The sequence below is a fragment of the Manacus vitellinus genome, unplaced genomic scaffold (assembly GCF_001715985.3).
Source record: "Manacus vitellinus isolate BGI_N305 unplaced genomic scaffold, ASM171598v3 scaffold_117_pilon, whole genome shotgun sequence".
Classification (NCBI taxonomy): Eukaryota; Metazoa; Chordata; class Aves; order Passeriformes; family Pipridae; genus Manacus; species Manacus vitellinus.
In genome coordinates this window covers 144,538-288,716 of record NW_021938877.1, presented here as the reverse complement: position 1 = coordinate 288,716, position 144,179 = coordinate 144,538, and positions in this window count along the sequence as shown.

Sequence of the window (144,179 nt, the reverse complement as noted above, 5' to 3'; positions counted from 1 at the left end):
ATTGTATATCTTTGGAAAAATTACTAAATTTCCACCTCTCAGTTTACACTTTCTTGCTTATACTCTGTTGTTGGTGAAGACATTTTAATTTTTTTAATGTATTTATTTATTTTATCAGGAATGGTTCTGGATGTCTGAGGCTCATGCAGTTATCTCAATTTACTTGACTTGAAATCAATGATTGCATTCATTCACAACTGCTGAAAACATGTCACTTTAACCACAAAATTATTCTAACACTTTCTGCTTTAACAGTGAGATTAGCAGCTTGTACATTCTGTCCTAAGTGAAGAATGAAAGACAATCCTTCCTGGAAAGGGGAAAATGGTGAATTCTTCCTACAACCATCTCAAATACAGTTGACATTTTACAATAATTAACAGGGACTGACTCTTCATGGAAAAGATAATTACCTTCTGAAAAAACAACGTGATGATTTCCACCAATAACAAAAGGAAAGGGAATACATTCCACAACAAGAGCCCTTATAATATCCTCCAGTGGAATAATTAAAATCAGTTGGACAGTGAAAAAAAGATATCTGTGTTTCCCTTTTATCTCGATCATGTAGGCAGGTTTGACTACACTTAGATTTTTCTCATAGAACACCTAGAAGATCCATAATGTGGTGAAGATGAATCCTAAAGTAGTTTTTCACTGCAACATATTTTCATTTCTTAGGAACTGAATCTATGACACAAAATCAAAAATTACAAAAGTGGAGCCAGTTGCAGATTTAGCAGGTTTTTATTCTCAAGCTTCCAATCATTGTGATAAAGTTTCTTGCGTTCTTGATAGCCTTGGATAAGGCATTTATTTTTCTATTTATAGACATTCTGAACTGGCTTAACATTATTGAATAAAATATTACTCTTCACTCCTCATAATAAACTGATAAAGAGTCAGATATCTGATGGGATTTTGCAGAAAATAATTCATTAATTTAGGAAAAATTTTCATTGATTGGGTAAATTTCACATAAAAAACCCTAAAGTTCACCCTTTTTTGTTTATTTGTTTTTCCTGAAGGACACCCTGGAGTAGGATTCAGCTGCTCTCTAAAAATGCAGAGCGAGACTGAACAACTGTTGGGAAGAGGCATCAAGCAGAAACAATACACATAGCTGACAGTGTGGTTAGGGTATAATTAATCATGCTGATTTTTTTTTATGGAAAAAAGAGCAGAAATTGGTCTTTGAGACTGGTACAGGATTGTTAATGGCTGTAAATAACCGATATCTTGATTTTAGACCTCAATGAAGCTCATGCTTGCATCAGTATTATACATACTGTGCAGTACTGTTATAAAGTAAAAGAAAATTGAAAAAAAAAAACTAGTCTGGAAACTAAACCATAAGTATTAGTTGTGTTTATAACATGGAAATCAGAGCACCCAGCTCCAAGTTGCTCTTCACATTTGTTATTTGCTGACTTTGGACGAGAAAGCTCAATGCAAACATTTCCCTTAGATATCTACTTCAGGAACACAGTTGTTCTAAGCACCATCTTTAGGGAAAAGCAAGCGTAAGCATGTCAACATTATCATTTTTCATTGGGGTCCAGGAATGAAAACTCTGACTTTCATGAATCTCTGATGATAACAATGTGAAAAGCTGCAGGACCTGACCAGTTCTCTGCTCTCCACACAGGTGACTGGTAGATTGATTTTACCTGAATGCTAAATTTCTGGGCATTTTCAGGCTTAGGAGCCCCATTCAAATGTATTTTTTACAAAAATAATTCATCTTTATATCTGTTGGCTACATAGTCCTTGATGTCCCTAAATTATGTACTTTGTGTGTGACATGAAGACGGATCATGTGCTTGATGTTAAGGATTGCAAAGATCAATCCTCAGGTCAGATCTCAGAAAAGGAACTGTGATGGTCCTTCCTTCTGTATTTTATTGGTGTCTTGTGGATTCTTAATGTAGGAATGGATGAAATGGAAAATAAACACTTATGCAAACATTTAAAAAATTAGACTTCATCAGAAACATTCCTAAGGCATCAGGAACCAGTTTAAAAGAATTTTCACAGCCTATTCAACAAATTGTTTTCCCCTTTAAAACAGAATAGGTGCACTCAACCTGACTGAGTGAACCCTGGACATTTCCTACGTACCAAACTCCTCATGGGAATTATTCCTGAAAAATGCCAGTTTAAAGAGGTTGAATTAATTCCAGAGAAGATCTTGACTAGTGTCAGGGAAGAGTGACACCAGGTGTGTTCCAATTTACTGCAATGGATTGGGGATCACAGTCACCAGACAGTGACTGTAAGACAGATCTCCTGTGAGGTTCTGTTTACCTTCTCTGTCTGGGCTGAAAACTCTCCAAGATGGGACAGATAAAAGCATTTCCTCTGCTAAATATTTATTTAGAGATTATTGTTATTGGTCTCTAATCTCAGCTGAGTCTCAGTGTCTGTGAATATGTTGACAGTCACATAAAGCTACATATGGGAAAACTCAGTACAATGAAGGTTTCATAGTACACTGAACTCGGTGCATATTCAGCATATTTTCCACTTGTGTGAAAGTTACATCCAGAAACATAGTATTATTTTATTTTATTTATTTTATATTTTATTTTATTTCATTATTTACCTTAAGAGATTTGCTACATTTTTACCAAAGTGCAAGTATTTTGTTAGATGACATAATATTTTTTTTGGTGTCTGAAACAAGTTTAAGCCTTGAACATGGCTTTTCTTTCATATACATATATTATTCTTTTGTCTATAGTCAGTTCTTAGGGGATTGACATTTTTAAATTCAGCATGCAGTGGTCTGGCTTCTTAATACTACCATAAAGACCTCTTTTACATAAAAATGAGGACTTAAATTCTGCTGTCAGATATGCTGATGGAAGTCTGTTGACATCAGTGGGATGGCACCGGAAGGATCTGGCACTACTTCTGTTCCCTGAATTCGACAGCCCCTAGAAGTGTGCAGCTCTTTTTAAGATGAGGGTGGCTTTCTCTGTCATATTCAATAATTCAGATGATTTGAACTTAAATGAACAGCATGTAGGGAATTTACTGTAGATGCTTAGACTACTGGAAAGAACCCTCTGGCACAAAGTTTCTTTTGCTATACATTTTTTTAGCAGTCTCTAGTCTGGAGGAGAATTTTTGTTGGCGTTTTTCTTTGCCAGCTACTCATGGACCCAAAGGTTCTTTAATGGGTCAACACAGTAAATGACTTTTTGCTGCCCTTGTTTTCCTATTTCATGACTGTGAAAACTTCCAGTCCAGACAAAGAGCTGGACAAAGAACTAAAAAATTCACATTTTTTTTGGCACTGAAACACCCTAAACAGTATTTCCCCCATTTTTTACAATAGCAATACAAATAAAAACACTCATAGTGATGTTGTATATACATTTGCAAAGGGTTGTGTGGACTGATAGTTGCAACCTTTCCTTAACTGTGGTCCTTCAATGTGTCTTCTGTTTGAGTTCATTTATGTCACTGTCCAATAATTTTGCACAGGTACTGTAACATTGCTGCCTTTCCAGATTTTAGTTAACCCCATGACATGAGAAGCAGAGATCCACTAGAAATTTAGAAGTTGGAGTGCTGTGTTGGTCCATAGCAGTAGGGAAACTCTTGAGAATTGGCAATAATATTTAAAATTTATCTTCTTCCAACTACTTCTTTAGGTCCAAGGCACAGAGTCCAATTTCCAGCCTGACAAAGGACGTACTGGGAGTTACAGCACAGAAAATGGGGACCAATTACTCAAGCAGTCTTTTATTACTCAAGTTGTGGCAGTGTGGAAAAGCCCCATTTTCCAGCCAGACCCCTGCTGTGGTTGGACTCTTTTCCTTAGGAATAACAAACTAAAGACTGGGACAAGTGGACTACTAACCCAATTGCATGTGGAACAGCTGTTCCCAGAATTAACAGAAGATAGTTCATCCATCAAGCTAACACATTTTAGGAGACTGCAATTCCTACTGCAAGGAATTGTCTTTATAACTGTACTATAAGAACTTATCTGTCTGTGTTTCAGGTTGATAACCCAAATACCATTCAAAACCTAACACCTTTAGCTTAATGTTGTGTCTAAATTTAATATACAGATAGGCTGAGGAACTCTTTGCCCCAAAGTATCTTGGTTGGTAATTGCTTACATAAATTACAAAAAAACCCCCACCAATAGGAAAAATTAATGGAAGAAAAATCCATCAGAGGATGTCTTTGAAACATAGACTTCTGGAAAGCAGAACGTTTAGGGGAAGTATCTCTGCACATTTGCTTTGTTCTTACACCTGCCTTCAGGTGTCTGCGGCTGGCCATTTCGTGAGATTGTGTTAAATAGATTATGCCATATCAAAGAACCACACAGAATCATTTAGGTTGTAAAAGACCTCCCAGATCATCAAGTCCAACCTTTGACTGAACACCACCTTGTCAACTAGACCATAACACTGTCGTGTCCAGTGATCTCTTGAACATCTCCAGGAATGGTGACTCCACCACCTCCCTGGGCAGTCTGTTCCAATGCTTGACAACCCTTTCCAAGAAGAAATTCTTCCTGATGTCCAACCTGAATCCTCCTTAGTAAAAGAATATAGAAGGCATCATAATCTCACCCAAAAACAAGCTCTGAACTGGACCCCCTGAAATGTCTGAAAGCAGCACTGCTCCCTTTGTGTAGCACTAATATTTGACCAAAGAAGCTCTGTATCCCTGATGCCAAAGGGATCAGGTGGACACCAGTGCAGTGCCCCAGCAGCACTCTGCACCCAAGGGTAAGGGGAGGTCTCTCTGCATGATGCTCCTCAGTGCTCCTGGATGTGTATGCAGCTCACAAGGGCAAATTCCCTGGTGTGAGGACCTGCCCTTCACAGCTTCCAGACCAGAAGGGATTTTCACGTGACTGAAACAGAGCAAAGGCAAAAGACTATATACATGTCTTTAGAAACAGGCCTAAACGAGAGAAAACCAACTCTACAGATTCTTTCAGGACCCTGTTTTCACTCACATTCACCTATTTCCTATAACCCATGATGTAATCTGTTCAAAGTTCAGGATTATATTTGTTCTGGGTACTTTATTTAGTTATGCTATGTCAAACTACAGTGTTTCCAGTTGATTAGAAATTAAATAGGCAGAATAAGCTTGTCTGCACAGTGCACTACCCCTGCACTTTTCTGATCTTTTTGTCTTAGATCTCCAAAAAAGACTTTTTTCTTTCATTATAAAGCAACTGCCACCATATCTGTTACTGTTATGGATGACTTCTCTTTAAAAACAAATTGAGTCCAAGAGTTCAAGCTAGAAAATTGTATTTTGGCTGAATGGGAGAGTCTCATTCTTTAGAGGCAGAACATTAAGACAGCAATTGTCTAGGGGATGTATCTGTAAAAGACATATTGATTTTTAATAAATATAATGTACCAGTAAGTCTGTAATAGCAAAGACACACACAGCACAGTGCAGGACTTTTGGTCTTTCTAAATACATTCATATACATCTACTGATACATATATGTTTATAAACCAATAAGAGTACTTTGCACAAAGCAAAAATGACATAAGAAATATGCATACGCACAGAAAAGTATATGTAAAAATATACATATACATATGAAAGATCCTCTTGCCTTTTCTTTTTTTCTCCCTGTTTTTTAAAACTACTTTCAAACACCATGTTGTTTTTTTTTCTTTCTGAGAGGGAGATGTTTTCAGGAGTATTTATATATTAGATATTTCAGCAGGTAGTACAACAAAAGGAGAGTAAGGACAGTGTTGCAAAACTCTTAACAACTCTTTATGACTTTTTCTATGCCTTGTCTTTAACTTGCACAATCCAGGGTCACAGAATAAAATTACAATCTGAATGGAGAGTAATCATCCCCTAAACACCAAAAGCCAGTTTATGTATTTATTTCGTTAGCAAGTCCACGTCCATGAATCCCTAAAAAGGGATTCTGGGATCAAAATAGATTTTTGAGGACTGTACAGAGCACAGCTTTGCATGTCAGGGAAGATTAGAAGCAATTCATGTCACAAAATGTCTTACATTACTCAGAATGACATTTTAACTTAGAATAATATTTTAATGCAGATCTTGGTGCTACTGAATGGAAGAAAGTAATTATATTGGTCTTGGAAATCAAAAGGGATGGTTGGATGCAGGGAAAGATGTTGCAGGTTTTGACTTGTTTTCAACTTTAAATGCTATTGCTTGGGGAAAGGAAAATGCAGAGAGGGTAGTGAGGAGTTGCACACCACTGGAAGAGCCACTAGACAGCAGTAAGGGATCACTAACATATAACTGCTCCTGCAAATGTCTTGGGTTGAATGAACTGAATCTTTCCAGACCTTGGAAGCAAAGCATCCTGATCTTTTCCCATCGTTGGATACTGCATCCTCTGGATATTTTCCAGGAACAAATCAGGGGTAGCTAAAAGCTTTTATTTGGGCCTGTGGTCTAAATGTCTTTTAGAAATAAAAGTAATAAACATTAGGAAGAAATGTGTCATCCTCAGCTATCATCTGACATGTGGGCCATCAGCCCTCATGAGCCAATGAAAGTTAAATGGAGAAGGGAGGGAAGAGAAAGGGTTTTTCTCTGAGTTTTCAGTTTTGCTATGCAGCAGAAGGAATGATATTAAAGTTGATGCAATTGCACTGCTCAGAGAAAGGAATTAGATCCAGTGGAAATGCACTTATATAAAAACTGAACACAGGAGGAATTAGATATGTGTCTCACTCATTTTCTTTAAAACTTCCCATCCCCAAATCACTGGGAATTAGATGCAATTATTGGATGCAAATTAATGTTTCCCACCCCACAAGATGGAACAGATAGTCTGATGAAAAAGTTAAACAGTATGTTAGGCCTTCACATAAATATTTGGTAAAGACCCAAAAGGCTCTGATCCAGAATGTCAGAGAAGGTATTTGGAAAGCCAGAGGTTTCCAATGCAATCAAAGAGGTGGCCAGAAGATCAATCACCCTTTCAATAAGTGAGATGGCAGAAGATGAAGATTCCATGAATATTGAAAAAATAAAATATATTGGAGTATAAAATTAGTTTTACTTTCAACTAATCATACCCAAGTACTCAGGTAAGGTGTTTCTCCACTCTGCTCTGCAAATTCCTTTTAATATAGACAGAAAAAATCAAATCTACTGTTGCTGGGCATAAGTTAGTAAGCCCAGCTGGACTTTTACTAACTCCATGTGGAGCCATCTTAAGCACATCTACTTTTATTACAGAGTTCCTTCACAAACTGAACAGTCTCCCAGTAAATAACTGCTAGCACTCTATTTCAGGAAAATTTTCAATCCTCTATAACCTACTAAATGAAAGAACAATTAGAAATCAGACTGTGTAAGTGTCTTCACTGAATTGTACTAGCGAATAAAAGACAGTGGGTTTCTGTCTTTCACTGATCTGTCAAGAGAAAAAGGTCACAGAACCACTGAGGTTGGAAAAGACCTCTAAGATCATTGAGTTCAGTTGATAACCCAGCACTGCCAAATCTGCACTAAACCATGTCCCCAAATGTCACCTCCACATGTCTTTTAAACACCTCCTGTGACTGGCCACCACCTGGATGTGATTCCATTCACTACAACTCCCTGGGCCAGGCCAGCCAGCCAGTTTTTCACCCAGTGAACAGTGCACCCTTCCAAGCCATGAGCAGCCAGTTTCTCCAGGAGTAAATAGTTTTCTGAGCTATTGTTTACTTCACTATGTGATAATCCTAGGGAATATACTTTGATTACTTCACACAACAAGCAATTATTACATCCCAAAGGATGTCACAGTGATTCAGCATAGCTAATAATGCCAATATGTCTGCAATAAATAAGGTAAAGGTGGCATATCATTTGCTAAGAGATTAGTATTCATTTTGCAAACTGCATTCTAAATGGAAAATAGTGTCACTTAAGATTAAGTACCTTTTTGTTTGGTATCATAACAGATGTTTCTAAAACCCATTAAAAAGAATCAGAGTGCTGTTTTGGTCTAATAGCAAAAAAAAAAAAGAAAAAATAATCAGTACCATATCACTACAAATTACCCTTAGAAACTTTCATTAAAGTATCTTAAATCAACTTTCATATGGCTCCAACTTCTCTGGTTTAATTTTTTTTTTTTAACTCGTAACTTCCATCCACAGATTATTTGGATTATTAATGTAATTGGCAACCGGTTTCCTTTACTGCTCTTACAAATTGAGAATATTTTTGTGTGTGGATTCTTGTGTTAAAGGATTTGTTCCTCCCATAACACCTCTTTTGAGACGTGTATCACTGTTCTCACTGCTGAGCTCTAAGAAAGCCCCAAAAAGGGCAAAGTCAATGGTTTTACATATGAGGGAGGATGTTAAAAATTTCAAGCAAACTTTCTTGAAGCAGTTAATTGTCAGCCCAGTCACTTGTTCATTTAAGAGTGTACACTAAGGATCTAGATCTGCAGAGATACTGAGTATCCACACGTCTCTTAGAACACCTTAGTCTTTCATTTTGACACTGCTGAGATTATGAACATCCTGACAAGCCCATGATAACCAGAAATCCCCAAAAGCTTCATGTTGATGATGGCAATCTACTCTCATAGTAAGACTCTCATAGACTGTGACCTCATTGCAAGCTGAAGGTGTGGAGGGTCTCCACCTTGAATGCCTTGGCAAAAATAATCTGAATTCAGTTCTGTTCTATATGGCACCTGCACTGTACAGACCATGGGCTTCTGCACAGCTGACTTATCTAAGCATGCAAGGAGAAGGGTTGTACAAAGATTTGTACCTCACATGCACGTTTAGTTACTCAACCACATGGTTCTCCTGCCCCTCACAGTTGTGTTTATCAGAGTTTTTGTAAGTACAATTCTCTGTGTTTATTTGTCTAAATGAAAGCATGGATTTACCATCCCCTTATCAATATTCTTACAATCTTTAGCCATCCTATAATGTCCTGCTAAATCTTCTTGGGGCTTATGATAACTTATTTGACAAATAAGGTATGGATAAATGTTGGCTCAGGGTTCCAGGACTGTGATTTGGAAGACTGATTCACTGAAAAACAACTTTCTGGTTTGACGGTTTTAAAAATTTTTGAAGCTGTAGCTCTCAGAAGGAAGAAAAGCTTAAATTGCTTGATGTCAAAACACAGACAAGTGGTTTGGGAAACTAAGAAGAATAAATTAGGATCCCACATTCTGCTTTTTGTGAATTATTAGAGAAAAATTTTATAGGCAGACATCAGTTGGAACAGGAATTTGGCCAAAAAGCGTTCAATTTTTCACATCATCCTTCAAGAACGTTAGTATTCAAAAAACCAAAATGAACAAAAAAACCCCAAAACCAAAACAAACAATAAAACCCAAAACCAACCCAAAAGTCAAAAAGCAAAACCCCCCAAAAAAGAAGAGGAGAGAAAAGAAAAAGAGTGAGAAGAAAATAAGTGGTAGTGTTCTAATAAAGAGAGGTAGGGTTATATGAAAAAGACTTAATCCTTCAAATTGCTGAGCTGTCTGGCTATATTCCACTTAAATTTCTATTAAATCCTTGCACTCTGAATTAAAAGATTTAGCATAGAAGAGCCAAGGTATATAGAACACTTTGGGCATAAAAGGATCAAATAAAAAGAAATAGCAGGAACAGACAAATACTATAACAGAAAACCATGCTTTGACTATAGCATATGTAATGACTAAAGTGTCATTAAAGCTTAGTCCAAGAGTCAGAGATTTTCTGAACCGTGTTCCACAGTCTGAAGATCTAGTAGGAGCAGGGATGTATTGTATTTTCCCTCTGGAAAAAAGGAACTACTTCACTTTAGCTAAAGATTCTCTTTAGAAAACCACTAACTTAGAAATCTCCTTTTGAGACCACAAAAGTGTACATCTGTGTATTTATTTACTAAGATTTTAAAGGATTAAGTTAAAAAAAAATAATTATTTGTGTTCCACTTGGAAAAAGAGGGAAAGGAAAAAAAAAAGGGAAAAAAATTTGTTTGTAATGATACTTATTACAGGAATTTAAAACTTTTCTCCTGAATCCCAAATGAACTCTGCCAGACTTTTGAACTTTCAAATGCCAGACGACAAAATTACAAACTTTCTGCACTTTGGAGCTGTGGAAATCCTTTCCAAAACCATTCTGTGCCCAGCTATCTCTCACCTGAACTTGTCACGCTCTGCCTGCTGCTCAGATTGATGCCAAATGATCTGCAATTACAGCGTTTAACCTGTAATCTGCCATTAGCTCTGAGCTTTGCACAAGGACACCTTTAAGTCTGAGACTTTCACACCAGGGGAGAATCATTGAAATGCAGAGGACCAAAACTCATTTAACCAGTGCACTGACACCCACTTGTACTGCACTTCAGTGGCACCATAAAAAAGGGCAGCCAATTGCTTTGTCCTGAGAGGAGACTGGGATCATCTGATCATCTCCTCCTCTTTGGTGACTTGTGGTTGTCAATTTTGTGCTCAAAATTCTCGCTCAAAGCACAGGACAAAATTGGGATGCACTGTGAGCCTTCAAAAACGTGCTGGGGGAAAAGCTGCATAAACAAGCTGTGAGTAAAATGTAGAGGAGAGAAAAGACTCACTGCTGGACTGAATGGGCTAAACAAGGACAGACTCCCCATGGAATACGTTGATATTTTTCTATTCCAGAAGAAACTGGCACAGAATTTTTTTCGTTTTGGATGTTTCCCCTTTATAAAATAGTTATTTGGTTTATTCATGGTGCAAAGATAGAAATTTTTCATGATAAACTGTCATTACAGATGTAGCTCAAGATTACTGAAGTAATCTTCAGTACCAGAGACTTCCAGCAATAGCAGATCTGCAGACCTGTGGGTGTTCATATTTTGCAAAGTTTCCCCAGAAGGTTCAACCTTTTCATCCTGCTGTGAAATTAATCTGATCCTTTCTAGAGTGTTGTTTGCTTTTCTTTGGTTTTAACTGGCTCTTATTTGTGTTCAAAAGAATGAAGAATACTTGAAAACAACAAAAAAAGCAGCCACAATTTACCAGGCTTAATTCTAAATCTAGGACAAATATATGAATTTCAAGAAAAACCTTTCATATCGTTGTTTTTTTTTTTTTTTAAAGACCAAGACAATAAAAGTCATCAAAGAGTTGTGGGGTGGACCTTCACATTAATTTGCTCAGAGGAGAATAGAATACACATGCATGGCATTGCTCCGATACCTGGGATGACTTCACAGGGAAATATTAAAGGATGGAAAACAAATGTTATTTTAACTGTCAAATTGATCTTCTCAATAGCTGTAATTAATCACAGTTACTGCTATAAAGTCACTGAGAGCTCTCTCTTAAGCAGGTTATGTGATAATGAAACGAAGTTATTCTTGCTCGTATTCCTTTCATAAATCATCAGCAAATATACATGTGTATGAGTTGTCTTTCAGCTGAGCTTTTCAGTAGTTAATAAACCATTTAAAACTATTCAGTGCTGGCAAAGCAAAAACATGAATGACATTTGAACCCCACAAGGACATTTTCTCTTTGGGAAATTTAGTCTTTGCTTAAGGATGGTTCAGAGTCATATGCACAGAACAGTGTTTCACCACCAAATGTCCTCTTAGATGAAAGTAGAATGAAAGAATTCATCTCTTATCTGAATTCATGTTATTTGTATTGATTGCAGCAATAGATGTAACATGATAGTACAAAAACTGTAGGCAGAGGGCAGTATGACACATTAATAAAGGAGATTTTTATGAGTTGGTTGCTGGTAGAAATCCACTGTCGAGACAAAGTTTTTAGTTCATGTAAAATAACTTGGATGTGACAAAGCAATTCCAAGTAACTACTCCTATAGTTCTAAAATATGAAGTGTTTTAACTTCTATCTGGCCTGAAGTACAGTTCAGAAACATTTTACTGTGTCTTTCAACACGAAAAAATGTTAGAATCAATAGAGCTGCTCATTTTGAGTAATAAGGCCCAAATTCAGCATAGTTATCTACAAATTAGGTTATACTCCAAAATACTCATCTATCAACCTAAATGCACTTGCATCCCACTCATAACAGACTATCAGAATGACATCAAGAAATCTCTAAGAGTTGACGTGAAGGGAATCTTCATATTGCTTCAGATTATTGAAAAAAAGAGTTCATAGAGGTTCAAGAAATACTGAAGTTATATTTGCTCTTCCCTTTCTGTCTCTGGCAGGTAACTGAGCACTGGTTGCCTGAAACAATGATTATATTTCTTTAGGCATTGTCAGATGTACATTTCTGGACCCTTATTTGTACGGATACACACAGTCTTGATGTTGTAAAGTACTGCCTTTCTTTTCCCTCCAGAACTGGCAAATATACTTTTTACCCTGATTTATCTCCCATTTAGAGAAAATTAACTGCTGTGAAAAGAAGCAGATGTAGCATTAAATAATAGACTGGACATAGCACTGAAAGATATCTTTGTCAACCCTAAAAGTGCTGCACAACCACAGTTGATTGCTGCAATCACAAGGAAAGAGTCTTAGATACCTGTTTCTGAAGTTTTATTTAAAGGGTAGACTAAGGGGAATATTCTGTTTTCCTCATAGTAAATATGTATTAATCTCTGAGCAACAGTGCATCATCTTTTAATAATTCACTGCTTGATTTCAGTAGTAAAAGCAACCTAGAAATTTGCCAGATCTTGTTTTTCCTTTGAAAACTCTTCGTATCTATTTTTCTGCACGTGTGTAGAAATCACAGGCTGCCTCTTGCTGACAGTGCAATGCTACCTTTTCATTTTAAAAGACAAAGGTCATTGCTACATGTTTGTTACATTCAGGTTGAATTTCTGTGCTGGATTCTGCTCTCTAAATTCCTACTGTCAAGAGAAGAGGACAGGGTTTTCTTTCTGTATTTGTGTGTGCTGAAAATCACTATATATATCTAGAATGACTCTTGCTGTGGAAGGTGACAAGATACAGGACTGTATTTCTCCTCAAATCTGACAAGGCAAGCATTTCATAGATTTACAAGTACAAAAGTTTTTCGGAAAAAAAAGCAACCTGTAAGAAACTATATAATAGAATGAGTGAAGGAAACAGTACTGCACAGCTAGAAGTACCCAAAAATCGTAGTAAAAAATGTTTTTGACAGACTACAAAAAGTACTGTTGACACATTACAGAGTGATTTGTGTCATAAACAGTAAAGTTTATCAATGGTAGGTAGAGATTTTGTGGGTGACAGTACCAAATTGTTTTTTGAAGCAAAATTAGCCTCACATTTGTAGAATGTAAAACCCTATTCTGACATTTACAGGCATAACTGTAGTGGCCATCCAAGTTAATATCTATATCCACCTCTTCCCATTTGGACTCTAGAATAGCATGTGCTGCATGTCATGAAATATAGAAGAGCCTGCACAAGCCTGTTATCCAGATTGGAGTTAAAGTTACTTCCAATCTATCTCCATCTTCTTCCATCTATCTCCATTCTGCAGTTGTAAAATGTGAGTCTCCACAAAATCCATAAAAAAAATTCAGTATGTGGCTGTGGAGCTGGTGTCTGGAGAGTGAAGAATGATCAGGGCTTTTATATGGAGAGGAAAAGGACAATCACCTTCCTGCTTCAGTGCCTTCAACATCCAGCCTGTTTCTCAGGAGAGAAGGAACAGCTGGAATCACCATGAGTCCAATTTTAAACATTTTGAGCAGCGTGTAGGGCTAATGAGGGAACTGTGGAGAACAAGAAGCACTTCTCTGAAGGAAAGAGATTATGGTTTACACTACCCCTTCCCTTCATAATTTCTGTGAGGTCTTTGGTTAGTGTTAAACAACGAGCTTTCACAGTACTTATTAGGATTTTTATTATTATTATTATTATTATTAATTATTATTATTATTATTATTATTTTAAATGCACTTTTAACTAAGTCCCTTTTCCAGGTCAGTCATCTCATGGGTCTGTCTAGAGGCCTGAAATCACAGCCAGAATGTAGTCTACCAGTAATCCAGGTGGGATTGCACTGGAATTACGTGTGAAATTCATTGGGCAGTTATATGAAGTACGACCTGGTTGAAATAATTAATTTTCTTTTCCTGAAAAAGCTTCTCTCATCTAAATATCTGCAGCCTTTCAAGTTTTTCAGAATGTCTGCAATGGGCATCTCACTGACTGATACCTGGGTCTTAACTCCCAGGTTAGTCAAGTATGGATGTGCCTCTGTGTTCTTTTTTTGCCTCCACAAGCACTCAGCCTCCAGGTCTAGGTGCTCACCTTCCATTGATCCATGTATGTGTAGCAATATGTTGCTCTGGTTTGGTTTGGTTGGGTTTTTTCTTTTTTTTTTTTTTAAAGCTTATTTTCTGGTATTTGACCCAGCTATGCAAGTTTTAATGATAAAAATTCAAAGGCTTGATTCTCTGCTATCCCTGGGTAGTTATCAGCTTTTAGACAAAGTGTTATATTCTGCTCTGGAACATTTTGCATTTACTTTTCGCTGAAGTGAACAGAAATTAAAAGCCTCTGTATTTGATGTTTACAAACTGTTGATTATAGATTAGAGATATAAAGAAGGAAATCAGTCACCTAAGCAATGAAGCTCAGAGCACATCTAGTCACATGTGAAAACAAAAAAGCACATAAAGCTTGTAAGACCAACAATTGTTGCTTATCTTCCTTGTGCAATTAGCTAAGAAAACATTTCCAGTCAGATAATATGAATAGATGAGGGGACAAGCCTATCATCCCATGTTTAATTGTCCATGGTATAATGTAATAAATCTGTATTCCAAGGAAAGCTTTGGAATGAGATCACTGAGTATATCTCAGAGTTCTGAAATTATTATTGATTCAAGGATGTTTGTTACTGAATTGTACATATGCAAAGAACAGTTCACACTGGAAAGTGCCTGTGTGTAATATAATAATCTGCAGAATGCCATCAATAACAGCCTCTAAGGCTGTGCTCCCATAATTGAAAAGATGTGTCACACTTACAGTGAGACTATTTATTATGCAGACATACATTCTGCTTCCCTTTTTTCAGTTGGATGAAGGGGACCTTCCCTTCCTGTTAGACATTTGGTGATAGATGCTGCAGTGATTTCATTCATTATAGCTCGATGTCACTGGAGTTTGTGTGCATCTGGCTTCACACAGAGGTATTAGAGCAGGATCTGTCCTTTAAATGTATAAAAATCAAATGGGATGGGTATTTCCTAAATCAGGCACCAACCTGGACTGTCTTAGTTTCCTACTGAGTTCCTCTCACAGCCACATGCCTCTGTTTGTGGCACTTAACAGTATATGGTGAGTATGTACAGTATATATGTATATATAAGTATATATGACTTACAGTCATAGATCCAAGACTCAAAGTAACCACCATTATCCCTGTAGATATTCAGAGTTCATGTTGCTTTTCCACACTTACTAAGCTTTTACAAGATCTTCCCCACTCTCTTTTTCCTGGTCCTCTTTCTCTGTCCACTGGGAGTCTCTCTTTTGTTTTAAGAAATACTCCTTAGTAATGATAGAGGATTTTACCACTACCCACTATGTGTGAGATCAATCCCATCAACTCAATTCACACAAGCAATCAAACAACTATCCCATGGCAATACTTTTCATCACTGGTGACCCAAACTACACTACAGATGGTTATTTTGTGATGCCTCAGGGCTTATTACTGACATCCTGAAATATTCAACCTTGTTGAAACTGTTGTGTTCATGGCTGTGAAGGTAATTTCTTTGTCACTGTAGTTATATATGTCACAATTCCTTTAAAGAAAAGGTTACCTCTGGACCTGGCCAGAAATTACCTTAGAATGATATATGTGGAGAAGGAAGTTTTCTGTTTAAAGAGTTGACAACAGCTAAAAGTTTTGGGAAAATGTCATTTTAGTCACAAGTATCAAAAAACCCCCAAATATTTCATTGAGTTGAAGCTGCATTATATTGTGGCTGTGGTGGTTGAATGATTTCTGGCAGATTGATCAAAGTATTTTAGTTTCCCTTAATAGCACAGTTTATGTCACAAACTGACCTGGGAGCTCTTCATTTCACAAGATATATAATATCTCCCACATTGCTAATTTGGTATATAAAGAACTGCAAAATCTTCCCATAGAAATGAATTTTCAAGTTGAAACTATGTGGGACTACAGGAAAAAAAAAAACAAAACAAACCACAAATGAAAACAAACCAACAAACATTAATTGCTCCCAAAAGGAAATTAATCAAAAATCCTCTTGTTTAATCCCACTGTAGATATGATTACCAAAGCATCTTATTTGGTCTCCCTACATTGATATGCTTTTCTCAACTGCCCGAGGATTCCATGTCCTATAACAAGTATTTGTTTAGTAAACCAAAAGTTGACTTTTTATTTATGCTTTTCTCAGCCAGAACACCTTCCAGTGACCTTTTCCTTCTCCATCTTTTACATTTCTCTATTTTTAAGTGTCATGCATAAATTTACATTGTAGAGGCAAATAGCACATCTGTAGTTTTAAGGGTGCTGCGTAAATAACTACTTTGTGCTGAACATTTTGTGCTCTGACAAAAACACACAGCATGTAATGCCTGATTTAGCTTGCAATAGGATGAAGGGAAGGCAAAAAACTGAGTGTACATGAATCAAACAATCCAACCGCTAACTTTTAATTAATACAACTATCATAGTTTTGCAAGAAATTGAATATAATTAGTGTACATGAAAAGGTGTATAACTGTAGCAGTTGCTGTAAAATTATTTGGGCAGGATCAGTATCTCAGAAAAAAAAAACTCCAGTATAAATGTGCAATGCAGAACTGCCACCAGCTAACTACAAAAATCCCATTTGTGCTTCACTGGTCTCAGATGCATTTGAAATGACAGGAATTGACTGCCTCCCGAGTTAACTAGCAAAGAGCAAATTACATGCCAGCTCGTTTTAAACAAGGGAAAGGGCATCTTTACCTTAAAGAGGGAGATTAAAAGTTTCCAAACACAATATAGACAACCTCCTGCTGCCTGAAGGCAGAGTGAATGCATCTTGTTAAATGTTTTATATGTCATATTGCTCTGCCAGCAAAGACCAGTAGCACCAGCTCTGGATGTGTTGTGCACAGCAACTCCAGCTTCATGACCATTTGTGTGAATGCAAGTCAGAGTCTGATGAACACAACCACCATTTTCTGAGCTTCTGTTTTCCAAACCAGCTAGTGTATGAGTATGCTTTGCTGGAATTTTCACTTTCTTGCCAAGGGATTTTAGATAAATGCTAAAGTTGACGTAAACCACGACAATTTGTCAAACACTCAACAAAGATATCACTTGTAATACTGAATAAAAAAAATTATGGAGAGTTTTTTTCTCTGATGTGATAAGTCTGTTTTGAACAGATCTTTTTCTAGACAAATCAGTCAAGAGCTCGTGCATGAGTTGGATTTCCTATACAGGACTGATAGGTATAGTCCACTGCATGCAACACCTATCACTGAGGAAAACCAAGATGCCTCATGCCAGCAATGTCAAAAAATAACTCTTACAATTTTTTCCAATATTTTTTCTTACTAAACCAAACCTGTCATAGTAGAAAAAAAAAAACCCAGGGAAAAACTTATGCTCAGAATACTTTCATTTATGTTATGAGAAAAAGAAAGATGAGAGAAGCAATAAAATTTTTCAACTTTTCATCATTTAGAAATACAGTAAAAGTATTAGGTGGGTTATAGACAATTACCTGGATGTATAATCATAAGAGTACATTTCCAAATTTCATTATATGTGTTCTTTAATCTTTTCACAAAACCTAGAGCTCATTCATTCTAAAAGATGCAGAAGGCAGATTCTGATCCATACTGAACTGCATCAGCTTCCTCAGTGGGACCAAGATTTATCAACTTACTTGGGAATATACCTTTAAATAGAATGATACACTTTACATCTAATGATGTTTAGAATTTTGGTTTGTTTTTTTTTTTTCTTCTTTTATCAAAGATGATAAAAATTGTCCACAAATAGATATCAACAGACATGAACTTAAGGAAGACATTGAAATGCTAGAGGTTATCATGACAAGCTTAACTGCTGTGAGAGGACATAGGTAACTTGATAAAGAAATACTCTTTAATATGGAAGAGGGCAAAGAAAAGTGACCTTTAAAGTTTAAAAGGTAGGTAGAGAGGATATCCTCCAGGGCTGACTAGTGATGGAAAGCTGACTCCTTGCTTAATACTCACTCTGAATGAACAAGTAATTAAGTCAGCCAAATAAAATCCTTATTTTTTGTGATAGTGTGCCCCCTGCATCAGATGTGGGACTCGATATAAGCACTCTGGGCTAGAATGAGGATGAGATCCTTTCTTCTCTTCTCTCCCTCTCCTCTGCCAAAGCACTTGTCAGATATTACGCAAATTTCTGATATACTTCTACCCTCTTACTAAGGGGTTTATTCTACCTATCTCTGTGCTCAGTGGTCCATAAAAATGTTGGGAAGGTGGAACTGCCCTTGCTAATCAAACTGCACTTGAGCAGGAAGTAAGATGGGAAAGAACTAAGAAAAAAACCCTTGCAGGATAACATTGTGGCATCATGGACCCATCTCTTGTCCTGGATGGTGGCCACAATTTAATTGACTACTGGATAAAGCAGCATCTTTGGATTCTTACAGTTGGGTAAGAACATTGCAGCACTCAAGAACAGGACAAAAAGACCTGACTGCAAAATGTGGATTCCTGGAGCACAGGAAATATTACAGGAGTAAAAAACACAATGTCTGGTACTCCATCGGTTTATACATTTTAGTGAATCATTCTCCCAAGACACCTAAGAAGAACATTTGTGATTTTATCTTGTTTACATTAAGCACATTTCAATGATTTTTGACTGCAATCATTCAGTTTCCTTCCTAGACCCTTTTCGTTCAATGTCATGGCAATTTGTGACTATTTTCAGTGCCTCAATTGCACTATCAACATTTTCTTTGATAAATATGTCTTAAGTTGTGTGCTTCCAATTATTAACATTTTTATGAAAAGTGTACATAGAGAAATTTGAACTTGTCCTCTTGCAGTTCTTTTCATAAAATTTAGAGCAATCTCAAAAATTTTTTATATTTCTTTTCATACCTGATTCTGTTTTCCTTAATATATTAATCCTGTTGTAATATGAGTCACTTATTAAAAGAACAAATTACCTAAATTTCAGTAAAGAGGAGACAAAGTCAAAATGAACACACACATGTTCTTTCAAATGAAACTACTGATTGATGTTTCCATGTGAAGAAGCTTAGATGACAGTTTCTGTAAGAGAAAAAAAATATGCTAACACCTGCATAAACACAAATGTGTTTGTTAATGACTTTTTACTCTTAATATTTCTATGTGCTATTTAGAGATAACAAAATATGCTTGTGGTTAAAATATCTAATCAAAGAACAAATGTTACCACAACGATTTTCAGTGCTAATGCTTGACATTGGATTAATGCTACATCACTGAACCACCCTTCCTCCGTCCTTCTTTTGAAGAGCTGATCATCATTTCACAACCTACACCATGTTAATTCAAAAGGGCTGTTGATAAGCATTATAAATTGTTCACAAGGGATTAATTCCGCAGAAAAATCGGGATCAATCAAACATCAATTTCCCTCCACTACATTTTCCTCATAGATGGTGACAAACAAACCCACCAGAGATCAGTGAATACGAACCTCTCCATTCCAGGTATTGATAAAGTTATTTATAACAGGTTCTTCACCAATAGGTTACATTGGGGAAATTAAAAGTATTCAATAGTCCTCTACTTCATGCTTTTACCAGTGAAAATGTGTTAGAGTGCAATATAGTCATCAGGGGAAATTCAGTGTAGGATGCAAATTTTAGTTCTCGAGTGCCTTCTGCTCCCATGTATAGTCCTGCTTCAAAAACACGTATATAAATGTTTTTGGAGGTCATTTTGGCCCTAGGTCACCGAGGGTATGGACCCACCACATCAATCCAATAAATCCTGTTGATGAAACCTTCAAATTTAGAGCCCCATTGAAAAAACTGGAATTAACACAACGTTGTAAATACAGAGATTATCCCCCATCCCTGGAGATGTTCAAGGTCAGGTTGCACAGGCCTTTGAACAACTTGATCTACTGGAAGGTTCCCTGCCTATGGCAGGAGGTTTGGGACGAGGTGATCTTAAGGTCCCTTCCAACCCAAACCATTCTGTGACTCTGTGGTTCAGAGTTATTAGGAGAAATGTAGGACAAACAGTTTAGCTTTTTAGATTAACAAATCACTTCCATGGCCTTTTGTATTAAGTAGGTCAGGCAGAAGGTTTTAGAACTATTTACATATCTGGTTCTTCCACAAAAAATAAATAATTAAACTGAAATACTACTGATGTAAAATTATAAGTTGCACTGTGCAATGAACTCATAGAAGAAAATACTAAACATGATGTATGTATGTAACATGTGATCATGTGAAAAACAATCACAAGCCAGGATTGAAATTCACCTTTCCTGTGGTGAAAACCAGTCATCTTTAAGAGTGGTTACCATACTTTTTCAAACTCCACAGACACAGTGAACAACCATGTCATCTGGGAACAAAATTCACAATAAAAGTATCAATGAGCACAAAGTAACTTTGAGGAACACCCAAAGCTGTCTTTTCATTGATCTCAGGTGTTTCACGTGATCACGGGACATAATAAAGTGGATATTTTTACCTTGAACTCCTCTGAAAATCCATTTTTTAATGAGAAAGAAGTGGCAACATATGTAAATAACACAAAATGGTAGTTCTTAATCTTGTCTGAGGGGGACAGAGCATTCTTCAGACAGCAGTGACTCCTATAATTTGCTTCAAACATCTGCCCAAAATCCACCAGCCTTTCAGTATTGGATGAGATGAATAGTGTCTCCCTCCTGTACAGCCTATGCAGAAGTAAAGTTGGTTAATTAACTCAGACAGACTCAGCTCCCTGTGTTTTGGCCTGAGATGATGTGGCTGCTCAAAATACTTGTTTATTTTTAGACTGCTGCTTTATTCTAGTGCCTATTATTTAAAGAAACTAAGTTAAATCAAAACTTATTTTTCTACTCCGTATATAAAAAGCACTTTTAGCTGGTGCTTTTACATCCTTCCAAGACCTTCTCAGGGGATGGTGTAGAGTGAAACTTCTGAGAGAAGAATTCACTTCATCTAAAATCAATTTTTTTTCAGGAGTAAATTTAACATCCATGAAGCTGCATCTCAGAAAACCCGAGTCTGAGAACAATCCTTCCAAACAGTTTAATTATATGCTATCAAAATATAGAATTCCTATGAAGGGATCGTGTAACCTTTTCTGAATAAGGATACTTTGGAGTAACCAGAGTACACTTTGTAACATGTTGGCTGCATAATGAAGAAGATAAAAATCCTAGCATCAAAGAAAGCATGAAAAAGTCCATTAAAAATATACATTAATTCTTTTAAAGCAGAACTAATTCTGTAAATTTTTTGAATTTATGTTAAATGCTCATTTTGACAAAGTAATATTTTTTAATTACTAGATTAAATTTGGAGTTATTTTATAGAAAAAGATAGCACTTCTGCCTTTCTCAGTTTCAAAATGTGTGTTCAAATAGAAAAGGGTTTGAAAAAAAGCTTCTCTGTATCATTGTTTTAATTCAATAAAATTATCTTTGAAGCCAAAATATTTCTTTTTATCAATCTAATAATTTTGTTAAATGGAAAGTCTATTTGAACATGGCATAGTTGGAAGCAGATGTGCAATGGCAAGACAAGTAATTTTTTTATTATGTATCTATTTCCTTTACCATTCTGCATGAAATGAAGAAAATCTGAAAAGGGAAACTGCAAACCGAAATAGTGACTATAAAATCAATGTGGTACCTCATCAGGTCCTACATTACCTTTTTAGTCAGAAAAAAAATCTTTGCAGTCCATCCTTCTACCTGCATCTCTCTTTTTTAAGACTACTTATTCATCCTCTTCTCCTAAGCACTTCTAACAGGAAGAAAAGCAGTATTTTTTGTGAATTTTATTCTACTGTTTCTTCTTTGCATTCTCAAAGGTCCTGCTGAGTTAAAGCTGGCTCAGGGTTTCTCAGAGGTGCATGGAAAAATCAATTTTCACCCCTCCCCAAGCAGGGAGGGTTTGGCACAAAGGGCAGCTGCCCCCAGGGGTTCAGCCATGCAGCCCCCCCAGACTGCAGCTCCCTCTCTGCTTCCTCCTGTTTCCTCCACAGCAGCAGCAGCTGCTCCAGCTTGGCTCTCCTCGGCTCTGGCATGGACAAAATGGGCAACAGGGATATGGCTCTTTTATTCTTCCCTACCCCAAGCAATCCTCTGCAGCTGCCAACTTAGCCCATGTCTGCAGCCAGCTCTGATTACCTTAAATTTTCCCTGTATTTATCTCCAGAGCTAATGCCCAAAGTCAAAGAGGATTGCAGTGGGCTTTGGCTGAAGTCTATGTATTAAACTCGACTCTACAGCCCTGCACTGCTGAAATCCAAGGTTATGCAAGGCCATGAGGGATCCCCCCTCTGCAGAAAATAAGGGTATAGCACTTTCCCACCACCACAAATTTTCCCCTCCTTCCTCCTGACCCAGGTGAGCTCCCAGGAAGAAAAGGATTAATAAGTATCAGCTTCACCTCTGGGATTCACCACCATCTCCCTTTTGGAAGCAGCTTTGCTGGATCAAGTGCTGTATAATCCAATGACTGATTAGGGATTTGGAAGTCCTGGGTGGATTCTGTGTCTGTCTCACCTGTGAGGCAGTACTGTTATAATGGCTGTATCATTACAGGATGGGACAATTCTCTCTTATCTCTCCAACCAACACTTTCTTTTGAAGTCTGGGAGTCATCCTCCAGATTTTTTTTTCATATCAGCAATTTCTGTTTAACGTACCTTAAACCTTTAGTTTTCTAATTATATCAGCCATGAGCTGAGCTGTCCTTCATTCCCTGAGCATAGGAAAACAAATTGCTATTCCCAGGAAGGTCACTGACCCTGCACACCTCCTCCTATTTTTTCTAAACACCCCATAATCAAACAACATTCCCGTGCTTTGCACAATGGCAGGAGGCTGCAGCAGTGTGCCCAGGACATTACAGAGCAGTAGAAATCAGCTCTGCAGCAGAGACACCCAAGTTCTGCATGAAAACAAACCCAAGAGGATGCACATGCTCAATTATCCTGATTCATCCTAATTCTTCTGTTCCATATGTGTCCCTTAACCTTCTTCCAGTAATTTCTATATGTGTGCACAGCCTTTACATGTCCTAAAGAGGCTTCTACTTTCCATAGAAATCAGAACTGTGAATTCTTCCTTCCTCACTTTCTTTAACAGAAATATCCATTTGTTTGTGAAATGTGTGGAGAAACTTGTTGCTGAACCTTGGCATTAGTGTGAATGTTTCCTTTCCCTGGGTCCCTGTTGCAGCACTAAAATCAGATTTGAGACTAGAGCTATTCATGTGAAAATAAGTTTTCATCCAGTTTAGCCATTTTTAAATTGATTATTTTCCCCCTTTGTAAATCATGTGTATGATTCCTAACTTACTCACTGAATTTTTCCCTAAGGTTTTTTTTTTTTTTCATTTTTTATACTTTTAACAGTTCTGATTTGGCAGAGTAGTGACTGTGTTAGTCAGGAGGACAGTTTGGCTCTAAATGTCCATCCTCATTGGCCAAAGGAAATCCAGTTCACTTTATCTGCAGCACACTAGAATATGTTCCACAACTACAATATTGACTTTATACTAATAAGTAGTTGCCAAGGAAACAGTCCCTTTTCCCACTAATCAAGCTGTGTTTAAAAAGCAATAACTTGCAGAGATCATAGTGGTTAAAAACTTGTCCTTGTAGATAGGAAACATTTTGTCAGGCCAGCTGCCTTATTTGATGCCCAGGTGAGGTACCTGACTTCTTAAAGACCTCAGCAGGATTTGTCTTTTTCCCAAATGAATATTTAATCCATTATCATCAATCTTTTTTTTTTTTTTTTTTAAATTTATCCCTTGTTAAAATATCTTGCTTGATTACACTGTGCTTTGGTATACAGGCAGTTCTTTTTGCAAAAACTGGGTGACTTGACTGATGACCCTCACATCTCAAGGGCATGTAACATTCACACTGTTTTGTTGTGGATTCTTTCATAGACAGAAAAAAAGCAGAAAGCTCCAAGTACTTACCTCGAGAAAAAAAAATTTGACAATAATAAAAAGGAAAAAGAAAATGTCTTGGCTGCTGAGGTGGCCAAGCTCACCTCTTTCTTTGCATTTTCCTCATGACTAGTTCATAGAATTCACTGCTTAACTAACTCTATTATTGCTATTATTATTGCTACTACTATTACTATTACTATTATTATTTATTATTATTAAAAAAGGGTTCCTTGCCTATGGTGATTGACTTTACTTCCAAGGGGGACCCTCAAGGTCTCATTCAAGGTTGGGAATTCAGTAGAAATCTGGGTGGCCACTGTGATGTTCAGCAGTGAACAAACTGAACACTTGTGACAACCCAGCTCTAATTGGAGCTGACAATGTTGGTTTTCTAGAAAGAAACTTCAGATGACAAGGGTGACTCCCTTTGTAACTCACTGGAGCCAGATCTTCCTCCTAGGCCTGTGTTTGCCCTGTGTGTTAAAATGCAATTGTCTCTTCCATTCCCTTCTCTTTGTAGAAGGATCAGCTGTCAGTAATAAGGAGAGAGTTTAGACATGAAATGTTAAGGTTCTTCATCTTAGTCTCTGTTTTCTGTAGTCGTTGTGCATTTGTTTTACATTCAGTTCTTATGAATATTCATGGTAAGTAAGAATACTCACATCACTGCTCATACAGTCACACAGAATCATTTCTAGGAAGAGATTAATTCTTATTGACTTTCATCTATGTTTTGAGCTCATAAATTAGGCAAAAATTAATTAAATTAATTTAACTAAATGGCATGGAAAGAAAATAATGCATAATTGGATTAGTTCTCAGTTTTAGAAGATTCTGATAAATCCACAGACTTTTCTTCCTCTTTTTTAAAATCCTGTAGGTTTACCTCTTATTCAAGGTGGACTGAAGGGAATTAAAATTTTAAATTCTCTTGGTTTAATTACATGTACAGAAAATACACCTGTTTTGGGCATGGAAGGATACTTTTGCTAAGAATTTGTTGAACCTTTTAGTTCTGAATAGATCTGATGGATTCAGAGACACAGTCTGCTAAATTTTAATAATTTAAGAAAGGGAAAAGGAGATGATGCCAACAACCAGGATTTCTAACATTAAATCTGAAGTGAGCGTGACAATCAAAAAGACCTGGAACTCCCTTTTCCTAGACAAAATAGGCTGCTACTGTATCAGAAGCATAGAGTCTGGATTTGACTCAGAAGTCACTGAAAATATCATTGTGTATAAAACAGATGAGTTAACAGCTGGAGACCACCGTATGTGAAACCCTGTGTCCTTACCAGCTCTTACTCATCTGCCTCAGAGGGTCCTGCTGTAGCAAAGCTGCAGCACCAACTCAAGCTGATGTGCCCATGCCCAGATATAACTCTGTGCTCACTCCAAGAGGGAGTGGGGAGCTCAGTCAGCTTGTTCTTAATGCAGCCATTAAGCCCTTCTCTTTGCAGAATTAGCCAGTCTTTAGCAAGCAGTTGGATAATTAAAAGCAAATCCTTTTATATGCCATCACAGCAGGACTATCAAGGACACAAGAGTAGACTAAACACGCTAATTTCTAATGGACTTCTCCGTGTCCAAGCCTCACGGGACCCATATGAGTGATACCACTTGTGTAAATTATAATAAAAGTACTGCTATGTTGTCGGTATTAATAAGATTTATATTGCTTTTTATACTGCAAAATTCTGGCTCAAGTCTAGGCAGCACTTCAGGAGAGTTTAAATGAGGGCAAATCTTGTAGCCAGGTCCAGAGCAGAGTGACTAACATTGCATCCATTTACCCTCAAACTTGATGACAAGGTGGTAACATATGTTTTTAATATTCTGCAACTTTTTAAAATGTACTTCCATATTAATAAATTTAATACTGTTGATAAAGTAATATTTAAATTAACATAATCATCAGATAAATACATATGTATTGGTTTGAAACTTAAAAATCCAGAATAATGTGCACTTATGAAAATAACCTTTTTGTATTTTAGGTTTGGTTTTGAAACAGTCACACTTTTATTTACATATATAAAATTTCAGCTCATTCAAATGCCTTAGGACACACTAATGTGCTTTCTCTGGTGCTCTAATAACACTGCTAGGTTAACACAGCAGCCCTGTACTGTGGAAATGAGAACATTTTTGCAGTATGTTAGAAACTAAAGTGGCTTCCTGCTGTTGACAGAGGCAAAATCCCTGTGCTCAGTATTCAGATTTTTCCATAAGGTACCTCCAGGTTATTTAGCAGTTCTCTACAGTTCATTTCCTTCACTTACTTGTGGAGGAGGAGATTTGCCTCTCATTTTCATAAAATCAGAAAATAAGATTAAATAAATATTTACAATGAATATTTGGGGGGAACTTTTATTTGCTTTTTGTTGCTCATTAAATGTTTATATATTCAGTTTTATCCTGAATGGCAGATTTCTGGTTTCCCAAGAAATGTCTTCCTATTAGTTATAATTTACTTGGCAGCTAATATATATAATGTAGGTCAAAGCATGTAATTTTTTTATTATATCCCTGCGAGTAAGTTTATTTCTTACTGCTTTTTATGTGGATCTGACAGTTTTGATCAATGAATTCTAGTTTACATGTAACACATTCAAGTTCACTTAAAGTCTGTTAAAAAAAAGAAAATGCTAAGAAGTGTTGCATACGATATCCTTGCCATAGATCCTTACCATATGAAAAGCAAAACAAAAAAACTTCTCAAACCAATACTTAGCTAAAGTTTCAGGCAAAGCAATGGCCCCTGCATCCTCCTATCATACTTTGAAGACAAAGGGAACACCCAGGGGGTTTTTTGCATACAGAAAAGAAATAACAGGCGAAATTTAGGATGGGCAATTAAATGTGTTCCCTAGGAAAATATGCCTTCACTAATCCTCTTTATTGAATTAGATCTTGAAAACAGTGAGAAAAATGTGCTCCTCTACCTTCACTGAAGTTGACCCCCAAGATTTTCACAGCAACATGAAGCTGCTTGGAACTGTTGCACCATTGATAGAGTAACCTGGTTAAATCCTGAGGGTGAAAAGAGCTGCATGTTCTCACCAGCAGTGATTATAACTCATTTTTTCTTGGACAACCCATGCATCAAGTGGGATTACAGCTCTGTGTGGCTTGCTTGTGTCCTAGTGATTGCCTTGAATGGTTAAAACAGGGTTTAAATGGCTGTTATCTTCAGAGACTGATGGTTGATGCATTTGAGCCCTTTAAGTAGGACCCACCATTTCTTATATTTTTATTGACAACAAATTCCCAGTGTAAAATTTGGCTTTAGTTGAAAAGTCCTGAGTCTGTAGAGTCAGCATTGATACATGGCTGCAGGCATTAGAGCTAGAGAAGACAATTTAAACCCTTTAATATATGCAGCTAGGTTGCAGTAAAGGACCTTAAAATACACTGTGACACACAGGCTCAAAATATGGCTGAGATCAAAATACGTACATTTTCAGAAACAGTGTACTCATACTGTTTTTAATTTCTTAAAAGAGGGAAGATTAGGTGGGTATTGGTTAATAGTTCATTTGATGAATACTTGTGTTAATGGGACCATCTTCAGCACTCTTTGAACAATTTCTTATTGTGGATTAGGAAGTGCTCAAGTGCTTTTGGACAGATAACTGTGTTTTAAAATTTAAATAGTTTTGTGATGAATTTTTGAGGCAGGTAGTTGTCCTAGTTGGAGCAGCCAGGACCAGTTCATCACTGTGTGGGTGTAACCCAAACTGTGTATTCTCCACTCTGTGTCATTTCCCAGGAACTGTTAACAACAGACCATTTGCAGCAGCTGCCCAGAGCACACCTGACCCCTCAGGCTATAGGCTGGGTGTTAAAAACCCTGTGAGATAGGAGGATGTTTCTATCCTCACACCAATGACTCAGGTGTGATAATTCCCCTCTGGGGAGTCATCAGCACCTCCACACCCAGCCTGAGGGGTCTGCTAATGGGACAGCAAGGATTCCAAAAATATCTGACAATCACCCATTGTGGAACTCCCTGCCCTGGGGGAGGTACTGGGCATTCCCACTCGATCCTGAGTGTATTTAATCTTGAGATCTTGGGACTTCTGGGCCCCACTCATCGGATCCAGAGGAGGACCAGAACCTTGACCAGGCTGAGACCACCACTCTCACCAACAGGTTTTCCTCCCCTTTTACTCTGGACTCAGGGGGACCACGTGGGGCTCAGCACAGGGGCCAACAAACACCATTCTCTTCGTCCCCCAGGGTGCTGGGTTATACATCTGGGTTTTGTAGGTTAAAACCAATTGCTTTTCCATATAATTGTATTTATTGTATTATTGTCCTTAAATTGTAGCTCTGATTTATAATCTCTTTTGAGTTGGGTTCCTTTCTCCTGCCAGTTTACCTTTAAATCAGCACAGTAGTGGTTTGATTAAATTTTTAGCAGCTCTGATTGTGCAAAGAATGTGAGAAGTATTGCATACTTTTGTGATTTCTCTATAAAATCTAAACACAATTTTCTTTATGAAGAATGAGATTAGACTTTGCGAGTAACTTCCATTTCCTTTTTTGAGGTTTTGATTTATGTGTCTATTTACAACTATATCTATTTGTGAGTACCTATTTATGACTAATATTTGAAAATCATTTTTGTCTGAAAGCAAAATTTTGGAAATCTTGAAGAAATTTTTTGTTTGGATGGTGATGTGGGATTATAGTTTTTATGGTATACTGTTTTGTTGTTGTGTTTCTTTGGTGAATATAAGTGTTTTAATTATCCAGATTCTCTAAATCTGTAGTAAACTTAATGTTATTCCAACAGTGTAGCAGAGCAAAAAACTTACATACTCAAATATCAGCAAAACCTGTTATACTGTAAATTATCATAAATTTAAATATCTCAGTGGAAAGATATAGTGAAAGAAATGCATCCCAGCCAGCTGCTTCACACAGAGTATTGAGCAGTGAACATCACCAAGCCTCAAAATCACCTTGGCACTATGGAAAGCTTGAGAGCAAGTTGTTGATCTGTTGATGGGCTGTGATTAACACACAAACCCGACATTATATTCCTGAATTTATTCTCTCTGTTCTTGTGAGATTTCATTTGTCATAAACCATAAACCATCTAGAGACAACATTTACATAAACGACAAAGGACCAGAGGTGGGATTCATGAGCCATTTAAGAGTTCAATGACCAGTTAGAGTTTGCATTTTATATATCTCTTTACACTAAACAAAAAAAACAAAAACAAAAACAAACAAACAAACAAAAACCAAAAAAAAAAACCAAAAAAAAACAAACTTAAAAATGTAGTTTCTTCCATCCCTTTATTGGTAAAATAGATATATGGAATAAATCATCATGTGGAGCTAATAACTCTAGAGGGTGCCCCTGCAGCAACTACCTTTTAACATTGTGAGAATCCAGGTTTCTTTACACAGTGAAGGAGAAATAGAAGATTCCCAGAGAGGGATTACGTGGCTGAGACATCAAAAGTTGTGTTGATATATAAATTTCCTTGAATCAACCAGATTGTTCTAGACTCAGAAAAATCCCTATAGGGTGGTTAGGATAATGATCACACTGCACAGTGCTGCCGGCAGCTCTTAGTGATGTGCTCATGTCACTAAGACACCAACTATGAGGCAAAATGCTGACCCCTTTCCTAAAAAGCCCTGTCTCTGTACGTGAATTTCCTCAGGCTTCTTACAAATGCAATAGAGAAAACACACCAGTCATGAAGCCAGCCACCTGTTCATGGAGCTGCCTCACACAGCAAACGAATTTGCTCTGTAAAGGTTGCTAAGAGACTAGTTTCACAGCTACATACGTAGAGTACTCATCTCAGACCTGCATGAATGAAATTCAGGTTCTAGTAAAGCCTGAGATGAAACAGCAGATGATAAATTGTTCTGACTCAGAACTCCACAAAGTGCATTTCTGAGCCTGAATCTCCAACACCCCTGGCGAGTGCACTGACATGATACACTGTGCTGAATGAGATAACTGCTGTAAGATTTACTTTTCCAGTCTATTTTGGTTATGTATTTTTTGCTGTTCATCTTGATATATCCACTCTGGGCACATGATTCAAGCTGCTGGATGCATTAAACTGATCCAAGAAACAGCTACAATGAGTTGTGTATCCTTACTTGTGTACAGGGTGAGTTACATACATCCTGGAAAATATCATGCATCAAGGTGACAGATATTCTAGTAATACACTTTACTTGGATGGCAATTCAGTGCCAAGAGAAGAGTCAGAGGGAAGGGCAAGACAATTTGTCACTGAGGTACAAGGAAAGAAAAAAACACAAGACTGAAACAAAATATGCAAACCCAACTGTTCTGACAACAGCCACACTATTCTAAGACAATTGGCAAAGCACTGAGATAAAATTACCAAAGGTTGAGATGCCAAAAGGTGGACCAAAAAAGGTGACTAGCACAGCACAGTATCAACAACTTTAGAAACCAGACTAAACAGCAAGTGTTAAATAGGAGGTGAAAGTATGGCTGCAAAGATGTAGAAGCAGCTCCCACGGGTGAAAAATATTCCAGATAACTCCATTTAAAAAAAAAAACCCTCAAGACAAAAAGTACTTTTATTAAACTTTATTGCCTTTATTAACCAGTCCTGTATCATGAAAACTTGATCTGCCTCTTTCTTTCTTTCTTTCTTTCCTTTTCTTTTTTTTTAACCCATAGATGTCTTTGGCCAATATGTTTTCTGTAGAATACAAAGTGTTAAACCTCTCAGTGAAATATTTTCCACTGCAGTACAAAATATATTTGGATTTATAAAATCCCATCAATACAGATATATTATTCACACAGACACTTAACATACCCACAGAAAAATGGGCCAGAAGCAGTCTAGGTTGTAAAATATTCCATCCAGATACTATGAAATGTAGAAACAGTTTTGATCCAGCAACCAGAGATTGGCATCCTCATGTTTTTCCATTACAGGGTGGACCTAATTATAAAATTGAATGCTAATTTTTTTTTCTAACACAGTTCTGATTAATTTAGGACTGAATATCATGGAATCATAGGCTGGTTTGAGACAGTGGGGGCCCTTAAAAGTCATCTAGTCCAGGGCCCTCTGCTATGGGCAGGGACATCTTTCACTAGACCAGGTTGCCCCAAGTTCTGTCCAATGAGGCCTTTACTCTTCCAAAGATGGAACATCAAAAACTTCTGGAACAACTCATCTGTTCCAGTGGCTTATCACCCTCATATTAAAGAATTTCTTCCTTAGGTCAAAACTAAATCTACCTTTTATAAGTTTAAAACCATCACCACTTGTCCTATTATCACAGACCCTGATATAAAGTTGCTCTCCACCTTTTAAATCCTGTTTAAGTATCAAAAGGCTGCTCTAAGGTGTCCCTGGAGCCTTCTTTTCTGCAGGCTGAGCAGCTCCATCTGTCTCAATCTGTCTTCATAGCAGAGGTGCTTGAGCTCTCTCAGCATCTTCGTGGACCTTCTCTCACAGAACCACGTTTTTCTTCTATTGAGGACCCCACAAGAGCAGAGTAGAGGGGGAGGCACAACTTCATTTCCCTGCTGGTCACATCTCTTTTGATGCAGTCCAGGACACTGTTGGCTTTCCGGGCTGCAAGAGTGCAGTGACAGCTCATGTTCAATTTTCATCCACCACTATCCCCAGGTCCTTCTTGGCAGGGCTGCTCTCAACCCCTTCATCACCCAGCCTTCACTGTTACTGGGGGCTGTCCCACCCTGGCACTGGACCTTGCACTTGGCCTTGTTAAACTTCATGAGTTTCTCACAAGCCCAGTTCTTAGACTGTGGAATGAAGATGACTTGCTGCATTCTTATAACAACCCACCAATATATATGTTTTTAATTGGATAGCAGAAGTATCAATGTTTTATTTACTGGTGCTGCTCAAAGCCTGTTTTCAAAACAGAATTGTTCATTTCTAGAGCTACGTCAGGATATCATTAGAATATTATTTTCTTGAGAAATGCTATACTAAAGAAGCTTTTCCATGGGCAGAATTTTTATTGATGGGATTGAATCAATTTCAATGTGGGGCTTTTTTTTTCAGTTCACTGACAAAGTCACAAACAGCATAGAAATGGGAAATTTATTGCTTTTCAAGATCAGTTAACTGAATTTAACAGTTTAGAGATCCTTCATACTTAGTAGGAGGTCACTTAAAGACAATCAAAAGAAAGAGTGAAAGAAATAGGTTGGAATTGAACTCCTAGTCTTCTTTTGGTCACAAAACCTCTTCCAGAGGATTTTTTCCAAAAGTGGATGGCTTATGAAGCAGGTCACATTTCAAAAAGCAAGATAACAGCCCACAGGACTTGCTATAGTGATTAGGAAGAAATAGTTTGAACTCCTTTGTTTGCCTGAATTAAGTAAATACCGTATTTCTTTCTGTCAGACTGTTCACACAGCTCCCACAACTGCAGCTGTTGACCATATAGAGCAATAACAGCCTGCAACTCTTGTGTTACAGAAGAAAGAAGGACATATAAATCATAATCTCAACTGTTTTGATGCACACACCAGGACAGACCTGCAAGCATCTCTGTAAATAGAGAGAATATCATCTCTGTGGCACAGAGTTGACCTTCTGGGATTGCCTGACTTCATTGGAAATATAAAAATTGTCACTCTTTAAGACCAAACTCATTCCCCAGTTGGAGCCAAAGTTATCAGGAACAACAACAAATATCTCAGTGACTCCCAAGTGCTTTACTGGGAAGTTTGAAGTCTCTTCACTAGACATGCAGGTAACAAAGATAATAAGTCTTTAGTGATACAGGTTGTCTTTGTGTTCAAAGATGACACAGACATCTCTACAGGGTGATTCCTCCCTTCTTAAACTATTTGATGCTAGATGAGTTACCTTTTAGGGGTGCCTAACTTGAGATGAGAAATCACATTTAACACTGTGAAAGTGTAAAGCATTTTCCCCTTTTCCAACTGAATCAAATGCATATTTAAAACTCTCTTTCAGCAAGGAAAAACCCATGGAATGAAACAAAAGGCAGATAATGGTGTGGGAAAAACGAGCACAAAAGCCTCTTCAGCCAAATTTATTACTGTTTGATGTTACAATTAATAAAAACCCCCACTCTTGTAATGTGAAATGCCAGAGAAATTTAATAACAAACAGAGGCATCATCCTGGAATTCTGAGTTTGCCATTTGATCGGCAGATGGTGGTGATATAACTGCCAGCAACATAGAAAAGAGAGCAAAACTTCAGAAGAATTTACAAACTGCAGACTTCAGTACATGTGCTTTTTTTCATCCATCAAAAAGTAGAGTTGCAATATTTCTGAAATATGCATTACAATATGCTGAATATTTCATTTTCAATCATCTGAAATAGTAAAGTTACAAAAGAATGCCTTTAAGCTGAAAAATGTAGTTTTACAAGCAGAACAGCCCATTTTGGGAAATGACCAATGCTTTTCTTCCATTTTTGCTTTTTCAAGTGGACACTTTTAACGGCTGGCTTTGAAGTTTTTATTTTTTAATGTTCTGTAAGACCCTGCTTGCTGAATAATGCTGCCAGTTACTGGTCACCTCACCTGAAGAGTAGATATTTTAATGCTGAGTGGCAGAATAGTTTTTCTTACAGAACTTCTGACTGCAGACATCTTTACTGCTACTTTGGAAGCAACTATAGAAGGTCAGGTGTGCAATGAACTAATTTCAAAGCTGAATAAGGCTGAAAAAACTGGCTAATGGTGATATCTAGGAAGAGCAGCTATCATGGCATTCAGGCCTGAATATAACTCAAACACACTTTCTTTTATCTAAGTCTCAGCCACTGTTAAAGGAAGAGGTTTAAATGCTTTCCTCTGGAGATGCCTCTTACAACTGACCACAGAGGGGAATTCGGATGCCTGGCTTTGAACGGAAAATTCTAGAAACTTCTAGAAAAAAATGAAACCAGGTGAGATGAATCACACACTAGATACAAAAATCATCAATGGCATAATGACTTTTGCTTGGATTCAAAAGTACAGTTTTCTAATCAATGTGACACTTATTAAGTCCTTTCTCTTGGTGGAGAACTGGTGACACACTGCAAGTGCTGATGTAGACAAAGTATCACATCTAGGAAGGCTGGGATCTTTTAAGAAATCAGATGCAAGAAGACAACAGTGAGGTTTTTTGTCTGTTTTATCTCATTCAAGCACAGTCCTGAGGCTACTAACTTTCTACAGCAAGATTCTCAGCCATGGTCTCTTGAGGTACATTGACTCCCAGCTCTTGCAGAGGAAGGTCCTGGCAAATGGGAACTCCATGACTGGGATAAACAAATCCTAATACAGACTTTAAAACTTAACCTTGTTTAAATTGAAATGTGCTTGTTGCCCAAATATTTTTGTGAGTCTGAATTTTGGCAAATCCCAATAGTTGCAATACTTACCTTTTGCAACTGTAGGTGTTGCCTTTAGCAGAGAATCAGACTTTTTTTTTGCAAATCCAAAATTCTAAGGCTTGTTCGTCCATTAAGTACCATATCAATGAGCTCAGCAGTGTAACTATGTCATCTACAAGAACTCCCATTCATTCTTTTTTGATTTCTTACTGATTCCTTTTCATGTGTTTACACATACCCTTGTGCTTTATTGGAAGAAAAAGTGACCAAGGACTTCTTAATTTACCTTCTCTGTGACATTCATTACCCTGTATGGTTCTGTAACATCCTGTATTAATCACCTCAAAACTGAACATTCTTCTCATGCCTTCAAGAACTTCATTGAGCTTCTTTGGATCCTTTCCATTTCTGCTATATATTTTTGAGGTGAGATAATGGAGAAGGAACAGTGCTACATAAAGCTAACCCAGGAAAGTATGTGATGATATTATTATACTTTCAAGTTTGGTTTCTAGACCCTCTTCAAATGTCTTTATGTTTTGTTTGTTTAATTTCAGCTACACAAAGAATTATCTGTAAAGCATTCAAGGACCTTTTTCTGTAACAATTTGAGGTGCCTCTAACGAGGTCTTGGAGTATGTTTTCTTCTGTATTCAGGTTTCTTATCTTTGTCTCCACAGTTGTATGTTCATCTGCTGCTATGTCACACTTAGCTCAAGTACATCTAAAACTCTGGTTTAGTTCAACCATAAATTAATAGAGTTAATGTGAGTAAAGAAAAACACATGATCTGCAGAAAAGAAACCTGAATAAACATGAGGGCCCGGCTAAAAGTCAACTCCCTCCACCAAACAGCATCAACTGCACCTAAATCACCACTGACAAAAGTTTTTTCTAAAGGTTTTTTAAAACTCCAGTTAAGAATGCTGTAACATTTTTGCACAGGCTTTCCCAGTGTTTAAAATCTGTTAATACCAAGGCACAAGCTGAAGCTCACTGGTACTTGCTTCAACATGGTGAGTAGATATTTCTATTGCTCTTTATGACAAACACTCATTGAGCACTTGAAGACTGTGTCCTCCAGTCTGTTCTTTTTCTTGAAAGAGACAACTGTATTCTCTCAACCTTTCATCACAGAAAAACATGGTCATTGATCACAGTGGTCCTGGTGATCTTGAAAATCGTAATCAGTAAATTTATTAGATCTCCCTGAAAGATCTCACACACCTACCTGGTCTTTATTGACTCAGAAAGTTTCTGGGCTATTGAAAATGTTCCTGTTTCATGCATAACATGGACTACTTGCAGCCACAGCGCTTCAAAATAAACACACCCACAAATGTTTATACCAAAAGCAAGTAGAGAACAAGGTTTTTAAATGCATGTCATACTTGGGATATGCTCTTATATTAGATTCACAAAATTCAGTTGCCTGATCCATTTTTTTTCCCTCCTTAATACAGAACATGAGATTTTGAGGGAGAAATTGTATTGTCTTAAAATCTAGGAGCCTTGAAAACTTAGTCAGAATAAGCTGAGAATTTTCAGGTTTTCCCTAACTCACAAACAGAAAGGCCTAATAGAACAATAGTTTTATTACTGCTTTTCTCGATTTTCTGTGATGTGAAAAAAATTTCCTTGGTTTAAGAAAAAGTGAATGTTCTTGCTGCTTTCAGAACTCAGTTGTGCAGCTGAATACTGAAACAACAAATAGCTGATAGGATGAGAGAATATCTCCAGTCATTACCTTCAGTATTTCACTGCAGGGAAAAGAAAGGTTCCCTAAGTTTCTAAGGAGGTCAGAGAAAGATGAAGTCAGAAAAACATGATAAAAAATTACGTATATGAGACAATCACAATAGTAGTCTAAAAGACACAGCAGTCTGAAATACCATTTTGATACTCAGGACTCTCAGTTCTTCTGCTGATTAAGGGTGACAGATCCATACTTATTTGCAGTTACATAAGAAAAAGTACATTGACTTCCAGAAGCTCAATTACTAATCCAAACTTTATGCATTTTTATGTCTCATAATTGCAGGAAAAGGCAAATATTCACAATGATATAAGATAGGAAATAAGACTAATTAGTTTTATTCAGGCTGATCACACTAGCTAAAACATTTTCTTATACACAAGGAAAAACTGAGCATCAAAAAAGATAGATTCTACAGTGGGTTTAATATTTTTAATGGTGATATCATCTCAGTGTTGAGACTATCTTGCTTTGCCTGCTATTCATTTAAAAGTACAAAAAAAAAGTCAAAATGATCTCTATTTTCTCCAGTAGAAATTTAATATTCAATATGCTGGAATAAAAGCCAACATATTTCTGTTTTATCTTAGGCTTCTCTGGTAGAGAAGAGGAAATATATAGAGATAACTTGTGAAATATAACTCATTTTAACCCCTGTGAATGAAAGGAAACTAAGGCTGCCTTCAGATGACTGCACAAAAGAAATCACGCATAAAAAAGAGATTTATATAATTATGTGGTACTATAGGAAAAATCAGTGTGTGTGCTAGGCAGAAAGAGACCTGGAATAGTATATGCTCTTTAATGGGAAATACAGTAAGGAGATAGGAAAAATTGTCAGCTTCCCATGTGTTATTGTCCCTTCCACTCATTGTGAAAACATGGCTGGTACTGTAAAGTAAGTTTAGAGTAGTGTAAAGATTAGGTATATGAGCTGAGTCTATCAGTAAAAGAGGCTGATTTCTCCATTTCCACTCAAGGAAGGACCCCAGATAGTAAGTCCCACATCTCAGTTCTCTCTGATGCTCACAGGTTTTGACCAGCATCAGGATTTAGTACTTTGAGCTGATCCCTAATTCAAATCTTGCCCCTGAGAGTCTGTGAGCTCAGCATGTGCCCAGTTTCCCGAGATAAAACACAAGCCCTTGGTTTCTACTAAACTATTCATACACTATATAAGCAGGCAGAAAAGTTCATCCTCAGGTTATGGGGCTCTTGGTACACCTCTGCTTCACAGGGCAGGAGTTCCTGAAGCAAGAGATCCATTTTAGTATAGTTTTGAAGAAGGGGATGAGCAAATCCTATGCAGTTTCCTTCTGCTGCCATAAAGTGGAAGGAAGATTTGCCCTAACAGGAATGCCCTGTCAATAATGCTTATACTGATTCTTTTTTTGCTGTACATTAAAGCTTTATCTAAAGGCTTCACCTGAGATGGGGATGGGGACCACTGTGTAGAAACCGTACATTTAGAACAGATGAACAAAACTCTCCTGCTGATGGAGACAGCAGCACAGGATCATGGCTTCTGCATGGAATGAAATACATATTGACCTGAGGTCATGATAATCTCAGGCTTATCTTGTCACCTTTTATACACCCTGAAAATCCACTCTTGCAGTGGAAAAATTGCTTCCCCACCGCCCAATAACTGAGATTTTATAAAAGTATTAGTACCATGATGTTAACTTTACAGATAGAAAATTGGAACAGAGGTATATTTATTAATTGCTTGATGATACACAATGAGTGCATGGCAAAGGAGCACAATTCCTGGAGTTAATTTACAATAGTAAATGATATAGGACTAACCCCATTCTCTGGCCCCATAGTAGGAAGCACAGCAAAGTTTAATGATGGCTGAGCTCTCTTCTCCCAGAGAACAGGCCCCCAAACTGAACACAGGATTTGAGGTGCAGACACACCAGTGCTCAGCACAGGGAGAGAATCACTGCCCTGGTCCTGCTGGCCACACTATTTCTGATACAGGTCAGGAGGCCATTGGCCTTCTTGGCCACCTGAGCACACCCGGGCTCATGTTCAGCCACTGTTGACCAGCACTCCCAGGTCAACATGAGAGCCTGGAGCTCTCATGGGGTTGTTGTGGCCAAAGTGCAGGACCTGGCACCTGGCTTTGTTGAACTTCATCCTATTGGTCTCAGCCCATCTCTCCAGCCTGTCCAGATCCCTCTGCAGTGCCTTCCTACCCTCCAGCAGATCAGCACTGCCACCCAACCGGGTGTCATCTGCAAACTGAGGGTGTCCTTGATCCCCTCATTCAGACCACCAATAAAGATATTAAATAAGGCAGGCCCCAAAGCTGAGCCCTGGGTAACACCACTGGTGACCAGCTGAATGTAACTCCATTCCCCACCACTCTCTGGGCCCAGACACGCAGCCAGTTTCTCACCCAGCAAACAGTGCACCTGTCGAAGCCATGGGCAGCCAGTTTGTCCAGGAGAATGATGGGAAACAGTGCCAAAGGCTTTCCTAAAGCCTAAGTAGATCAGACTCAAAGACTTTCCCACAATTCACTAAGTGAGGCACCCTGTCAGAGAAGGAGATCAGGTTGGTCAGGTAGGACCTGCCTGTCACAAACCCAGACTGGTTGGTCCTGATCCCCTCCTTGTCCTATATGTGTTGTGTGATGGCACTCAGGGTGACGTGCTCCATGACCTTCCCAGGGAATGGTCTGCTACTGTACCTTTAGAATTTTCCTCTTGAAGGATGTCCAGCCTTCCTGGACTCCTTTGCCCTTCAGGACTCCCCTACCAGGGACTCTGCTCCCACGGGATTCTCTCTAAACAGGACAAATGCTGCCCTCTGGAAGTCCAGGGTAGAAGTTCTCCTGGCGCTCCTCCTTATTTCTAAGGAATCCAAAACTCTAACACTGTGTGATCACTCTACCCAGCATGGCCCCATATACAAGTCCTTCTCTGGTCACTAACAGCAGGCCAGGAATTTTTCTTCCTCACACTCCAGGAACTCCCCAGACTGTTTCCTCTCTGCTGTGTTGCATTTCCAGAGCAGACATCTGGAGCTGAAGTCTCCCATGGGAAAAAGAAAATGCTCAGGAGAAATCCTAAGCATGTCATCTCCATTTTTTATCCAGTAGCATGTTATACTGCGAGACTGGGAAAACTTAATTTGAACTGTAACTCTCATTTAGTCAAATTTCTTAGCTGAGGAATGTAACAAAACTTGGAAGGGGCACTTGCACGTTCAAACCCCACAGCAGTGCCATAAAGTCTTAGCTGACAAAACATGAAGCTAATGAATTGATTAATGCTGTTATCAGAGTGGGCTTACCCTTAGAAAATTCAACTGATCAGGGCACTAATTTTATGTCTTTTCTGCTAAATGAGGTGTGCAAGCTGTTAAAAATTCCCCCATCACACAGAGTTTTGTATCAGCCAGAAACAGATGGGCTTGTAGAATACTTTAATCAAACACTTAAGCAGATGCTAAGAAAATTCATCAGCAGTGAACCAAAACATTTGGGATAAATTGTTACCTTTTGTTTAGTTTGTCTATTGGGAGGTCTCTTAATCATCAATTGGATACTCCCCATACCTCTCCAAAACTGCTCAAGAGGCAAACACTGAATTTGTGTTAGCAAATTATCCAACATTTGGCAGCATCATATTTTCACCCAGATAACATCCTTTATAATTATATTGTTCAGATATGTAATTCAAGGCCCTGATCCTGCAGCTAGATTGACACAACTGGAAGGATATAACACGAACATGAATGACAGCAAAAGTCAGGATTCAAAACTGGCAATCTTTATGAAATATTGAGGCTGTAAATGCGTGAAGCTGAACGATTCCAAAACAAAAGCAGTGACATTGAGACAAAGGTAATCATTAGTCTGGTTTATGTTCCTCTTAATGGACAACCCGTTCCTTGCCACAATTTAGAGCAGTATTAGGACAGGGGGAGACGGATTTACACATGCAGCAGTATCATGTGAGTTTGTTTCCCAGATCTGAAGGTTTTTCAGTGGATCTGGCATGAGTTATTCATGGCTAATGAAACAGACAATAAGACATTTTTGTGTTCAGTGTTGCTGGTTTAGGATTAAGCATATGGGTCTGATCTGACCTCATAGAGGCACACTCAGACTGCAATGGTCCTGGAAACATAAAGTCTTGTGACCCAACATTTTTGGTGCCTCTGGGTTTTTCTTCCACCACTGTGTATCTGGAATGTCAGTTCATGGACCTACAGTATTAAGCAGAGAACTAGTACTACTGTGCTGTGATGGCAAACAAGACGGGAAATAGAACTAAATCTTTTAATTCAGCTAATTAATTTTCAGTAATACACTATATCTGTCTACCCAGGAATCTAGCCAGACACTGTGAGAAAATTTAGCTGATGATTAAAATGTCTGTAGAAATACTAATGCAATAGTGTCAAGAAATATGGTCCTTAAGAGCCCCAGTTCTGTTGAAAATTATGGGAATGTACAAAAGTGTGAAATTTGGCTCTGTGAATTCTCCAAGTATATATTACTTATATTAATGCTAAAAATGTTGTCACAATCAAAATATCCTAAGGATATTTTGTGACCATAAGCAGAAAATTTGTTCTATGTTGGTCTAGGATAAACCTTTCAATTTTCACTCCCTGCCCAAAGAGTAAACCAGCCAACTTTTTCTTTTTACAAACATCACATTTTTTTTTTAGAATCTACATCTAGTTAAGTTTGGTTCCAAAATGTCATATAGAAATTAGAAGAATTAAGAAGTTCCTCTCTGTTCTATGGTGGCAAAATGCTGCAAGAGACAGGAAACCAAATGACAGAAAAGAAAGAGAAAAAACTGCTCATTCAGCAAATATTCATGAATGATTCACAAACATTTCAGGTTACGATGAAATTGTGGGTTTTGGCACCCAACTAAAAAAAAAAGGAAACTAAAAGCAAAGCAAATATCATGAAAGACAGTGTTCAGCAGGCTTATAAATCTGAAGCCAAGTTTTTGGAGGAAATTTGGCACCCTTCAAGGCACACTGGTAATGACAGACTGAAAAAAAAAAGAATAATTAAATTTTAGATACCTTTCAGAAAATTTCACCATCCTTCAAATTGAAATTCAAATATTTTCTTCCTCTCCTATAGTTCTGTGAAAGACATATACTCTATTGAGAATATCTATTCTCTTTATTCCTCTTTCTGTATGTTTCCTTTCTTGAGGTTTCCTGTCCTCAGTATTTTAAAATGCAAGATTTCTGAGACTTTAGAAGCTAAATATTTTAACTAGTTTTAAAAGATCACAGGAGCTTCTTCTTTTTTCATTCTTGCCTTACTTCATTCTATTATTTAGTGTTATCAGGCTGAATGGAATTTTAGGGTGTTTTTTGATAGTCAAGAAGAAAAAGTGGATACAGGAAAAATATAAATAAAATTAAAAAAACCCCTCATATTTAACACAACTGTGCCTGCTTCAGAAAGGTTGCATAAGAACCTGTGAGAAATATTATCTTTGCTTCTTACTAAGGAATAAAATGACTCAGAGGACTTTTGAGTAGCTCTACATCCTGCTGTGAAGAGCTTAATGCAGCTCTTAGCAGTGCAGCCCAGAGAGGTGGTAATATTCTGCTTTGAGCAGGAGCTCCACAGCCTAATTCACTTCTCCTTCTCTCTAAGCCAGGAAAAGTCAGCAGAACTGTAGCTCTCCATCTCCCTGGAGGTGATGTGGAAATGGATCCTGAACATTGCTGTGAAGTGCCTCAGGATGGTTCTTCTGCAACACACACGTGAGCTGTCTGTGAAAATGGATGTGTTTAGACTGTCCCATCGTGTTGATCAATACAGAAAATTTCAAAGGAACAAAGGAGAAAATGATCTTTCACCAGACAAATTTAGTTCTCCCAACTACATGCAAATCACTTGTCAAAACAAGTTCTTTCACGCTCTTGTTAAAGTCATTCAGAGATATAATGTTGGTGAAAAAGACTGGATATGAAGGTGTCTCAGGAAATACTTGTTGTGACCTAAACATATTTTGTCAATCAGCCCTAAAATGCAGATCTGGAAGCAATAGTTTGGCTACATCAGCTGAACTAAGTGTTAACCACACAGAAGAACAGTGACCTCACCCTCTTTCTACCATCAGAATAGTTTGTTTGCTTGGTCCTGGTTGCCAGCCTTTTTTTTTTTTAATGCAAAAAATATCCTTGTATGAAAGTTTAAGGAACCCTGTCCACCAATATTAAACTGTCGTAGAACTGAAAAACATAAGAGATATCCTTTTTATAACAGTGCTCAGTCCAATACAGGGAATGAGAAACAAGACCTAACTTGATGCCCAGCACTTCTTGACAGCTTCCCAAACTTTTTATCACCCAGGGCTAATCCAGCTACTTCCACATGGTGTGAATTAGGGCACAGGAAAGTAAGTAGCTGTAGACTCATCCATCTGTCCATTCATCCATCCATCCATCCATCCATCCATCCCTGTCTCACTGTTTTCTTATGTCATGATTAGACCATGAGGGAGGCAGAGTGAGTTCTTCATACATCTTTTAAAATGGGATTGTATTCTGTATTATATTATCAGGGAGAGATCTGAAGTGTTCCCCGACTATTTTTGAGCTGCATTGGGAAAGCAGATTCATACAATCCAGAAGTTATTTGTACTCTTTAACAGGGTGGATAAAGAAACATCAGTCAGCACAACTTAACTCAGGTTCAGGACAGCTTCTCTCTGCCAATTATTGTCACACAGGTGATTTTCTGAATTAAGGTCTAGATACTGTTGTTCAAAGACAGTTTTTTTATTTCTCTGTCCAATGTTATTCAGTAGCTTAGAGAACGAACTCATCCATTTATCCATGCAAGACTCCCTTATATGAACTCGTTCAGTTCATCCAGGAAAATGCAGCCATCAGATGTACTGAAAAGGTTGGATTTGGCTGTGAGAAAAACCACAAATTTGCTTTTTAAATTTTTGTCCTGTTTACCTCTTTCCTCCTTTTATGAGTGAATGCTGTGTTCAGCAGAGCTGGGTTTATTACTCCTTCTCCATTCCATACATTTGTTTACCTAAAAGCCTATTCCCTTCATGCCAAATTATCCAGTTGGACTTCTGAGGAAACCCTCTCTCAGAATGGTTAACTTTCCAATTACACAACTCAGAAAGCAGAGGACAAAATCAGAAAGAAAACCCTAAGTACTTGACTCCTTGCTTTAATTGCATATCAGAGGCTTTAATTTCAAATGCCTGGAAAAGTCATCTTTACTGTTCAGCTTAAGTGTTGCTTCCAGATTAATATCTAATTTAAGAGCAGCTATCACTTTCCCTTTTTTGAAATTATTTTTCATAGTAACAGTCTTCAAAGTAGCTAAAAATATCCTTGTGACACAGTGCAATAAATGTTTGCAGATATGAATCCCATTACAGTTTATGGTGATTAGACATGAAATAGGACTTGGTATTTGATCTTTGAGACTTTTGCTGTAGTTTGAAATGGACAAATCTGCCAGCAAATAATTATATTTGTTTCCCTTTTACCTCAGAGTTTTAAAGTGTGGTGGGGATAACTGTTTCATATTTTTAAAAAGGTACTTAGTAGATATCAGATGTTAGGTTTGATGTTATCCTCCTCTTTACCTCTAGTGTGTGTTTCACTAACTAATCTCACCAACACACTAGAAAAGAAGGGGCTGATAACCAGTGGTTGCTGATGTGTTTTCAAGAGAAGAGAAAACATGAGGGCATCTGTCCTTCACTGGTTATCTATATTATTATTTTTCCCTGCAGCAGCATATATACAAAAATATCAGTTGTACTGTTTAAATTATAAAGACTGCAGCAAGCACCAGCCTCCTATAAATAATTTCTTGGTTTGGTTTTTTTTGGTTGGTTGGTTTGGGGGGGGGGGTTGTGTGGTTTTTTTGTTTGTTTGTTTTGTTGTGGTTTTGGTTTGAAGTTCTTTTTGTTTTGTTTTAAGGAACAAAACCTTATATGAATACCTTAAAGAAGAATCCAAAGCATGTGTGTCAGGCTGTGTTCTCAGGAGAACCTTGAAGCATGCCCAACAATCTGTATCCATGCCAGGCTGTAATCAGCTATAAACTACACTATACAGGGAAGATATTTCTCTCTCTAAGCCATTCTTAAACACTCACACAGAAGCCTAATCAAAAGCTAACACAGTTTTCTTCCAAAATGTTCCGAGATAAAAAGGGATTTCATTATTCATCTCTGCAGCTTTTACTTTGTACTGAGATGAACTATAAAATCTTGCGCAACAATTAAATGTGATTGTCCTAAAATTCTTGATTAATGCATTTCAGATTTATCATTTGACTGTGATTATGGAAATCTGTGTCTTGGTTAACAGGTCCATATTTGCTATTCAAAGAAACAGACCATAATTTCAGGCATAGGCGTTCAGTTGTTTTGTCAGGTAGATGTACCTGAACATATCTGACTATTCCAGGCTCTTGTCAGTCCTGCTCCACCATGCTGGTGATAAGTTGATATGGGCTTTATGGAGAGGAATTAAAAAAAATAAAAAAACACGAAAAGAGAACCTTCATAGTTGCACAGTCACCACATGGAGCAGCTCCTTGCACAGTGGGATACATACCATGAATCCAACTCACTTGAATGGTGGGAGTTTTTCAGCCACTGCCAGACAGTGTTGGCATGGGCACAAAAGCCCACACTTGTGGTATTTAAAAATACTTTGAACAAATAGAGGATTATGGCAAGAGCTTTTTTAGACTCAGACCGACCGACTTAAGCTGTGATAAGGGAGTCAGTTATTTCCCCCATCCAAATACATGAGCTCAGGAAAAAGAGAGAAAAACACCGGAATGTTAAAGTGGGAAAGTTTTAGTTGTCCATGAAACACTTTGCATTATTTCATGGAGAATTCCAACAGTAGCACTTACCTGTGACTCTCCCACCTATTTTTATCATTACATAAAACTGATACCAACACTTTTATATAATGTTCAACCATAGTTGGACAAGTTATTGATCATTTAAATATAAATAGGTTAAACCAAAGGGAATGAGTTTAAATATTTTTTTTTAAATGAAGCTAACATGATTTTGGAATAATTTACAATAATGCTGAATTTCTTTAAAGAGTATATTATCATCAAATATTTCAACCTCAATGAAATTACTTTTTCCAAGACACAATTGTGCACCTAAAGGAAATCAAACAAAACATTACCATCTTAAAGGTGAACATGTGTGGCTTTAGGGACATGGTTCAATTGTGGACTTGGCAATGCTGGGTTAATGGTTGGACTTGATGATTTAAAAGATCTATTCCAACCTAAATGATTCTATGCTATCTTTGGACAAGTAAGATGCTCCAATGAGATAACATAGAGTATTACAGTCTATTTCTTCCAAATGCTTTGCTCTTGGAAATTTGTTAATGTGTTCTTCAGTTCCTCTCACCCTTCTCTTCCTCAAGGCTTTCTCAAAGGTTATAAAATCACATTGACAATAGTGTTTACTGCAGTGGACACCCACAAAGAACAAAACTGTTCCAAGTTCTCTGGAGTATGGATTATCAGTAGGTTTAAAATGACTTGAGGAAGTGGCCTCTATAAGCAAAAGGAAAAATTCTCATTCATTTAAGGGTGTCTGCTCATCATGATAGCAACAAAATAGCTACATCAGCTTCGAAGTCATTAGGAACAGGTAAACTACATTTTGATGGATGAATTTATTTTAGGGTAGCTAGCCAAGAATTTAAAATGTTGCAAGATCAAGCTGATTTTTTATGTGGCAATTTGGCTGCAGAACATCAGCATCTGGAAAGTTTTATATGGGGTTTGTTGGGTCTTTCTTCCTCTCAAGAGGACCTCTTGCAACTGAAATGTGGTTTGGGAGACAGTCTGAATTATTTTAAAAACATAAATAACTCATACTTGTTGTCTTTGTTGGCTCTTATTTCTGATAACCTTTTATCTAAGCAACTGCAGCAGACAGTGATCATAGGCATGATGATTATAACAACTGAAGCTGGTGTTACCAGGTCATATCTTGTCCTGTACAAAAAGACCCATGAAAGTCTAATGTGAGAGTAAGCAAGATATTTTGGTAAGGTAGATTCACTCCATTCCCACAGAAACAACTGAATTTTGTTATAAATTAATTAGTTCAAGTCTGAGATGCATTGAATTATTTTAGGATGCATCACTCTATGGTTTCTTGTACTATCTGATCCGCTGTGAAAAAGGCTGTGTGTAGGCAGATAACTCCAGGATGAATTAGAGTTTTTGTTATAAATCTCATAAGGATTAAGCTGGTGAATATGTCTGTCATTTACTACCTCACTGACATGTTGAAGAGAATATCTGAAAAAGCTGAGCTTGACAATATCTCAGTTTATGCTGCTGGCTCATTCACACCTTGCCATGTTCAATACTGCAGTTTTACAAGTTCAGGGTGCCAGAAGCAGACAAACAAACTCCATGCTGAACCTATGCACCCTTGTTTATTGGCTTACAAAAAAAAGCCTATTATCAAAGGCAGAGCCAGTATCAATGCCAAAAGTGAAAGTGAATGATCTGAGATGGAGAAGAAAAAGATTTCTGAAAGTTCAAGTTTCTATGGCAACGCTGACTTGGACAACCTGCTACGAAAATGCACAGCTTCCCTATTCCTTTGTGGTAGGAAGTACAGGTAGGGAGAACACTGGCTGGAATAAACATGGACAAACACCCACAGCTGAGCTGATCAAATATGCTTTGATATCATACACAGGTCTGTCGATCCCAGGTGTTTGAGCATGTTAAGAAAAGGAGTGGATAAGAAGTCCACAACTAAGTGCTTTACAGATTCTGTGCATTACCCTCTCAGGGACTATAAATCAGTTTATAAACACACATGTTTAGTACATTTAGTTAACATGCAATTCCTACAGTGTTTTTAAGAGATCCTCCTGCAATCAGATATAAAATTTGCTCTGTTTTTTTGATCTCATTTACTTCATTCCTCAGGAGGATTCTTTCCTGGAAATCAGCACCAAGAAAGTATTTAAGAGGGGATTACCTGCATGGAATGAATTACTTTCTGTATCTGAGGTGGGTTGCAGTACAAAACAACAATAAAAACCTCTTTACCAACTATTTTAGTCAAGACCTGGCAGCACTAATTTATCTCCAGTAAGAAAACTGTCTCCACAGTCCCAAAATTCTGCTAATGTTTCTAGAGAGAATTCAGTCTGCACAGTGTAAGACAGGCATGAAAATATTTAAGAAGTGTGATAAAAAGCATCCGAATACTAAAAATTCTACAACTGTAATTTTGAGGCACATTTATGTAAGTCTTGTCACCTGTACACCTTTGCTTAAATCTTCCCTCAGGAGTTTCTGTATACATGTCATCAAGACAGTCCCAGAATCATACTTTTAAAACACCTTGTTGGAATAAACTTGTGAGAAACTATGTAATCCAGCAGTAAAATGAGGACCTTCAAGCTGTGAAACATCATACCTGGGACTGTTACACCTCTTTTAAAAGATTATTTCTACAGGATTAAGCTAAGTCTACTGAAGTACAGCCACACTGAAGTTTGACCTTTTTGTATTTTTTCTCTGAAGCTTTCCCTCTCCTTCCCAGAAGTATCATCTGAAACCACATGATAATTCCAAGAGCACCATTGACTTGTCAGCAGATGAGCAATAGCCCAGCACTGTAACTCCTGCCAGTGACTGCTGAGAAGTGTAATTTTTCTTGCAAATGTGGTAGGTTTTCTTGTATTTTAGTAATTGCTAAGATCTATGGCAAGCTGACCTTCAGTGTCTGCAAAAATTGTCCCTCCATGGATGGAAGAACCACATTTACCTTCATGGTGTTGTTGGGTGTGAGAGAGTCAGTCAGTTCAAGAGCAAATTAACCACCCATGTTTCCCTGCTGTCTGCAATGACCCTTGCAGTCTCTTCTACATCATGGGATTTGCCAAGAAGGGGGAAAATATATAAAAATTTTATATATAAATGCTTTTGAGACCATCCTCAAAGGGCTCAGAGACAGAGGCCTTTTTCAATAGGTCACAAAGCATCCTGACACAAGCATAGGGCATCTGGGACAGCTTAAACCCAAACAGTTTGAACTGTATATAGGAAAGATTTGGAAAGACAGGGCTTTAAAGTTGTTCCCAGAACCAGCCTACACCACAAACACTGCTTTCAAAGCACCACTTCAGGAGAAAAGCAAATGATATACCTGTTTTCAAATGTCTTTCTTGCACAGAAGACTCCATTTCTCTTTCTCTAAAGGATTAGTCTGCAAGGCAAAGTTTACAAAGAAAATCCTTAAAAACACCACGTGGTTTATGGTTTAGCTTGAGAGAATCAATACATGAAATAAAAATCAAGGAAGCAGGAAAGTACGTCCTTCTTGGTGTGGCGAGGTGTTTTATGAAATGCAAATAAAAAATTTCAAGGTTTTTTATTGTCTAAAGTGCCTTTTATATTTTTAAAGTGGTAAACTTTCCCACCACTCCTTGAAATGTCAGGGGTACTAAGCATCAGATATACAGATCACATCACATATACAGATTTTGCTGCCTTACTCTTAGAACAGTGTCAGATATGGAAACAGCTTTAGCCTTTAATATGTTAATATTCTTCAGCAATCTGAGCCTGGATATAAACACACTTTCCTTTACAACTTTCATCTCTTCCTGTATTATACTAGCTTCATGCATTTTGGGAGGAGAATGTAATACCAATGATCACCTCAAAGAAAACCTGCTATGGTCACTTCCAGCTGGTGCAGATGTGGTTTGAGGTACAACATACAGCTTCAAAAGCAATATTGTGCTGTAGGACCAGACCTTTTTTGGAGACCTGTAGGCTCACTCATGTTTGCAATTGCCCTGCAATGTCATTTAGCTTCTCAGTACCTTTCCAAGTCCTTGTAGAAATACAAGGATGATCAAAGGTTCAGTATGGTATCAGCAGGAAGAGTGTATAATAGACTAATTCTTTTCAGCTTGGAAAAAAGAGATGAGTGAAGAAGTACATGATAGATGCCAACAGTGGCACATAAAAGATAAAAAGATAACAAGTTGTTCATTGTCTCTTTCAATAGAATGAAATATAAAGCAGGCAGATTCCAAATAAGCATGTATTTTCAAAGTGTGGAGTTAAAAGAGTTCTCCTTGCCACGGGCAGTTGTGCTTCAAACTTTTAGAAGTGTTCAAAAGGCATTTGATGATGTTGAAGACATTAATAATATAAATAAATTCACTGTGGGCTATTAAGTAATTGCACTTCTGCTGGTTAGTGGGACTCTGAACAGAAATTTCATCAAGCTAGGGGAAAATACTCCAGAAAACAATCTCAGTTTATTTCTCTCAATCCTATACTTTATTCCACTTATCGAATACTGACTGTGTTGTGTGACAAAATACAAGTCTAGATGCACATTTCATCTGATGCACTACAGCCATTCCCTTAGTGCAACTGTGTGGGAAAGTATCTTATCCTACCCAGAAAACATAAGGTTAAAATAACCATATTTTCATGTCAGGGATTTTCTGAATGCTTCTCAGACTTATTTGAAGCAGGAAATATTACTAAAGCATACATTAGAGTAAACAAGTACACACCTTTTTTTTTTTGTTCTCTGCCCTTATATAACTTCTGTATGAAGTAATCTGACCAGAGACTTTGCACATTTAAAATATGATTGTTCGGGACCCGAAAATATAGTCTCTTAATCCAGGGAAGAGAGGGATTTCAAAACCTTGGAGATAGCTGTCTTGTAACCTAGTTAGAGTTTCTTTTCTGTTGTAATATGTAATGTCTAATCCTGGGAGATGGCAGAACCAACACAAGCTTTCTAATTTCTACCTTTAAAACAGATGGTTTGTTAGTACTGTATGAGCCAGGGACCACCAACAAAGGGATCCATCAGATATTACCACAACATTCAGCAGTTTTGTTGTCATGCACTAGCTGAGGGCTGGTGTCACTCAGCAATGAGAATAACAGATTGAGGGAATACTTTTGGTCCTGCCATTCATTCTTGCCTCAGAAAATCTGCAAAGGAACTCCTGAAATATGCCTGAAGACATAGTCTAGTTTGTGGTAAAAGCTGAAAGGACAGAATGAAACACTATCCTGGTTACCCCTGTATGTCACTGTTTTCAAAAGAGAGAGAATACATTTAGAAATTCACTTAGAATTTGCTAAAATTAAAAAAAGTTACAGTTAACTGAGATCAAGTAAATCTCATGCCTCATTTAAGAGAGCCCAAAGTCTTGCATTTCTCCTTTATATTTGAGGCCAAATTTCTTTTTAACCACAATAGGTCAGACCTACCGGGGGACTCAAAACTGTATGAGGGGAGAAGCACAGGGCAATCCCATTATCTATTGCTCCTTTCTGCCATTTTTTCTTGTTCTTTTCTGCAGTTCTCTAAGTGACTTTATCTAAAGTATGTCAACATTGGGTCAGATTACACATAAGTCAATTTTCTTTTTAAATTTTTATTATCAAATAATTTCTTATTCATATTCCCTGGTCCAGCAACTGTCCATGTTATTTTGTTGCCTGCAACAATTGTTCTGTGATTTGAATGATGACTAAGTTGAAGGCAGAGTTGCTGAATAGTAATACAATTGTTTCTTGTGAATGTATGTTAAATAACCTGTAGCACATATAACACAAATTCTGCTAGAAGATCCGTTGCTCAGTGATGGAACTGGACATGTTTCAAGTGGTCAATCTTTAGGTAAAATAAGTTCTTTATCATTCAAAACACAACTGGTAGAACTGTACTCATCTTGTTGTAAAGAAAGTTGGGTCACAAATCATATTATCCCTTATGCCTTTAAAAAAATCCTCTAATTATGTGGTAACTGTGCACAGACTAGATTTATGTTGCTATAAAAAGGATACCAGGACCCTGGAAATCCTGGAAATTTTAGCTCAAGGATTCTATTATTACAGAATACAACAGTGCTGATACAAATCTTAACATGTCTTATTTTTATATGACAATATCAGAGGAAAATTTTGTCCCATCTGGGACAAAAAAAACCCCAACCAAACAACATAACTCCATTGTTCTATTGAGTTGATCAAGTAGGTGTCCAGCTACAGAAAGTGCTAGCAAATTATGCAGTAAATTGCTGTGAATGTGCATCTGAGGTGTTCTCAATGTCACATACTCAGAACATGCACAAGTAAGTGATAAAATTATTGGACCTAATAAAGAAGAATTAGTTGAGTTCCCATGAGCCAAACTGCAAATCATCATGAGGTACCCTTTGGCTCAAAGAATGTCTTTAAATTTATGAACTGTCCAACTATCAACTCAAAGCTGGCTCTTCGGGCTCCCATAAATTGGGCATTGGAAATTATAGACCTGCTCTTTAAAAATGACTGTGTTTGCATGAGACTGACTTAAAGCACCTTAAAGAATTCTGATGAGAAGGAGGGAGTTTATTCTACTAGATACCTTTCATAATAAGGAGAGACCTTAGGCCCAAATGGCTGCCTACAACATTTTTCAGCATTACAGTAGTGACAGAAACTACCAGAATCTAACTTATCTGTGTTGCTACTATGAAGACCAAATACTTTAGAGTCCTTGGAATGATTTCTACTATCTCCCATCCCTCTTCTCTCTCACTTTTCCTGCAATTTTCCCTCTTACTCTTTTAATGAATACTTTAAAAGTTTCAAAACAAGGAGAGCCCCATTCAAAGTTTAAGTTTATGGATAAAAAAAAGTCATAAGGCCTGTTCTGTGCTTCCTGAAAAAAAGGCCCAAAATAACAAACTTTAAACTTCTGTGTCCCTGGACAAAAGCTTGATCTTTCACGTTCATACAGTCTCATTTATTAGAGGAGAGGTAGATACTTGCATTAAAGTTGAAGTGACAAATAACCCCCTTGACATTCATAACAATGGATTAAGCTGACAATATAATTCATGTTTATATAATACCTTACTGCAGGGGATGCATTTACACTTATAACCAAGTCACAATCTAAAGCATCAGTTAATGTGAAAACTATGCATTTAGATTTGTTTAACAAATGCTAGATAGGTGGAGTGGAAAAGTCCACTTAGCTTTTTCAATACAGTTTCTAAAGGCAGTTTAAAATTTTTAGTTAACAACTATGCTATCAATAATTATTTGTGCTTTTATTATAGAAATAGTTGCACCAAACAATCTTATTCTTTGAATACAATGAACAATTCCCCCTGTGCTCCATTCTTTGCTTTTATTGCAAAAGGCTGTGCTTTTATTGGAAGGCTATTTAACACAAGCAGCCTTGCTGTAACATCCTGTATTAGTATCTTTGCTACATATAACCAAGGATGTCCATGTCACTATGCTCATCACCATTCCCTGATCCTGATGGTTTGAAAGTCTTTCCAAGAGGAAGTATTTCTCTTTGCATGGAAATTATAAATATAGTACTGCCTTGCAAGAAAGACAAGAAAAAAATATTCCTCTGGGTTGACTTGCCTCATCACAGCATCCTAAAAACATTCCAGTTGAACAGTTACAGTTTTCTCCTGATCTTAAAACAGAATTGGTTATAGGAGTTTATCTATAGGAGGTTTTTCAGGAAATGGGGTTTAAATAGTTCTTGTGACTAATATTGTCAGCTACAGAAGTACAAGTGAATGAGTCAGGGTGGCACACTCCCAGGTTTGGAGGCTGCTAATGAAACCTGTGGGATTCCCATGATTCAGGTGACTATCTGCCCAGATAGCCATGACTGTGTTGCAGTTTCTGTTACTAATTAAAATCTGTGCCCGAAGGAAACAAGATGCTGACGTCTAAACCAGTCCATAAGCAGAAGTTTAAAATGGAGACTGTGTACATATTTCTGAAAGAAAAATAAGCTACAGTAGAAGTGTCTCTTGCAGGCTTAATAGTACAGAAGAGTCTATTTGACATGATTGAAGCTGCAACATAAATGAAAAGGTTCCTAGAAAGGAAAACAACCAAGGAGTGTGCTGGCTAATGCACTAAGATGAAAGGTTAGTGGTAGCTAATCTGAAGCCTGTGCCAGCCTCAGCCTTTATGCCAACTGGTCATTAGCAGAGTAAGGTTGTTCTGCTTTTAAAATCAGTCTTAGTTTTCTTATACTGAGTGGTTTTTGTACCAATGTATCAGAATATTTTTGTATAGAAAGTCTCAGTCTTTCACCATTATTCCCTCTGATGAATATTCCCCTTTAGGGACCCTACAATAACCTGCCACTGCTCCCACTAGTTTTCCTCTCTTGTTTACCTTCAAACAGAAGAAAAAGTGGGTTTGGGTTATTTAGGAAGAAAATCATGATTGTGTAATCTAAGTGCTAGATTTCTCAGCTACAGGGGAAAGTCCTCAGAAGTCAACCCTCGACCAGCATGATTTACTTGATGACTAGTTCATGGGTCATGGATATTTACAAAAGAGCCCTTATTATAAACACTGGAAAAAAAAATCTGAGCCAGCTACCATCCTAACTTCTAAATCATATGAATTTGACTTCAATATATGCAAATGAATATTTTTTGCAATATGTTTGCTAGCACATATGCGTGCACAACCTCAATATAAGTGTGAGTGAAAGTTTTATTTATTTATCTATTTATTTTATATAATCCCACAACTTTTATTTTCAGTTGATGGATAGCAGATCCCCATCTTTTTGTACTCAAACTAGTGCATAAACACACAAACACAAAATAGTTTCTACATAGAATTCTAATTCCTAGAGAATTAAAGAATTCCCTTCACAAATAACTTTGATTTCAACTTTGATTTAATTGAAGCTAACCTAGGGTTATGAAACATGAATTATTTATTTTCCTTATGACTCCTAAATTTAATTGCATATGTTTATAATAAAACTGGGTTTTCAATTTTATTTACCTTTTGTTAACAAAGATCCTTGTGTGCAGAATGTTTTACCTTGAAATTGTCACCTTTGCCTCTTAAGCAGAATCCAGAGAGAGAGAAACTCTCTTCAGAGTTAACCACAGTCATATTTCATTTATTGTTGGGCTTTCTAATCATATTTTCTACCCATTATTAAGTTGTAATTAAGAAGCAATGAGCAAAAATTATTGCAAGGTTTCATTTCTGCCCCAATTAACATTTTGGATTTTGCTTTGGGGTCTTCATTACAAACAAGTTGTCAAACTAAATGATGTGGCAAGTTATCTATATTTAGCAACCTATAATTTTAGCTTGTGTTTTACTGGTTGAAAACATGAGCAACTGACATCACTACAGACAACAGGAAAGAAGAATGAACTAATATAAAAATCCCCAATAGCATGCATTAATCTTCTGCGACGGCCTTTCTTTGAAAAAACAAAGATTTTCAAACTGATTAAACCTAGAGGCAAGGCTGTTTTGCATATATCTTTCAAAAAAAACCCAAAACTGCCCTAAATTTTAGTCTTAAATTCAGCCATGGTCAAATTCTTCTGAGATACAGTCTTGTGTCAGCTTGGAATTCTTGCAGTTTTATTTCATATTGCTTAAAATCGGATAAACTTAGAGTCTGGCTTTTATAAAACAGAAATTATGCTTGCATTTACTTGATTTCATCAGATATTCTAAAAGGGTTCTTGAAAATATGATTCTGTCTGTAGTACATGGAGTTTTGCTGTTAGAAATAAGTCATGGTGTGTCTACTCTGAGTAGACAATGTACACGTGTTACACAGGAGAACACAGACAGCGCCTTGAAAAACTGTAATCAGTTCTTAGCTTTCTAATCAATGCAACTGAGTTCTCCCATATTTCTCACTTATTTCAATGATAGAACCAGGGTAATTGGCTTTAAGTTGAAGGAAAGCAAATTTAGATTGGATATTAGGAATAAATTCCTCCCTGCGAGGAGGGTGGTGAGGCCCTGGCGCAGGTTGCCCAGAGAGGCTGTAGGGTTGTGGATAACCCATCCCTGAAGTGTCCAAGGCCAATTTGGATGGGGCTTTGAGACAACCTGGTCTAGCAAAATGTTGTTCCTGCCCACGGCAGGGGGTTGGAACTAATTGATCTTTAAGGTCCCTTCCAACCCAACTGATTCTAAGACTCTGGAAAAGATGATCTGAACATTCAAATATTCCAGTATTCTAGCTTTCTATAGACAGTCTGCACATTCTAGCATTCTAATATCCTATGAAAGGGGGTCTGAATAGTCTACAATCCTATCAAAGAGGGTCTTAATATGCTGAAATTCAAACTTCCTCAAATTCTCTGAAAGAGGGCCTGAGCATTACATCATTCTAACATTCTGAAATTCCGTGAAAGAGGCTTTTAACATTCTTCATTCCAAAAAAGAGGGTCTTAAAATTCTAAACCTCTTTGAAAGGGGGTCTTAACATTTTATCAATCAACAATTCTAACATTAGTTGGCTATTCATTACACTTAGCTCTGCCATCAATTAAGCTAAATTTTAACTTGGTATCATCCAACATATTCGAAGGTGCAAATCACATCTTTCATGGCTTTAGGCCTCTTTCCTACAACTTCCAAAGAAAGAAGAGATCACAAGAATGACACAATGAATAAATGCAAAGGTAACAAATCAGAACCAAGGTATAGTAGGTAAAATGTTGGCAGGAACATACACAGAGAAACTTTGATGCCCAAGAAGATAAAAAACCTATGTAGTGGTTAAAAGCAATTTTTACATCTAGAGAAGCCATTATGAGTCTGATTCATCTGAAGTCACTGTAAGGTCCATTCCTGCCTTCAGTATCACAAGTACTGAATAAAAGACTACTTGTATTGGTACTCAAAATTTTTCCAAGCTGCTGAAAGGATTTAGATGGTCAATGCAATTCCCACCATAATTTTCCTTCAAAACTAACTCAACTTGGAAGATAGTTGGAAAGCCTCATTTTTGAGAACAGGGGCCATATTTTAGGCCAAGTGTTACACTATTGTTATTCCAAATAGGAAGAAATAATTCCATTTAAGATACTAACGCGGGTTAGAAATCTTCATTGGCTCAATAGCAGGAAATAGCACTATTCAGTGTGGCTTTCTGAATACAAAAGTCCTACTGTGAAGTGACTGATTAGCATAAAAAAGTAATTAAAATTCTTACTGGTTGGGATATTTTTGAGGTGGAATCTGACTTCTCTGTCACTCTGTCCATCTGCAGACAGATGATATCCACTCATGATATCAAAGAGTATGACAAAAAAGACTGTTAAACGTAGGATTAACATTGCAAGAGTCATATATTATTAATTCCAACTAGTGTTAGTTGATAGGTACCTGGGAGTTCTGCAGTGTTTTTCCAAATACTAATTTTAATACTTTGTAATAAAATTGCTTATGTGTGATGTTGGCATAATTGCTTGCAGATACAAATTAAGAAGGAATTTCCTAAGCTGTGCAGAACTGAAATCTTATGGTATAAAAGTAGGAGTAAATAAATACTGCAATATATTTTGTGGAGCATTTTAATGCACCATGTATCCCATAAATCACAAGAAATGCACTTCTTCCCTTGCTTCGTTCCTGGAGAAGATAGGGTTACCTAAGCCACAATCCTGTCCTGAAATTAATCCTTTATGTTTTATCTCTATAGGTCTCACCAAATGTATGAAATACGACATGGGATAATATTGGTTATCATGAAAAAAAAAAAAGCTTAATAGCTACAAGTGGATGCAGCCAAGTCAAGCCAATGAGCACCATAAAATCCACTTGAAGTCAAAGTGCCTTTGCCAACCTATTTTGCCAAATGCCAGATAATATTCCGAAGATTCCAAGTGGAATCCTTAGAAATATGTACAAAATATTTTCTGTATTTTTTTTTTCCTCTTTACACAGATAAAGTTTAGCTCTCTTAATCAACCAAGCTGCAAGGATCTTAATATATCTTCATAGCAGGTTAGTGAGACTTTCATGAGTGTGCTATTATATTACTGAGTGTCTGTTCCTCCAAGATTCCCATTGCTCCTGAAAAACCCCTTTCAAAAAGCAAGTCTTTGGCTCTACTGCATAGTTGTGGATTTATACTTAATAACAGATTTTGCAAAGCAACATAAAATTCTGAATAAATCAGACCAGAGTGGTTGTTCAACCTTGAATCAAAGTGCCACAGTAGACCTTCTGTCCACATGCCCAAACTCTTTTTTCCTCAGAACTGTCAGAATATATCCCAATTGTCTGTGAAAATAGCATGTTCCACGTGTTAGGTCTTGAGTTGAGCACAAGCATCATTTGGGAGAGTTGTGAGCTAGCTGGCACAGGCCAGGACAGCACCACAATGGACTAAACAGCTTGGATGATCACAGGCCAGTGCAGCAACTCAGGGCCCAATTCATTTACTAGTGGACATGTAGCCTAAGAAATCCAAGAAATCCCATTATGAGACATTTTGTCTGGGTATCTAAGCAGTCCACAGGTTACAAAGACATGGAAACAACTTTCATGTACAAGGGAAAAAGCAAAAGCCCAGATCCCTGGTGGCTCTCTACCCGATGGCTGCACAACTACATGGTGGTCGTAAGGCACATTTATTCCTAACATGCCTCTTTTTGGAAGCAATATCTCTCATATCTGTTGGGGTGAGGAGTTTTTCTCCTTTGAACCATTAATGGTGCTTGGCAGTAGCTCTAAGCTGCCATTCTGTGCTTACCACTAAGTCTCTCTAGGAAGTCTTTTTTTTGAGCTACAGAATGAGCTGTTCAATTAATTCTTCTGCAATAAAGATACTTTTGGACTCTTTCTGTAGATACAACGAGCAGAAGGGCAGCACTGATGGTCTCATCAAAAGCTTCAGAACTGTGATGCTAGAACTTCTAGTTCTAGCAACTCTGCAATGTCCAACTCATATCAACCATCAGAGCTAAAATCTACATACCTCATACTTCCAGCTTTTGGACCATGAACTTGGCTTGTCACAGACCTCAAGATAACCAGAAATGAGTTGCATCCCTGTTATCCAAGTGACCTTCTTCAGGTGTGGCATGTGTTTATGAACTCCTCATAAAACTCCACGAAGTAATGTCTTCATAAAGAAAACTGCTGCCCAGACCTGCTGCAAATTTAAAAGAGATCATAAAAATACTGAAATATCTATTTATCTTCTCCTTAATAAAACCAAAAAGCAGGGATAATTTACCTACCACTTGCTGTAGCCATGTGCTAGAAAAGCAAGGAGATACAAAGCTTGAGGTCCAACTTCCACTCAGTGCATTTTCCATCAAAGTAGCAGAAGAGTTGGGTTTTCTCATTTTTATAGTTCTGATTATGCCCAAACCAGGCTAAACCAAACAAAATACTTGCTATGAATTGAAAAACAAAAACAAAAAAATCCTGTTTTTCTGAAAGAATTAATACTACCTATCACTGTGTTTGAACTCCACTTTAGTAGCCCATATCAAGTTTTGGAAGTGGTCTGGGCTTTTTCTATCCTAACCATACAGCCCACCAGCTGGTGATTCACACTTGGCAAAAGCTAAGAAAGATGCAAACTGTACAGTAAAACTTTAGAGGAGATAATGATACTGGTCTTAGGGTTAGTCTACAAAAAAAAGTTAAATTTAATGTTTAGATACAGTAATTATTCTTATTTAACAAAGTAATGCATGCAAACATGCTTGTAGACCACAATGTCATTATAGGTTTTGCTTCACCCTAGTACAACCAGGACAGGTATCTGCAAACATCATTTTACAGAGAAAATTAGGACATTCCACATATTCAACAATGTCACACACAATTCTAGATTTTTGATTTTGCTTGCTCAAAGTAACAACTCAAATAAGTTATTTATGGCAATAAGCTGCACCTAAATTAGGTTTCTGTAGTTATTTGATGTTTTCTAATAAAGGTATTAAATCAGGACAAAAAAAAAGGATTAATCAAATACAGTATCTTGTACAGGTTATTTTACTCAGATAAAAAAAATTGAACAAATTACCATGAATTAAACATGAGATGCACTTTCCCCTTTTGATTATGCACTGCAAGTCAACTTGATAAGACAAGAATCATCAGATACAAAGGTGTTAGAAGAAAAACAATTATAATTAAGTTTAACATAGCCAGAAGCCAACCCTTCATTACAGCACTGAAGAAATTTCATGTTAATGAGAAGGCACATCTTCTCACACAGGCAGTTTCACAGCTTTAGAAAATAAGAACTTCTTTTCCTTCTAGGCAAACAAACAACAATGACAAAGTAATTTTCCAAATTCTGTGGTCCTGCCAGGACCTACCTACAGCTCCTATATTTGAATCCCTGTGCTTTCTAAACATGACTACCAGACCACCTCTCTAGCTTTGAGATCAGGATTTCAGATTTATTTTGCTTGTAGGCACCACACTAAGAATCTTATTATTTCAAATGATAGTTGCCACTTCACTTTGCAGTTTTATTTCTTATTTGGATATTGCTTTGAAGACATTTGTAAACTAGGAATAAATATATCATGCTTTGGACTATTACTATATGTTATGTATCCACAATTGTCAGTCTCTACTTAGTTCTTTGATGGTATAATTTATAAATCATACTGCTTTATACCAATTATTGTTTTCATAATATTTCCACTATTCCCACATTCAGGTACAATGTGTTGTTACTCAAACTGCATATGAAAGTCTCTTAATAATTTTTGTTTGTCTGTTTGGGGCTTTGTTGTGGTTTTGGGTTTTTTTGTGTTTTGTTTTCTTTTTGTTTGGTTGGTTATTTTAGATTGTAGACAAAAAGGATCTTATGGAAAACCACACCAAAAATTTGCTAAAATCAAGGTAAATGACATCCAAAATGCCACCGAAATGCAAATCCAAAAAGCAGAGTCACAGTTTACCCTTAAATTCACACTTCTCATTGGCAATCACCTTCCTTTAGCTCATGTACCCGATTTTGGCTTTCAAGAACACTTATTATATACTTTTCCAAGGAACTGACATTTAGGAGATTTATTTCCTTTCATGTTCTTTTCTGACACCCCTCTTTTCTTTCCCCCAACCTCTAACAAGGTAGGAACAACAACTGTCATTTTTCAGTCATTAAAACCTTGCTTACCTCTTTTGGTTCCTAATTTTATTAAACACTGGGAAACAAATTCACAGCACAACCCTGAAGGATCAAAGTTTTATATAGAAGCATCTTTCCCATTAGAAGATTTCATTCAGAGTTGATGTCACTCCAGTTAGACCAGATAATATAGTTAAAAATTCTTATTTGTAGAATTACAAATGGTGTGGGTTGGAAAGGACCTTAAAGATCATCTTGTTCCAAACTCCTGACATGGGTAGGGACACCTTCCACTGGACCAGGTTGCTCAAAGCCCCATCCAACCTGACCCTGAACGCTTTCAGATATTCACTGCCTTACCCTGCTCAGTAATGCAGCCTTTTCTGATATACAGCATTCTATATAAAAAAAGTTTATGGAATGATAAAGAACAGCTGGACCTCAGTGAGTTTGTTCTTTCTAAATACACATGCAGAACTCAAGGTACAAGTACCACATTGCCATTCCTAGACAGGGAATAATTCTGCTGTTATTACTCAGAAAAACAGCTAATTATTCTGTGGTGAAAATCAAAAGGCTAAATAAGCAGGTGAGATCTTCCTAGTTAGCTTTCCTTATCCCTTTTCATACCACTCATAAAGAGAAATCAGAGCAGCAGGAAGTACCACTTAGCTTCCTATTAAGATTTCACATGTAAAAGAGATTAGGCTTAGACAAAGGAAGATATTTTTTCTATTTTATAAGGAGGTGCAGATCACAGATATTTAGGCAACACAGAAATATCTCAGCACTAGGAGAAAACTGCCATAATTTTTAGTTATTGCACACTCACACACAACCCTAAAAAAATTCCATGGTATTTCATAACAAATTGCAACTTCCTGAAAAACTAGTGTGGGAAATAAGGAAATAAGAACAGGGTAAAAAAAAAAACCTCATAAAGTTCAACAAATAATAGATTTAGGCAACTAGATTTCTATATCTGACATCTTTAACCTTTTTCTACTTAAGTAACAGATATTTCTAAGCAAATACAGATTTTTGGAAAGAAAATACCTATAGAAATACTCAAGAACTTCTAAATTTTATCACTTTTCTTCTCCCCTCTACAAGTATACAAGAATACTTCAGTGAACTGCTCTGTATTATATAGGGTCATCAACTTCTCCCAATTCCAGCCAGCTTTACTTACTAATTAGCCCTTAATTAAAATGAGCTGCAGCTGGTTTGAGACACTCCTCTCTCCCCAACCTCAGTGCCCTGTTTTTAATTTCTGAACTAATAAAAATTAGCACAAGCCAACCTGGTCTGGGTACTGTTCTTGAGAGAGTGTGTTCAGCATTTCTTTAGTGCTCTTTTCCCTCCCTCTCCTCTGTTTGTTTTCTAAGTACATAATTTTAAGAACAGCTTTTTCCTTTTTTGTTCTTTTTTTTCTTTTTCTTCCCCCCCGCCCCAGCATTCCTTTGCTGTTTAGGAAGTATTGCTGCAGTAAATGATATATATTTTTTTTCTTTTTTCTAGCTTTGAAACTTATTTCGGTTGTTGATTTGATGAGGCTTTAGTTTTGAATAGACTGAAGGTCTGATAGTAAAGGCTTGCTGAAGGCCAGTGCAGATGTCTCATATGCTTCCCAGATACTGCTGCCAAAACATTTTAGCAGAGGCTTGTGATGTCTGTTATTCCTGCCTTTCCACTCAATTGAATTAAATTCCATTTGGTTTTTGTGACGAGGACAAACATCCACGACGGATGAAACTAAAGCTTGCAAACTCAGTTTGACCTTCCTTGGATTTCCATATGCCTGGAAGGATGAAAAGGCTGGCCAGCCTCTTAAGTGTCTGTGTGACTCTGTCTCACCACGTTGCTAAATAAATATCACTGAACAAACCCCATTTCAGCTTCCTCGTTATGTTCCTGACTCACCCTTCTGAAAGTTAATCTGATATAAACAAAGAGACACGTTAAGCTCTCCAGGCAATGCTTTAAATGGTTACTGTACCAGACAAATAGAGCTCTGAGCAGAGTTTTGATTAAAAAAAAAAAAAATCTGAAAGGAAAAATGGGGGAAAAAAAGAAGTGTATGGATGCATTCACTTAGTTCTGAGAGAGCAACTTGAGGACACGGCTTATTTATTTCATTAAAAAATATTTTCCACTTAAGTATAATCCCTAACAGAATTCAGTCACTGAGCAGGAGAGGCAAAAGAGGAAGAGGCAAAGAGTGGCTGCAGTTTCTCATTCTGTCCAGAGGAGTAGAACTTAGGTGGTAAGTAACACTGAAAGATCTCCTCTGTTTGTGTATTGGCAACACAACTGACTCAGCTGCTTTTGGGTCCGATGGGATGATTCCAGTCTGTGGAGCAAAGGGCACCTACAAACGTGTTTTTTGTTAGCACCATTTTACATGAGCTGTGGCCTGGGCAGATTTCCTGTCTTCATGAGGAGAATTAGAAACCTCTCCATTTTAGCCTGAGAGCTTAAAAATAAAACCTAATCGAGAGTCTACAGCCTATAAAACTGTTGCCAGATATAACAGCAATGAAGTAATTGCTGTGCATCGGTCTCAGCCTGTTCCTGTCAATAGTGCTGTGCCAAAAGGATAACCACTGATGAGGCATCTCATTCACTGTTTTCCTAACTTACACTGAGGTATCACAATCCTTGACTTCAATTTTGGCTTCTTAAAATATATAGTTTTTTGCAACCTGGCCAGACAGGATCTTACATTGTGATAATCACTCTACCTTTTGCAAACTCTACATACGGTGTATGACAACTGCAGTTTAACTCTGTAGACTTCCTCCTGTTTCAGTAAGTTCCAGAAGGGTTTTATCTCAACCCTTGGAGCATCTGGGTCCAGATTATAATTTTATTTATTTATTATATTTATTTTCTGTCTTGCAACCATGCATATGTTTCTCTCCCAGTCAAAAGTCAGAGGTTTGGGTTTGGTTTCCTCCTTGCCCTCCCTACGTGAACTAAAACTCAAAATAAACTATTCATTAGACTATTTTGGAAAGATTTTGAAACATTTGGCATCAAACTCGTTTGCTCAAATTAAATTTTAGGATGAAGATGTCATTACACCATTTCAAGGGGGTGAAGACAAAACTTCCTTCTGAAAATGTAAGAATGTAAAAAAATTCCAGCTTTTAATTCAAAGTCACTTAGTAAAAATAACAGCTTTTTCTAAAGATTTGCACATACAGCAGAAATTATGAAACCTGTAAGATCTTTTAGTGCATTTCTCACTCATTCTCACTTTTCTCATAAATGCATCCATTATTTTATCTCCTCTATTCACATTAATTTACTCAAGTCTCCTTCTTTTGCCACTCCATCCCTACCTCTTCTAGAAAGAAATTTTGAGATGGCTTGGGATTTTTAAGTGTTAATATATTTAGGAGATTTTTAGGTGACTCTTCTCCATAAAGCTTTTTGAGTAGATCATATAGAGAAATTAAAATACTATCATAACTATTATGGTACTAAGGAGTTACCTGTTTTCTACCCATGGTATTGGGAGAAATGGAGTCCAATATGTGCATGTGCCATATATTTATCCCTGAGGTGTGAATGTCAAAACTAAGGCTCTTCCTGAAAGTATATGATGTAAAAGCCACTGTACAATGACAATGATGCCTTCTCAATACATAATTTTTCAAATACCTGCACAGTGCTTTGGCCATTGGAATTTCTTTGGTGAGGAAGGAAATCTGAATGATTTAAGCATAATCAAATATTAAGGTTTGATAAATACTTGTTTCAAAGTGTGGGTTTCCATCTGTGAATCTCCTATGAGTTAAAAAATTCAGAATAAAAATCCTAAATAATAAAACTTATTTAAAATGTGTTTGTGAAAAGGAACCTAACTCTGAAAAACATTCAGATGGAGGGATGTATTCAGATCATATTTAACTTGTAGAGAAGTTTCATGAGGCAGCACCAACTGCTGCTTTGTTTCCAATTAGCTTTCTAAGTAAATGCAGTGCATTTTAACTTTTGTCACGTAGAGAACATTTTTCATCTGCTTTTAATCCTCAAAAATCCCAGGTTTTACCCTTGGTGATGATCATCAACTGTGGTGACTTATAGCAAATATTCCCATATCTGCTGAGCTTTTACTTTGAGTCTGAAGTGAAAAAAACCCCTTAAAGTTGCCTCTGGATGTAGTTTGGTTTTGCCAATTGTAATTATAATGCAGTTTTCCCTCTATCAGGATATATTCAAATGTTGTTTCAATTTAAAAGGTCCTCACAGATGGAAATCCCAGATCTTTCTGTTTAGGGACATGCTCTGGATGCGTCAAACCATATGAGGTTGTGTGCTGCCTTTTTGTTATAATATTTTTTCCCCTTTTGTAACAACTGATATTTGTGATAAATTCACTGAGGCACTTCTAATAGTGTCCTCCAAAGATACTTCTGTCAGATGATATTGAAGACTTGGTGTGTAGTTGACGAAACCCAATCAATACTTGGTTGCACTCCGTGCCTCAAGTCTAAATATCAATCAGGTTGAGGAGTGTGATTTGCTCCTTTTTACTCACACAGACTTTTCTTTACAAACTCAGTCCACAGAATGACAGATCCTGAATAGCCGCAGTTAAAAGTCTTACTGGAAATTCAGCAGACCTCATCAAGCAAAGACAGTGCTTTCTGCTTCTTCCAAAAGACTATTTCCAGATGCTAATCCTAAATTTTATGATGTTAAAGATAACTCTTCCAGAGGAAGTTGATGACTTTTTTCATGTTCTGTCCATCTGAAGGAAATTATAGAAAAAAAAAAGATACATATGAATTTAGCACCTTACTGGAAACATAGAAGAAGAACTTTGAACAGAACAACTTTGTGCTTTTGTTAGAAACCACAATGTGCAAGAAGCAGAAATGTCTCATCTAGCAGATGATTAAACTTCCTATTGCAAGGGAATTAAGAAAGATGTTATAATCAATTTTAGGATTTGCAGTGAGCATACAACTGAAAGAAAAATGTGTAATGGGAAAAGAATAAAATTTTTCTTTCTTTTTTTCCCCAGCACTCTGTGTTTCGGGCAGTGAGCTAGAAAACACAAGAAGATGTAAGACTGCCCTGCAGCTCCAGTAAGTTTAGTCTCATGCTGTTTTCCTATAAATATCCCTGAAGGTAAAAGGCAGTGAGTAATCAGTTCAGAAAATTACTATACTCTGTGTGGCCAGAGGTGAATACTTTTTTAAAAGACAGTGAGAAATAAGGATCCTAATGAGATCCTATGCTCATATTTCAGCCATACGTATGAAGATAAAACATAAGTATGATGTGAAGGAAATATAGAGAGAAAATCACTGTAAAATGCAAAAAGTAACTTGAGTGAGCTGATTTATATCCAAGGGCAGTCATTGTAAAATCCATGGAATAAGTAATTCTAAAATCCATGGAAAACATCGATTTTTAATGTATAGGCAGCGCAGTCATTAATTTTTGTCTTACTTGTACTTGGTATACCTTGTGTACTATTTACATACATTTTACAAAAAGATGAGATTTGGAAGTGAGTTAAAAGATTAATGTTCTGTCTACAAGCAATTGGCATTTTTCAATATATTAACAAATGCCAAATATCTCTTTAATAGAACCAAGGGGGTGTTTTGGCCTTGTTTATAGAGTGAAGTTAGTTATTAAGCAGTAAAGAAAATAAAACATTAGGAAAGAATCTTCTTGACTTGTTGGTCTGAAGTAATAATTTATTTCTGGAGGGACATTGTGAAGTTATGTGGTATCACAGGGAAGGCAATATAAGGAGGTTTGAGGTTTGAGTGCTTTTAGGTTTGTTCTCGTCTCAGATTTGGGGATCAAAATGCATTTCACAAATTGGATCTGAAGATGTGATGCAACACATTTCCTTTGGAGGACAGTTGCAGCCCAGTGTGTGAAGTACAGTCTCTTTTTCCAGTCTGTAGCACTTTGGAGAAAGACAAACACTTATCACTGCATCCTCCAATTGGTACTGCACGAAAATGTGGCACACTCTTTAATTGACTCAAAGTTTCCAGTGAGTTAAAAATGGTACTTTTTTTAATATGGGTTCAAAACAATATAAAATAAAGTTGTAATATTTTATTTTCCAAAGAAAATATAGTGTAACTTCAAGGAAACAGTATGGACAAGGCTGAGCAATCTTTCCTACAGTTATGAGTGGGTTTGTTTTGGGAGATTTTTTTGGGGGGTTGTTTTTTTTTTTTTCTTTACCCAATTTTTTCTTCATTACCTACATTAAGTCCAAAATTATTATTCCAAAAATATTTTTCTAAAATGTCCATTTCTCAATTGAAACACAGGTGCAATACAGCATTTTAATAAATATTAGAAAAAAGATTCATCCTTCTGGAAGTTGATGACTGGGTACACTCCTTGTGTGTTTCTCTGGGATTGATCACACTGCAACAATTTTCCAGCTGAAAAACTGGAAATTGGAAGGTTTCTCTTTCTTAAAAGAATGTTGTTAGACAAGTCCCTTTAGTATTTTTTAGGTACTCAGATGAACTCAGCTACTCATTTGGAGCCTGCTGTATTTCCAGGTGCAGTGTTTGTGCAGCTAACTACAGAGTTTGTATGAAAATCACCTCCATTTGGTGCAGAAAAGATACTAAATAAGAAAGCAATCTCTGATGATTGCTGAGTCAGGTCGCACCAAACCTATTTGGATATTAGGAAAAAAAATGTCGATGTTTCCAGTTAAATAGATCATAGGCAATATTATCAAGGTCTGGGTGATAATAATTAATTTTTTTTCTCCCTGTACTGGGTGTGTAGAAAGAAGACAGAGAAAGATGGGAGGGACAGGTAAAGATGGTGGCATTTAACAAATGGATTTCAGACAGAAAGAGACATCTCTTTTCAAGCCCATGGTTATATTTATGACAAAAATATCTAGATGGGCCTAGAAAAAAAGAGAATTTGAAGAAGGGTTGGCTTGATACGTCCCCTTTCATACCTCTTAGTAGTATAATCAGGCTAAGAAAACAATTAATCCCAAGGTATACAGCACTTCTGGAAAGACCATGGCTGTACCAGGACACAGATGTCTCAACAATCCTATTCAGACTGAGAAAACAAGAACAACAAAAGAAAGTGGTACAAGAGCACACACAGTCATAAGTCAAGGCTGGATGGAACAGTCGATCTGAAATTCTAGGATTCTCTTTACTTTCTGTTTTTGTGATGGTTAAGGCATTGATTAATCTGGAAATGTTTTAATTTCTGAAGCTTTTTGGAGAAATAAAAAACATTGAGCAGCTGGCAGCCAAAGTCATGACATGGAAAGCAAGTGTAGACTTGGCTACAGAAACAAGCAAAAGTTCTCCCTATGATTAGCCACAGATCCATTGCAATTTTATTGTGGTAAGAAGAAGAAGAAAAGAAAAGTGTAAATATGAGAGATTCCATAAGGAAAAGAATGGATTCCAGTGAAAACACCATGTATTTAAGGAGGAAAGATTCCTTTTTTTTAGAAACTGTGCAAACTTGACTCTAGTGAGTAGGCTCATCTCTCTAAATTATTTACCTCTTGTGATGTTTTGTTTCTCTTTTAATAAATATTTAAAAGCTCAGATTTGCAAAAGATTTTTCCCGTCAACTTTAACTATTAAATGAAGTAAGATAAACTAATAAAGGAGAAAAGATAAATTTCTTATAGAATAATCATCACAGAAAATGCAAGTGGACTTTTTTCTGACTATGTGGTTCTAATAAATACCTATTTCTTTATATTTTTTTCTCCTCAAATTATGTATGCATCAACTGCAGAGTCTATAAACATAAAGAAAACTTACTTCCTAAAATATTTAAGCCATGTCTAAAATATTAATAATGACAGGAACTTAATTCAAATGAAAAATAAATATATTTACAGTATGTTCTTTTTTGTGATTCTGAACTGATTTAATTGAGACGTTGCAGTTATTGAGAAAAACACGATCCTCATTATAACTGCTATACAGAACTTCCATATACTGATTTTAAACTATATTTAAAAATAATAACGATCTTATCACATGCTACCGAAAGTGTGAATGATTGTGAAAGCTCAAATACACCTGCATGAAATTGATCTCTTTATATTTGGTGTTAATTCATAATCTTGCCAGAGTAACCAGGTAGAGAAGAAATAAAATTACAGAGTTTGGTAAAAAGCACTCATACCAATAAATACATATACATATATATATATGTATATATATAGATAAAAATATATGTGTGTGTATTTAAAATATGAGTTTATTCCAGGGATGTACCATTCCTGGAAGTGTTCAAGGCCAGGCTGGAAGAGGTTTTGAGTAACCTGGCCTAGTGGAAGGTGTCCCTGCCCATGGCAGGGTGTTTGAAGGAGGTGATCTTTAAGGTTCCTTCCAAAACACTCTGTGAATCTATGTTAGAAGATATTCAAGAGGATGTTTCAAATAATTAGTATTGTTTCTAATACAGTATAAATTTGTTAAAAATTATGTAGAACGTGTTATGAATTATTACAAATGCATTATAAATTTTCAACACAACTGTTGAAAACAAAGAAGAAACAAAAATGTTGTAAGGCTGCAACAGGGAATAAAAATCATTATTGGTCTTTAGACATCACTAGTCTCTACATAAGAAAGCAAAGTATATCTCAATCTTCTTTTTATGAAGGTTGTATGTATTGTTCAACAAACATTCAGGGGATTTTTAGTTCAAATTATAGAAAAAAAGATATAGAAACAAGTACAAATGACCAGAAAGTTCCCACAAGTATTTAAATGGATTAGAAAAGGTTTCTGCAAATTTGTGTAAAATTATTCCATCCTTTTGACTGTTAAACACAATCTCATGCATAAACTGGCATTCAGAAAGCCCATAAACTGCTGATTGCAGAGAGAAAGTCCCCAGAGAAGAATCTGCTCGCATAATGCCTATTTCTTTTGTAATCCAAGTATCCTGTTGTCAAGTGGGATATTGGATTAGGAAGAAACAGTAGCCTATCTCAGTATGGTTATTTTTTGTTTGTTACTGTGAGAAAGCAAGATTTAAGTACCTCAGCAGTTAATTATGTTTGAAAATATGTCCCAGACTTAAGGCTAAGCATGCAATTAATTTGTTTGCTGATTTGGTTCTTTTGGATTTCATTCTGCAAATAATTGATTGCAGAGCTCTAACAGGTTCCAGTGATCACAGCACAGACAGTTCATAGGAGCACACCTTTATTTTGCCCTGTTCCACCACTTCTGACAGGTGAACTTTCAGATCTCTGAAATAAGAAATAGCTGTGTAAATCTTTCGAGGGGAAATGCAAAGAGCAGCGAGATCACATCCAATTAAAAAATAATTCCCCAACAATGTTAACTTACAGGTTACTCATCTTTTTAAGAAGACATAAATAATTTACTCATTACTAATTAGATGCATCTACTTTACCATCGTATCTCTCATTTAATGAGCAATATGAGAGCAGTATGGCAATTTAAAACTATATGACTTGTCGAAAAGGAGTCAATTAAAGGGATTCTCTTCGGGAGGCTCTAATACCATTTGGGACAGGATTAGATCAGAAACAAGCTGAACTTTCTGTCCTGTGGGTATTTCCGAGATTTCAAACTTCTTCTGTCCCAAACTGAAACAATTAGAGTGAATCTGTTTCTTTGTAAGGAAGGCAAAGGCACGCCAGTTTGAATCAGTCACTCTGTATGTCCTGACTGGTTATATTTCTCCTATGTCCTGCAGTGTGCTGTCAGGAGGTTGGATTAGGAAGAAGCTTCAGTGTAGCAATTCTTAGGATGTTGGAAGAGAAAATTAGATATTTTTTTTCTGAAGAGTTTTGAAGGGTGAAAGATACTCCCTGTGGTCCTATCGTGTGGCTCCTGCTGGTCTGGGGGCATGAACAGTGGAGAATGGTTGGAACACAGCCATGGGCAGACTTTTAGCCCTTCCCCTAAGCACTTGGGCAAGGTAGGAGCTTCCTTATTTTCCATATGAAAAGACAACTCCAGGGGTATATTAAAAACTTGAATTTAGCTAGGGTAAGGGCAAGATTCATCTCACATAATCTTAGCTAATTGGATTTGGTCAGAGGTGTTGACCATAGCAGGAGTGTGGGCATAGAGCTCATACAGAGAACTCTGCACTGCAGGTTTCTGAAGCAAAGCAATATGACTCCTACCAAAAAAGCTTTGAGCTATTCATCATAAATAAGGTTTTGTTACCTCTCAGTCCTTCAGGATTGAAGATATAAGTACAGTTTTGTATCTAATTCCTCAGGACTTCTTACAAATTTTGTACTTATTTACAAAATCAGGACCACAATTTCCACACACTGAGAACATAGAAATTATCTCTCTCTCTCTCTCTCTCTCTCTCTATATATATATATATATATATATACACACATATGTATGTATGTATGGTCATAAAACCAAGATATTATACATCTTGTGAGTTAAACTAGTTGATCATGTCACTGAGCTTTAGATTTCTAAAACAAAGCTCCTAATTCAAGGTAAAAGATTAAATCTTATCTACAGTCAAAGAGGGAAAACTCCGGAACCCAAAGCTGTTAATTTCTAAACCTAATTTAGGATATCCACTGAAGAGACCCATCTTTCTGGAGACATTAGACTTGTACAAAACATGTATGTTTTGGATAGGGAAACTGAGCTGTTAACATGAGAGCTGTTCTGACCCATATAAGTCTGAATGCAGGAGTGGGAAATGAGAGAGAGCTCAAAGATTTAAAAAGTTCATAGGGTGTCATCTTGACTTGTTTAATGGTTACTTTAAATTTTCATGGCATTTTAACATGGATTAGCTTAAATTCTCAAATGGTCTGACTGAAAAAACAATACTCTCATCTTTAATGAAAGGATAAGTATAAGGAATTTAGAGTGCAAGGGGCAAGCTTAGAAGAGCAGAGAAATAGTCTGGTGTTATTTAGGAGGTTTTAATTTTCATTATTTTACATTGAAAGTCTTTCTATTGCTCAAACAAAGCATTTCACATCTGAGGCGTTCGAAGACGATGTGTATCTTTGCACCGTGAGCACTCAGGGCTGGACTTGCAAGAGATTAGATGGAAACCTCCTGAGTTTTAGACCCCATTTATCTTCAAGTCTCCAGATATTTGACTTTGTTTCAGTTCATGACTAATTAATTGACTGTGAAGCTCTTAGCACAGCTTTGCCCTGAGCATGTCTTGGTTCTAACACACCTCGGGAGTTTTTGGCTGGATACCCAGCTGTGCTCTCTCCGAGCCCATCTGCAGCATTCACTGATGTCAGTGGGAGCTGTAACCCTGAAACCAAGACAGAAAACACCATAATGTGGCATTTTAAAAGGTTTATCTCTTGAGTAGGTTCTAAAAGTTGCTTTGTTATTGCTTTTTCTCTAGAATTTCTCCGTAATCTAGGCATAGCATAGTATTGTCAGGATCAATGAAACCATATATAATTCCGAATTCTCTGAATGAATTTTCATCACAAACAGAACTATTTCCAGCAGTGCTCAGGTTTATTTCTGACTTGAGATACTCTGTAAATATTAGTAAGAAATTAAAACAGGACCTTGATTATTTTAAAAGAACTGTGATACCACACAACTCTTCCAGGCTATTAACTCTCCAGGAATGTACCTTGGCAGATAAATCAGTTCTAATCTGTGACCCACGTTGTATTTGTCCTAGTTCCTCACAAACAGTTCTACAGTTCTATCATTATGTCCTGCATACTTAATAATTTCATATAAGTTAAAAAAAAAAAAGTAACCACACCTTTAAAGAGATCTTAATTTTTTAATTTTTTTTTTTTTTTTTTATAAAAAAGGGCACATAAAATGATGAACCCATCTTAGAGTCCCACTGCCCTTGGAAGAAAATACAAAGTGCAAAGTCACCATGCAGCAGCATGAATGCTCATTCTGAAAACAGTTATATATTCATATTGTCAACATAAGTGGCATTCTATAAATTCACAGTAATACATGTACATCTGGATCCTTCTGTCACTATGGGACAGAGTTTGGATTGTTTTAAAGCTTCAATACTATTTTTTTCTCTTTGAATCATAGATGTTCAACCTTTTCCAATTTGAGTTTCCCTAATTTTTTTTAAGCTGTGACTCATCATGTAACAGATTTGAGATGTCACACATTAGACTTGTTCTTGTTACCTGCTTCTTGCAGAGCCCTTCAGAGTAATCCACTAATTTTTGAAGGTGATTAGATGTCAGGCTAAAAATCACTTCTTTAGATAATTGGATTTCATTGTCTTTAGCTTTAACTCTGAATTTCCTATTTTATCTATTTCTTGGTTCATCTTATCTATAAAGAAAATATCCTGTGAAATTATCTCCAGAAGAACAATTTTTTTTCAATGTCTGCTGAAGAAGTTTTCATTTATGAAAAATAATATAGGTAGAAATGTCTATCAATCCTAAAATTACATTTTTACATCATAGCTTATGCTCCAGATATCAGCAAGTTGAAGGCCTGCATGTACAGCACAGACAATAAAAATGTCATAAGATCTATAGAGTTAAGGTCATAATTTGAATGGAGAACAACTTAAAGAGTTAGAAAAGGAAAAAATAAAAAAAGACCTCTGAAAAAACACCTCATGGTGGTGGTGGATAAAGTTTCCAAGGAAATAAATCTTTGATGATAATAATGTGAGAGTAGCCATGGAGGTGTGAAGGCCTATTTGTTTTTTGTCCTGATAGCTAAAAATAGAAGACCATAAGCACAGACCAAACAGGTTGACACCACTGACAAGACGTCCCAAATCCAAACATTTCATCAAAATCTAAAAAAACCAGCATGTGTAGGTATAATCAGGTTTTTAAACTTTCTCAGAGAGCTCTTCCTTTCTTTTCCTCAAATAATTTTTGGAGAATTCAGCAATTTCTGATTTGTTTTGATTTCACTGGTATATGATTCTACTGACATTTGTGAGGGCAGTTTTAAAAGGAAAGCCATCCATTGCTCCATGCTCTGGATAAAGAGATGACACTGGAGAAGTGACTTGTCCCCAGTCCCACTTGAGCAGTGTGTGAGCTGAGAACAGGGTAGAGAATCTCTTAAGATCTCATCTGGTGCCAGTGACTCAGCTTTCTTCAGCACAAACCTTCTTCACTGCTGTGACACTTCACTGCAACTCTGGTTGTTCATTTGGGTGCATTATCCAACCTTCAGTTCTTCCACCAGTCATTTTTCCATGTTCTTAACCGTGCTGAGGTGGTTGAAGTGATATCTCACTCATGGCATTCCGTTACCTTTCAGACTGAGATTTATGATGCTCTTATCTACATGACACTGGTAACTAGCATTTGATGTTTTACAGCTCCATGCACGATTTGGTGTGTATCCCCACGACATGAAAGTGGTACTGAACGGCTGATCTATATTTTCACTAGTTCACTGAAAAATTCATCGTGGGTTAGGGCTAAGCCTTACCACTCTGTGAACCTCATGTCCTTAAAAAATCTGATTTCTAAGCTGATTACTATATGACTTGTGCTCTCCTCTGGCACTTCTGTGTTAAAGGTTACTCTGCCTCTCCAAAGATTTCATAAATTTTGAATTAAATTGATGAATTATGATAAATCTTCAGAATCATACTAAAAAATTAAAAAAAAAAAAAGAAAAAGCTAAAATAACAACCATAGCCATCCTTGTCATGTTCCTTGTAACCAGACTCATGTTTGTCATGACTATGCATAATATCTTGTAAGTTATTGACCTTTCACGATCCAATGTGGAGAACTGGGAATGGGGCTGACACAAAGAAGATAACTAAATGCATTTTTGTTTGAGCGTAGAATTATTTGATCCATCTGTATCCAGAAATTGCACACAGTGCTCAATTTGTTCTCAGCATTGATCTCAGGAGCTGTCAAAACTTGATTATCTCATAGAGTGTGGGGTTTATGGTTGCTTTTGATTTTCCACAGAGAATTTTCTGACAAAAAAATCTGTGTTTATAATCAGAATACACCAAATGAGAAAAATAAAATGTCTGTCAAGAAATAAACATAAGAAAAATGAAAAAAATTAAGACTATTATAGAAGGGAGTACAGAATGAGCACACAATATGCATGTGCTGATGTTGAGTGCACATGAATGTGAAAATCTATTTATTTGTATTCTCAGTTGTACGTGTGCATCTTTACACAGCTACACATGCACACAAAAGTTTGTAATGAATTTGAGAGAACAAAACTAGTGACACTACACACTTTATTCTTTTGAGGATGAAATGTTTTTCTTCAGAACACCAATTTTGTGTCTTTATCTGGGCTGCAATTTCTGTTTCTGGCTTCTTATAATAACAATTTTGATACTAACATATTCCACCTGCAATTTGTATCAATATCAGACATCTTCAATAGCTCTCGAACTGCAAATTATTTTGATAGGGAAACATCTGTACATATTGCTATTTTGATTGTAAAGTCTGTGAAAGCATTTTTCTCCCATAGCTCTTTGCTTTTTTTTTTTTAATATTGGAATAAAAGTAGCTTAGCTACACTGAAAAAATACTTGATCAACCTGTAGAGAAAAAACAAACAGGACTGTGCAACATTAGCAACCAGAAGTGAAACTGCTCAGATAGTTATCAAAATCCCACTAATATTCTTAAAGTAGTTTTTACTCTCCATTTGATGGCAGCTTCTGGCTTTGATGAATTATGATTTTGAACTGTTACCACGTTTCACAACAGGAGTGTCTGGATTTAGTTTGTGGAACTGAGGGAAGTTATCTATGACGAGAGCAGTTGTTCTACAGCACAGGACTGCTTTTGGCTGTGCTGGCTACTTATTAAGTCCTAAGCAAAAAGTGAATGTGTTTAGATTTATAATGTTGTCTGAGTAACCTGAGACCACTTGAAACAAAAACTTTTGCCCTTCTCTTAGATATTCATCACTTGCCCAAAAGTAAGATTTTAGATGTGACAATAATCATGACTATTAACTCTTGTAGCAGCTCTGAGTTACCTCCAAAGTCCTGTTCATACCACCATTCTTAATATAAAAAAAACCCAGTACCTCTTGTTTCCTCTCCTTTTGTACCCTCTGTTAAAATGTTAAGCTGACACAGCAGACCTCAGTCACTCAACACTCAGAAAAAAAGAAATCCCAAATAGTCACACTTTAAGCTGCCAGTAGAACAAAATGAAGAATCAGCAAATTCATTAAGTGGCACCATTTCCCCACATCTGTAAATCTTTTGAGCACATTTTGAGGATTAATATTCTCAAAGGCCTGATCAGGATAAAATGATAAATTAAATTAATTGGATAATTAACATCAGATTTGATATTAGGAAAAAGTCCTTCACTGAGAGTGTAGTGAAGAACTGGAACAAGCTTCCCAGGGAAGTGGTCATGGCCCCAAGCCTCTTAGTGTTCAAGAAGCTTTTGGACAAAGCTCTTAAATATACAGTTTAAATTTAGGTTGCCCTGTGTGGAGTCAGGAGTTGCACTTTGATGATCCTCGTGGGTCCTTTCCAACTCAGGATATCCTATTCTGTGATTCAGGAAATGTCATTTCCAATGTCTTCAAAGGAGACATTTGTTTCCAGAGTTCAAAACAAGTGTAGGCCAGCACAGATTAAGTGTTTAATTGCCTGATCCTTCTGCCTGAAAGACTTTATTCCTGCACCAATTTTTACAGATGTGATTTGACCACTTTTCCAGGTAAGATGGCCCCAGCTGTAACAACTTCCTTCAGAACTCTATTCCTTTATGCCTGATCAGAATCTCCCTCACTGCAGCTTTCTGATGTGCACCCCTGGCTTGAGTCTGGTTCCCACTTCTCTCAAAATCAGTGTAGATAAAGGACAATTGCAATTAGAATCTTTCTTTAGTCTTCTCTTCTCCAAGCTGAGAAAAAAAAACCAGAATACTTGGTTTCCCCTTTTGTGTCATGTGTTTGAGTTCTCTAAATATTTTATTGTCCCTTCACTGGACTCGATCCAGTACTGGAAAGACTGAAACACGACTCCAAACTCCAGGTGCATCCTTAAAAGTGACTTGCATTAGATTGGTGATATTTCAGGATAAAACTCTCATGCTGCTCCGTCTGGAAATTCGTAGAGGAAATCTGGTTTATTGTGCTAAAAACTGTTGATATCTATAGATAATCTGATGCTTCTGGAAATGTCTGACCTTCCAGTTGGCTAAAATTTATTTAAATACTCTATAGAAGTAATAAAATTGACTTTACTACATGATTATTTTTCTAAAGCAAAAAATATTGTAATTCTTTCTAATGGGTTCATACAGAGTCCTGTCTCCTAAATTACAATATATAAATTGTTGTATCATCACCCCTTTGCTAAAAAAGTGCCATGAAAATTCTCCACAGATTTATAATATAATTTTTAGCACCATGTTGCTGAGGTCAAGAGTAATTTCTCCATGAATAAGCATGTCATTTCATCCACAGAGAGCAGTCAGTTTAAATTATAGCCAGAGTAAAAGATTATGAATATTGTCTCTGTGAAAATTGGTGCCTTATTTACTATTGATTGACCAGCATTCATATAAGTTATTATTATTTGACACTAAATAAACACTTGCTTAAAAGGAGATCTGCTATGAAGGATTATTTCAAAGGAAAAGAAAACCAGCATTAGATGGAGAGGGTAATTCTGGGCTTAATTAAAAAATACTACCAAAAATGTTTGCTCTAAACTACACTTCTAATCTCTTAGAGATAATTATATACAAAAAAATGAACATAATTCCATATTTACATAAATCCATATTTAATTACTTATGTATGTGTCACAGTACACTTTTTAGGGACCATTTTACTGTTAATTCCAAATTAACTCCCACACATTGTTTTGTAAACATACATTTTTCAGCTGTGAGCCTTTCTTTTAGCTTTTCAGGTCTCTACAATAGATAAAACTTAATTTGCATTGTCTTTTCTGAGAATTCAATTTTCCTGAGTTAGAGGCTACTAGCACAGCCTTTTCATTGCAATTTATCACATTTGATTTCACATATTGTTTTGGTTTTCTGGGGTCCTGATATTGCTTTCACCTTAAATAAACCTCATGTTCTTAAGGTACTGATATCAGGAATGAGAGAGAGGGAAAAAAGAAACATTTCACAATAGTAGAAAATTGGCTAAAGGAGCCAGTAATAATTTCTGTCTATCAACTCTACTCTGTCTACTGTATTAAATGCAGCAAAACATTGTATTATTGTGACTATCCCTAGTGTTTCAGTGAATAATGGTGAGTGCAAGAAACCTCTACGTTTTAAAGGACAGTTTTATAAAATCAGAAGCAGGACTATCTGTGGCCTAAGGATTACCTTCACCTTCCTGGAATTGCCTTTCCTTTTTCCAATTTTTCAATTAAAAACATCCACAGAAATATAAATCTTTGGACAAATCTCATCTTCTTTCCACCTGTTTCTGTTTAAAAGCCACCAAGCTGAGCTGAAGCAGTTGCAATGTAGGAACTTCATAGAGCAGCTCTTCTAAACAAGGCTCTCACTGAACTACCCATCCCACAGTTCACCCCAGTCTCACCTCTAAGTTCATGAAAATGATTTATCATGGCAGCCAGATGTCTGTAATCCATGATAGCAGAAGTCAACCTGAAGGTCTTTGGCTAGGGAAGCAAAAGTTCACACCTCAGCCTCAGTACAACTCCTGTGGGAGACCAGAGAGAAATTTGAGGACCAGAATATTCTAGTTTTCACTGTGATCAAGGCAATAAATTTCCAGTCCCACATTTTAAAGATACTAGACGTACAAATAGCCCCAAAAATATTTTTTCACCCAAAGTCCAAAATTTTTTTGACTAGAAATTCTTAATTACCCAGGCTATAATTAAGAAAAAAATACAACGTAACTCACAAGCAAAGAAAAATTCAACCTCAATATGTTATTATGCAGTGTGGATCACATTTTTTATTCAAGAAGACTACAGACTCCTAAAAGTTCGCAGGAGTTTCATTCATCCATTATTTCTGAAAATCAAACCCTAGAAATACATCAGAGAACAGCAACAATCCAAAACAAAACCATGTGTTCTCAGTCACCTCTCTCAGTATTTGCGTGGATTTTACAGGCATTTGAAAACATGGGAATAAAAAACCAGCCATAATCCTATCCACATATTCAGTGCTGAACTGAAATGCAACTTCTCTTAAAAAAATTTGAAAGGGCTGAATTCCTAAAAAAAAAATAAAAATCAGTGCATTTTTGATCCCCTATAAACAACCATAAGAAATAGCAGGACCAAATTCCACAGTTTAAATGCAAGTAAGATGAAGATAAATAATTTCTTACATCTGAACTTCCACATTTTATTTGATGCCCTTGTTGTTGTTCCAGAAAAGTTAATTAATAGTTTTTATTTCTTCCCTTTGCCCAAGACTCCCATGATACCTCTGTTGTATGTCAGGTCATCCTCTTTGCCTGCATCATCCATATGTCATATCTTTACCAAATCTCATGTCCTTTCCTCAGCTGAAAAGTCCCAATCTGTCCAGGTGAGCTACATGTCAGACAGGTCTTAAAGAAATATCACAGAACTGCATCTTTCACATATTACAAACCGTTATTTCTAGAAATTATACTCCAGAAATAGCATTCTGTTTATCTCAATGAAGATACATTTACAGAACCTAAATGTTTACAACCTCTCATGTTTACAACCTTAAGTCAATCTTTGCTGACTGTTGTCTCTGCTGTGCTTACAAATTTCTTATCAAAGGGCTGCTCTTTTATGCAGAGCAGAAGGCTCCTCATGTGAAGTTTCATCTCAGACTAACATGTGGAAAACTTTGGTCTGTCTACCCCATCTTGTGCTGGCTGGGAATATTTTTCTGTGTGGGAGTTAAGTTTGAATAAGCAACAAGATGTGTGGCCCTATATTCTAGTGTTGCAGTTCCACAGTCATGTCGAGGCAGCACAAGCCAACAATATCAATGAAAAAACATTCTTTGTCTCCAAAAAAACTCACCTGGGTCAAAATGAACACCTCCTTTTTCCCTGATAAAAGTTATTCCTAACCAGGAGTCTTGCACTGATTGCAGAAGGTATCTCTATCACACAAACCAGGGGACATAATTTGAAGAATTATTTGCAAATGTATTAATAAATTCAAAACTGAAATGTGACTCCTGTCAGGTTCATAGATTTTGTTCACTCATTTTATCCTCAGACAGGGCTGCTTACATCCTTCAACCATTCCCATGCAAATCCTTTACTGGGTGGGTGGATACCTATTCAGGGAGTAAAAAGTGTTTTTATATTACTTCCATGTATGGTTGCACACCACAGTTAGGAAATCCATGCATTCTATGTGTCATCAAACACACAGAAATAATTATTATTACTAGTTATTATTCTGAGAATTGTTACTATTTTCGCCACACTGGGTGCTAGGAAAAAATCCATAAAAACAAGTATTATAAAATAGTTATCTGAAAGTTAAAAAAAAAAAAAATAAATAAATTGAGAAGCCCACCACCACCACAAGACAAATGCCAGAGAATAAAATAAATTAGTTACTCAGATTTTCAGTTTGTCCCTTCTAATGTTGTAAATCCATAACTGTTGATTTGATATGAAAATTCATTTGAAATTCAAGGTTACATCTCAGACACAATATTCAAAAATGAGGCAGGTTTAAATCCTGGCACCACAGAAATCAATGGATGTTTTGAAGTCAATGACAAAATTCTCCTGAATTAAATGAACTTAATATTTTAAATCAAGAAAATCCAAAAGGCCAGGAATTCCCTTCTGGGGTTCATGCTCCTCTTCAGAGTATTGGGAAGGAGTGGAAACATGAAGTGTCCCATTTTCTAGTGATCTGGATGTTTCAAGAGGTGGTAGAGTACAAAATACTATCATGAGAGAATGGTGTGGAATTTTAGTGGATACTACCTTAAATTCTGTAGGCTGAAAAAGTACTGAAAATTAATTTTCCACTATGGACTCAGTAAAGGAAGGATCATACAAATCACACAGAGTTTTTCCACTCTGTATATTTGGACTAGACAATAATGTGCTCCCTTAAATAAGATCACTAAAATAACACACAAGTCCAAGTCTTGGATATTACTCTAACAAGAGTTAGTACAAACTGGGCTGAAAACAAACATGCAGCAACAAAGATCTTGTGTGGATTTGAAAGTTCCTATTCGATATTGTTTGTCAATAACATTATCTGCAGGACAAAATAAGTCTGTGGAAAACAAAAATTAGTGTATAAACAAAAATGTGTTTTGGGGGGTCATAGTTAATTACAGTTTGTTTTGTTATAACTACTTTCCCATGAATATACATAAGCCTAAATATCCCATTATGGTTTAATTATGCAACCATTAGAAGAAGAAAATTACTAATGAATGCAACTATGAAAAATATATATCATTTACAAAACCACACATAATATACCACAGATATTTTCAAATATCATAGGAAAAAGAAGACTCTGAGCATTTCGGCATTGCATTTAATTGCTTTTATAAATTATCAAACCTTTAATTAGGCAGAATTATGGGGGAGCTGGAAATGAAAACACATTTGGGTGCCATTTTAAATCATACATCAGGTTTATTATGAGGTATGAGGTGGGTTCATTCCTTCACCTGAGCTGTTGATTTACCATCTGGACTTTTTAGTCATAAACTTCAAAAAAAATTCAATGAGGTATGACATTAACTTTTAGCACAGAGTTTTCACATTTTAGTCTTGTAACTTTGCAATATTGGCAAACTGCATTATTGTCTTTAGCTTTTCCCTGTCAGCAACATTTCATGTAATGACTGTTTACCACTTGCAATAGATCAACTAGATCTGTTTTACATGAAATGAATAAAGCTATAAAATAAGGAAAACATATGTGGCTAGTACGAGTACAGGCTCTGCTACCAGACATATATTCCAAAATTATCTGTTTTTGGGGAGAAAAAAAAAAAAGGTAAAAAAGGTAAGGTTTTGTCTGCATTTTACCTTTTGATTGTCAGAAATCATTTATTTATTACCAAATCAAAGAATTTATAGATTATAGCAATTATTTTCCAATTGTATTGAAAGTTATCAACACAGGCAAAGATTTTTGGTAGACGTGATATTTTTATCATGATTCCTTGTTCCATGATGCAAAGTCTTGTTTGAGTGGAGGATTTGTCTTTCTTGCAGTGTCTATCAGCAGTTATTGGTCAGACTGAGAAGCCAAAAAAAGAAAAGTTCATCCTGAATTACAGAAAATGTCTCTCTTGAATCCCAGTTGAGCTGTATGTATAGAAATTACAACTGATCATGACTTTTCCTAACTAAATAGTTGGGCACATCCAATTGCCTATTTCACAGCCATGTCTGTGTAAATCCAAAGCACTGGCAAAACTTCAACACACTGGAAATGAGGGGTTAAACCCTTGCATGGTCCTGGCATAAAAATTATGACTTCATGCAGAAGAAAAGTGCTGCATGTTTCAAGTTGTTCCTTTATCCAGCTGACTGATAACCCAGGATATGCAGGACTGTGCTAGAGTGCATTTGACTCTCATTATAGCCATGATTTAGTATCAAACTCCTTCCAAAAGGAATGTCTTGGTTCTTTGTGATCCTTTCCCCGAGCAACCCGGTCTAGTAGTGTCCTTGCCCATGGCAAGATGATCTTTAAGGTCCCTTCCAGTCCAAGCCTTTCTTCCCCACCTCAGAAAAGCCAACAGGTCAGTTTTGTCATACCTGTTAAAATAAAGAATTTGGCATTAGTCACAAAGTTTGGGCAGAGGTGGGATTGAAAATAAAGTTTTCTGTCTACCAGAAGGGAATTGCAGATGCCCACTGGAAAGAGAAGCATCTTTTCCTTTCTCAGAGAAAGAGGCAACACCCACTGCATGTGAAGTTGAACTGGAGAGGGTTCCATATAACACCCTCACATGAACCTTTGAGGTGGAAGGGTAGGAAAAGACAGTTGGGTAAGAATTACAAATAATTCTCCACTGTTCTTTTGTAAGTCTGAAGAAGAAAAAGCCATTTAAAAAAGCAGAACATTGTATTTTAATAGATATAAAGGACAATATTATACTGATTTTAATTGTGCTGTAGCATAAAAAAATCCTGATATAGTTCACAATAAATTGTGGAGCAGAGACGACACAATGTTGTGTCTGATTCTCTGTTTTGCCTATGCATCCATATAAAATAAGCAATCAGACAAGACAAAAATAATTATTTTTCACTTCATAATGAAGCATAGGCAGTGTATAAATTTACTTTCTCCCCAAATATTTTTGCTGATTGCTAGTTGAAAGTTTATAACATTACTAATTTCCACTGGGCAGCTACAGTGAACAGTAATAAAACCTATGACAGGGAGCAGTAAAACAGGGACCAAGAACTAAGCTGCCTATAAATACTGAATTACCCATCAGCCTTTAATGTATTCTGATTAATCATTTCCCTAAAACATAAGCAACTGTTTTAAAGTAGCCTGAGAAATGGATTCCAGAGATCAAAAATGACATGATCATGTTTAAAATCAGTCCTTTCTTCTTCTTTGGCCTTACTGGTGACTCAGGAATACAATGTGAATATCAAACTAATTACATTCATTATAGAAGGTGTTTATTTGATCTATTCCACATTCACTTCCATCAGTCCAGTGAAATGTGTGCTTACATTTAAGATTAGTTTAAGTTACATTAAAAGGGGAATTTTTGCATAAAACTCACAGTTTTCCACTCAAATTCAAACCAAGGAGCCAATTATTTCAATTTACCTAATAAATCTTTATCTTTTTTTAACATAAGGAATTAACAGGAAATAAATATGCTCATATACGTGTATGTATATTTTTACATAAATTCCAAATATATCAAGTCCTGCCTACAGAAAAGAAAGAAAATAGTTGAAACAATTATTGTTAGTAGAAAGAAAATTTCAAATTACATCTTTTCTATGATGGATAAAAGTCTTAAAAGCAAATCAAGATAAAGTGAGTTATCAGTCTAAAACAAGATAACATCTCATTAGGTAAAGCACACAAAGATCACAAACAGCATTTCCAGACTTAGTGCACAGTGTAGAGAAAATTCATGCTCAGACTTGTGGCATGTTACATTACAGCTAGATTTGATTTCCTACCCTTTCAGAAGTCCTACTTTGGCAAATGAGTTTTCTAAGCAGGACAAATATCAACTTTCACCTATTTCTGCTGTCAGGACTATGGGCACTGGCCTTCCCCAGTCTTCCAGCTGGTTTCAAATGCCCACTTAAATTTTTGAATGTTTCTTGCAGTTCAAATTTTCTTTCCCTTTTTCTATACATGCTCCATCAACTTTAATTAAAATCTTAATAGGTGCGTTTAGCTGTAAAGTGGTACAACAGTTTTATTTACATGCATAGTATTCAAACTCTTCAGAAAGGTTATATCAGTCTTTCATCCCTCCTATACTTTTTTTTCATGTTCTGCTGGTTTGTCTCTGGGTTTGCCTGAGCTCAGCTCATGAAGTGTGTGGTAATTCCACTACGAGTAATCCTGATTTTTTTGCTGTGTGGGTGGATCCATGGGTACAGGTAAAGACACTGAGGATGAGCTGTGCACTCATTTGTTCTGCCTTCTTTTGGTAAAAAAAAAAAGCCTTTAACTGAAATTTCTCCTACAGGTACAGAAGTTATGTTATTCCCACAGCATATCCAGACTGTCATCTGAGATCTTCTGTTGGCACTGAGGGCAACGTCCTCTTCCCACCAAACAGGACCTTGATCTCTTAGGTTACAAAATCAGTTTTAAAACATAACCCTCACCTCTTTGGCCAAAGGAACTTTACTGAACTGCAGATCAGTGTAAAGCTCATAGATCACTCTTTAATCAACGTACTGCATCATCGATGTATTAATCACAGACTTTGCCAGTGGACTTTGCATACTCTGAGCCATTTTCTGATGAGGATGCCATTCTCATTATTATTTACAAAGCTGAAAGCAAAGAGAGAGCAAGCTAACTTGTGATTGCTCTGGTTTAAAACCTGCTGTTGATACCTAATTATCCAAGCTCATTAGTATCCTGTTATACTAAAAGTCTTGTTATGGCCAAAACAGAGCATGCCATACATATGCAGTTATTGTCAGTACAACTGAAGTTTTAACAGTCTATTTAATTCAAACTGTGTAATTGCATACATAATTACAGGAAAGGCTAATTAATAGTACAGCTAAAATTGTTGTACAAATACCTTCTGGATCTATACTGCCCCTTTACTCTGGTGTTATGCTCAGTTTCCCGATGTTACTTGTAATTGTTATCATTACAAACTAAAGCTGAACTAAAGCATAGTTGCTCATTGAACACCTTAGGGTTTGATAATTGTTACTACAGAGAAACCACTACAAATCAGAGCAAGCCAAGGTGAGCTCAGACAAGTTCTGAGAGCCTGCACAGTCAGCTAAAGACTTCAAAGCTTGAGGTCTTTTAACACTAACAGTGAAGTGTTTATTGGTCTATGATCCACATCAGCTTTCTATTTTTATTGATGTCAGGCTTATATGACAAGTCACCTCATACTTGCCTCCTGCACTTTGGGGATGCTCACCAGTTGAAATCTGCATTAATTTGCACTGGCTGGGTTCAGACATGCTCCTACTAACACCAGGAGGCGAGGACAGTTTACCAGACATTCCTAAGCTCCTTGAACAGCTAAGATAAACATGTTCTTATATCCCATTGGCTTCATATAGACACAGACAACAGAACAAAACACAATGGTCCAAGCATTGTATGGATATATATGTGACATCACTGCAAACATTGCTCACAGGCTCTCAGTGAGGCTCAGTGTGTGTCACAGTGTCATTGACTAAATTTAAACATCTCAAATAGCTCAGATGATGCCTCTAAAAATACATGTGTCTCTCACATATAGAGACAATATAGAGAACTGAGTAGCTCAGCTGTAGACATCCACATTGTGGAGAAGGGGCCTAAAACATGATGAGTCCCTCCCTAAACCTCTAATTCCAACCTCCTTTTTGCTGGAGTTTGTACTCCCGATTACAATTTAATATCTCTCAACAACATGCTGCTACAAAAAGAAACAGATGACTGACTATGGGCAAACAAGTAACTCCTTGTATTTCTCTGATTGCTGCCGAAAATCCTTCTGTCTGTAAGGAAAAAAAAATAATAGCAATAATAATAAAATCCCTGAGCTTACCCAAAAGCAGCAAAGGCTTAGTGAAAAATCAAAGCAGAACTCCACTTTTTCCCATGCACAGTAAGTGAATATGCTGTCGTTGCTGGTTGTTTACAGAGCTGGTTGTTTGCAATATTCATCCCTGGATGCAGTTCTAATTTTCCTGGGAGACAGCTGATTGTGCATTCACGCACACCCATGCACAGAGACAGAGCACCCATAAAGTATTTTCCACCCATGGCATCATTTATCTTAATAGTTGTTAGTGCTGCAGTTTCCACTTTAACAGTAATCATGACACATTTGTTACTTGATTTATTTGAATAGCACTGTCAAACACTGCATAAACAATACTGTTCTGGGACCTGGCCAGAAATTTCAAATTGCATTTTAATATTTATGTGCCTTCAGACTCCATGAGGAAAAATACTGATGGTAGCTTGCGATTTGAACTGCTGCAGCAACAGAGGCAGAATAAGTCTGCTTTTTCCTATGACTTGTGTAATCTATCATGATATTTCTTTAGCTGATCACAAGTAAAAAGAACATTAGTTTATATTTTCAACAACTGGCAGTTACTGAAATAATATTTAGGTGGAATTAAAGGATGCTTGCAGCTTCCTGGATTGGCTTTCTGAATAGCTGCCAACCATCTCCATGATTTCACAGCAATGAATATCGCTGCTATTGCTTAAGAGCAACAGGAAAAGAGAGAACATGACTTTTGGAGTTTGCTTTTTGAAATGCAATACCTCTCTGTGAGTCTTTACTTCATGTTTTCCATTTAGTACCATCCATTAATAGTAAAATGTTTGTTATAACCAGAAGCTGATTATAATTTATCATTAGGATCACTATGTTTGTTAGTGGTACAGTTTTGATTAGCTGTCTCTAAGGGTAACATTTGGGTTTTTGCAGTTAATAAGTCCCACCATCAGAATTATAATCATTGTAGGATAAATGCTCTGGCAGGGTTCTGCCTGTGGGCTTCCTGCTGCTAGTGACAAATGAAAAGGACATTCAGAGTGTTTTGTTCCTCTTTCCATTACTCCATGAGCATCCAGAAATCAACCACTTAAATCACATCTTCATGTAGGTGAGATGGGGCTTTTCTTGGATGCATTTAAAACCCTGTCTTTATAAGTGACCATCTGGATGTGAATGTGTTAAGTTCTATTATATGTTAAATTGTATCGCTGTGTCTATCCTACCAGTTAGTGTGGGTTGCTTTATGTGACAAAATAGCAGCAGTAATTACTCATTATCCTTTGGAATAACAATGATATGTATATGAAGAGAGTGTATAGGGCTTGGTTCCACTGTCTCTTAGGCAAAATTGCCAGCTATGAGATTGTGGTGTTCATACAATGGATCCTTTTTGCTGCGTGTCCTACTGTCTCCTTGGGGACAGGGGGATGGACCCTGGCTACCCTAATGGACCAAGGAGCCCCTGAAGTCCCCAGCATCTCAACCACAGGGAGCCCCCAGCCCTCCTGACAGTTATTTCCTTTCCTTTTTCCAAAATCTTTATTTTCCTTAATATTTCAGAGGATAGGAAACAGAGAAAAAATTTATACTCTCCCCTTTCTTTCTCAAGTAGCTGTCATGAAAACTGATAGTGCCAAGGAGTTCAGGGAAAGCCTAAGGAAAACACAATCAGAAGAACATCATTGAGCTTGAGGAACAGACAGAGAGTAACATCATGAAGTTCATTTAAAAAAGAGAAAATCCTGGGACTGATGTCAACCAGTGCAGACTCACAGGTTGGGAACTGACTAACCATGAACAGCTTTGCAGGAGAGGACCTTGATTTTCAGAGTTCTACTGGTAAGGCCCTGAGTAAATTATCCAACTTGAAGTTAACCCTTCTTGACCAGAAGGTGAGATTAATAACCTGCTGAGGTCCCTGGCAATAATTCAGAATATACAATTGCACCTATCATCAAGATCACACAGAATTAATAGCAGAGGAATTTAATTGATTTACTCAAAACCAGATGAGGTAAAATGCAGTGAAGGAAAGGTCAAGGAATTGGGATTTGGGAGCAAAACAGGAAGCAAAGTCATTCAGTTTAGTGACACATTTGGATAAACAGAGTCTAATAAACACTTAGAGTCTATAACCCAAAGTGGAGCTAGTCAGAAAAGGAAAACAAAAAAATTGTGCACCCAGTAAATGAGATAGAGCATCTGGTGACCACTGGAGTGGTGACATGGAGAAGGTTGAGGTGCTCAACAACTATTTTGCTTCAGTTTTCAATGACAATTTCTCTTCCTACATCTCTCAAATCCCTGAATCTCAGTGCAGGCACTAAGGGAAGCAAGTACCTCCAATCATGGAAGAAGATGAGGTTCAAGTCCACCTGAGGAACCTGAATGTATATAATTCCATGGAACTAGATGAAATGAATTCCAGGGTTCTGAAGGAACTGGCCTATGTGACTACATCATGGCAGCTGGCCAAAGTCATTGGTGACCAGAAAAAGGGAAATTGTAGAGTCTAGACTAATTAAAGTTTGAAAAGAACTCTAAGATAGAAAAGTCCAACTGTTAATCCAGCACCATCACACTCACCACCAAACCATATTCCCAAATGCCACATACACGTGCCTTTTAAACACTTCCAGGGATGGTGATCCCTCCACTTTCCTAGGCAGCCTGTTCCAATGACTGACAGTACATCTCACTCATTTTAAAAAAGGGTAAAAAGAAGGACTCTGGGAACTATCAACAGCCAGCCTCACCTTTGTGCCCGATAAGATCATGGAACGGATGTTCCTGGAAGATATGTCAAAGCATGTGGAAGGCAGGGAGGTGATCAGAGGCAACCAACATAGTTTCACAAAGGGTAAATCATGTCTGACCAACCTGATGGCCTTTTGTGATGGAGTGATTGCACTGGTGGTAAGGGAACCTACCTTGACTGCTGTGAGTCCTTTGACACAGTCCTCCACAAACTTCTTGCTCTAAATTGGAGAGATGCGGATTTGATGGATGGGCTGTTGGATGCCTAAGGAATTATCTGGGTGGCTGCATCCAGAGTTTCAGCCAAAAGCTCAATGGCCAAACAGAGATCAGTAACAAATGGTGTCCCCCATGGATCCATATCAGGACCAGCATTGTTTAAAATCTCTATTAATGCCACAGACAGTAGGATTAATTGCACCCTCATCAAGTTTGCAGATGACATGTTGTTCAGTGGTGCAGTTGATGCACACCAGGGAGACTGACACAGGTTGCCCAGAGAAGCTGTCTGGAAGCATGTCTGGAATTGTTCAATGTCAAGTTAGACAGGACTTTGAGCAACCTCATCTAGTGGAAGGTGTCTCTGCCCAGAGCACAGAGGTTGGACTAGGTGATCTTTGAAGGTCCCTTCTGACCCAAACCACTATATGGTTGCATTCTATGTTTTATGAAACACAAGTGAGGTCACATTGATCTACAGGCACCACTCAGATGTAACACTTCCCTCCTTACTGCCTTGAAGGAGCTCACTCCATTCCAGAATTCCTAGCTCAGTTTCCTCTCATTGAATTTGTGTGACTAAGGAGTAAAATGGGATTTCAGGAGTCTATTCCACTGACTGTTTTTGTGTTTCTGCATTCAACTGAGTTGAACACAGAGGTGTCAGAGGGACTTTTGTGATTCAGACAGGTAGGTCAGTGAAAGCAACACTAATGGTACATCTCATGTACAGATGATTATTTGTACTTTACTTTCTGCAGCCTTAGTATTGCAGATGAGCTGATATATTATTCTAGTTGCTAATTTGCCATGAGAGGCTTTATTACCACTTTTGTCACCTTGAGTGCCTCACACAATCAGATTGCTTTCTGCTGGGAGAAAATATCTTATTTCCTGTGATATGCAGCTACTGTTATAATACAAAAATTCTCTCTACCCTTTGTTTTCTGTAAATGTTCATTTCATGCATTCTCCACCATCTTCAGCTTATTTTCTCAAGTTGTGAAACTATTATTTAAGTGAAATGAAACCTCATTTCTTCCCTTCCTATCTCCACTAAATCATATGAATTTTTGGAGAGAAAGTGCATCTATTTTTAAAGTTGCTGTGTTTTGTGATTTTTATTGAGATTCTGACAATTAACAACCATAGCTTCAGGAGTCATGTCATTAAGCAGTTCAGATAAAACCTTGAAACTGTTATCATTTAGAGCTCAAGAAACCAGAAAACAAACTAAAAAAAAAAGACTACAGTTTCCTTTTTAAGCTTCACACTTTTTTTTTCCCAGGGTCTGCCTCCTGAGTGAAATAGCAATATTTCAGTTATATATCTCCTTTCTTTATCAGTTCCAGTGAATGCAAAAAAACAATGTAGTCCATAAATCAGAGTAGAAATGCCACAGATAATGGAAAGAACTGATTCAAGAAGTAGTTATCAGGAGAATGAGTAGAGTATATACATGGCTAATCAAAGAGTATACTTTACAGAGCTAAAGGTCAAAGTCTAACTAGAGTATTCCATGGCTGTTACTTTTGGTCTAAACCTCTTTCAGAAGAATGATATATTTGAGCCTGAATTATCTCATAATAAATTACACAGAGAAAAACCAATTCTTGATGATATTCTCTTAATAAAATTTTAAAGACTGGATCTTAGAACTGTTGGATTTGCAGAAAAATCTCTAGTAAACAATCCTTTCTTCGTAGTTCTAGGGATCACACCATGCAGGGAATGCAATAAAGACAATGATGTAATAATCTTCATGTTAACTCCAAAAGGGAGTGACGGTAGGATTTGGTGGGGTATATACCTTGCTTTAGATGTGAATTCTGATTTTTCTTACTGCTTTACCTCTCTGTCTGTCCCTGAATGTCCCTTCATTGTGCTTCCTTCTCCAGATGAGGTCATACATTGAAGAACTTCCCAGGTGAAGCCTGGGAGAAATTAATGAGTGCTTTTCTCCAAAATTTCCCTCTCTGGAAGCTTTCTGTAATGTTATCTCCACTTACTTTCATCTTTATAGACTGTTATAATGTAAAAATTCCCCCACTTCCCAGGGAAGTTGTTTTTTGAACTGGACATAATCTATGGAAACTCTTCTCTCATCTTTTCCTAGAAGATGTACAGAGGGAGTGCTTGGATGACCCTCTTTCTATAATTAATCACTCTCTGAGCTGTGTTTGCTCTTTAGGTTCATTGTAAAATTGATTTCATGTTTCTTTCTGTGTTAAGGGACAACATGTTTTGTTCAATATTCTTGGTGTTACAGACTTGGAATAGAGTTGACATTTTCTGTTCACAGAAGTTAATCCACCTGTGAGTATGTGAATCTAATCCTTTTAAAGATTTTCCCTTTGGAAATGCTAATCTGAGCATGTCCTTATGGAAATCAACTAATTTTTCATTCCATTGTAATTAAAGAAAAAAATTGTTTATATTTTATAATGGACTTATTATATTTTCTCATAATTTTTCATTTATCATATATTTTATCATTATCATATGACCTATTATTATCTTATATCTTTTCATCCTTCTGTTTTTGCTGGCATATTTCAGGCAGCATGTAGTTAAAAAAATAATAATCAAAAAAGACTTTCATACAATACAAAGATTTGTACCAACCTGGCTCTTAAAGTTTTGTGGTAGCATTTCATTTGTTTGTATTTTGGATTCTAAACATTACACTCAAGTAATGCATTTGCATTTGGGGATAAGTTCAGAGTTAGAAGAAAATAAATTGATCTTTATATCTGCAGAAAGTTCTTGCCAACAGAAGGCAACAGAAGCCAATTAAAATGTATATGTTGAAGACCTGAAGTCTTAGGAGTCAAGACTCATATACAGAATCCTTCTAGTGCCATTCGATTTTTTTCATAAATAGTGTTTCATCTAAGTAAGGCTGCTTTTTTGAGTAGGAAAAACAGCACATCTGCAGACAATTAAAAAATATCTTTAAATACACAACAGGTTTATAAATACTGTGCAGTGGCTGGTGGGGAATATTGCAAATGTACTACTCAAAAAAAGTGAAAATCGACCTGAGGTGATTCTCATGAGCTGCTTAGTCCTATTATTCTTAACATTAGTTGACTTTTGCATGGCTGTGGAATCTAAAAAATTCAGGAACATCATGGAGCTTTGTTTCACAAACCAGTCTGTTGCTTATTGGTAAGGAAACTCTATGGGAATCTCACGGAGTTTAACAAGACCAAGTGCAAGGTCTGGCACCTGGGTAGGGGCAACGCCGAATACCAGCCCAGGCTGGGGGGTGAACAGTTTGAGAGCAGCCCTGGGCAGAAGGGCTTGGGGGCACCAGTGAATGAGGGACTGGACATGACCCAGCAATGTGCCCTTGCAGCCCAGACAGCCAATTTTATCCTGGGCTGCATCCCCAGCAGTGTGAGCAGCAGGGCAGGGAGGTGATTCTGTCCCCCTGTCCCACTCAGATGAGACCCCACCTGCGGAGCTGCCTCCAGCTCTGGGCTCCCCAGCACAGGAAGGCCGTGGACCTGTTGGAGCGAGTCCAGAGGGGGCCACCAACTTGATCAGAGGGATGGAGCAGCTCTGCTGTGAGAAAAGGTTGAGAATTGGGATTGTTCAGCCTGGAGAAGTGAAGGTTTCTGACTGACCTGTATGTACATGGAGAGAGTTTTTACAAGAGGATGTAGTGATAGGAAAAGGAGGAACAGCTTTAAATTGAGAGGGAATACGTTTAGATTAGATATTAGGAAAAAAAATCTTTACTCTGAGGATGATGAGGCTCTGGCACAGGTTACCCTGAGAAGTTGTGGATGTCTCATCCCTGGAAGTGTTCAGGGCCAGACTTGATGGGGCTCTGAACAACCTGTTTTAGTGGAGGGTGTCCCTTCCCATGTCAGGGGTGTTGCACCTAAATGATGTTTAAGATCCCTTCCCACCTAAGCCATTCTAAGATTTTATTATTCTATGATTCTGTAGAGAAAGGATAAATTCACCTTAACTAGTTCCTCTGAAGTAATTTGTGTTGATAATTTCAACTTTCCTCCTTATTTGTCTTCAGCCCATGTGTCTGGTCAGCCTCTGGTGCTGACCACATATTCCTATCCTAGTTCTCTGTTTGACCTCACACCACCACACCAGGTCCACGACTTCCACTCCTCCACCCTCTTTAGAACCAGCAGATTCCTTCAGACAAGGAACAAGAATTCAAAAGCTATACCTGAGGTAACTCCAGTGTTTATACACCTGAAATAACCTTTTGCTACATGTTGCAAAAACAATCACCTAAGCTGGACACTTTACACAATGCACTGGTCTCTAACATTTGCTTGCACAGTTTGCTGTAGATAGAAGAACTCTGTAAACAAAAAATGGAATAATTTCCACTTTATTCGTGGCACATCATGTCATTCAGACACGAAAATGTGAGGCGAAAAATCAGAGTAAGCTGTTTTATAAAAGCCAAAATTACACTTTTTTTTTTTTTAATCAACCATTTATTGCTCAGGGCTAATTACATCTTAGTTTTCATAAATTATGAAGATTGAGGTCACTGTGTAAGTTACTGTTCTCATTCAAAATGGTCAAGATTTGTTTGATCTGTTATGAAAGAACATGTTTACAGTTGTAAGATTTAAAGGTTTTGGTCTTCAATTCTGCTGCAAATGTCATAAGAAAGGCAATTTCTCATCATTTTGGACCTCTCCCTGAGATCCACAAAAAGACAGAATTTTGTACTTAATCTGTATTTTATTTCCTAATGTAATCACATCAGAATATTTTCTGATGTAAAAAGATGCAAAAGAAAAGACACTGCAAGAAATAAAGTCTGTGAAAACCTTAATCAAATAGATCACAAAATAAGGAAAGGTGTAGTATCCTTAAGGGTTATTGGAAGATCTGAGGAATTTATCGTTATAAAACATCAACAAGAGAGAAATATAATAAGAATATATATTACAGATGAGAATCAGGAGAAACAAACAACAAGTTACTGTCTGGTAATTTATTTGAACATAATAATTATTTTAATAATTACCACCTATTGTAAATTATAAATCTGACCTTGCAAACTCTTTGCTAACCCATAAATTACTTTCATAGATTTTCAAAGAGATGCAGCCAGGAATAAGATGAAGCTAATGGAGAAATTATAATCTGAGTTGAAAATATTCAGAAAAAGTACTTCATTCTCAAATATTAAAATTAATTTTTGGATCACAATTTGCTGGCCAGATGAAGCCCATTGTGACTAGAGCTGTTTGGAAAATTGTATGGTTATGCATAGATGCGTATACTGTACATTTTCATACACATTAAAATATTAAGTAGTGAAAATTACAGTATTTTGTCAGACCATAGAAATAGTAGTCAGTGTTCTTTAGAGATTAAGAATAGAAATAAAAATAAATAAAGTATTCATCCCAGAAATTTCACTGTCCCAGCCACTCTGTAATCATGATTAAACTTCTAATGCAACGTTGCACAATTCTCTCAAGAAAGACAAGAGACTTAACATAAAAATGTTTTCCTACGGAGTTTTCAGCTCCTTTCATTGCCTGCAAAGAGCGATTAGGTGATCACGTCACGAGCTTGGAGTTAAGTGGGATTAATTCAGAGCACAGTTGTGAAAATTTCTGCTGTTTTCTCCTAAATGAGCAAACAGATCTATGAGGATTTTTAGAGACTCTTGAATTTTAAGGTAGGAATAGACTGCGGGGGAACTCTCTGACCTGACATCCTGCAGAACCTCGACCAGGTTAATGGGATAAACTGACAGTAGACAGAAAAATGCATATGAGAGTGGAAAGGCAGCTCGTGGTAGGTACATTATAGATGTGTAAGTACTCAATGCTTGACAAGTATTTTTAAAACCCACCCCTGCAATCCGTCAGCAGAGAAAACGAGCTTAACATAACAGCCTCTTCCCGCCTCCGTGTCCCCAGCAGACACCAGGTGAAATGCCTATGAACACTTGACAAATACAAATTTCTGTAGACTCTGGTCCTTGTTTGTTTCCATTATCTCGGGGAGAAGCAACTACAGTCCCAAGTTAAGGGCTGACAGTGACCCTGGAGAAAGAATAACAATTAACTCTGCTTCCAGCCAGCACCGGAGAGGAAGAAAATAATTGTGAAGTTTCTGGTGTTTTTCTCATGAACCTGGGCAATGTGCCAGTAGCTGGGCTGTGCAAGGAAGGGTTTGCAGCCTCAGTTTGCTGCTACACTAAAACAGGGGAGTTACACGGCTTGTAGGTGGTTTAAAAATTTAAAATAAAAAATAATCCAAATTTCAGTGCATCTTCAATTGCATATATGAAAGGAAAACTAATGTCTCCCCTTGTAGCACGTGCCATCATTTGTACTGCACCCTTCCAAGCTACATTAATGATAGATATGATTAGGAAGGACTTGAGGCTTTTCCTTTGCTCCTAACTCTGTAACTACAATCTGTGACTGATTTGGAAGGTGAGGACAGAGGTTATACCCTGAACAAAAGGTGTCTGAGGTTTGAATGGCCTGGACCACACATACCTTTCTCTTCTTTATATCATATACCTGAATTCCAGATACATGAGACTGGTATTCTGAATTAATGTGCACTTAAAGAAGAAGGATTGGTTTGAACCACAACATTGTTGCTCTGTGAAAAACTTTTCATGGAGACAACTGCTCTGAGCAGGTAGGTGAGGAGGTTAAAAAAATTGCTTATCAGGGGTTATAACCCAAAGCCTGTCTCCCATCTTTTACTCCATAGAAATTTAGAAAATACCATTGCTTGGCAAAAATTCAGTTCATGAAGTTAATAACCTGACATCCAAGACCTGCTCTTGATCAAAGAGACCAAAAACCAAATTGCTGTGCTGATGTAGTATTTTAATTGAATTTGATAGCGAAAACTAAAAAGATACTTCAGCTTAAACCAAAATGGGATTACAGAAAGTGATTTGTAATGTTTTCTAATACACAAAAGCACACTGGAAAAGTCTAAAAATATGCATTTCAAAGGTGGTATTTTTCTCTTTTTTCCATTTTCGGGTATTTTTACCTTTCTCAAGATACAATAGATTTAATCAAATGCAGCCTGCAAAATAGTCACACGGAAAAAAAGGCAAATCCTTTAGTGTGGAAAAAGTTGGAATAAAATATTCTGCCTTTACTTTCCCCCTCCCCATTGATTAAAATAATATTTAATGAATCAGATATTGACTTATAGATTGTTTTGGATTCATCTTCCCCACAGATGCATATTTATAGAATAAAGTGTACAAAAAGTCTCTCTGAGCTCCAGTTTATCATCATCATGTGCAGATTAAAAAGTATGAGACAACTCCTTTAATACCTGACCTTACACATAGATCCTGCCTTTCTCTTCAATGAGTTCTCTAAATCTTCCAATTTTGTTTTGGTTGAACCTGTCCAGTTCAATATTCTAATTACTTGTACACACCCATATAATAATATATATAAAGAGCACCCGTGATCCAGGCTTTCCAAACATACACCTGCTGCTATCACTGAATGTTACTGCGTCATTTTAAACTTTAATTTCTGTTTCAGCTTCTTACAGATTTCAGAAACCCTTTCAAAGGCTTTTGATGTTTTGACACATTTCCCTGTTAAGATGTTTAAAAGATTTAGTTTATGGGTTTTGGCTTTCAGTGGAAACAGAAAAAAGGGAAACAAAAGAGATATTAGCATAAAAATACACAAGGGGATGTAATTGGCCTTTGAAGAGTAACTTTAGTGAGTACTTATTTTTCTTAGTCTTAGATCTGTTCTTTTACAATCATATCCCCTGAAGAAAGATGGTATGAAATGAATAAAGAAGTTGCTTCAATTAGTTTATTCATTCATTAAGAATACACTTCTGGGCCAGCAGGACTATGAAAATAGGGGTTTCAAAGAGGAAGGATGCTTTTGTACCATAACCCACATTCTGGAATAATTTTTCTCATTATATGATGCTTTATGACCAGATTATTAGAGGGAAATATGAAATAGTGCAGAAAAGTATAATATTGTGTATAGATTAATCAAGGTGATGTACACTTTTAATTAGCTTCTTAGCTTACTGAGAAAAATCTTGATGATCTTCAGCCTTTAAATGTGACTCGTTTCAAAATATCAATCAAAAACATACTGATAAATTTTCCTGGCTGGGACAGGTGGAGTTTCATTTAAAACAGTCAAAAAAAATTCTGATTTCACTAGATTCCACAAGCGCTGAAGAATAATCATTATATGTTAATTATAATGAAGCTAATAATGATTACACAATATCACCAAAAATATTTTTTGTGTTCCCTCGCCTCTCCATAACATCATAAGTGATACATAAAATACAGGTCAAAGCCAAAAGCCTGATTTAAGTCTTGATCCAATGGAGCACTGGAAGTTTAAATTTTAAGAAAAAACAGCTATAAAAAAGAAATATAAAAAGTACAACCAAAACCAGAAGCACCAAACATTTCCAGAAAGTCATTTGAGAGAAAAAGGATATTTCTTACCTGTTTAAATCAAAACTTACTAAAATTCTTAAAAATAACTGTTTGTTATTTATTAATCAACTTCTTTTACATCTAGTCAAAGTTGCTTAATACTGGTTACCATGAAGAAATTGTAAAACTCCCAAAAATTCTATGGGATCATTTTTAGAGAAGTTAATCCCAAATAAATGTAGGATAGTGAGGGGTTTTTGAGCATTACCAAAAAAAAAAAAAAATCCAAACAAAAAACCCCCACAAAACGAAAGGAAAAATTCCAGATATAAAAGGGTAATTATGTTTCATTGGAGAAAAAGCTTTCCTTTATTTTTCTCTATGGTGAAAAATAAAAGAAAAATAAAGCAAAACAAAAAAAACCCCACCCCAAATCCAACAATAATTTTTAATTGTTGCTTAAAAATGAAGATAGTTTGTAAGAAAAGTAAAATTATACCTATATTTTGCTCAGGTATTTTTCCATCAACATTTTTAGTTGCAAGTCAGTCACAGTCCTACTGCCTTTCTACCATAAGTTAAGTGCTTTAAGAGACTCAAGTGTATTTAGTCTTGTTTTCTGGTCTGACAAGTTTTTTATTAGAGTTGAATTGAATACTGGGTGAGAAATCTTGCAGACTTACAAACTTAAGAGGATATGACAGGGATATTTGGAATTTGCAAGCACATTCTTCATACAGAATCCCAGTGATGAGCTAACATAATTATAACAACATGATTCTATAGAAAAAAATGAAGAAGGGATTGTTGTAGCTGAGTCAGTGAGAGACCAGTAGAAAATACTTACTTATACCTGTACAACCAACAGGCTTTTTCCTCCCCTGGTGTGTCCTCCCAACCACTGTCTAAGCCAAGCCACTGGCAAGGAGCATTCACTACAGATGGATCAGCAGTAGCTCGTATAATACTGTGCAGATGAACCCATCTGGCACCTAAGTGTTTGATATGGTGTTTGTTAGCTGCTCAACAGATTTTTTTCCCTCTCTACATTAAAGCAGGGAAACGCCAAGAGGGCGTTTGAGCAAACTGCTCCCATGCTGCTTCCTCACCCCCCTGCTTCTGAGTCACATTCAGATGCTCTTGAACATTATCTCCTCTGCAAATGGACAGCAGATTGTTTGGGCTGTGATTAAATTGGGCAGGCACAGGTGGCATCACCTGTTGTAAATTTGTCGACTTTTATGTCTACAGTGGCAGCTGCTCTTCTTTGTCTTTTAATAGCTCAGCAAAGAGGGGAGGGAAAGGATGCTGAACCCAGGAGGTGAATCACATGGAAAAGAGTCCCACAGGTTTCAGGGAGTCAGGATGTTACCCATGCCAGTCTTCACTAATAGCTATCTGTCTGTCCTGGTCTCCACGAGAAGAATTTGAGATGAAAGGGCATTAAATCATCAGCAGGCAAGAAATGCTTTATGGTGTTTGCTTTACCTCTAATTTAGATTTGGTTAATGACATAGGAAAATTTACGGACCGCTGTAACACAGTGTCCTGTTTCAGGGAAGAGACAGTCTCTTAGACACCGTATTATCCTCTGGTTTGGAAGCAATAATCCTTAGATTTCATCACTTTTTTAGTTAAAACAGAAATGAACTAACTCTGTATCTGACTCTAGTCTTTTCACTTCATCATATTAATATAACCTGCATTATATATCTGAAATTTTTGTCATTAGTCCTTTTTCAAGTGGACAGCACTCTAGTGGCATATATTCTTAAAAATTTACTGCTACTAATAAACATTATACCAGGTATTAGAAAACTCTAAAAAGTGTATTAATATGTATATTCTGTAATATTTTTCTTAATGACATAGCCTAGTAAATCTGCCTCCATAGCAGGACTCTCACACCTCAGCAAAGTTCTCATTATTTACAGTTGGTTAGCATCGAGTTGTTCTTTTCTGGTCCTGCTGAAATATTATTTTAATTCTAGATTACATTAACAAATCACAGAGTTTTCAGTTCCATTTCTACTTCCTATTAGCAATAACACAGTTGGCTCCCTTTTCACCCTCACACACATTCTTTGTACAAAAGGTGCTTTTTAAAATTCAGACCCAAGTTTGATACAATATGAGGCAACAGTACTGCCCAGCAATATGACTTGTGGACTAACTTATTATTTATTCATTAATTACAATAACATACTTTAAAACTTTCTGAGAAATTTTCAGCATTTCAAAGAACATATATGGCAGAACTGAGGAAGGACCTACATGTCTCAAATCTTATTTGTTTCTTCCAGTTATATCAACTGGTTTAATAAAAGGTGTTAACTCTCACCATAAATATCCCTATTCCTTGAAAGGGGATGGAATTTTCACTTTTTTTCTGGTGCTTTTTGAACCATCTTTTATCCAAGGAGCTAGATTGAGGCAATATGGAACACAACAATTAAGACGAAATTTCAAATATTTTATTGTGAACAAAAAAATAAAGAGTAATGACAAGGAACTGACCACAAAAAAAAAAAAAAGGGAATATATTTGCAGTAAGACTCATATAAACAATTGATCTAAGCAAAACTCACCAGCAGAGGAAATACAGATATGAAGCCATTGGGAAATCACTCTTCTGTTCAGTGTCAGGTAGGAATTCTAGAAAACATAGTGTGGAAAGGATTTAAAGGACTGACTCTGCCCCAATTAGTGTGGTGGTTGTATTCATGAGAGGGATATATGCCGTTGACAAGAGCTGCAAGGGAACTTTGATGAATTCAGGAAGAAAATGTGGGAGAAAACTGCATTAGGGAAAACTTCATTTCATAGAATCATGGAATCATTAAGGTGGGAAAGATCCCCAAGTCTTCAACCAAAGACCACCATACCCACTAAACCATTCAGAACCTGGCTCTAAATGTGTTTTAGCTACACTTTGGTGCTCTCTTCAAATTGAATTTGAAACCTTTTTCCATGCTAAATATGTAACATTTTGACTTCATATTTGTAAACTCACTTCACATTGTTCTGCATCTTTGTAAGAAACTCAAGTGAAAACGACTTGTTAAACACCAGGTTACTTTTCATCAGTTCGATCTTTGAAAGACCTTAGAAAGAGTTTAGAAAGAGTTTAGAAAGAGTTTAGAAACCTTTGGAGCAGCAGGTGACTGCCATGGATTTTGGCTTCCAGTAACATCCACACCCTGAGTTTGGAGCCACTTCTGTAACATGTCCATATCAGCTACTTTGGGTGGGTTTCTCTGCTGGCTGCTTTGTGCCTCTGATTTCTATGGACCACACTGAGGTCAGTCCACACAGTTCCCTGCTGATCTGATACCACAAACATAAGACTGCAGCTGCTGCCAGCTATGTTGATCATTCCATGGATGAACCTTCCCAGAAACAAAACCTGGGTTGGCTCTTCCAGCCTGAAATATGAAAAAGCACTTCTCTCTTTTATTATCTCCTCATCTCACAACTATCTCCCAATGAGATTGTTACAGAAAAAGTGGGATTTGACCTTTAATGAAGAAAAATGCCTACTACTGAAGCAAAGATACGGAGCTTTACTTCCAAAAATTATTTATGTGTTATTATAATTACTTTGGATTTTACTAATAGGTAAATGTTGTTGTTGTCAAGATAAATTAATTACTTCATTAATATCAAGTTGAAAATTGGTGTTTTCTCACTATGTAGTTGAACACAGGATACTGTAAATTAGAGATTATTGCAGCATAACAGAATATTAAAAAATATCAGAAATATGAGCAATTTTCGTAGCTTTAGATAACATGTTAAGTAGCTTGTCAACTTTCAGTTGAAAAAGCCATTTATTTGCTATTTTCACTATCAGTCACCCTTTATTATTACTTTATTAGCAGATGAAGCTGATGCAGAGAAGTTAATATAATGAAGCATAAGAAGATGAATAATGAATGCACAGTAGCTCTTGCTTGTACAGCAATACACTTTGAGATGTTTACTGAGTTGCTTTTGTTTCAACTTTTGTTATTTAACACAAGAGAGAGACAACAACTAATTTTAGTTTTATTAGATGGACACAAGTTCCTCCAGCAATGACTAATTAAATCTCAGTTACTACATCCAACTTGAATGACTATTTCTTGACATGGATGTTTTCCTGTGTGCAATCAGTTATCTTGGCTTGTTTAATTTCAGCTGAAAAAGGCAAGTGAAAATGAAGACAAAGCAAAGGTTCAGTGTGTGAGGGAATTCAGGAATTCTGGTTTTCTATTTTTTTAACATATCAAAGTTAAATTATCTCTTGTTTCATAAAGTGCACTCTCCATTTTTTTCTCTCTTTTCTTTTTTTTTTCAGTTTTAACTTTTCTCAGATTTTCTTGCATTTTATAACAACATAGAAATGATGCTGAGGGTTTTCTGCTAATTTTTACTTTTCACCTTCTACTTATATATGAAAGCAAAATATGTGGGAGTGCAATGTCTTTCTGACATCTCAGAAATTTCCTTTCAAAGTTTGTCAAAATTAACAATTAATTCTACAAAAAATTACTGGGGAGAGAACAATGGTAAACAGAAGGGTCCTGCAACTGAATAAACAGATATCGGATTAAAAAACTGAGCAGCTTTTTATTTGAGGTCTATAAAGGGATGGAACTTTGGTTTCAGGTGATGATGATGACAGTGATGATGATGATAATAATGATGAATATTATTATTATGGATATTTCAATATAATCATGGTTTCTTTGGGTGGGAAAGCAACGTCCAGTTTCTTCAAATAAATACAATTTCTGGAAAGATGTCACAACACTGTCAGAAATTCTTTTACTTCTCACCTGTGGCAAACAAATGTAGCATTTTTTTCCCATCACAAGGTAAAACTTGAGTTTGCCAAACATTAAACGAGTGCAGAAACTTGCATATAGACCCCCCACATCAAACAGCAAAGTGAGCCCAGACAGTGATGAAAGGAAAGAAGTGATAGATATTTTTTAAAAGGCAAATATATACTAGATATGGAACATACAACTAGAGAGCAGAGCAGAGATACATTGATCCTGACAAAAGCTTGGGCCCATTAAAATATCCCACAGTCTTCTGAGCAGCTCTGGGAGCTCGTGTTCCTGTTGGCTCATGTTTGTGTCATGGGACATGACATCTTTGATCCATGCATAGGCATTCAAGACATGGATTTGCTCTGCTCTGCCTTTACACAACCAAGTGTCTGAGGAAATCCATAAGTACCTGAACATTACCTTTGAACACAATGGTGTCAGAAGCCAGACTCAAAGGCTGTGCAGGTCAAGAGGGTTTTCATTGACTGCAGTTGTCTTTAGGTCAGGCTGTCAGTGTGGTATTTGACATTTCTGTTACTTGTGCTTTTTATGAGTGACACAGGTCTTACAGTCCTATAATTACATTAATTTCTCTGATTTCCTTGGTGGGGGAAAGATGTTTCTTCACATTTTGGTTGTGGGTAAAGACAAAAAAGCTAAACCCTCAAACCCATGAGTTCTGGAAGCTCCAAATTCACCCACTGAATTGAAATATGCCATTTGTAAGTATTTTTTGTGACTTCATATAAATCTGAACATCCTGTTAAAAAAAAAATATAAATATAAACAGATTCTGGCTTGTACAGGCTGACAGAGCAAAGAAAAAGAAGTACTACCCTCGATGAAAAAATATAGAGGCAGGAAACCTAAGAGTAAATATAGACAAAAGAAAAAATAGGATGAATTGTCTGGTAAATAAAGCAGGTTGGAAATCAGAAGACTCTTTCAAAATGTTAGAACAACGATTATAAAATCTATGGTCTGGCATACCATGCTTTGAAAAGAGAGCTTTGTGATATTTTGAATGGTGTTATGAAACCCATTGACTGTGCACAAAATTTGGATAACCCAAGAAGTCTCTTTCAAGACTTCTTTTAACATTGTCTCACTATAATATTTCAGATATGATATATACTTTTCACTTTACTCACAGATTTGGAACTGAACTGTTCTGATGCAAAACACAATGTTCCAGACCGAATTCATTTTACAAAAATGTACCAAAGCATTAAGTTTTATTACAGTACAGATCAAATATAAACATTTATGCCTGGAAACCTGTGGTAAAATCAAATTCTCCTCTGGCCAGCTTTACCTGAATATAACATATACAGGTGGTTCTTACCTACTTCTTTGAAAACAGGAACAAATGACAGAAAAATCACCAAAATTAACACTGGCTGCAATTACAAGCACAAATTGAACCATGTGCACTGAGAATTTCCATGACAATTGATTTTGCATTCCTTTTGTTTTAGTTTCTATTACTTAGATGTTTTTAATTCCCACCTCTTACCAGCTATACTGAGATTTATTTGTTAGTTGTTTTTTATAGCTACAAAGCTACCACAGAATCAACACCAAAGTTTACAGATTCTGTCCCCCCATTCTACATTGCTCTCACTGATACCCTCAGTTGGTGCTGTTTCTCTCTATATTTCATTCTCTCACTTGTTTTCCTCTTTGCTGCCATCCATTCTCAGTACAATGCTCTCTAAGCTGTGATGGATCATCACACAGATACGTGTTTTATTGGTATTGGTTATATGACTGGTATTTGGAAGCTTTCAGTCTGCACTTTAAAAGTCCCAACGTTAATTGGGTTCCCCAGCTCTCCAGGGTTTATGTGTCCTTTTCTATTCCCACAGAAGACTTCAGAAGTAATTTGGGAAAAAACCTGGTGCGATTTTTCAAGGTCAGCTTTGATCCAGTTTCTTGCCTTGTTAGTATCAATCAACGCTCCTGGTCTGTTGTCACTTTTTTATTTGTACACTTTTTTTAACATTCCCTCCTCTTGGTCATCACGTCAATACAAAATGTGAGATTAGACTTGGCACTGCAGTGGCACTCCATTAGTTGTCCTGCTCTTGCACAGCCTCAATCTATCCACCTTACCTTTTGGCCCCTTAACTATGCCAATATTTAATCCAACTGAGAATTTGCCATTAGATCTGTGCTTGCTTGTTCTGTATTTTCACTGTTTGTCCTTTTCTATGCAGTAAATTCTTCAGAAGAGCCGCAATATTTTTATCTTCTAAGTTTCTCCACGTTGAGACCTGGGTTAGTGCACTCTTAGGGATGTCAACTGGGACTTTAAAGGAAGGAATTGTGCCTGCAAAGACAATAAGATATGATCAGCAATGTTTCTAGTGAAACAAACAGCTAAGTAAGGGCTTGTCCTCTATGGGACTAGGCAGGATCATGACAGGACTGTCTCTGCTGCAAACCAATTCCAGAGCACTAATCAAACAACAACAAAAATCTGCAGCTCGTGCTGGCCAAGACACAGTAGTAGACCACTGTACTTCTAGGCTGATGGTCAACTATGTCTCAGTAGCTCAGAGAGAGGCCAAAACAAAATAGAGGATCCAGAACGAAAAATATGGATGCTGACCACACAATTCATTTCGTTGTCTGAAGTCACCTGGGTCAGTTATATACATTCAGTTCTGTACCTGGCTGTTTAGAACCTCTGGCAATCACAACAGCTCTGTAACACAGCTTTGCCATCCTTGTTGGGAGCTGCAGCTTAGCAATGTGCTCACATGTCTGTTTGGACATTGTTGATGGGAAAATTCCTGGTTTATGCCACCAAGATAAAGTGACAAATGCAAATTTTGAAAAGCTGAGAAAGGCTCCTTGAATTAAAGAATTCTGAAACCACCAAATGATTCAAAGGTGTACACAGTAATTGTAACTGCAAAATAAATTCTGTTGAAAGGACAGTTTAAAGGGGCACATTTGTACCCATATTCCACAGATCCAAGAACATTTTGCAATGCTACTTCCATTATTCCAAGAAATGCATAATATTTTGTATACAATATCATACACAGAACACGGTAGACTGAAAAAAGCAGAAGTCAAAATGAGCTTTAAGTAGATGAGGTGAATCCAGATATATTTCTGAGACCCTGAAATAGTGATCTTATTAAAAATAATAAAGATTGCATATTAAATACTCAGTAGTAGTCTTAATTAAATAGGTGCTATCTGCAAGTACTGATGGTCAAGGTAGTGTACATATGTCTGTGCAAGGCTACATGTATGAACAAAGAGGAAATTCTTAATCAGAAAAATAAATCAGATAAATATAGTGAGGTGGAAACCAATCATCATCTTTACAGTTCCCATTTTACACCTGTGGTTGGAAGGTCAGGAGCAGTTACATGGTGCCTGAAGCTGCACAGATAGTCTGAGGGAGTGCTGAAAATTGAGCTCACAAAGTGAAGATAAAAACCTTGCACTTTGTCCATCAAATCTGCCTTTGTCTGGCTGAAGCAGGAGAAGCTGCAGCCTCCTCAGCACTTTCTGGCTCCGGCTTCCTTGAGTTTCTTGCACTGGCTGCATACAGTTCTTACTTATTTAATTGTCCAGTGGCAGTAGTTCAATAAATGCACAGAAACAGAAGGAGAATCACATCAGCTCAGCTCAATGTAACTCATTGCAGTAATGAAACAATTACTTCCAGGAATGCAGATTCAGCTAAGACCCCTCAGTCATCTCCCATCCGCAGAGACACCACCAGCACTGGCACTTATAATATCCTTGTCTCCATTTTAAAAGTAGTAAAAAAATTGAGCAAACACTTGATATAGTTGCTACAAAATTACACTGCAGGTAATTAAAGTGAAACCTTTTTTTTTTTTTCCCCACTGCAGCCCATCACTTGGTTTTTCCTTTTCTTTGATATAAATAGAATTAGAAAGGGAAAATGAATACAAATGGGAGATATTTCTGGTGTGGGATTGGATTGCTAGAGGAGATTGGTGGCAAATCTCCAGCAGAGTGATATAAAATTCTTACTCAGGGGTTTCCTCTTCATAAGTTGTCTGCAATATAAAGCAAGGCTTTTTGCAGCAGAACATTCAGCAGTGGTATAAATTCCCTTGCAGTCCTCTCAGGCAAAAAGCACGGGATGATAATTTCTACACATACTCCCAGTATGATAATACATTTTGCAAGAAGGGACTCAGTGGAAAATAGAAACCCCCTTGTAGGATCTAAACTACCCTGTCAATACAGCACATTCCCAGGGAAACTGAGAGTTGGTGACATCAATTTAAGCTATTTAAGATCCAAAAATTGACAGCTGAGGAGGCTGGCATAGGAAAATATTAATCCTTTCAGTTGAGCTTTGCTGCAGGTTCAGCTTTCCAAATCTAAACTGTCTAGATAAAAGTAGACATAGGCTCCCTGTTTTTCATTTGAGACAGAAAATCACCTCCAGTGAGTGATTAATTCAGTGCAGAGAGAGATGCCTAAGACAACTGGGACCTCTTTTAGAGGCACTTTTCTCTACTGTTCCAAAGAGGACTGGATACAAGCCTGTTAGTCTGATAACTTTGTGAAAATAATTGCTATCCCACAAATCAGATCAAGTTTATACTCCATAATTTTGCTGTATCAGTTGGCAATGTTTAAAAATAGGGATTTGCTTTTATTTTTTAAATTTTTCCTGCATTACTATAGTAGCAATCTGTGTGTCTCTCCCTCTTTGATGCTCCTCACTCTTTTCTTAACTACATTACTATTAGAATAAATTTGAGTCTGTATCTCTAAAGAGATTACCGGCCATAATAAAAAAAAACAAGATAATAGAAAGTATCTTTGTACATGTGCTTAACTTTATTATTGCCTCCTCCCTAGCAAAGCAAATCCTCTGGGTTCTTTCCCCATAATTAGTTTAATACCTAGTTAAGCAGGATGTTTAAAAGCACATATATGTTCAGGTGCACCCTACAAAGTTATCCTCAGGAGTAACAGTACTAGAAAAGGAAAAAGAGTTTCTTAGGGATAACGTGGAAGATGAAACCAAAATGATGACATCCAACCAATGGAAGGAAGAATTTCTAGAAACATTGAGTCAGAATAGTGAGAAGAAAGACTCCAGCCAGTTTTTTTTAGTTTGGAAAAGCCATGGCCGGACAGTATGATTTTCTGCAATAACAGGTAATTTTTACCTCTTGAGTTAGGAAATCTTTCTGCTCTGGCATTCCAGCAGGTGACAGTAACAGACTCGGATGCACTCTGTCAGCTTCTGAGAAACATTTCAGAAAACTTGCTATGAAAAGACTGCCAGTGTGCAGGTCACTGCACATAAATAAATCCAAGAGCCGTAGGAATTGCTGGCAGGCATCTGAGTTGTTTTGTTTTGTTGTTTCCCCCGCCCCCCCCCCCAAATAAACATTCTGTTTTTTTGAAAAGGGATACTTGTCCTAAATAAGTATGAATTTCAGCACTTCTCATGGTAAGTGGTTCAACCCAGGCCCCTCACAGATGTAAGCTGTATTGCTAAGTAATACACAAATGCCTCCGGCTTCCAATCTGTTTCTTTTCTTCTGGGTACCCTCTGTCTGTTTATCAGATCTGCCAGGCATGAAAAAAAGTCACTGGATGCCACAATAGTTGGCTACTTTGAGAGAAAAGGCACATGCTCGAGTTCTTTGGGTGCAGGCTGTAAAACCCTCCTGAGATATTGTCTCGGACCGTAGTCTCACACTGATTTAGGAAGGTGGTTACAAGGAAGCCGTTCTCAGAAAGTCATAAGAGTCAAGAAATGAAAACGTCAAATTGAATCATCCAGTCCATTACTCTGAAAGCACAGGATTGGTCAGAGAATACATTTAAGCCTTGTCTAGTTTGAAGGGTCACCAAGGTTGACACTTCCTTCCCAGGGCTCACAAAGATGCACAGATTAACTTAACCATTACTGGGGTAGGTGAGCCACAGTGACTGGCCATGTGTGTCCTATTAATCAGACTATCACAAGCTAATTTAATTTAGCTTTAGTCCAATTTTCTCAGATTACCTACGAGCTGAAAACATGCACAGACAGTTAAGGTGCCTCCAGTGACGTACAAGACTTTGACAGTGGATTCAAGCCCTCACCAGACTATTATACGCTGGATTTTCCTGCTGATCTTTAATTTTCTTACCTTTACTTGTTTTACAAAGTTTAAATAGATTGTTGTGAAGGTTTATAATTCCCCTCTCTTGAACAGATACAAACCAGCTCTAGTCATCTGTTGTTTTTAACTCAGATGTCAGCCAGGGTAGGTGTCAGCCAGGGATCACAAGCACATTAATTTCTGCAGGGGGGTCATGGTAAAACTAGGGAACTTCCACACAGGCTTAACTCCTGTCCCAACAGTGAAGAAAAAGAGCAGAGCAAACCCAAAACTTAGTTTTATTGACTGTAAAGTGCTTAATTTATTGACTGTATTAAGCACATTAATAAATTGCTTAATTTATTGACTGTGTTAAGCACATTAATTCCTTCTCATATATAAACAGGTGGTTATCACCATTTGATAGTGTTTCCATGGCTTAAAATTATTCTCTCTGTCTAGGTGTGTATTGCAAAATACCACAAGGAGAGAAGAAATAAGCTGTTTTCTGATTAATTTAGAAGTATGGACCCAGTGCTTTCAGGGAAAAACGATTTCCATTTAAAACAATATTTTTCTACAGGAAGTACAGTTTCTGCTGAAGTATTCAATGTCACAAACATTTCTCATATTTATCTGGAAAATATTGCCAATTTTTAAAGACTGCAGTATTATTTTTTTTGAATGTTAGTTATCAAGATTAAGACTTTTCTGTCTTTATAAAAAAGCAGTTATTTGCTCCATCTGAAAGTTCAATAAATAATTTTAATTTAATAACTATTTAATAAAAAGTATTGACTAGCTGCAAAGGACACCAGTGAGTTTTAAAAAACAAAATACTTTGTTCCTAGATTTTTCTTTGTTCTCTCAGAAGGCAGTGGTTCATCACAACAAGAAAAAACACTGTCACTCAGAAATAATATAGTGTTAGTAGATTCCTCCTGAGAGGAAATTTTCACAGTATACAGCACATAGTCAAATAAATCTGGCAAAATATGAATAAATAGATGGCAAAAGGAGAAAAAAAATCAATATAAAAAAAGATTTAGAAGATTCTGCAAGTACTGAACAACTAGCAGTCTATATGATGACACAGCTGAATAATTTTGGGGGTAAGACAAGGGTTTACCGCACTATTTATTTTGCTGTTTGTTTAGCTTTTTTTTTTTTTATATATATATATAATATCTCTGCTATTCTCAGAAGGTCATTAAAATACATACCAGTAAGTATCAGAAGATCAAACTTACCAGAAAAAGTCTATAAAACAGTATCTGAGAGCTGTGTGCAGCTTTTGGAGGATGGAAGTGTATAAGGAAGCATTGTGGGATGTGTCCATTGTCTTCTTCAAGGTTTTAAACAGTAAAATTCATCAAGTGCACAAACATACCATCAGTAGTGCTACTCACAGGAAGAGAAAAAAGCAACAAGGGTGCAAGAGGAGAAAAGGAAGCTTAGGGAAAGGAGGTTGGAGCTGAGGGAAGGTCGGGCTCTTCTCCCAGGTAAGAAGCAAGAGCAGAAGAGGAAGCCTGAAGTTGTGTCAGGGGAGGTTTAGATTGGATATTAGGAAAAATTTCCTCACTGAAAGCATGGTCAAGCACTGGAACAGGCTGTCCAGTGAGGTGGTGGAGTTACTGTCCCTGGAAGTGTTCAAAAAACATGTAGATGTGGTGCTTAGAGAGATGATTTAGTGGCTGACCTTGAAATGTTAAGTTAACACCTGCACTCAGCACTCTGAGAGGTCTTTTCCAGCTCTAATGATTCTCTAATTCTATTCATACAATTAATGCCTGTTTTCTGTATTGTACTGAAGGATTGTAAAACAAATATTTATGTTACTTACTTTCCCCTTTTTCAATTTGAAATATTTGCAATAAGACCTTCTCAGAATGAACACATTCTCTAGCTGTACTTACAGGTAATTGTGACAATGAAACCACTGAGTGTTTCAAGAGTGCAGATCAATTTGATCCAGAGGAAGGAACTTTCTGGCACCTGGACAGTAAAGGGTCAGATCAATGCAAGTGATAACCTGTAGTCACTGCCATCATTTAAATCCTCACCATTGGGCTGATGAGACAATAAATAAAAAGGCCTCATGACCTTAAATCAGTTTTTACTAGGGTACTCTGAAACATTTGGCCTCGGGACCTTGTTGCTTTTTCATCTGTTTTGGAGCCTCAGCACCATCTAACTGCATCTGAACCAATTCAGGATATAGTCCAGTGAACAACAAAACTTGTGTAGTGGCAGATGTTTTCTGAAGTCTTAATTGAAGGAAGGTGTGGAGTAATCTCTCTACCTCTGTTGATCTCAGCCTGCTCTGTAACATCAGCAAAAGCCTGACTCATGACAGAAAACTATATTTATTTTTTTCCTCCAACTGTATTTTTTTTTTGCTTGGGATGAGCTATTTGATGCTAAATATCTTTGCTGGCAATACAGAAATGCAACTCCCTCCTGAATGTCTCTAAGTATTTTTTTTCACTGCAGTGTAGGGCAATTAATTTTACCATTTAATTGTTCCTTGTGTGAAATGTTCCTTCTTTTCATCAACCCCAAACTTGCCACCTTTGAAATTCCCTGACTCTCTCTTTGTGACTGCATTACAGAACTGGGAGTTTGATCCCTGTTTCCCAATCACAAACTTTTTAATTGAGTTCCCAACTGCTAAACTGCTTGCAAAGGTAACTAATGGCAGTTTTACATTTCCTTTTCTTGAGCAGGTTTCTGTGACTGTAGTTATTTTTATTGCTAAATGAGAGGTACCTTGTAACCTTCTCTGGGTTTTTTTTGGAAGTGTGTGTAGTAGATCAGAAGAGGCTGAGCCTCTTGATCTGTATAATGCCTTACAGTTATGTCATATTATTTTCTGTTTGGCTTGTCATGCATTTAACAGCTCTGCATCCTCCTGGGGCCAATCCAATATCCATTGAACAGTGAAGTGCCTCTAGTGGTGCCCAGGGATCTTGCCTGAATGCAGCTGTCACTATTGCTCCCTTTTCAACCTACAGAACTTATGCTTATTACCATCAAACTTCATTTAATATTGAGAAATTGAGTTTGAAGAAGATACTTCCATATTTCCTCTTGGCCTTCTTTGGATTTAATTACCATGAATGGTTTCTTTTCTCGTCTACAGATCTCAGTGTCCTCTTGTTCACCCCAATTTCCATGTCATCTTGTAGAAAAACTATTAATTTTGAGGATATATGTGAAATATATCTCAACAAATATATGAATTTCATAAGGGAATTTGCATGCATTCTCTTGTTCCATCTGGAGTTTTTTTTGATATGATAAATACATGTCTCTCATCTGAGACTTTATTCTTAGCCCACAGTACTTTCGAAACATCTAATGTACATTTTCTGTGAGGAACTTTTGTTCTCATTTCTGTAGCTTTTGTAGTTATTTTATCAGCAGTTGACTTGCTACACAGACACAAATAAACACACATGGTGGAAGTGCAAAGTCAATAACCAGGGGAGAACTGCAGGGTGTTCTGTAATCCAGGTTTCACATGAAGCTGTGTTGATTTCCCACTGTGCTGCCTTCCCTGGAGATCTGTCAAACCAATACTGTGTCCAAGTGATGACAAGCAAATATTGTTTCAAACTCACCAGTCCAAACTCAAAAGACCTGATCCAATGACCAATGCAATCAGTTCTAATGCTCATTAATTTCAGTGCACATTGAATCAGTGTCTCCAATTAAACTGCATCCAATTTCAAGCTCTTTTAGAATGCAAGTGTATTGTTACAGCAAAGCTGGATCAGCAATCAGACATTACAAATGCAGAGAAGATTCATCTGAGTACCAAGTGCTATATTTTGCCACTGAGACAATAAAAGCTGTCCATGCTTGGCAATAAGAGTAGGATGAACTTTGCAGAACTGAGCTCTAGATTCTGTAAACAGATTTCTCTGTGAATGCCATAGTCCAAGAGTTATGCAAGGGGGCTGAGTTAGGTCAGGTGTAGAAAGCATGAAAAATATTCTAGATTAATAGTGAGAATAGTCACTTGGAACAGGAAACTTTCCTTCCAGTGTTCATGCACAAGCACAGAAGGAATCCCTGGTCTACCCTATACACAATATTCAATATCCCCGTACTGCTGCATTAGATAACACAGATTATACATATGTTTTCTGAAGTCTGATCTGGTTGGCATGTATAATTCATCTGTTTAACAAAAGAAATCATTAGATCCACAGGCACTCATTCATCAGCTTGTTGACTTAAGTTGATTTAACTGTTAAAGTATTTTTGAGATTGAAAGTTCTGAATTGCCAGAATTTTAAGACATCAAAACCTTACTGGAAAAGACTTAGACACTTCTAATAGGTCTTTTGAGTTCCCTACAACTAGAACCTTCTACTCAGCAGATTTATTCCAGACACCATATTTTACCATGGCCTCACTGCACTGTTTGAGAACTCAGCACCATAATTATGGTAAACTGCTGTATAGTTTGTAGGAGTGCCTACCTAGTCTAGTCTTTCTCTTCAAAGTAATGTGATAAAACCAATTTGTCTTGTTAGAGAAAAAAGAATGTGAGAGTTCTTTAGTTCTTTGGTTTTGCTGTTCTCTAGGTGTTAACATAAAAATGAAACATTATTTTGAGTTTACATGATTTAAAGCTCTGCAAGTTTAAAAGAAATGAAACAGAAGCAGAAATGACATTTTACACCATGTAGCAAACAGCAGAAACAAATACCATGCAGCACCAGCTTTGCCATCCCTCCTACAAACAGATCAATAATAAAAATGTGCTTCATTTTTATGAATAGCTATTGCTGTAATTTATTTGGATATAAAATCCATATTTCATCAGGCAATGGGGCAAAGGTACTTCTTATGGGCAGCACACAACTCGGTGAGGTGATCTGGGTCTGATCACAGAAAGGTAATTTTATGTTCATAAATTCTGATATGAGCCATACCTCTTCTTCATCTGCTGTTTCTTAAGGGAGACATCAACACTAACAGTAAAAGGGAGGCAGATTAGCAACAATTTAAACCAATGTTTCTCCAAGGTACTTGGTGAACAGCAGAGGCCCCTAGGAAACAGAAATTCAGTAATTCATTGCATAGTTCTGTCCTGAGAGAATTTTCTTTCTCTTTACTCCTCTTCCTCTGCCACTTTTTCACTATGATGATTTGTTTATAATCTCTCTTATTCTCAAAATTTGTATCAGCCTTCTCACAATCAACCTATTACATAGGTTTTTAGAAGTTAAAAGCTCCACAATTTATAACTCTTGAAGTACAGCATGATATTATTAAGACAAAACCACAGATGAGATCCTTAAATTCTAATTGATACAAAATTTTTTAACATAATCCTGCTCATAATCTTTTCCTGGGCTTCTTTCTTGAGATTAAAAAAAAAAAAAGACTATCACCATTAATGCTACTTTTATATTCCATATCTGTATTTAAAGAGCTGCAGAGAGATTATAAAAATAGTTATTCAAGCTGACCAGAAGAGCCACAAAGCTGACAGTTCTTCAGTTACTTTATTATTTATGCCAGCACTTCATTATGTTTCTTAGGAAATAATCATATTTTCAGTAACCAAACTCCACTTTGGGAGACCTGAGCACCTCTGACATTCTGTGAGATTCATCAAAGTCAGAGCAGATGTTGTTGTACTGAGTTAAAAACAAAAAACAAACTCTCTGAATGCAATTACACATTTGGCTTCAAAGCAAGAGGCGACTGCTGAGAATAGTTAGCATTAAACTTCCACAATGAGTGTATTATTCCATCTTTCTTACACATCTTTCAGCAGACTCTGGGGTTTACCACCACTGGAAACAGGATGATGGATTAGAGGGACAGCAGCCTCAATAGCTACATGCTTAAGCCTCTCTAGTCCCTTTTTTCCCCTTTTGTCCCAAAGCTCAGTACCTTCAAAATTAGGGTCTAAATATTGCTGCTACCTCAGTTTTTTCTGAGCAAGGCTGCTCACCATGAACTCTGTTGTGGCAACAAAAAATACAATAATGATTTTGTCAGAAGTTCAGCTACAGGAGTTCTGAAAATATAACCTGTAAGAGGTCACCGAGGGGAAGGTTTGCAGACAAAATTCAGTATCACCACTACTTCTTCGTTCTTCAGAAACATAATTGAAAAGTTTCTTCCTACTTTCTTGATATCTTTTTATTAGTGATCACTAAATCTTTACTTCAGCTAAATTTGTTATCACATGGCAATTTACTATTTAGATTTATTTATTGATTGGTTAGATTCTATAAGCAGTAACTTATCTTTTTATACAAAATCTTTCACAGAAACTCCTCACTTTTAAAGGCAACTTTATTAAACCTGTTATCAAAATGCAATCCAACTTAGTAAGTGAAATTATTAGTTTTTCATCTGCTGAAACCTATTTGGTAAAAGGATGACCCAAACTTAGAATTCAGTGAAAGAACTTCATCATTTTCCTGTTTAAATAGAATGAAAAAAATTACCACTTATTGGTTTTTTAGTAATATTTGGACTCCTCCTTTCCTTGCTAAATATTCTCCCCAAGCTTGTAAGCACTGCATGATTTTGGAGGTAGAGGTCATGCACACATGTGGTGCTGCACAGATACCAGTAAATATGATAACACTGCTTGACATTGCTCCTGGAAACACAGTAAATGTTTAAATGATATGTGGAGAGGTTAAAGTTGTCATTCCACAATGAATTTCTAAATAATTTCTTTGTCTTAGTGCCAAGAGGTCTTGATAAGATACTGTCCATCCTGTGCTTCTTCCTACATACTCGCTTCCTGGACGCACTTTCACACCACTCCACCCTACTTTTGTGCCAGTAAGAAAAGCTGTACAGCTTGAGGAAAAGCTGGAGATGGATTCTGAAGATTAACTAATCATGGGGTTTAAGGGATGGGGTCAGTTTTCAGGAGATCAGGTTTTAATTTGACTCACCACATGGCTATAAAATGATTTGTCTGGTCAAAGGTGCTTTACAGGTTTAATAAAGAGCATACCTTACTTAAGTCAAGATGATTTTCTAGTATTTTCAATGGAACAGCATTGACTACATCCAAGTCAAATGCTGGGAATAAATAAATAGATGGTCCTATGTGCACACCACTATTTATCTTTCCATGTTCAGGTCCACAGTTGATGCTGAGGCTCTTTGACAACATCTCATTTCCTTGTATTGACAGTATTTTCAGTCTCCTGCCCCACTCAATTTTCTGAAACCTTATTGCACTCTCAGAGATTAAAACAACAAAAGTGCAAGAAACTGCTTGAACTGTCTTCATGTACCCAGTTCTTCAAACCTGGTTTTGAAATCCATGACAGAATGAAGTTTGGTCCTTCTTTCAAGAGTTCCCAAAGACATCTAAAGACTGAAAGAACTTTACATCTTTTGCCCCATGGTTTTAATTTTTGACAGATCTAATAAAACAGTCTCCCCTAAACTTCTGAGCAATTCTTCCACTTAGTGCCTGACAGGTGTTTTTTTTCATGATTAGCAAGTATTTGTCTTTCTAAAGCAACTTAGGAAACAACTTGTCAAATGATAAATGAGCAGCTATAAATCTGATCAGATACATTTGGAAAAGCCAGAGACTCAAAGTAAGTGTTGGGTTTTCATTGGTGAGATAACACCACCTAATTGCAGACAACTTTTTGGAGAGGTTTGAATAAGCAGTGTGTGTATTCAGGCCTTGGAAGACAACAAAGCTTCACAGAGGATCAATTTAGCAAGATGCACTATGGAATTGTTGGATAGAGCTAAATCAACTCCTTCACAAAATTCTCTGCACACTAAATTATTGAGGTTTTTTCCTACATTAGGTCTTGTGATTTCTCTTTTTAAAGACCATGAAATCATTAGTTCTAATTGGTAAATTAACATGACCTACTCATTGCCTGTTTTGTGTTGTGAGCATTCTCTTGAATGAAGAAAACCCTTTTATTTTACTCTGTTAAATTACTGGTTTGTGCCTAAAGTGTTTTTTTTGTAATTCGAATTGAATGCTAAAAATATCTTGCTGATGCAGTATGGTTGAAAATAATCCAGAAAATCTGGATTAGAGACTACAGACTCTTTATCTTTGCTCTGACACTGACTCACCAGGAGTTATTCTCATAAACACTCCTACCTTTAAAGAACATGAGAACAACTTTGCTATTTCATGTGAACATTTTGAAAAATATAATTTAATATGCACACAGCATTTTGGAGACTCAAAAAAACTGCGTGCTTTTTCTATTAGGTTACAGGATTTGGTTTGTTTTGGTTTAATTTTACTTCCTTCTTTTATTCTGTGTATATGAAATGACTAAATAAACTGTCATAAATAGTTGGCATCTATCTGTACTCATGGTTTTGAAAATCATTGAATGGATGTGGGCTGTGATGTAAAGCTAATTGAGACCTATAGAGAACAGTGGGATAGATCAGGCTCTCAGAGAGCCAACATGATTGTCTTTTGAAATATTTCTTGTAAAGTAAAGTTATCCACCCCTTCTTTCACAGCCTTCCTGGCCACAGCATGGGAAATCCATAGACTACTGAGACAAGAGCAAACACCAACCAGTATGAAATTTTAATCCTGACAGGCAAAAAATAAAAATAGAGCTAGCAAAGAAATCAAACCCAGTGGGACTTGAAATGGAACAAGAAAGTTCGCTGGTCACAATAATAAAAAATATCAGTATAATTAATTTTAAAATATCAAGATTTGATCTCCAGTTATCTGATCTTTACAAATTCAAATAGTTTCTGGAAAGGCAAGATGGAAAATAAAAGTTAACACTGGATAGAGAAGACATTAAAAAGATATGGAGGAAATAATTTCTATCAAAGGACTGTGTGAAACCCCTTTTCCATGGCACGCTTCATACATCTGATGCTTCTCCTGATTAATTGAATTCTTCTTTTTCCCTATCTTATATTCACTTGTATAAACCTCCTGACTGCTCTTGTATTTTCTATCAGCTTTATTTCCAGTTAAGGCACACCATTTGGCAAGAAGATGATGATTCGTAATGAATTCCTATTTAGTTGTTTCTTCCTTTAATAAAAAGCAACAAAGAATCCCCTTCCTTTGAATATTCAAGTTACTTAAATAAGTGTTTCCTTATTGACAAAGGCTGATTGCTTTCCACTCCATTGTAGAGTGTTAAGAGCTTTTACATTCCCCAGCTTCACTGAATTTTGAACCTATTGGCTGTGTTTCACCAGGGCAATTTCTATGCAGTGGGTCTGTGTTAATCAGACCAGGCATTTTGCCATTTGCCATTCACACATATTTTTCTGTTTGTACGTCTCCAAAGACAAAGCTAAGCTCTCCAAAAATGCAGTAAACTGGTTCTCCAGATGTGACAGATCCAACTCAGATTAGGCAAACCCACAAAGTTTGTTTATTGTTACACGCTCTACAGAAGGAGAGGTTTACAGGATGGAATAGATTACGTCTTTAGATATGAGCAGGAAATGCTGCATAAGAGTCGCTGAGAGCACAAATGTGCAACAGGCTGGTGAAAAACAGTCTTTTTCTGACATCACTGTCTGGGGGGAGGCTGTGGGGAGAGGAGGAAAGCAAATCCACCCCGATACAACATTTTATCTTCAGTGTTCCTCAGGGCTCAGGAAGGCATTTCAAAAAACCTTGTGGCTGCAGGAGCCCTGGTACAGCCCCACTGATGGTAAAAAGAGTCCATGCAGATGGAGAGGGTATAAAACTCTCTGCAAGGTCAATGCCAGGTGCACCTCCCACAAAGGGTATTAGGCCAAATGCAGTGGACAGGGTGGAGAGGGAGGAAATCACTCTTGCAGTTATTTTGCTGTGGAATTCAGCCCAGAAGTCAATGGTGGAAGCAACACCTGCCCAAATCTGCTCTGAAAACTGCACAAGATGTTCACAGAAAACCAACCGTACTTGATAAAGGAATTTATTTATACTGCTGCTGTTTCAGTGGTCACCTTCCAGATCAGGGCTCTGCCTCATCAGGGGAAGTTAGGCCAGTGACGGCAGAATTGGGTCCAACTTAATCTGATATTTCATATAAGGTCATGAAACCTTTGGAGTTTTGGCCTTCAAAATTCTGTCATGCTTACTACAGAGCCTGAAAGGAGGGGAGAAAGCAACAAAAACCATCCCACCATCTGCTAGTACAAATCATTTTCCCAGTAAAGTGTCTGTTTGGTTCATTCTCTAAATAAAATCTACTTCTAAGTAATCTAAAATGTTGTGAACAGACAAGCTTATTAGCACTTGTCATATTTGATATAGAAAATACCGGAATTAATTTCCTCCTCTATACTGATAAAGCACTTATAAAGAATTTGGGAAATAAAGTGCAAATTTGTGTCTTACAAAAAGAAGTACATTGGTTGTGTAATCGTCTTGGAAATCTCCACTGCCATGCAGAAAGGACCTGTACTGGATATGTAAAACATAAATAAGTGCCCCTTACTGATAGACCTCTTGGAGCAAACTACAGATCACTCTTTTAGAAAAATATTAAATAAATTAATAATGTATTTAATGTAATTTATTTAATATTAATTTATATTAAATAAATTAAATATAATTTATTTATTTAATATAATAAATACATTAATATTTTAAAATATTCACCTCGTATTTTAGAAAGTCAGAAATTAGATGTATGATTATAATATTTTATAAAGTTGTACTAAAATAGTTAAAATAGCCTGATCTTGTACAGGAGTACTATATAAATGGGATTAAATACTTAACTGTGTTAGAGAAATGGCCATGACCAGGAATAAGAGAGTACAAGACTAATTTTCTGTCTGAATGTTCAGAAATCATATCAGACCAGGTCTGTCCTAAATGAATTCATCTTCAGTTTCCCTCTTTTGATCACAATTCACATCCAATGGTTTTGATGCTGTGCCCCGTTTAGAAGCACATCTCCAAGTCACCCTGGAAGTCTTGAAACGTCTTTACCTTCACCAGAGAGTTAATTTAGAATAATGATAATAGTTTATTTTTGATGCAGCAGAGCAACCACTGTAGGCACCATCAGGCTGTATCTCTGTGCTGCAACTTCAGACCCAACACCGTGACCCCCTCCAGACCCCTTGTGTTGTCTGGAGACAGCGAGACTGGAAATAGGTGCTTGGATCTGTCTGACACTTAAATTCATGTGCAGCTGAGCACCCTGGGGCCTCAGCAAGCTGCTAAATGATTTAGGTCTTTCCAGGCAAACTCAAAATAGTTTGAATCTCTTCCGGGGGGCAACAACTTTATTCAGAGGACAAATGAGCCGTTGGATCGTGTAATCACAGGTTCAGATTCTCACCTGAGTTTTGTCTGCACAGATACAAGTGAACTGCACTGCAACCCCCAAATCTGTACAAATCTTATGTGGAGTAAAGGCATTTCTCTTTCTGGTGGACAGAAGAATGTTTACACATTTCCTACTTCATATTGCCAATACTAGGAAGAATCGATTGCGTTAAAAATACAGTCTCAATTTTATAATTTCCCAACAACTTCATACATTTTAATTTTTTTTTCTAGATTTATGAAAATGTGACTGACACCTGGATTTGGGCAATAAACAAGTTTTAATGTCTATGGAAAAAAGCTTTTTTACTGGATTTCATCAAGACTAAGATTCTTTACAGAGGTGATTATTCCATCACTTTTAGTGATATGTTGAGCTACAAAATAATGGAGTTTTACTTTGCCTCTTTTTTTTTTTCTTAAGACATCTGTCTCTGACAGAGACCATTGCCTCTGAAATTCTCACATTTTGTTCTGGATATTTCCTGTACTGGAAAAAACCCAGAGAATAGCTACACCATAATGATCTTCACATTTTACAGCATGAGAGATTGTCCTGCAATAAAATTCTATGGAGTATAAACCATATTCCTTTTTCCAGACATCTTTGATTCTCCAAAATTTCCAGGTTGCCAAATTTAATTATGATTCTGCAGTTGTTGATTTTGTATGAACACACAATGAACTTGTCTGTCTAGAGAAGGACTGTCAGCATTTTGTAGTGTAATTGCTGTATAGAACAATGGCATAATCACCCTTTAACCAGTCTACAAACTCTTTAGAAGTGTTCACTGTACTCTGTTTTTCATTAACTGCCAGACCCTAATCAGAACTTCAGTTGCCACATCTATATTTAAAAAGTTCTACTAGCAAAGCTTTGCCATTTCAGAGCATGACAAAGTCACATCAACGCTTGACTATTGTGTCAGGAAAAGCTTTTATAGGCACAGTTGTGCTTACAGAAAAGTTCTATAAAATTACCTTAGGTTATTGAAACAAGCAGCGCAAAAATCTGGCAGGAAACAAAACAAAACAAGAGCGAGGGAAATAAACAAAAATTCCAGAACTGTCTGCAACTGTGATACAAATAAAACTGATCAGCACTTGTTTTTTAATCCAGAACCAAAAAGCATGAAAAAATTGACATCCACATCCTTCAATCTGCTCTCCTCCCTCCCAGAATTGGATGACCATATCCAAATTGCCTATTATGACTGGGTTTTAGTATTTCCTTCCACTCACACCATTTGAAAATAATGTCTGCTAATTGCTACTGGCTATCAGTGGGATGTAGACCAAGAACTGAACAGTGTGGACAATTATCTGTCATTCCTTGAACCATGCTTTATTTACGAGTATGGGTATATTTAGTGACAGTATCTGTAGTAGATGTACTCTGAAAATAGCCTGGCCAAATTAGCTATGGGGATTAGCAGTCTGTTCTGGAGATAACACTTAAAGTAACTAGCCTATTGATCCTTATATATGCTTAGTAAATATGTTTATTTAGGATTACACTGTACCTATTTTTTTTCTTTATGGACAATGCAAAAATTTTTATGTAGTTTGCTTTGTGGTTCTCTGTCATTAGTGTTTCTTTCTGTTGTCTACTCAAAGTATCACAGAGGTCAAAGACAGACAGATTCCTGCTTTCATTTTAGTGTCAGAGAGTTTGTGGCAGTACCACTGTTGCATTTTGACCCAAAGCAAGAAGGTTAGTGTCAAATTTTGACTCTGGGGAAAAAAAAGAAAAAAGAAAGAAAAAAAAGGAACAACTAGCTGATTAATTCATTTTAATTGAACTAATTTGCATGGAATTATACTTGTGGTAGTTCAGAAAACAGTCACCTCTGATTAATATAGATTGCAAAATTAGAAGCACTACAAGCTTTTTTGGTACAGCCTATTAATCTAAATAGTTTCTTCTAATCCAAGCCTGTTTTACACAGACATTTTAATTTAAGGATCCCATTTGGAGCACTGTTTACTTTTAGTGAAATTTAGCTATGATAATTTGTTACTTTAGTAAGCATTTTAAATAGACTCAGAGCTTGATTGCACTTGAGAACTTGCAGATTAAATGTGTCAGGAACTATTTTTTGGTGAGGAGATCCTCAGTTTACCTCTGGATGTATGGCAGTGCACATGGCTAGATGCAATTTGGAATCTGAAACATGGGGATATAACCCAGGTTATATCGAGGCCAGGTTGGATGGGGCTTGGAGCAACCTCGTTTAGTGGAAGGTGTCCCTGTCCATGGCAGGGGGGTTGGAACTGGATGATTTTGAGGGTCCCTTCAAACCCAAACCATTCTGTGGTTCTGTGATTGTAACCCATGGCTTGCTAAGCCTTTACCAGGAGTATATGCTGGGCATGTGACACGGTTTCCAACACTTGTATTGTTTCTGGATATCCTCTACTGGCCTCTGTTGGAGTCAGGGTGCTGAGCTCAGTGGGATTTGCCGTGGAAAATACAGCCATTCTTGTCTCTGCGCCCTCAAACCAGTATAATCACAGAAGCATTGCTCTACTTGAGCCAATAAATGTCCCCCCTCAGAAAGGATGATTAGTTTGTCCCTAGTACAACATTAACACAAATATGTAACTTCTTGTTGCAGAGCTGGATTGATCAGAGTTAATTAGCTGTTCCTGCATCAGGCTGTGCTGCTCAGTTTGTCTTCATGCTCAGCCAACCTCCCTTAGCAAGTAGCAGCATTGTATCTGGGAGTTACAACTGTCTTATGGGTTTTTTCCCTTCTTTTCACCACTAAATCATTCCCTCAGATGCCACCATTTTGCCATGAGACTCAGAGTATCAGAAATAATCCCTTTTATTTTAGATGCAGTGTTGCTAAAGTCTGTGGAGCAGGTAGGATACAAATAAAAGAGACTCTTCAATCTTTGTTCTTTTTATTGTAGATTTTTTCCATCTGTACAGATAAAAATGAAGATCTGTAGCCCTAAAACAAAAGAAAAAACAACTAAAAGCTGTTACCAGTACCCCAGTCATGTTATGTTGAATATTTCATGGTTTTAAACTATTTTATTGGCTTCAGGTTTGTGATACTGAGACGTGGCTATCTCACTTCACCAACTAGTAAGATACCTGAGGAACAGTTTTACCTTCTTCAACTGATCTGAACAACAAAATAAACAGGGAGAACACATTTTCATTTATGTGCATATAGGAGGACTAAAGGATCTAAATTTGAAATCGCTGTCACTCAGTTTCACTTGTATTGATGAGCTTAATGGAGCCAGATAGTAAGAGATTTTAGTATCTTCAATTTTGATTAACAGGCTTCGAGGAACCAGATATCTAATACAAAAATTCAATTGAAATTTAAAATGGAAACTTCGCTTTTCAATAGCATTTCAATCAATTTGTTTTTAGCAGTCTGTTCCAGTAAAAAATGGAATATAAAGAGAAGGAGCAAACATGCATTTCGTTATTATTGGTGAGGAAAGGCTAGGAATTATTTTTTGGGCTATTCATAGTTTTATTTCTGTGTTTTATGCCACAGTTCTGATGTTTTCTGACTTTTAGATTAAGACTTCAGTGTGAAGTTTTTTTCATAATGCATTTTACAAAACACATTTATTCCATTCAAAATCTTCACACAATTTCTTTGCTTTCCTAGAAGACTTGGTAAGTCACCCAGTGGTAGATCCTGCTACACTAAATAGAGGTATGAAGACATAATCATCTTGTGGGGAGCCTGAAGCTCTTCCAGATGGACTGAAGGTAGTTTCCATCTCAGTCTTGCATGACAGTGTGAATGGCAGATGGAGCAATAAACAAAGATGAAAAGGGGTTTGAATTCACCAGTAACTTGGCTTCAAGGCAGAGGCCTCCAGGTAAGCCAAGTGATTGTGATTTTTGAATGTGGGTACGGGACGCAAATAAATCAAAACAACAACAACAAAGAAATTATAACATTAAATTCACTTTATTTGTACATTAATGAGAGTCTACCAAATGAGAATATTCAAATTTAATCCAAGGACAGATGATATCAATAAATGTTTTAGCATGCTGTTTTATCCAAGTTCACTAGCCCTGCATGGGATTGAGGTAAATACGATGTCTTCACTACATCACAGAGGTGATTTTTTTATTATTTATGTGTTATTGATTTATTATTATTCTTTTGTTATCCTCTCTCAGGACAAATCTAATGTAAATATTTTTTTGGTTTTAGTTACAGATATACTGATAAGGGTTGTTTGGTTGGTTCGTTGGTGTTTTTTTCCCCTCTTTTTAGGAATAGCAATATTAAAATGTTGCAGTTTACACTTGAAATTAAAAGTTTACGTGGCTTCTTAGATCCTTTGGGGTGTCATTCAGCTTTTGACTCATCACTAACAACCTTTGTTCCCAAGGCTTGTTCCACCTTTCAGTAGCTCACATAAAGCTGAGATCTCCTCCTGTAAGAACTATGTATAATTATAGCTGTCATATTTTTATTGTAAAAGCATACTAGCTGAAAAATAAATATATACAAATCCTGACTTCTATTTACTTATTTTTTCCTTCCCAGCTCCTCTCTGAAGTAGAACTCATGCCTGAAATGTCAGTGATATATTTGTTTCCTACTTTCATGTATGCTTGGGGTCACAAGCTGCAAGTTAATTCTTCTGGAATGTTTTGTGAGAGATAATCATGAATTTCTTCAGTCTTAGAGAAAACATGCAATACACTGCATCATACAGCTCCATAATCTTTTCAAAGTTTAACTTTAATACCTTTTTCTAAATACAAACCAACTCTTCTCTTATTCACAGTCAAGTTAATACAGTAAGTAATAAATATCTTCAGGCACATAATTTACAACCTAGGCAAAGTTAAAGAACAATCAAACACATTTTATTTTTCAGTACTGCCCTCTGTTAATAGGAGTAGAGCAAGAAAATGATGGGTTTTATTGGACTAACATTTATATGCAACAAAATATTAAAGGTGATCTCAAAATATAAAACATGTATATTTTGAGATCATTAATTTTTATGTTTGAGTGCCTGTCATTAAATTAACTTTACCAGGTATTAGGTCAGTGTGATGTTTATACTCTCTTTCCAGGCAGCGAGGTTTCCAAGTTGATCACGGAGAAATCCACAAAAAAACCCCTATTTATTGTCATTTTCTGCTATTTTTTTGCATTTCTCAGTGCTTTTAGGGAAAAGAAAACTTTTAACCCTTCATAGACCATAGAAGAAGAGACAGTCTCAGCCCACAAGGTTGAGATTTACCTGAGATACCTGCCCAAGTTATGTAGAGCTGTAACACACTTCATTCAAGTGCCAAAACTCCCCATATGGATGATTGGAAGTTTTTTCAAAGTATGCACTTTGCTCACAGACAACCAAGGAGGCAAAGAGTAATGAAACTGTGCGTGTGCACCTATATTTTATCCTGAAGAGCTAGATGATATTTAAGCCAAATCAATTCCTGAATTGGGTAGTTTTTTTCTCTTTACCATGGCAACTGAAGTATAGTGGACATCTCGTAGTTCTCCTTTCTTTACCTCCTGTGCAAATATACACTCCTGTATAGGACTGTATTCCTCCTGCAGCTGTGAACTTTGGGATCAGATCTGGAAGAAATGATCTGTGATATCTATTAAGTACGTGCACTGAATTCCATGGCATTACCTTGATGTGAATGAATCAAAGTTCTTAACTTGCAAGACCAGACTATTCATAAAATTAAACATTTGTTGTCTTTTGAGGTCTGGTCTCTGGCTTGGAATATCTGTAGTCAAGAATTGAGAAGAGCAAATTTTGAACAGCGTTTCAGATCCTGTGAATAGGTTGATTTAAGTTAGGAAAATAAGATTGGAAAGATATGGAAATTAATTATACGTAGGCAGAGCAGGGCAAAATAGCTGATTTTGTTGGTTGATTATCCTGAAAAAAATTTAGAAATGAAATCAGCTTTGATATGAACCTGCCTTGGAGTCAATATTTGCAGATTGAGATATAAAGCTGAAGAAATGGAGGCATTTTCTATTGTATTGAACATAATTTAATAAGAAGAAAATCCAAACTCAAAGCTAGCCTTTGCTTAATACAGATTCAATTAAAGACCTATTAAGTCTTGAGAGAGTGGCTTCCCATCTTGTCCTCCAGGATTGTGACATTAACATTGATTTATTTGTTGGATGCTTTCATTTTTGAGAGTGAAAGGGGGGTAATCTCCTTCTGAATGAACACTGAAGCATCACATAACTGGTATTTCCAGAAGAATTAAACAGCTTTTCATCTTCTACATAGATTAACTTGTGTGGTTAACTTTGACCAGCTGCTGTACATCCACCCGTTCTCTGTCTGCCTCTTCAACAGGATTGGGGATAAAATAAAATAAAAAAGCTCAGATCAAGAGGGCAATCCCTGACCTTTTCTCACAGACACCCTCCCTGTACCAAAACCTTTCCATGTACAGGTAGTACAGTTTGCTGCACTGGTTTGGGACAACTGAGGTTCCCACTCTTACACTGACTACTCAAATCATGGTCCATCCCCTGCCACCCCTTTCTCCTGGCTGATGTTGATGGGCAGTGTTCACAGGCACTGCACATGAATTTGTTCAGTCTGTGTCTGTTTATCCTTTTTCCCCTGAGGATCTTTCAGGAGCATTCTGTAGGCTGAGAACATTTTTTCAGCACGCCACATATTGCCTGTTGTCATGCATTAGGAATTTACACTGTCAGGAGAAGTAAACTTGCAGGATACAGGAGAAAAACAACAGGAATGCAAAGCTTCCTGTGGGGCACAAGTGTGAGTCACTCAAAGCAGATTCATAAGACCTTTTCTCCTCTATGTGAAGAGGGTCACTCAAACATTGTTAATTAGGAAAACAAAGAATTTCCTCAATTTGATGCCTTTTGTGTCATAATTTGTGTTATTTATCTGAGGCACAGATATATAAGATATTTTAAACCTTTTTTTTTTCCCCAGAAGAAAAAAGAAACATCCTCTAGGATAAACCAACATCTAGTTTGTATAAATAAATCATCTAACATTAGTTTTTCAACAGGTGCTGCTTTGAGGAGGAAAAGCCCCTGCTGTTCCTTTGTAATGGTTGGGAAAAGGAGAATGTGGAACCAACCTGAGCACAACTGAAGCGGAAAGAAAGGAATAGCTGCAAAGTATATGAAGAATAAATGCATGAAAAACCACTGATAATATTTAAAGTAGTCTGCAGATATAGGGAGGGTTTTTTTAAAATCATACTTTATACTGGTTGCTAAAGATAAATGTGCTGTATGACTTTGAAGGGTTCAACCTTGCTCTTGCACACACTTTGAAAGTAAATTATGAAAAATAGTTATGCAATATAAAGATGGCAGAAAGCCTTAGTTATGCATTGCCAAGACAAATACCATTATCTTGTCAAGAATATGCAAAACATTGGCTAAGAAGAGGTAACTTGAGGCGACTGTTGCACATTAGTAGAATTGTGCATTAAAAGTGTCAAAACTACCCCCCACAGTGGAGCTATTTTGTTGGCCACCAAAGATAGTCAGGTCTTCGTGTTCTTCCCATACAGACACACACACACAGAGACCCCTTCACATGGGCACTATGGTTTGTCCCAACATAGGAACACCAGATGGGAATTGCAGGAGGAATTGTCTGGATGCTCCCATAGTTAATGCATTCCAAAGTTGGAGGAGTTGAGATGTTTGCAATTGACTTTACTGCACATCAGCCTGCAAAAGAGTATAAAATGCTGCTGAAGACTGGGCCAACTGGGACCAAACTGGTCTCCTGAAGTTTGGTTTCAGGAAGCTTCTAGGTGCATCCTCCCCTGACAGGGATGACTGCGGCGTGCATCCAACCTGAACATGGGGAAACTCACTTTTGGATGGGTGAGTAAAAAGTGCTAAGATCTGGTCAAATCTGGAGATAAAATCCAAAAGTAGCTTTGTTGCTTTGTAATTGTGAATTCTACAAGGCCAAAGACTGTAAACTTGTATGTTTCTAGCTGAATCTGCTTATAATTATAACCCTTCAGACATAGACTGTCAATCAAATCTGAGACTAAAAGGACCAAGCTGCACCCAGACTGCTCTGAGCAGTTTAGTAGCAAGGGGGGTACTCACTGAAGCTTGTGACTCAACAGAAGGGACTCCAACCTCATATTTAAATTCATTGTAATAGATGACAGAGTTGTTATTTAGATACAGCATTGGTAATATAGAGATATTGTATTAGCAATAAATCTAATCGTAATCATCCATATAATCATTGTGTCCTTCTTCTGATAATGGCTGATAACCTTCTCTTGTCTAGTCTGCTACAGTTGGTTTTAGTTATTATTATTATTACCTGATTTTAATAAGCATTAAAATTCATGCAAACACCTTGAAATACTGACAAATGTTGCAAAAGTGTCTTCAGCCTCTTCATTAGACAAGTTAACATAAAAATTAGTGGATAGGTCTTGGTCCAGCGTGGATCAATGTGCCCAACTTGGAGTCAAAGCCATTATGTATAATTACACACCTTGAGCTCATAATTCTTTCTTTTCCCCTTGAGAGATTTATTATTTTTCAGATACCTAAAAATGGATGGGAACATCTTGTGTCTCTATAAATATTCAAGGAAAGCCAGGTACCTTGTGCACACAGACATCATTGCTAGTAGGTTCTGTGGTGGTGCAAACTAGGGAGATCTGTTTGAGTAACTGTGTTTTCTGGGGAGTAATGTGATTCTCTGACTTCTTGTCTTACTTATGGTAATTAAACCTTATTGTAACTGAGAAACAATCTCTGAAACCTTGAAATTTCTTCAACTACGAGTAAAACACAGGGTTTCTGTCTCCAGCTATAAATGTACAGTTCCATTGACATCCTTGGTAGTGGATACATTTATGTTGAGGTAAGAAATTCGTTGATTTCAGTCAAACTAATTACACACAGCGTTGTTTACTTAGTGATGTATTTTGCTAGTGACATGGTATTAAGAATGGAAACCGAAATGTTGCATACTTATGGGCCAGCTATGCTGACTCCATAAATAAATTATTGTGCAGCTAAATTACTTGGCCACTCAGTATATATTATACTGAATAACACTGAAAGTATAATTAATAAATAATGAGATTGTTAGCTGTAGATTATCATTCCTGTGTTTGCTACGTTGATCTCATTCTAGAAAGCAAATAAAGTAAATAAAAAAAGATAACAACAACAACAACAACGGCAACAAAATGTTAGTTTATTTTAAACTTAAAGTGACATCTTTTCTTTAGAAATAAGAATCTGAGTCACACTGTGGTTTCAAATGGTAGTAAAAGTGTTTGGCTTGTAAGTGTTGCTTATTTTTATCATAGCATATTAGATCTCTTGCTCTAATACTGTGAACACAGAATGCTGAATAGATATGTTGAAGATTAAACGATGTCTGGAAAATTTCCAGGACATCTGTTCCATGATTTAGGTATCCTAATTCCCAAGACTTACAGAGTATAGTAAAGTTTTTAATCACATTGAAAATATGACTGTCCTTGACTTCTTATACATAAAGAAATAAAAGTAAGTTATATAGCACTGAAAGTAATTTTCTCTCTACCTCATGTCAGGTTATACCCTCAATTCCTTCATCAGCCTGAGATACTTCAAATATTTGAGAGACTTAAATCATACCAATAGTTGTTCATCTCCCATCCTAAAATGTGGCAGAGCTTATCCTGTCATTCCAGCAGGGACTGGTACCTTCAAGAAGCTCAAGAAGACAGACAGCCCCAACTGTTACTTTACACAATGGAAATAAGACTGTGTCACAAAATGATGATTAATTAGATTAGGAACAATCAATAAGGCATATTTCTATCAGCTTCCCCAACTCAGAGTGTTCACTGACTAACATGAATGAACTTAATCCTGGTGAGTTTAATTTGTGTTGGACAAACTGTTCATTATAATTTTCTTTGAAAAACTCTGTTTTGCTGTAGTTTGTTTTTTTTTTTTCTATTTAAAAGGGGTGCACAAATGGCATTTGTCTCTTTTAAATGCATTTATGATTTGTAAGGGTTCAAAACTTTAATCAGACAATAATTCAGTCTAATTGGTTGGTTGTTAGAGCTTTTCATCTTGACTCTCCAGTTGTTATTTCCTCATCATTTGTGCTGTGTAATGATCCATTGGACACCATAGCATGACTGAAATCTTGAAATGTCTTGAATGTTAATAAAATATTTCTGTTTTCTTCGTAGTCATACTTGATATAACAGAAACTGGTAGTGTGGAATGTACACAGTGTGCTTTATTTCACTACTTTAAAAGTACAGGGCTTACTCTAATTAAAAATATATTTCTTTTTTTAATGCAACTTCGTCAACTTATTCTAGAAGTGACATGATCTTCAGTGTCTTTCTGTCATGACATAACAAATAATTAAAAATAATATCAGTAGAAGATAGATTTTTTCGTAACATGAGGATGGAGAGGTAAACTAAAAAGAATTGAAGTTACCAACATTTTAAAAAAGGATAAATTACTCAGGTAGTTATATTCTTGGTAGTCTGATACTGATCCTGGGCAAAAAATGGAGCAGCAGACAAGGGGTCCAATTAATAAAAGATATAAAGAGAGGTAAAGTAATTAACATCAATGAACATTGAAAAAAAAGGTCCCCAAGCTAACTTAGTATCTTGAGTAACAAGATGAAAAAGTTTAGCTAATGAGGGAAATGGCAGCAGTGCAATAGACTGCAATTGGACATTGACTTTGTAACATACAGTTAAAATAAAAATTAAAAAAAAAAAGAAAATTGATTACCCCTCAGGTTTCATAAAGCAAGTGCGAAAGAAGGTCATAGTGAGTGCATATTTAATTTGTTTTCAAGTATACCAATCCTTGCCCATATGTTGCATCATTAGCAATGATCTAGGACAATGATCTATGTCTATAAGTCTATAATTATTAAGAGTAAATATTTAACTCTGATAGCAAAGATTTCAGTGAAATAATAAATAGCAAAGACACGAGTCACTTCTAGAAAGATACTTTTGTCAGTGGGTAAACACATTTAGCTACAGCCAAATGCAAAGTCCCCTGTTACATGGTTGTTAGCTGTTGTTAGCTATGGTTGTGGTTGTCAGCTATAGCTGACATAGGATAAATACATCTGTCCCTGAGAAAATTAGTTCTAAAAAAGAATTAAGGATTATTTCAAATCATCAGATGAAAATGAACTCCCAGTAATCAAATGGTTTTGGTTTCACTAAGAAGGGTCAATTGAGAAGAAAGAGAGACACGATATTGCCTCTGCTTCTATAGCCGAGAACTTTCTAGAATTCTGGTTTCCAATCTTCAATCAACAGCTGAAAAAATACTGAAAAACTGAGAGAACATGGAGAAGAACCTTGAGAATAAATGGAATGGTTGGAGAATACAGTGAAGAACACAGGTAGTTCCATATGTTGAAATTAGGAAAAGAAAGAATAAACAGTTGCATGAACATAATCTCAAAGAACTGAAAATGTGGATAATAAAAGACTTTAACACTCTACGTCTATTTGGTAACTGGAAAACCAAATCTGATTCATGGAATACTTCCACCTTTTCTTCTGGAGGAGAAAATAGGAACGGCAACAGTAAATGTAACCTGTACAGTGGTGGTCTGAAAAATAAAAACCAGACACGATTCCAGTATGGGGGAACTGGAATTTCAATAAACTTGTGTTTATTGAACATGAGAACACTATTTTAAAGGCATCTGAGGCTGGACATGTTAATGAAGGGGACAACCTATGTTAATTGGGGAGTTACACAAGTTTTTACTGCAATTTCCAAATAGTTATTTTTTCTTCTAGTAGGATTACATGGGGGAAAGAGGGATTACAGGGGTTTAGACATGGTTTTAACAATCATCTTGAAAAGTCCTTTCTTAATTCTTGGAGCCAGGTTTATATCTTTGGTTTGCACATCAATAGGTTTCTGGACAAGGGTCCAAATTTCTTGAATCATGAGATGTTTGTCAACCGAGCTGGCTTTTACTGAAAGCTGGGTTTGGGCTCTCACACTGTACAAATAAACATGTTTACGTAAATATGCAAAAAACTTGGCAGGGATCTGCTGTTGTATCTGTGTCCCAGAGAAGAGAAAAAAGAGAATGGTGTGGGAAGACAGAACATCTGGAAGTCGTGCACACACCAATTTATTTGGGCATATTCTGTTTTTCCAACCACAGCAAAGTGAGAACCTGCACTCAGTAAGTGCTAGACACTCAAGCAAAAGACAAACTGTGTTCTTCTCAAGCAAACAGAAATATTCACCAAACAAGCCTGACCTGTCAGGATCATGTGGGCAAACGTTTCCCAGGATATCACACCCGGGGCGATCACTGATAACTTTTCGATATTAGGCCTCTAGATTTATTTCCTTAAAAGATTGACATTGGTGGATCTGTGACAGGGATTACATTCCCAGCCAAGGTAATCAACTGCTCACTGTGCTGTGCTTGCACATCGTTAGTTAACGATGCCCACCATTGTGATCATCCATCTTGCACAACCTCTGGAGGCACCAGGCATTTCTCTTGGTGGACACCATTGCCTTTCTTTCATTGCTAAGCTTATAAGTGACTCTCATGTGTTCAATTAAGTTCTAATTTACTTCCCTTGAGCTCCTCTGACACCTTTTCCAAAAGGAGTTAGGTGTTTCCTACTGAGATTACTAATGTAACAAATGCTGCTTTTAAATTTACAGCGCCATTGCCCTGAGGTAGTTCAAGAAACTGTGCTTTTATCAGAAAGCCACATTTTATCAGAAAGCCACAGGGTCATCATTATCTTTTCAGGTCTGAACACCAGTCTCTGCCTTTATTTCCTTTTCTGGGTGACAGTTCTGAAGGGCTGACATTAATCACCAACAATCTCATGATGGCATGTAATTGCATATATCAAAAAATATTCATCCTGCGGGCAGCTGCCAGTGCTAGAGCACTAGATATCAATCCAATTAAATCCTAACATGGAGATAATTGTTTGTCACTCACTCCAAGGAAGAGAATGGCATTAATGCTATGTCCCACAGGTGACCTTTACATCAGCTGGCCTCCATCAACTAACTATGAGGGTTATGAGCATATCCCAAGTCAATCACATAGATTCAGTACACAGAGCTAAACACAGAGACTCAAGTGAAAGTAAGAATTAAAAGTTTTTCCCCAAACTTAGCTTTTAGGAATAATTCTGCTGATATTAGAAATGACTAAGAAAGGTGCTGATTTAATTCCAACAACATAGAAGGAAGCAGTTGAAAAGGAAAACAGAGACATGGATTCCCATGTAAAGTAAAGAAGAAGAAACAGTAAGAAAATTTATGAAAATTTTCAAGGTCTGTTATAAGCTCCTAACCCTTTTTCTACATTGATTCAGGTAGAAATGGGAGGTATACATAGAAGGGGAAAAAACTACAGGCATGAATCTGTGAGCTGGGGCCAGTTGAGCTGCTCTTTCAGCTAAAATGACAAAGTGAGCACAAAGAAATAGAGAAGAGACAAAATCTGTTCCTGACTTCTTGTGTATGGAGGCATTTGATCACCAGCTTCTATAATGTTTATTTAATTATTAAAGGGCCTGACATCCATGATCGGTGCATGTGGAAGTGGAATTCCACCTTTCTGTGCAGGGAGAAAGTCATTTACATGACATTGTCCTCATGCTGTAACAAGATAGTTTTCAAAATCCTTTTGCTATAATTATAGGTTCTTTAATTAGCAAAAGAATACTGCAATTAGTGTCTTTGCACATTCCAGACATCATTACTGCTACATTACCCATGCACTTCACTTGCTTCAATGGTTTTGAATTAAGTATAGTTCACATTCAAGGTTCCTCTTTTAACTTTTTAAATTCTCCATTATCTAGATTAATATTATGACCTGGATGATATCCTTCTCATTATTCCCTCCAGATCACGTTCTCTAGTCTGCTCCTGTAGGACTTTCTCCTTTTTGTTTTGATTAATACATTGTCTTTTTTTAGCAGCAAATTTTCAATCTTTTTTTATCCAAACACATTTATGCCTTGTCCCAACTTAATTTAAATTTACTATTAAATTGCAGTCATTTATGTCTGTTTCTAACTTTGCAATTTAATTTAAACTTTCAATTATTTCTGTTGAACTTCAGAGATGCTTTTAATTCTTACAAAGGAGAGAAAAATCTCTTTTCGGTGCACACAGTGAACTCTGAGCTCTAGGAGATACATTTTTTATAATTATTATTTTAAAAATCTAATTCTGTAAAAATTTGTCCCAGATTTTTATTTTTTTTTGTGAATAATTTGCAGCGTGATATTTAATTTTTGTGTTCTTCAATCAGAGATTGTGTTTTTATCTTCCAGTAAGCTGCTTAGCTGTCCAGTCTTTATTGCAATTTTTCATAGACATTATATTTAAAATCTGTATAACCATTTCTTAATAATGTAAGAATCAGAGCTGCCTGGAGATGAACTGAGTCCAAAGAAGGTTTGATCCAAAGCCATGAGAATGAAAGGATCCTTGGATTTTTCTGATATGCCATTGACTTGGGAGGGATGAGAATGACCCCAGACTTGTCACTCAAGGGTTTTCTCTTTGAAAAGAGAGATATAGAAATTTTTGGAGTGCTATTGTAAACATGTGGTTTGGGGAAAGGAGGATTTGCACCCTAAGAGCACCTGTTTCCCCTCATTTACTTTAAGTAGAGCAAAGGCTGAACTCATTTAGACTCTCACCTAATCTGGCCAAACAAAATGCACTCAGTGCATTTTTATTTCAAGATCTCATAACTCTCCTGGCCCAAGCACCCAAGACTTGTTAATTTTGTTGGAGGAATTATTCCCAGGAATAATTTGATGATTCAATAATTTGAAGTTGATCCCCACCATGCAGGGAAGATCACATGTTACAGGCAAAACATTATACATGGGTACATGAAAGACTAAATGATCCTGGCTGACCTTGATTTTGAATAATGATATTCACAATCTGGAAAATATTCCTGTTACAAATTTGAATATGTGGACATAATGACACCTATTAATCCTGTTATCTTAAATATTGTACTTATATGGTAAAAGAAAGTCCTGCTGCAATAAATTGTAGACCATATGGGAAAGCAGTGCAGGAAAGAAATATTCTTTTTGCATAATAGATCAATACAGAAAGAGAATAAATTCCAATACCAGTGTTATATGAAAAGTCTGCACAAGAGGTACATTTTGAAAGAGACCTTGAAAAGCTTTTTCCTGGGGTTTGAGTACACCAGTTATCCCCCTTTTCAGCCTGCTTCAAGAATTTAGACCAAAATTAAATTTATTCTTTTTAACTCAATATATGAAACACTATTGGAGAGTATCTGTCACTTTAAAACACTATTTATTTTGTGCTAATGAAAGAAGACACAGAGACCATTATTATAAAACAAATCCTTGACAATATCAGCAATATCCATCTTCTTGCAGCAGTATTTTGAAGTACAGCTATTCATTTCCCCCCCTTCATTAAAACATTTTATCATCTTAATTATCATTGTGACAATTTTAATATTAGAACTCATTTTATGACCTGCAAAATGAATTCCTTTAAGGATTGTCCTCCTAGACCATTACTCCTTCTGAGATTTCTCAAATACAAGTACATTCAGAAGAGCTTAAAAAAAATGTTTTCTGTTCACTGATACTTCAAAGTAGTAAATAAATCATATTTTTTTCAGTAATTGTTTGCAATAAACTAATCAGTAGATGTTTTCTCAAGCTCTACATACATGCCTCAAAGTCAGAGAAACTCTGTGGTTCTCATCCAGTGAAATTCATTGCATTAAAAGAACATTTTTCCTGATAAGAATTACTTCGTTGTTAATACATAAACCCACATTTTTTTTTCCATTCTTGAAGAGATAAATGTTAAAGGATACATTCTAGACCAAAATAATTTCATATTGGTCATTTGGACAGAGCTCTCAGTTGTTGTCCTAAATCTCAGTTTTAATTTAAAACAACAACTGTTTTCAATTTTTATCCTTTGCTGCCATGAATTTTTGAATCTGGGCAGCAAAGGAAAGCAAGTGCACCCAATGCAGCAAGAGCTTCCTTGGTTTGCAGGGTTAACAAATAGCTCAGACACGCTCATTTCAGTGAGTTCCATCTCATAGGGTCTGCTTGGACCATAAATATTTATATTCCACTGAGAAATAAATAATAATGATATTAACACTTTGTTCAGAAATATCCATATTGCTTTAGAAACAGAGAGGTCATCCATCTGGAGAACATAGACTTCATGTTGCAATAAGCGGTGTAATTCCCTCTGGGTGCATATGAAGGACCAGATAAAAGAAATTCAAACAGAAGACATATCTCTATGACTTTTAAAAATATTTCTATTTATATATAGCAATATCATTGCTTCAGGTTTTTTTTTCCCTATAGTGAAAAAAAGTGCCAAATTTCACAATATGATTTTTGAGTCCCAGTCATGTTCCATGTTTTGAAGCTATCCAGGGAAGGTTAGGAGAAATGAGGGAACATTTTCCTCTTCATTGATTGGGCAAAAAGATATCACTAAATAGACAATGTTAAGCTCGAAGTATGTTCAACATTTCTTTGGAGGAGAAAACAAAGATCTTTAATAAGTAGTAGAAACCTCTTTCAAGGCATTAAATCCATCTCACAATAATGCTTTTAAGATCAATGTGTTTAATATTCAAGTGAAATAGAAAAAAAAAAAAGCATGTGAGCAGAGAGATAAAGGAAATTTGAGAGAGTGTGACCAGGGGAAGCTAAGGTATGCAACTCAGCTGTTGTTTTTGATAAATATCTTGAAATGGGGAAGGGAGTAAAGGTTTCTCTTCATCTGTTATGGATAAAAAGAAAAAAATATTTGCTAAAGGTAAGATTTCAATTAAGAGATCTGTTTCCACTTCCTAATCATGTTTCTTCAGTGAGGAAGTCAGCACAGCTCTCACAGACAGCAGTTCCTATAATCAGCAGTAAAACTGGTTTGCCAGGAATTGTTGATGTTTGGTATGTAATGGCTTAACTTACACTTAAGCTGCATATCCCAGGGATTTTGCAGCTTTGGGGATGCCTTCTCTGGGACAAAGAACAAGGCATTTAAATGCCTTTATCTGAGCTGCTCGTGGCATGGACATACAGCAACAAATAAAAGACAAGTCTCTCTTTGCCCTACTCCTAGTGGTTGCTTCCACCCACAAGAGTCATTGACAATTTTAATTCACAGATAAAAACATTTTTAGAACCAGTTCAGAAGAAGGGAATTAAGGGCTTTACCATAAGATCTAACCTACCATTTATAACAAAATGGATCTTGGAGAGAGGATAGAGGGCAGCAATAACACAGCATATGTCCCTGGTGGCAGTCATACAGCAGTTGTGGTTCTCATTACAACAGATTTATTTCTGCCACTTCTCTTCTCTTTAGTGTTGTTCTGCCTATTTCACATCCAATGCATATATGTAGTGTTTAGAGCAAAAAAATGCTATATGTGATCAGAGAAAGTTTAATCCCACCTCAGGTCCCATAGTTCCTCAATCCAACTTTCAATATTTTTCTCCAAAATCCTTACAAAGAGTTACTGAATTTCAGACTACGAGAACTATTTATTCCTGCTTAACAAACAACATGTGCTGCTACTGAAGTATAAGCCAACAAAAGTCTTTTCTGAATGAATTTATGAATCAATATATCTACTTGGAAGCCTTAAGATAAAAGAAACTTGAAACAGAAATATGAATCTTAGGCCTTGGAGAGAGAGAGAAAAAAAAATTACAGTCCTCTGTGACAGTAGCTGATAACAAAAGACAGATCCACACTGCAGTTATTTATTAGAGTTCTTTGGTGCTGTGTGTCCTTTTGCTTTTAGAGAGAGAAAGGTTTGCTAGTATAAGATGAAAGAGACTTGTAACTCTTCTATACAGTGTGCATATCGATTTTTAGGGCTCTGGGTAGGAGGTTCAAATTGCAGTATTAAGTTTTGTACTCTGCTTCATGCTATGTTACCTTTCTGCAACCCACCACCTTCCTGAAGGACACAAGTTGGTTCAGATGGTCCCCCAAGATCCACCAAGTTAACAAGCATGGAAAATTCTGTTGAGACACACAAGCTCTTTATTCTTCAGATTTTGTTTCACATGTGTCAGACCTGTGGATAGCTTTAAACTAATAGAGCTTGTTGCAGTTTGAATCCATACACAGTGAGATTTTGTGTGTTTGTAAATATTATTGTTACATACCCTCCTCACAGGGAACATAAGAATTCCTTCTCATCCCTTTCCTGTGTAAGGACAAGAAATTATGTTGACTGCTTTTCCAGATGGGTAAATTAAGGTAGATGCACATGATGGATGCAGTTCAACTTCCAGATTAAGGCATTCAAAAGTAGGTGTTGAAATGTTTACATCTGCACGTGAGCTAAGTGTCTAAACTCTCATTCCAGCCCCTGTTCATCCAACCAGTACAGACAGGTGAGTCTAGGAAGCGTTCAGGTGGTCAGATGGAATCATCCACATTGTCTAAAATGCTTCCCTAAATTCCACTGCACTGGATGTCCACCAGCTGCAACAGCCTAAATACACAGTTCACACACAGTCACCTGCATGTAGGGACCTACATTTAGAAACTTTCATCTACGAGTTGAATCCCAGGGAACACCACATTAACATGTCTCACAGGACGTGTACACATGACATGGAGTAGAGATGTTCAAAAATACCAACATTAATAAGCTCAAATGTCTCACTACTATGGTAATTTCACTATTTAGCCCAGATAATTCATCGTGCAAGTTAGACATCTGCAATGCTACAGCTGGAAAATCTCATTTTTTTTCAAGGAGTAACCCATTAGAAAAATTATCTCCTTGCTTTTAATACATGCTAAATAGCATTGACATAAAAAGTTGTGAAATTCATGACTACTGTTATGCATGTGTCACATCTTGGCTGACTTTTCCCAAGGATACTTAGATCATGAAGAAGACTGAAACAGAAGCAGACATAATACATTATTCAAGGTTAGTTAAACTAAAGACTGAACTTGCTTTGGTATTTCCAAACAATTTTATTCCAACTCCAAACTAATACAGAAAAGAAAAACAAAATTCTCTGTTTGAAATGAAAATGGTAGGGAAGGGTTAATTTTTCCTGAAGTCTGTAGAATTTTCCCTGCTTGCCCCAGGCAGATTTCTATGCATGTTAACAAGGTCCTTATATGATCCCTGTGACTTCTGGAAGATTAATCTCATCCACAGTTTTATATCTTCAAAACACTGATCACCCCCAGGGTTTTTTTTGTACCTATTGAGATAAATTTGTACTGGTTTTGATTAACTAATCAGAACTATTTCCAAATCTACATGAAGACCACGCTAATTGTGCATAGAATGCCACCTTCACTGTATTGCTTGTAAAAGGAGATTTGGATGTCAAACTCAGATGTATGTATATAAATACAATCAAGATAGATATCTGCTCAGATGAATCCCCACCCATTAATATAGCTCTCATATTTTGCACCTACCTGTGGGCAGAAACCTGGACCAGTGTTGACAAAGCAAATGATGGGCCCTCACTAGGATGCAGCTGCCCCAGCATTTTGTGGTCAGGGTACCTCCAATCCATAGCTGAAGCAGTATCTTCCCTGTCTCAAACCACCTGATGTCTACTGGTTCAGTGGCAGCTCCGAGCTCCTCTGGCTTATAGGAACAACAATTACAAGTTGACCTTTTCCATACTTTCCAGTACTCTAATTTATCCCATATATCTTAGACTGAACGTAGAAAACCTCAAGTAGAGGTCACGAGACAGATGATGGATCCTGAAAATTGTATATATTCCCCTCCAGTTGTAGACCAGGTCAGAGCAAGTTCTCTATTTCTGAATTATTAAATCCTTTAAATAATTACCAGACACGCCATTCAATTATCCTTGATTTTCACATCCCATTTAAAGGTCACTAGGTTTCAGAGTCATCCTTAATTTGGCATAAAAATTATCTGTCCTTCCCAGCCCTGGCTTTACATCCCTGCAATCTGAAAAGCACAAAATTAACTTTGACAGTGTTAACTCTTTAGTACAATAGAGGTAGCTTTGGGAATCCTCTCTGTACTTTCACTCTGGGCAAAAGACATTGCTCAATTATTTAAATTCAAAGAAAAATGCATGAACTCAGCTGTTTTAAATAAATTATGCCTCGCCTTTCCTCTTCCTCTTTCTCCTTTCCTCTTCCTCCTTTCCTCTTCCTCTCCTCTTCCTCTGGTATATCATATTTCAATACTTATATTTATTGAATGTATCAGGACAAAAGCCATGTAGGAGATTGTAACACAGTGACAAATCCTGCTATCCTGAATTCAATGCTCCTTTATCTTCGTGAGAGTTATTCAACAATAGAAGATAACCTGATTTTATTTTATTTATGATGTCCTTTGGGTCACAGGGTAATATGATTTCTCACAGAACAACTGAGCTTTCAATATGCAGAATAAAAACTGAATATTCTTAGCTATTCTGCATGACTGATTATTATCCTTTCTTCTTTCCTCCAGGTAACACAAAATTAAATTGTGTTCAGTAAAAACATATAAAATATAATTAACCTTAGTGGCCCTGTTATCCTCAGTGTCCTTTAATCCACCTAGTACAAGGTGGAGAGAAACATTTCTTCTTTATAATTACTAAAAATTCTGCAACAACACACAGAGTTATCCAAGTGTTACTGTATCATAGGTAACAACACTGAGCTATTGTCAAACTTGCAGCAGTGGTGTGGAAGGACAAGCCTTTGTGACACTGGGTTGTGAGTTCAGCCAGTATTAGCTTATGAATTGATTTTGTAGCTTGCGATAACCTGGATTAGTTTGAGCTGTAGCTCTGTCACAGACTGGGTTGGAGGCCCTGTGCACATCACTTTTCCTGTGTGTCTGTCTCCCATCTTGTTAGCTGGGTTGATAACTCCTGCCTGCCTTACTGGAGTGCAGTGGAGATCAGGTAGAAACTTGATACAGAAATTATCTCATGATTTTCTGACAAACCACGAAGATACCAACAGTTTGGTATTTTTAGAAATGGATCCTACCAGTCCTTAACACCGCTGTTCACAAGAAGACAATGACTTGTTTGCAGAGTAATACCTGCCTACAAAAATCTGTGTGGATGGTTGCTCTCTGTGAGAAGGAAGGATGAAGAAATTAATTTGGAAACGGATGGACTATGTTTAAAATCTGAGGTACCAGTTATTACCATATGTCCTTCTTCCATTTGGCAGCTTTCCTGAAAGCAAATCCTCTACCCTCAGTCTCAGAAATTCATCATCTTAATAAAGAGATGTTGCTTCAGGACTAGGAAAAACTGCTAAAGATCCTTGTCTTTTTGGGCTGTTGTCATCAATTATGCCAAAATACTTCTTAAAATTCTGAATTCGTTCAGATCTGCAGAGAGCAGTTGTGAGAATGTATTCTTTATTTACACCACACTAACAGTGTGAATTTCCAATGGACTCAAGTTCCATCACATGCCTGAGTAACACTAAATATAGATGGCTGCAAAGAGTCTAGACATCTAAGGAGATCATACTGTCAACACTGGATACCACAGAGGTCACTGTTCTTACTGCAGCTGAGGCTCAGTTGCTGTTGTGGTTGACTTTCACGTATTAAGGCAAAGAACAGCTTTCCCAAACTCTTTTGATCACCACGTGGTCATGAGCTCATCAGAGTTATCTTTGCAGTTTGCTTTGAAGATGCAATTAGTAAAATTAATTTATTAGCTTAGCAGTTCTTTCATATCTGTTTGCTTTTTCATTTTTCTATTGTCATTGAAGAGACAAAAGGAGAAAATCACATCTGATGGACAGTTCATCACTCAACTGGCATGTGGACACCTTCTTTGGTGATACCAAGGGTACCCTAAAATAATTCTCCAGTTCCTGGGGAAGGTGGAGGAAAGAGAAAGTAAAGGTAAGAGAATAAGTCCTAAGTTTCCTGCAGAAAAATCCAATCCTTTATAAACCAATAATAAATAATTTCCAACTGGGTGTTTTCAAAATTATTGATCTCTTACTCTTCACCTAAAAAGATATACAAGGAATTCAAGCAGCTGCTGTGCCCATGAATCTTAGGTAGTTATCATTCAGAAACACAAAGCCCAGAGTTACAATTAAATCTTCCCTCTGTTAGGTTCTGTGTAAATAAGCAGATGTAAAAGGTACATTACAGTAAACAGAGATGAAAGAAGGAACAGATATAATCTCTGTGCCTCCTTTATGTGAATCTTCCAAAAAGATCAGCATATTCTCTAAAGCAGCTGTGTGTATTAATGTTTATTCTCTACAGGATATCTTTAGGGGTCCTCACTGTCCTACAAGGAGCCCCAGCTGAGTGTTTTTCTGATCCTATCCAACATTTCAACAGAAGAAACTCATTTTCTGTCTCCTGGAGACCAAAGGCAGCAGCAACACGCGGGCCATGCTTGTAAATTCCCTTTCCTTGTTTCATCTATTGGCAAATGTTCCCTATCTAATATTTCTATCTGTAAATTTTATATTTCATTACCCAAAGTGAAATCACAGCTGCATCTCAAGGAACAAAAAATTCAGAACAAGCCTGCCAATCTTGTGTTTTCAATCCAAGCTAGAAGTAAGGACTCACTGGGATAGGTAAAGGCAGCAGATATCTGCACACAGCACTGCTTTCATCACGATCTCTCTGTCAGAACTTGTTTTGATTTCTTTTCGTAATCTGTTGTGAGTAAAGACTATTAAATGTACTGGGTTTGATTTTGTGACTGTTTCCTTGAGCTAGATGAGAAGGGGTTTGACTGAAGTCTGTAGATATAGTTTAGTTGTTTAATACAAGAATTAAATCGCAGTGCTTTCCATGTATATATTAATGAACACTTACAAATATCAGTAAGGGTTTTTCATTTTGTTTTGTCTTCTTTTAAGAGAAAGCTATATAAGAAATACTGAGCAACTGGAAAACTTTGGAACACTAGTGTAAATCCAACAAAATACCAACTGCTAAACTCAAAAGGAAAAATCAAACTTATGGAGGGGTGAGCAAGCAAGAATTGCTATTTCAAAGAAATGTATACTGTAGTACCATATATTAACTCTATTTTGGAGTGTAGTTCAGTATCATAACCCCCCAATTATCTGGAAGAAGGGATTCACTGATACAGATCTTTTTATAGCACCCAGTCCTAGAACACTATGAACTCATATTGCAGGATGTTTTCTCAGCTGTCTGATTATTCTGGTTTATGAACCAGCTTTATTTGAAGGATGTTTTCTGCACTCAGTTTCACTGTGGCTTAGGCTCTAAGATATTTCCATTACATTGAGCATCCTGGGATTTATTGAGTAGAAAGAGTTGCAGAGGGAAGGACTTTGCCTTCTCTCTAAAGCTGGGACTAGTAAGGTGAACTCCCCACTTCTGTATAGCCTTGGGCTGTATCCACTCCTGATTACTCTTATTATTTATGAGTTATAGATGTGATCTAGCAGCTTTAGCCTCATTATGTTTAGCACAGAAAATAAAGACACACACAGAAAATAAAGCAACATTTTTGCTCTTTGAGTCATAATTCTTGCAAATACATATCAGAGTCAAAGGCAGCTTCACTGAGACATTGCCACCCTCAGAAAGAGTGAAGCAGTGATAGTGATTTCTATAAACTGATGGGGGATTAGTTTAGCAAACATTTATTTTGTCTGTCCCTCAAATATTACAATTTTTCCCCTTGGCTTACCTTAAGGAAAACAAGCACCAATAAATTGGATCTCACAGTCTTCTAGAAATGAGTTCAATAACATACACATCACATGCTCTTCTAATTACTGCTGCCCATGCAGTAAAATCTGCAGGCCAAGCAGAATCTTCTAGAATGTGCATGTCTAGTGGAAAGGGGCTTCAGTTAAAACTGGATTTACTCATTAACATTGGTAATATATTGTTATTATTACTATATTATTACTGTTATTTATTATGTTTTAACAAAGCAGAAGGTGACAGAAAATGAGGATCTGAGAATCTACCTAGTACATATTCAAAATCAGTAGTAATTCCAGTGGATTTCTGTGCTTTTCAGATCAAGTTGTAAGTACAGGCCCTATAGCTAGTTTTCAATGATCTCTGACACAGAGTTAAAATTGAGGGATTTGATCCTCTGGTTCTGGATATGTAGATTTAGTTTTCCCCAGATAAAAGAAGGTTGTCAATAAGTAATAATAAAAAAATGTTCCGGAATTATTTCAGATTACTTTCAATTAAGTCTCATTTTTAAATATTTTTGCTTCTTGACAAAATGGCTTCAAGGAACAGTTAATTTAAAACTACCTTATACCATAAAATTTTATTTCATTTGGTTTGATTCTATTTTTTAACTACCATCAACGTATGATCAGTGGAAATAAGACACTCTGGTAATATCAACAAAAATGCTGGCAAGTAAAAGAAGTTAGTCTGCTGATTGCATATAATGGCAAGTCAAAAAAAAGCCCTTTAACTTTTTTATTTGGGTTTAAAACATTGCAGTTTTATGTTCTGAGGGCTTTTTTTCTCCTGATTTTCCTCCTTTCACCTGCTCTGAAAAGCAAACAAACCAAAACAAGGATGCTCTTTGGGGATGAGTATTTACTACCATGTGAACATTGAGCTCCAGTGTATCACAAGTGTGGCATCATTTATTCAGAAATGCTTTGAAAAATTGCATTCTCCAGATTTTCTGCATAAATAAGAGAGATCTTCTTGTTTTATAACTGAACTGAGTCCCATGAAGCACAAGCCATGCTCCCAAACTATCAATTCAAGAGATTCATTTAGAGCCAAGAACCTTTAAGGCTGTCTGGTTGACAGGAAGCATATTTTATAGTCTTTCACTTCTCCCATTGTGTAGGAAGCAATTCTACACTGGTAGTTTAACCTTCATCTACAAAGAGCAATTGTTCTTCCCATGAAGCCCATACTGTTTGCACTTCAGGAATACACTGAAGAAATTATTAATGGCAAAAGTTACAGAAAGGATGGTATCATTATAGCAAAGACTGCCAGTTAAATGCAGATATGGGTTTTAAAGGTATAAAATTCCTAACATCTGGGAGGTGCATTTTCCGTGTTTTTGGTTGGTTGGTTGGTTGGGGGTTTGTTTGTTTGTTTTTTGTTGTGGCTTGGGTTTTGTTTGGTTGGT